Source organism: Perognathus longimembris, chromosome 11, assembly GCF_023159225.1.
Source record: "Perognathus longimembris pacificus isolate PPM17 chromosome 11, ASM2315922v1, whole genome shotgun sequence".
Lineage (NCBI taxonomy): Eukaryota > Metazoa > Chordata > Mammalia > Rodentia > Heteromyidae > Perognathus > Perognathus longimembris.
The window spans coordinates 36580804-36710681 of NC_063171.1; the positions used below are offsets into that span (position 1 = coordinate 36580804).

At 43.1% G+C, this 129878-nt stretch overlaps 4 protein-coding genes across 6 annotated transcripts; 2 read left to right on the plus strand and 2 right to left on the minus strand.

The window, feature by feature from the left end:
• Nucleotides 1–23180: 23180 nt before the first annotated feature.
• On the minus strand, nucleotides 23181–23582 carry Nhlh1 (nescient helix-loop-helix 1). Its single transcript, XM_048357899.1, has one exon. It carries the CDS (start codon nucleotides 23580–23582, stop codon nucleotides 23181–23183), a length of 402 nt encoding a protein of 133 aa, XP_048213856.1.
• Nucleotides 23583–34573: 10991 nt separating this feature from the next.
• On the minus strand, nucleotides 34574–54213 carry Ncstn (nicastrin). Its single transcript, XM_048356618.1, has 17 exons — nucleotides 54029–54213; nucleotides 51737–51841; nucleotides 46748–46871; nucleotides 46209–46330; nucleotides 45339–45484; nucleotides 42902–43052; nucleotides 42212–42321; nucleotides 41805–41957; nucleotides 40420–40524; nucleotides 40177–40254; nucleotides 39265–39437; nucleotides 37817–37919; nucleotides 37607–37702; nucleotides 36998–37085; nucleotides 36599–36753; nucleotides 36092–36304; nucleotides 34574–35293 (listed from the first exon to the last, which is right to left on the minus strand). The coding sequence occupies exons 1-17, from the start codon at nucleotides 54111–54113 to the stop codon at nucleotides 35171–35173; spliced, it is 2130 nt and encodes a 709-aa protein (XP_048212575.1). The 5' UTR covers nucleotides 54114–54213; the 3' UTR covers nucleotides 34574–35170.
• A 19-nt stretch (nucleotides 54214–54232) lies between these two features.
• Copa (COPI coat complex subunit alpha) lies at nucleotides 54233–103326 on the plus strand. Of its 2 annotated transcripts, XM_048356617.1 has the most exons (33): nucleotides 54233–54389; nucleotides 57418–57531; nucleotides 57723–57796; nucleotides 58781–58861; nucleotides 60137–60213; nucleotides 61536–61645; nucleotides 66717–66826; nucleotides 68700–68799; nucleotides 70602–70737; nucleotides 71835–71917; nucleotides 75734–75884; nucleotides 76861–76927; nucleotides 80647–80722; nucleotides 82960–83042; nucleotides 83871–84010; nucleotides 85033–85118; nucleotides 85234–85372; nucleotides 91337–91499; nucleotides 91600–91746; nucleotides 93122–93311; nucleotides 93432–93527; nucleotides 95942–96030; nucleotides 96915–97038; nucleotides 98131–98220; nucleotides 98404–98513; nucleotides 99352–99429; nucleotides 99583–99651; nucleotides 100175–100311; nucleotides 100513–100699; nucleotides 100999–101109; nucleotides 101371–101532; nucleotides 102280–102474; nucleotides 102729–103326. In XM_048356617.1, exons 1-33 carry the CDS (start codon nucleotides 54350–54352, stop codon nucleotides 102786–102788), a joined length of 3675 nt encoding a protein of 1224 aa, XP_048212574.1. In that variant the 5' UTR covers nucleotides 54233–54349; the 3' UTR covers nucleotides 102789–103326. The 2 variants fall into 2 exon arrangements, 1 of the variants encoding a protein (XP_048212574.1); XR_007212488.1 differs by lacking the exons at nucleotides 102280–102474; nucleotides 102729–103326 and having other exon boundaries at nucleotides 100513–100744; nucleotides 100964–101109; nucleotides 101371–101511.
• A 6551-nt stretch (nucleotides 103327–109877) lies between these two features.
• On the plus strand, nucleotides 109878–116796 carry Pex19 (peroxisomal biogenesis factor 19). Of its 2 annotated transcripts, XM_048356625.1 has the most exons (8): nucleotides 109963–110070; nucleotides 111620–111729; nucleotides 112154–112319; nucleotides 112896–112981; nucleotides 113397–113558; nucleotides 114408–114584; nucleotides 114805–114849; nucleotides 115016–116796. In XM_048356625.1, exons 1-8 carry the CDS (start codon nucleotides 110001–110003, stop codon nucleotides 115097–115099), a joined length of 900 nt encoding a protein of 299 aa, XP_048212582.1. In that variant the 5' UTR covers nucleotides 109963–110000; the 3' UTR covers nucleotides 115100–116796. The 2 variants fall into 2 exon arrangements, with proteins under 2 accessions (XP_048212581.1, XP_048212582.1); XM_048356624.1 differs by lacking the exon at nucleotides 111620–111729 and having other exon boundaries at nucleotides 109878–110070.
• Nucleotides 116797–129878: the final 13082 nt, after the last annotated feature.

Genomic DNA, 129878 nt, shown 5'->3' on the forward strand with positions numbered 1-129878 from the left:
GAGCTGTCTTCACCGACGCCCCTTGGGAAGGGGTTGCTCCCAGACCTCCGAGGCTGGCTTTAGGCTCTTCTTCAGGGCCTCAAAGCCAGCTACGTGAAATCCAAAGGAATCTGAGACGTGGGAAGATTGACTTCCCCCCGCCCCACGCCGCCCCTTAGAGCTGAGAGAAGGGTCATCCCTGATTTTAATTAGTGGCAAGAGACGAACCCCTCTTCCTGTGCACACAGGGATTTCCCTGACACCACCAACCACCGTGCCCCCCTCCCCTTGTTCCAAAAATAATTTAATTACTCGACGTTCTAGCTGCGAGCGGCGGCGGCCCAGTCAGACGGGACGCTCCCTCATTAACACTTTTTCCTCCCCTCGGGTTTGAGTGTCTGCATTAATTACAAAGGGAACCCTGCCCGGAGGTGGGGGGAGGGGACAGAAGATGGGGAACGACCACCAGGGAGTTTGGATGGCAGGGGAGAGGAGAGGGGATCCTTCTCTCCAGAAATCGCCAAGAGCAAAAAAAAAAAAAAGAAGAAGAAAAATGCCTTGGGGGGGAGGGGGCTAACCCTAAGCACGCAAGGCTCCCCTCCCCAGGAGTTTCAGATAGACTTGAGAGCAGGACACAAGAATGGCAAGTTACCACCAAATACCCAACCGTTTAGGGGATCTCTGCCTCAGAGCACTCTAAGGAACTAGTTACTGTTAATAAATGGTCAGGAACCCACCAAGGATGACTCCACCATAAAAACCAGGCTGTGGGAAGTCCATGTTCCCCTTGGAGTGAGTGAAAGCAGAAGTATTATTATATCACAACTAGTATTATTTGCCGTGGAACCTGCCACTTAGCTGGAATAGTACTACTTCAAAAGCATCTTCACACACCTCTTCCCAAGCAGGGCAAGGCCCTCTCAACACCCTAACCTCCTCCAGCTTCCAAATTCTGACCCCTACCCTCCCAACCCCATGATTAAGAAATAAAAGCTGGACACCAGTGGCTCACACCTCTAATCCTAGCTACTCAGGAGGCTGAGATCCACATCTGTAACACTAGCTACTCAGGAGGGTGAGATCTGAGGATCTCCATTAAAGACAGCCTGAGCAGGAAAGCCTATAAGACTCTTATCTCCAATTAATCACTGGGGGGGGAGGCGGGGGGAGCCTGAAGTGGGGGTTGGGAATATGGTTTAGCGGTAGAGGGCTCGTCTTGCATGCATGAAGCCCTGAGTTCGATTCCTCAACACCATATAAACAGAAAAAGCTGGAAGTGCTGCTGTGGCTCAAGACTTAGAGTGCTAGCTTTGAGCAAAAAGGAAGCCAGGGACAGTGCTCAGGCCCTGAGTCCAAGCCCCAGGACTGGCAAAAAAATAAAATAAAAAATAAATAAAGTAAAAGCCTGAATTAGCACTGTGGCTCAAGTGGTAGAGTGCCAGCCTTGAGCAAAAAAGAAGCTCAGGGATAATGCCCAGGCCCTAGTTTGAGCAGGAAAAAGAAGAAGGGGGGAGGGGGCAAAAAGGAAGAAAGAAAAAGAAGGAAGGGGGGAGAGAGGGAGAGAGAGAGAGAGAGAGAGAGAGAGAGAGAGAGAGAGAGAGAGAGAGAGAGAGAGAGAGAGAGAGAGAAACCAGTGAAGGAATCAATCTCCCAGTCTGTGTTCCTCACTTGTTGGAGATTTTTACATTTTTCCCTAAGATTCAGTCTGGTCCCTTTTGGTTGTATATTCTAACCTGTCTCAAAATGAACACAGAGCCGTCTTTGTCTACATTGTGATCGTTCGAATATAGAAAAATCTTAAATACTTACTTTCTCCTCCTCATCTCCTCTTCCCATATTACAGGTCAGTGAATGACTTGGCACCAAGGCTGCATGCAATGTGCTATCAATGTTTCAGTTACCCGTTCCTGCTTGCAGAGCAGGGCATCATTCACCTGTGTCTTTTGTGAGCCAGGCACTGGACTACATTGAGAGTCCTAGCAGTGACCACAACTGGGAATATGAAGAACAAATGGCAAGAGAGCTGGGGAAGGGTTAAGGGAGGTAAGGGAGACATGGATATACCCAGCCCTGCCCAGAGCACACCTTAAGTGTTGGGCAGCAGCATGTAATTTGACACAGTGTTGGGGCTGCCATGGCGCCGCCTGACTGTGGTGCATTTAGTGTGAATTACGTTCACATGCTGCTTGCTTGTTGCAAAGACCTTGGAAGAATGCAAATAATAGGAAAAGGGTTTCCAGCATCAGAATTACAGATAATTCTGTAGAGTGGTCCCACCTAAAGCTTAAAGCCCAAGTCTGGATGTTCACAGATAAAGCTTTAAGATTAAAAGAGATCAGGCATCTGGGCACTTGTGGCTCATGTCCGTAATCCTAGCTATACTGAGGAGGCTGAGATCTGAGGATCACAGTTGGAAGCCAGCCTGGGCCAGAAAGTCTGTCAGACTCTTATCTCCAATAAACTACCATACTACAAAAGCCAGAAGTGGAGCTTTGGCTCAAGTGGTAGAGTGCTAGCCTTGAGCAAAAGAAGGGAGTCCAAGCCCCAGACTGGAAAGAGACAGAGACAGAGATCTGACTGGAAAAAGCTCCATTTATTCTCTGACCACTTTCTGTGGCTGAAATTTTGGCTTTCAGTTACATCTCTGCAATGAAAATACTGGGTAAGACAGAAGATGCCCAGTGTTATACCTAATTGTCTTATTATCCTATCCAGCAGTTCTCTGAACTATCCCTTACCCTCACCCACTGGATGGATTTCACACCTCTCCAGTTCACAGTGAGGAAACAAGAGACCCAAAGTGTCTGTCCTAGGGTCCAAAGATCTTAGCCTATCTTTAGAAGGGAGTATAGCACTGAGATAGATGACATCTAAACAAGAGGGCTGGGAATATGGCCTAGTGGCAAGATTTTCCTGTGAGGGCCAACCAATAGTGATAGAGGCAGACCAGGATTCTGAAAAGATGATGGAGAACAGATTGGAATTAGAATGCACAGCTCTTAGCTCTGAGAATATAGGGAAGTATGTTAATTTTTTCAAGAATAAGTTCCATTCATTATTAAAGAGGATAATGAGGTTTCAGAAAGAACCCTCTTCTCATACCCATAGTACCCCAGTCAATTCCCAATCAAGCTTCTCTTCTCTCCTTCTAGGAGGTTAGTTCTTTCAAGAATCTTGTTTGGGGGGCTGGGAATATGGCCTAGTGGTAGAGTGCTCGCCTCATATACATGAAGCCCTGGGTTCGATTCCTCAGCACCACGTATATAGAAAAAGCTGGAAGTGGCACTGTGGCTCAAGTGGTAGAATGATAGCCTTGAGCAAAAAGAAGCCAGGGACAGTGCTCAGGCCTTGAGGTCAAGCCCCAGGACTGGCAAAAAAAAAAAAAAAAAAAGAATCTTGTTTGGTGAAGGAGGCTTCGAGCCAAAAACCAAGACCCTAGGCAGCAGAGATAGGCAGGCAAAGCAGGGGCCTCTCAGAATCCATGAAGGATTAGTTTCTTAGGGAAAAATCCAAAGATCTCAAGAAGTGGCAGTGGACCCTCCCCAAGAGAAGAGCCAGACTACAGAGGGAGAAATGTCTGCTTCCTGCGAACAAAGCTATCCCTGGAGATCAGACATCACAAAGATCGGTGCTCTTCTGCTCTGGTGAAAAATAGGCCTATTTTGTTTTAAAGCCTTTCTCTGAGAAACGAGACTCCTTAGTGCACCTGCTTAAGCATAGAAGCTTCACAATGTGTTTTAATGCGAATGACTAGCAATTTCTGCCACCTGCCAGATATGGGTGACCAATATAATATACCCATATGCCAAGCCACAGTTAGCATCTTCTTGCAGCCCTGCTGATGAACACTGGGACAGTTCCATCCCCCAGGATAATTAGACCACTTTGTCCATGCACCCACTTTCCTAGAAGGACCAGTCTCAGTGCTTAAAAGGGTTTCTACACCCAGTTTTGTTGGATTTCTTTCTTTTTTTCTTTCTTTGTTGGTGAAAAGTGAAGAAAGATAGCAAGCAAATTAAAAAAAAAAAACCCTAACTGGATAACAACCTACAAAATGTCTGATTGTTACTGAAGATACTGTTCTTTTTTAAGAACAAGAGCTGAGCTTCATTTCTGTATAAAATTAAGATCACTGAGGTGGTATTAGTTCTCTTCTCTGCTAAGTTCCTTTTCTTTCTCCATTCCTCGCCTCTCCCAAAACTTTGACACTCTCTAGACATACAAACATTATAAAGTGTGACATTCCTTAAATCCATTCTCAGTATCACCAATCTGAAGTTACCTACAAATTAAAGCAGTGATACTCAACCTTAACTGCAGATTTTAATCACTTGCAAAGCTTTGAAAACAAACCCTTGCCCAGGACCCATCCCAGACTAATTATAACAAAAACTTCCAAGGTGTGACTCAACTATTTACATGTCCTTTTTAAATCTCCTTAGTGATTCTAATGCAAAAAAAAAATTAAACTTTGTAACTTCCTTTCTGAGAATACATGGCTACCCCCACTCCCTTCTGAGACTAATCTCTCTAAGTGTGAGTTAGGCCCACCTACCCTTTCTTACTTCCATGCATTATCCCCATTTTTCTCCTATATCTAACTTTCACGCATCCTTGTTTAGAAGACTTAACAAACTCAAGAAGTTTCCTCCACTCAGTAGCATCTTCATGTTTCAGCTCTTTCCTTCCCTTCTCATCCCAGTTTGAAGTAGATTGCTCTCTTTTATCCTTCTTTGGCCTTCACTACACAGGTTGTAGAGAATACAGCTGACTCCATCTTGCTTAGGGAAACATGGTAGGAAATGTTGGGGTGAGTAGATAGGTCAACCTGACCCCAAAATTCTGCTTCTGTAAATGGCTTTCGTAACTTGTTTGTTGCTTGCTCTGCCCCCTGCGTCAACCCCCTACATCTGTGCTAGCTTTTACCTTTATAAACCCCAACAGTAGCAGCTCCCGAGTCTACACTGTGTCCCTGGCTGGTCAGCCGGCTTTTCACTGTCACAGTTCAGGTTTTTGCTTTCCAAATAAATACATCTTTTTGCTTAAGACTGTCTCTGAGTGGTGGACTCTTGGAGGGATGTGGAATATAGTTTATCTCCTCCCTCGGACCCCATAACACCTGCAACCCAACCATCCTGTCAATGACTTTCCTCTTCCTGACTTCGAATATTGATATCTCCCAGAATTTAGCCCTGGGCTCCTTTTCTTCCCATGTTGCATGCTTCATTCACTGACACTCCTAATTCCGTGTTTCTCACTTTCTTACCAGATATCCTCTTTAGTTGACTATTCCTTGGATACATTGAATATACTAATTTCAAAGGAACACATTATCTACACACACACACACACACACACACACACACACACACATACACACACACTCCAGTCCTCTTTGCATATTCAGGCCTTTATCACTTCCAAACTTGTTTTACTCTCTTCTAACCCATCCTTCCCTCCGCTGCTAATATGATTTTTCTGAAAGAGAAATCAATCTGTCACTTTTTGCTCCACAAGAATCTAGCAGTTGACTGTGTACAAGATAGAGTTGAAGCCTCTTGTAGTTGTGTAGAAGAACCTTCAATATCTGACTCCCTCTCCCCCCTCACCAGCCTTCTCTTCTGCTACTCTCTGAACATTCAAAGCCCTAACAAACTCAACACAAACCCTCAAACCATACTCATCTGCTCATTGTTCTACCAATATTTTGCTCTGTGATGTCCCCAGCTTCACACAGGTTTCCTTTACCTTTTCTTCCTTTACGCCTGGAAACTTTTGTTCATCCTTCCAGACTCAGTGGTTGCCTCTCTGCAACTCCTCCCCAATTTCCCCAGACTAAGTTAGACAGTGCCTCACCCAGAGAGTCTCCTTTGAGTTCTGCACACCTCTGTCTTAGCCTTTATGACAGTGAATGGCAATTTTATGTTTACATATATGTCTGCCAGGTAGTTGGTAAACTTCTGAAGTAGAAGCAGAAGCAGCATATTTAACTTTCGGTTAAAAAAGCTTGGTGAATGTCACACAAGAGTAAATATTTGTCAAGTGAAATGGAACACAGGAGAAGAGACTGAGAAGAGATGAACGGTGGAATGAATCTGCTTGTAAATAATAAGTAATAACATTTGGAGCATGTAAGAAATGCTTCTCTGTCTTACAGATGAGGAGACAGGTGCAGAGCTGCTAACTCTGTCGCAGATCATGCAGCTAATAAGCAGCAGCCCTGGAACCAGACGGCAGGCCTCCTGGCTTCCTGTCTCATAGTCCCTCAATTGTGTCAGGCATTAACTGAGTACTAATTGTTTCATCTGAAATAAAGATACAGGATAGTGGTTCTTAAACTTTTGTGGACTTTTACTCCCTGAAACGTGGATGAAAGTCCACAATTTCCCCCACAAGTGTACGTGTATTTGTGTGTGTGATACACAGAATGAGTTTTACAACCACTCTTAGAGGAAAGAGAGCCAGTGACTGTGTGAAGCATGGTCAGAGTAGAAAAGACCCTACAAATGCAGAGAGCAATAAGAAGGCTAACATAGCAGATCAAGAGACAGACTATCCTGATCAGGCATCAATGGTGTCTCACACTTTTAATCCTAGTTACTCAGGATAAAATCTCAGGATTCAGGTTCAAAGCCAGCCTGGGTAGACAAATCCAATAACATCTTTTGTGTACTTGTTGCTTTTGTTCACTGGCAAGCGTTCTACCAACTGAGTCATGCCTCCAACCTCAAAGGCTCACACCTGTAATCCTAGATACCCAGGAGGCTGACATGTGAGGATTGCTATTCAAAGTGGTAGAGTGCTAGCCTTGAGCAAAAGAGCTCATGGACAGCACCCAGGCCCTAACAACAAGCCCCATGACCAAGAGAGAGAAAAAAAAAAGGCAGACGTGGAGGTATGGCTCAAGTGATAGAGCATCAGCCTTTAGAAAGAAAAAAAAGCTAAGCAGCAGTATGAAGCTCTGAGTTCAATTCCTAGTACTAGATTTATGCTAACGCAGAAGCTTCTAGTATAGATAATTAGGAAGATGGTGATGCTGCACATTAAACTGAGAGAACATGTAATATGTTTGGATTGACAGGTGTCTTAGTATCTGCCTACCATCAGGTGAGGATGTCTGTAGGAAGCTGGAAATAACATAACATAAGTGCTCTCCGTATTTTATCTTCCTCAGATCCACTGGAAAATTTATTACCCATTGATCTACACATAGGCTTTCCTGATTCATCACTTTGTTCATTTCCTGCTCTAATTAATAAGCAAAATGTCATGCTGGAGATGTGGCTCAAGTGGTAGAAAGCCAGCTGTGTGAGCAAGGAAGCAGAGCAAGAATATAAGGCCTTTAGTTCAAGCCCTGGTACCACCAGGATATAATAAAATTAAAATAAAGATGGAGGGGCTGGAAATGTGGCTTAGTGGTAGAGTGCTTGCCTAGCATACATGGAGCCCTGGATGCAATTCCTCAGCACCACATATACAGAAAAAGCCAGAAGTGGCTCTGTGGCTCAAGTGGTAGAGTACTAGCCTCAAGCAAAAAGAAGTTCAGGGAAAAATGCTCAGGCCCTGAGTTCAATCCCCAGGACTGGCAAAAAAAAAAGATAGAAAAACATACCTGTAACCAAGAAGCTAGAGAGAGTGAGAATCTTACCAGGTCCTGTAATCTTAGCTACTCAGGAGGCTGAAATCTGAGGGTTGTGGTTCAAAGCCAAAGGGGACAAAAATAAAAAAAAATATTGAGTTCAAGTCCAGTGAAGCTACACAGGAAGACATGGTCTCGGGGGCTGGGAATATGGCCTAGTGGTAAAGTGCTTGCCTTGTATACATGAAACCCTGGGTTCGATTCTTCAGCACTACATAAACAGAAAAGGCCAGAAGTGGCGCTATGGCTCAAGTGGTAGAGAGCTAGCCTTGAGCAAAAAGAAGCCAGGGACAGTGCTCAGGCCCTGAGTTCAAGCCCCAGGACTGGAAGAAAACAAAACAAAATTTAAAAAAATAAATAAGACATGGTCTCAAAAAAATGAGGAAGAAAGGGAATAAAAGGAAAACAAAAAGGAGAAAGGAAAGAAATAAATAAACAAAGCAGGGAGGGAGGGAGGGAGGAAGGAAAATTGACTACAATAATCCTAAGAAAGTAAACTTCATGACAAATGTTATTAAAAGTGAAAAGAGTCATTTCACAGTGACAAAAGAGTCAACTCATCAAGAAAACAAAAAATTCGGGCTGGGAATATGGCCTAATGGCAAGAGCACTTGCCTCCTACACATCAAGCTCTCGGTTCGAGATTCCCCAGCACCACATATATGGAAAATGGCCAGAAGGGGTGCTGTGGCTCAGGTGGCAGAGTGCTAGCCTTGAGCGGGTAGAAGCCAGGGACAGTGCTCAGGCCCTGAGTCCAAGGCCCAGGACTGGCCAAAAAAAATAAAAAATAAAATAAATAATAATAATAATAATAATTCTTAGCATATATGTACCTAATAACAAATACCAGTATTTAAAACAAAAACCTGTAGGACTATGAGGATAATTGACAAATCCACAATTATAAATATTCATGCCTTACTAATAGATAGAATAAATAGAAAATCAGTAGAGATATAAAGGATTTAACCAACATTATCAACTGACATGATTTAATTGACTCTGGAACATTTCACCCAACAGTGGAAGAATACACATCCTTTTCATGTGCAGATGAACATTTGCCAAGATAGGTAATATCTTTATCAAGATTGATAAACTTGAAAAGAATCAGATCATACAAAATATAGTCTCTAAATCCAAGCACTCAGGAAGCTGAGGCTGGAAGATCACAAATTTGAGGCCAGCCTGAGCTACATGGTAAGACTCTGTGTTTAAAAAAAAAAAAGGGGGCTGGGGATATGGCCTAGTGGCAAGAGAGCTTGCCTCGTATACATGAGGCCCTGGGTTCGATTCCCCAGCACCACATATACAGAAAACGGCCAGAAGTGGCGCTGTGGCTCAAGTGGGAGAGTGCTAGCCTTGAGCAAAAGGAAGCCAGGGACAGTGCTCAGGCCCTGAGTCCAAGGCCCAGGACTGGCCAAAAAATAAATAAATAAAAAATAAAAAAATAAAAAAATAAAAAAAAAAGGCTCCGACCATAATGTTGTCATGTTATATGTCAATACTAATATAAAAAGTTTGAGAGCCAAGTGTGGTGGCATATATTTTATAATCACAACTACTTGATAGAGAAAATCACAGTTGAAGGCCAGCCCAGGCCAACAGTTACTGACATCAACATCTCAACAAACAAGCTAGGTGTGATGACATATGCCTATCATCCCACCTATTCCTTGGCTATACCTGGCACAGGTGGAAGAATCATAGTCTGAGGCCAGCCCTGGGCCAAAACATAAGACCTTATCAAATAAATAATTAAAGCAATATTGGGTTAGACATGTGACCCAAGTGGTACAGTACCTGTTAAGCCCTGAATTTGAAACTCCACTACTACCAGCGAAAGATATCTGCAAGATTCCAAAATATTTGGAAACAACACAATTCTGAATAGTTTGTGAGTGAAAGAAGAAATCAAAGAGAATTTTTAAAAAATTTTGAACACAGCATAGTAAAACCAATAGAATGTAATAAAAGCACCACTTAGAAGGAAGTGAAATAAGCAGGGAAAATGGAAATAATAAAGATCAGCACATAAAGCAATTAAATAGAAGACAGAAAAACAACAGTGACATCTATTGTTTTTGGAAACAACTGCTTGTTCTAAGAAAAGATAAAATAGGTAGATATACCTAGAATAATCAGAAATAAAAGACACAAATGACAAGTATCAGGGATAAAGAGATGACATCACTATAGTCTAGAGATATTAGCAACAGTTGTATGCTGATATATTTGATAACCTTGACGAATATATAGATCTATTGAAAGTAATAAAACCACAAACTCGCTCAAGTAGAAATAGTACAATTTAATTTCCCTGTAGCTATTAAAGGAATTGAATTACAGGAGTTTTTTTTAGGGGAAAGAAAACTTCCCACAAAGAAAATAACAAGTCAAAATGGCTTTACTGGAATGTTTAAGGAATAAACACTATCGAGTGTTTAAAGAATAATGCTAATTCTACAAACTCATCTAGAAAATTGATGCAGAGGGAACACTTCCCAACTCATTTTATGAAGCCAGAGCAACACAGAACAACCAGTATGTCTCTATATGCTTGCTGTATTAGTTTCCTAGGGCTGCCATAACAAAATATACACTGGGAGGTCAAAGACCTTGTTTCCAGATATGGTCTCATTCACAGGTATCAGAGGCAGGAACTTTAGCATGTCTTTTAAGGGGGTACAGTCAGCCTGTAACACAACAAACACTCAAAAAATAATTAACTAGAGTGCAGTGATGATGTCCCAGTTACTTTAGAAGCTGAGGTAGGAGGATCACTAGATCTGGGAGCCTAAGACCAGTCTGATCGACCTAGTAAGATCCCAGTCTCAGAAAAGGGAATGGTGAATGTAGCTAGGAGTAGAGCACATGAGGCCTTGGGTTAGATCCCAGCACCACAAAAAAAGAAAATACTGTTTATGTCATCTTTTTTTGCCAGTCCTGGGACTTGAACTCAGGGCCTGAGTACTGTCCATGAGCTTCATTTTTTTTGCTCAAGGCTGCATTCTACCACTTGAGCTACAGCGCCTCTTCCAGCCTTTTCTGTTTATGTTATACTGAGGAATCAAACCCAGGCTGTATGCATGCTAGGCAAGCACTCTACCTCTAAATCACATACCCAGTCCTGTTTTATATCACTTTAAAAAAAATGTTTAAGGGTTACCTCTTACTAAATACATGCAAGTCCTATACAACTGAAAACTACAAAATACTGCTCAGACACTTTCATAGATATTTTCTTTGTGACTTTACAAAAACAAGAAAAACCAACCCAAGCCCTGTCAATTAAACATATGAGCTCCATTTCGCAGAAAGGATTTCTGAAGCTCAGAATGTTAAAGATGTATTGTAACTAGTAGGGTTAGCCTTAGAACAAGGTCTTCTGACTCCAAACTCACTGCTCTTTCCAGTCACTCTTAAGTAGTTCACTTCGAGTATTTAATTACCCTGCTTCCCTGGTTGCCTGTAAAACTTTCGTCTCAGCTTAGGAAATTTGGGTGTGATTTTTAACATTCTAAGAAATTTTTATTTTTTTCAAAAAATTTAAATGTTAATATTGTACCAATGGCTTCTGGAATTCTAACAATTTAGAGTATAGCATTCCCCATACAGTGCTTTAATTCAAAGGGAAAATATAATCTTCCTTAGCAGTGAGTTAGGATAGAAGTATCATGCTAGACCAAACAGTCTTGTAAGAACTAATTGTTGAATTTACAACAATTTTACTAAGTAGTTTTTTTAAATACGTAAGTTTCAAATTGGACACTGTGTTACAAAAAACAAAAATAGTACTCAAGATAGACCTTCCTCATTCTTTCTTACTATTATCTCTGCTATCACTATTATTTATATCTGTTGCTTCTCTATGGTAGAAATATTATAGTGTTCCACTTGTCTCAGTTCTGTGTGACTAATTTAAAATTGACCATGATAGAAGTATTTATGTCATGGAAGTCACAAGTGTTACAAATTATTGTATGTCAGGCTTTAAAAATAATGGGCTCTGGTTGCTCGTGGCTCATGTCTGTAATACTAGCTACTCAGGAGGCCGAGACCTGAGGATCACATTTCAAAGCCATCCAGGGCAAGAAAGTCTCGGAGACTCTTATCTCCAACTAACCACCAAGAAAACCATAAGTGGTGCTGTCATTCAAAGCAATAGAGCACTAGCTTTGAGTGATAAAGCTCAAGGACAGGCCTCAGGCCCCAAGATCAAGCCCTAGGAGAGACAGAAAAAATAAATAGGGGAGAAAATATTAATGATATTGTTTAAATTTAACATTGCATTGTCATTTAACTATTACAGTGTAAATATCATGTCAAATTTAAATTGTATTCCTCCAGTCTTTGGAAGGTACTTCTTTAACAAAGAAGTTTCTCATGTCATTGGAAATCATACACACACACACACACACACACACACACACACACACACACACAGAGCAAACATACCAGTATAGCTATGTGCTTTTTTTTTATTTTTAGTTCTATTCTATAGTGTAAAAGAAAATATCCAAGCATTTATATCAGAATTGCATGCACTAGTCAGTGATGTGATTGACTTCTATTTCAGATTGGATTGTAATCAGGCTTCTATGCATGGGCATATTTTGTGGCACTATTGTTGGTATTAAAAGAAACTGAGAGGGGCTGGGGATATAGCCTAGTGGCAAGAGTGCCTGCCTCGGATACACGAGGCCCTAGGTTCAATTCCCCAGCACCACATATACAGAAAACGGCCAGAAGCGGCGCTGTGGCTCAAGTGGCAGAGTGCTAGCCTTGAGCGGGAAGAAGCCAGGGACAGTGCTCAGGCCCTGAGTCCAAGGCCCAGGACTGGCCAAAAAAAAAGGAAACTGAGAGAGGATCTTAAGAAACAGAAAGGTATACTGAAACAACTGAGATGAAATTTGCAGTGAAGGTCATTGAAATTTTCAATACATTTTGTAAATTGGATGTTACACAATCTTAAAGCTATAGTATTTAGAATCATTAAAAATACTTATCAGAAAAAAAAATAATAAAAATAAAAATACTTATCAGTACATCAAATAGTAGAAGGTATAGTTTTTACAGTTCCTTGGAAGATGAGAACTCTTGCAGATGTGAGAATAGCAGAAAAATCCATGTGTGTCCCTTTGCAATTCTGTTTGAATAGGAACTCAGTGTGTCCGTGGTAATACTGATTTTATGTAACATAGCTTTATATAACATTCTTTATATTGACTGAGGAGAGAACCTTTTCTATTTTTCTACTGTAGGGTCTCAGCATCAACTGCTAGAAAGTGTTTCACCTTGCAAAAATGTCACCAATTTACATCAACAAATAGAAAATAAAAGTCTATCATCAGGGCTGGGGATATAGCCTAGTGGCAAGAGTGCCTGCCTCGGATACACGAGGCCCTAGGTTCGATTCCCCAGCACCACATATACAGAAAACGGCCAGAAGCGGCGCTGTGGCTCAAGTGGCAGAGTGCTAGCCTTGAGCGGGAAGAAGCCAGGGACAGTGCTCAGGCCCTGAGTCCAAGGCCCAGGACTGGCCAAAAAAAAAAAAAAAAGTCTATCATCAGATGAAAAAAATACTGCTCAATCAAATAAGTCCTAAGTAAATGGAATGGTTCTTGAATTGAAAAGTTCAATATTGAGATTTTAATTTTCCCAAAATTGACCTGTGTGTACAATAAATGTAATCCAAACAAAATAATAATTGTTTTTGTAGAAATTGACAATCTACTTCCAAACATCATACCCAAATATGGGCCTACAGCAATTTGTGTGCCAAGAAATAGAAGGACAGAAATAGGAGGATACATACCAAATAGTTAACAGGGATTACGTTGGGGGAGGGATGTATGATTGGTTTGTAGGGGGTTGTCAATTTGCTTTTAACTCTACATACTGGAGTACTACTGAATTTGTTAAAATGGGCATATATGACCTTGGTAATTTAAAAAAATACTCTTGTAAAAATAAGTGATGTTTGGCTTCTAGTGAAATGGAAAGATAAAACACAGCTCTGGAGCAAATAGTCTATGAGAACTCTATCTGAAATGTCAAGAGGATTGTAAGAAAGGAATGAATTCATATTCTCAAGGTGAATGGTAATAGGCATACTGGAACAGCCCAGCAATTTGAAACAGGAGATAATAAATACATTAATTATCCTAATAGAGCCACCATGTATTAACCTTTATTATTTCCTAGCATTGGCCTAGCAGAGGTGAGCAACCTTTTTTTTTTTTTTTACCAAGGGCCATCTGGATAGTTACAACATCCTTGGGGAACTATACATAATTATCAATACAGGAAGATGGCCCTAGGTAGCCAAAGAGAAGAATATGAGAAGCATGTGTGTCTTTCCTGTCATATACCCATGATTCTGTGGCCTTTATGTCCTGCAAGCCAGATGTTCCCCACCCCTGGAAGGCTTTACATGTTATCTCTGTGAGGAAACAGAAGCTCATGGTCTTTGGTAACTCACTCCAGGCCGCCCTAAAATCCAAACTAAGCACTGGTGGCTCACACTTGTAATCCTAGCTACTCAAGTGGCTGAGATTTGTAAAGATCAAGGTTCAAAGCCAGCTTGGGCAGGAAAGCCTATGAAACTTCTATCTTCAATTAACCATCAAAAACCAGAAATAGAACTGTGGCTCTAGTAGTAGAGTTCCAGCTTTGAGTGAAAAAGCTAAAGGACAGCACCCAAGCCCCAAGTTCAACCCCAGTACTGGAATTGAAAAAAAAAAAAAAAAAACAGAAGAAATAAAACAGATTACCTGTAACCCATATGATTTCACTAAAATTCCATATGACCAGTACAATCATAGACATAAATGCAGACATAGGCGAGGTAATGGGGAGCGGGCAGATGGGCAGGGGGCAGGGGCCAAGCATGGTGCTGTAGGAGGCACACATCGTATTGAGGAGGTCCTCTCTCTTTCTCTCTCTCTCTCTCTCTCTCTCTCTCTTTTCTTTTCTTTTTGCCGATTCTGAGGCTTGAACTCAGGGCCTGGGCACTGTCCCTGAGCTTCTTTTGCTCAAGGCTAGCACTCTACCACTTGAGCCACAGAGCCACTTCCAGTTTTTTCTGTTTATGTGGTACTGAGGAATCAAACCCAGGGCTTCATGCATGCTAGGCAAGCACTCTACCACTAGGCCACATTCCCAGCCTTGAGGAGGTTTCCTGGAGGCGAGAATATCTGCATTGTCTGGAAGAATGAGTGGGATGTATACAGGTAAACTACGGAACATCAGAGCTTGCAGGGGACATACAGGTGGAGAAACCATGTGAGCTAAGACACAGAAGTAGGAAACAAAAGTGCTCCAGAGAGTAGTTAGGATGGAATAACCCACGAGGCTGGACTGGCAGAGTGCTGCCATGAAAAGGATGGAAGTATTGAAATGTCCAGCCTGGATTTCCACTTGGGTAAGTCTGATGCCAGCCTGGAGGATGGACTTAGGAAGAAGGAGCCACAAGCCAGTGAGACCAGCAGAGCAACTGTAAGAGTCCAGGGGAAGAAAAGCATGTAGTCAGGAAAGTAGAGGCCCGGTCACATCTTGATGGCAAAGCAAATAGCTTATGATGGTGGACTGGAGACAAAGCAGTAGAGGGAAGGAAAGCATGATGCCCGGGGCTGATGCATCATTCGCATTGATGGGGAATGCCAAGGGAAGTGGGGGGCAGATGGGAGAAGATAAGGTGGCTACTTGGGAAATGTGGAGTTAGAGACCCCTGGGACAACTTCTAGAAGAGAGGTCCAGTGATTTGGCTACAAACCCACAGCTCCACAGGAAGACTAGCCGGCAGCTCTTGCCACACTTTCTCATCTTCTGTGCTCAGTTCATTGTTGTTGTGCTGGTACTGGAGCTTGAACTCAGGGCCTGGTTGCTGTCTCTAACCTTTTTTTTTTTTCTGGTCCTAGGGCTTGAGCTCTAGGCCTGGGCACTGTCCTTGAGCCTTTTTGTGATCAAGGTTAGTGCTCTATCACTTGAGCCACAGAGCCACCTCCAGCTTTTTCTGAGTAGTTTATTGGAGATAAACGTCTCACAGATTGGGCTGGGAATGTGGCTTAATGGTAGAGTGCTTGCCTAGCATACATGAAGCTCTGCTTTTGATTCCTCAGTACCACATAGACAGAAAAAACTGAAAGTGGCTCTGTGGCTCAAGTGGTAGAGTGCTAGCCTTGAGCAAAAGAAGCTCAGGGACAGTGTCCAGGCCCTGAGTTCAAGCCACTAGACTGGCAAAAAGAAATACTTCCAAACTTTTCTGCCAGGCTTGCTTCAAACCACGATCCTTAGATCTCAGCCTCCTGAATAGCTAGGATTACAGGTATGGGCCACCAGTGCCCAGTTTCTCTCTTAGCTTTTTCACTCAAGGCTGTGGCTCTATCACTTGAGCCACAGTTCAACTTTTGGCTTTTTACTGATTAACGGGAGATACAAATCTCAAGGACTTTCCTGCCCAGGCTGGCTTAGAACCATGACTCTCAGATCCCAGCCTCCTAAGTAGCTAGGATTTCAGACATGAGCCATCAGAGCCTAGCTTGTGCCTGTTTTGGAAAGCGGCATCACTCTTTTTTCCAGGCTCTCCCATTAGAAACCTAGGAGCTCCTTTCCACTTTACATATTTAATAAATTGCTATATCCTGTTGAATTTACCATTTAAATAGACTTCAAACACTGGCTCCCTTTTCCCTATTGCCACTGCCAATGTCTGAACACAGACACAATGGTAACTGACCTCACAATAGCTCCTAGGACTGCTTCTGGCACAGAGCTCAACTCTCCTGTCCATTCACCCCTAATGACATCTGCTTGCCTTTCCAGAATGTTCTCCATCTCTCTCTTGTTCCAACAGCCCATGGTATCACGGTCATAGCAATACCAAATTCTGCTCATCAAACCTCCCTAGGGCTGGCTCCACACCTGTACATCTGCCAAGCATTCATAAGGTGGGCTCCATGAAAAACTGGATTATTTTTGGCAGTACTAGATTTGAACTCAAGGCCTCACACTGCATCCACTTGTTTGTTAAGCCAGTAGCTCTACCATTTGAACTGTGCTTCCAGCCTCACCTGTAAAAAGCCATGTGGCTGTTGGAACTGGAAGGCACAAGTAACTCCTAGAGGGAAGGAAGGAAATTAAACAGCCCCCTACCCTCACTCCCTACTTGACAGCTGTCATACAGATTCCAAATAAAGGCACAAAAAAACAAGCACAGAAATGCAAGCATGTACAAAACAACAGAATCAGGGAAGCATTCCTAGACATAGAGCACACACAGACACCCAACAAATGAAATAGGCACATATGGGGGTGGGGGTGTGTGTGTGAAAATCATAGACCATTAACATCTATGTAAATGGCACACTTTTGGATTCTAGCTTCTATTTATCTTTAGTCAGCAATCAACTCTCCTTCACCTTCTAGAAACCTCTTCCAACAACAGAATTCTGGGTTGCAAGTTGCACTTACAATCTCCTTCACCCTTAATCCCCATTCTAGTGGTTTCTTCTCTTTCCAGGCCTTTTTTTTTTTTTTTTTTTTTTTTCAGATCTAGCCAGGGAAAAAGGAGACTGAAAACATCTCTGCTAGTGGCCAGCAGAGGGCAGTGGTCAACAACCAATAATAATGCATTACAAAATTTTACTCAATGGGAAATCAGGGAAAGATCCTTAAACCAGCACATCTCTCTTCCGACTCCTGTTTCTCCCCCAGCTATAATTTCTCCATTCTCATTTCAGTTGATTTCTCTATCACAGCTTATCTATTCTCAACTTTCCAAAGAATATTGAACTGAGTGGACTTCCATTGATGACCACATAGCTTCTTGTTCCCACCTGCACTATCTTGGTTTCCAAGATGATCAGGGCTCCTGATTTTCACTTAGACTCCTGAGTCATGCTCGGAAACCCCCATGAGTGCTTCATTCCAGGGCCACCTCTCTAAAGAGTACAGTTTGTAGAAGGGATGTTGAATGCCAGACCCTTTAACTTCTGTGGCCTGGTGCCTTGTACAATAAAACCAACAGTATAACAGTAGAGATTGACCTGCTCCTTACTACCATGCAGTATCATTTGATGAGCAAGTATAGTGTTGAGCAGCTTCATGCCAAATTTGTTTCATCCTCATAGCACCCTGACAGGTCTTATTAACTTCCCACTTTACAGACAGGGAAGTTGACACCCAAAGAGAGCATGCATTTAGCTCATTGTGGCACAAAGAGTAAAGATGAAGATGAAGCCAGGCACTAGTGGCTCACATCAGTAATCCTAGCTATTTGGGAGGCTGAGATTTGGAGGATCATGATTCCAGGGCAGCCCAAGCAGAAAAGTTCACTAGACTCCATCTCCAAAATAATTAACCAAAGGAGGACTGAAGACATGGCTCAAGTGATGGAATGCCAGCCTAGTAACGAGAAGCCCTGAGTTCAAACCCAAGTACTATAACAAGGTGGGGGGGGGGGAGACACAGGGCTGGGAATGTGGATTAGTGGTAGAGTACTTGCCTAGCATGCATGAAGCACTGGGTTCGATTCTTCAGTACCACATAAACAGAAAAGGCCATAAGCGGCCCTGTGGCTCAAGTGGTAGAATGCTAGCCTTGAGCAAAAGAAGCTCAGGGACAGTGCCCAGCCCTGAGTTCAAGCCCCAGGACTGACCAAAAAAAAAAAAAAAAAAAGACAGATCCATTGGCTGCCAGGTATGGGCGTTCTCTCCCTCTAATAAAATGCTGCTGCTGCTGCTGCCTCCTTGTCCCCCATCCCTCTCAGCCTTACAGACAGCTGCAGCTCTGCCCTCATTCTTCTTTTCTCCCTGCACTAGCATGCTAAGACTCTGACTCTCCTGTTTGCTTCTTTCTTCTGCTCATAACTTCTCCCAATTGGATGCAAGCCCACAGGAAAAGACACAGAAACAAGTGAAAGTATAAAAAAGGTAACATGGCATGAGGGGCCTTCTAGTTTAAAAAAGGAAGAAGAGGAAAGCAAAGAAGGCAGGGGATGGAGAAAGGCAGGGGATGGAGAAAGCAGGGAGATGGGCAAGCTGAGAATAATGCACCCCCCACACTGTGCCCAGACTGGAAAGGGGCACAGACAGGGTCTCCATTGTGTGGGCACAAAGGGACCATATGCCTAGCGGCCCATGGCAACGTGCGTGCGTGTGCGTACAGAAGGGTGTGGCTTGAGGACCCCTTCTCGCTCTCAAATGCCGGAGCCTTGCCTTCTACTCCATCTTTAGGCTGAGATGATTAGCAGAGGTAGCAATTCTGACAGGCAGGAGTGGAAAGTCAGAGGCTAGTAGTAACTAGGGGTGAAAGAGAGCCGAGATTTCTGGAAGGCCATGGCAGAGGATGGGGTACTAGAGAGGGAAGGGAAGGGAATGAAGAGTGACCTTCACCTGGTCACTGAGCCCCTGTCCCTTACTCCATTGGGCCCTGCAGCTGGTTTTGGAGCCGTGTAAGATGAAGCCCACTGAATGATGTTTTCGCACACTCTCCCCGCCATCTGTTCACCCCACAGTCCTGGCTGCCATCTCCTTGACCACCTCTCTCTCTCCCAGTGTTCCCTGTATTCTTCCCCCTGTCATTCTTCCCCCCTCATTCTTCACCTCTTTTCCTGTCCTGCCGAGCAGAGAGCAGAGTGGCAGGCAGCCGAGGCCAATTGATTATCTGAAGAAATTCGGAACTAGCAGGAGGAACAGCTGCAGCTGCCCCCTCTCGCCACCCCCAGGCCCCGAGGGACGCCTGAGGGGAGGGGCCCCTAACCCTTCTGCTGTCCAGCAAGGATGGAGAAGGGCTCAGAGCCCAGTGACTGCTGGGCATGGGGAAGCAGAGGAAAGGAGAACTTGGGTTCTAATTCCAATCTTTATGGACAGGCGTTTACCTGCTGCTAACACAAAGGCAGTGGATTCAGTGATTTCTGTTTCTGCCAATTGTCCATCACCATCCTCAAATCTGAGGATTCTTCTTGATCTCGGTCAACCCTTCTTCTCTCCAGACTTTGGGCAAAGCACATTTCATGAACTTCATAAGGAGAAGGAAAGACATGGAAGTCCTCCCTCAAATCTAACTCAAACCCCTCTTGCTACTGATGGCATTCTTGGTTTACCAAAAATGAAAATATGAGGATAGAAAAGTAGCTCAACCTTTTCCTCAAACTGTTTTTGCCTCCCAGCTTCTCACATGACCTTAGGTTTGGAACTGATCTGCCACTACATCTCTGCCTGTGCTTGAAGGCTGTCCCCTCTAGAGAGATCTGCTGCTAGACCAGCTCCAAGTGTTTCCAAGTTGTTCATAGATTTTAAATCTACGTTTCTATGACCTCTTCTCACTGGCCCTTATCCTGCCTCCTGGGGCTACACGGAATGTCTGTTTTTACCTCTTCCTTCAGTATTTGGAAGTGGATCTTACATGATTCCCAAATCTATTGTCAAGACCATGCATCATTCATTTTTCAACTCTTCACTCTATATAAAGTGTTCTCTTGACCTTTGGCCATCTGGAGCACACAAGTCTGAATCTCCTTTACTTTTATTTATTTATTTATTTATTTGGCAAGTCCTGGGGCTTGGACTCAGGGCCTGAGCACTGTCCCTGGCTTCTTTTTGCTCAAGGCTAGCACTCTGCCACTTGAGCCACAGCGCCACTTCTGGCCGTTTTCTATATATGTGGTGCTGGGGAATTGAACCCAGGGCTTCATGTATAGGAGGCAAGCACTCTAGCCACTAGGCCATATCCCCAGCCCTCTCCTTTACTTTTAATGTTCCTGTTCAAATATGGGATTTAAAAAAGTTCCACTTGTCAAGTTTGGGTCACTTCAGGGAGGCAGAGGAGCATTGGCAACATGAGGGATAGGGGGAGCGGGAAGAGACGAACCTGAGCATTGAGTCTTAGCAGTAATTACCTCTGTGTCCTTGAGTATAGCCCTTCCCCCACACTGAGCTTTAGTTTCCTCGTTAATGTGATGAAGAAAAAAAATAGTTCCTAGGTCCCTTCCAGGATCCCTTTTTACTTTCTCTCCTCTTTCTCCTCCTTTTTTTTTTTTTTTTCGTCAGTCATGGGGCTTGAACTTGTGGCCTGGGTACTGTCCCTGAGCTCTTTTGCTCAAGGATACCACTTTGAGCCACAGCATTACTTCTGGTTTTCTGGTGGTCAACTGGAGATAAGAGTCTCATGGACTTTCTCACCCAGACTGGCTTTGAACTGTAATCCTCAGATCTCAGCCTCCTGAGTACCTAGGATTACAGGCATGAAGCACCAGCCTCCAGTACTCCTCATCATCATCATCTTCCTCTTCTTCCTCCCTCTGTTCCTCCTTCTTCTCTTCTGTTTATTTTGAGACAAGATCTTCATGTAGCCTAGAAGTCACAATCCTCCTGGTCTCTGCTTGCCTGGCACTGTTATTTTTCCCCCCACTCCATCCATTCCTCTCTCAGTTCCAGGCCCTCCATCATGTTCTCCACAGTATCTTAAGGCTGGAACCCAAGACAGAACTGAAACTTCAAGGAATTCTGACTTACCCTAGAGATAGTAAAGACAAAGGCAAGATCTCAGTTTTTGTGCCATGGCTTTTTCCAGCTGTATGGACCCATGGACACATGTTTAACTTGGGTTCTACTGGGACACTCAGCTCCTTAGGCACAGAACTGAAGCACATCAGTAAATCAGAAAGTGTCACTTGGTGTGTGCCAAGATGGAACTTTGGGTGAGGAGATTTGGAAACCATGTTTTACTCTCTCCTGACCTTGCCCTGTGACCTCTTCTCCCTGTCTCTATTTACCCTCTGTGCTGAGTTCTTATAACATGTCCCTCCCCCTCTAGAAGAGGCTGCAAAGCATAGGGTCTCTCAATAACCACCTCACAACCACCTACCACAACCCTCCCACCAAACCCAATCAGATGCGCCACAGCCATAGCTGGTGCTAGAACGAGGTCACTTTAATTTTTTTCTTTTTGTATATAATTAGAACTGCAACAGGAAGGAGTCACACAGAGGGCACAGGAGAGACCCTGGAGCTTGCTCTTAGGGGTGTTAGGAAAAAACAAGGGTCCTGGGGAGGGATGAAGAGAGATGACAGGTGGGGGAGACTGGGGTGGGATTACCAGGGGGCCTGGTGAGGGAGGACATCCAGAAGCTCAGCAGCTTGGGAAGGGACACTATCCCAGAGGAAAGGGGTTCAGAACAGATGGATCTGAGGAAGAGATGCCAGTGTTGTGAGCCAAGAGGATCCCACACACACCTGGGGCTGGAGAATGAGCAAAAGAAAGAAGAAGAAGAAGAAGAAAAAAAAAAAGGAAAAGAGTAACCAGGGAAGAAGCAAGACCCAACTAGAGCTTCTAGGAGCCCCTCTGATTCTACCCCCCAAAGTGCACAACTCGACAATATAAATAGTAATATTTATAAATAAATAAATAAGTGAATAAATAGATGAATAAATAAGTAAATCATACATAAATAAATATCCTTGTAGAGCTAGGAGTCTGCTGTGAATGCACTTCTGATACACAGATTCAAGGCCCTCCCTACTGCTGCTGAGCCTGGGCTATATAGTGAGCAGGTGGGGCTCAGCAACAGGAAGAGGACACGTCTCTTCCCTGGCCACCGCAGCTGAAGGGAGGAAAAAATAAACAAATATAATAAACAGGCTCTAGGGCCAGGAGAGCTGAGTATTTCCAGATGGCAATAATAGGGTGTCCCTCCTGCCCCTGTGAGGCTCAGGTGTGGGCTTGCACAGTTTCAAGGCAGCTGGGTTGGAGGAGGCTGGGATGAGACCTGGCCTGCCCCATGGCCTGGGCCTGCAGCAAATGCTCGGGGCTGTTTGGAGATTTATCATGCCCTATTGGGGACTAAGGATTTCCTTCCTCTAGGGGGCACACGGGCATAGGACTCTGGGCATGGGAGGGCTCAGGGAAATGGCCAGATAGCTCAAAGAGGGCAAGGCACTCACTACCAAGTAAGATCTGAGGTCTGTCCATGTTAAGCCTCAGAACCAAGATGGACAAAAGAAGAGCAGACAGGTGTGTGTGTGTGTGTGTGTGTGTGTGTGTGTGTGTGTGTGTGTTCCTAATTCCTGGTTATTGACATTCCCCTTAGTAGAGGAGTCACCGGACTCATCCACCACCCCTACCCCCACGCCCCAGCCCTCTCCTTCCCCAGATGGACAGAGATCTGCTCTGGGAGTAGGAAACACAGGGCCGCCCCTGGCTTCTGGTCCAGTTGCCTTGCCCCGACCATGGGCAGGAGAAGCTAGAACTGAAGCTAGCCCGGATCTGGGGGTCTGAAATTTTGTACATAGGGATAAAGAAGCAGCAGCCTGAGAGAGAAAGCTAGACATCAACTCTACTGTGACCACTCAAACAAGCAACTCTGACCTTGGAAGGGACCCATGGCAAAGGCCCTCCGGGGTGGCGGGGTCAGTACTAAAAAGTGGCCTTCAGGACCGGCCGGTGGCGGGGAGGTGGCACGGGGCCGGGCCTTTGGGATGAGATGGAGAGCAGCGAGAAGGGGAGCGCGCAGGGCGCAGGGCGGGAGGCCCCCCGCCCACCCCTGACCCAGCCCCTGCAGTCAGACATCCAGCACATGGTTCAGGTAGGAGATGTAGCAGATGGCGAGGCGCAGGATCTCGATCTTGGAGAGCTTCTTGTCGGGGGGCAGCGTGGGCAGCAGCTTGCGCAGCTCGGCGAAGGCCAGGTTGAAGGCTTCCACGCGGATGCGCTCCCGCGTGGCGTGCGCCGTGCGGTACTTGGCGGTGGCGCGGCGCCGGCGCCGGCGCTCCTCGCGGCTCAGGTGCTGCAGGTCTTTCCGGCCGGTCTCTCCCAGCTCGGAACCCCGAGCCTGGCCCCCTCCGGGACCCCCGGACCCAGCCCCATCGGGGCCCGCCCCGCCCCCACAGTCGCTGAAGCCGGACTCCGTCTCCGAGTGTGTGGGAGGCAGGTCCAGCTCCACGGTGTCTGAGTTGAGCATCATGATGGAAGCCCCCTGCCCGGTGAAAGCCGAACCCCCTCCCCGCCCCTCCCGATGGGGGCTTGAAAGCGGGCTGTGGGAGGGGCAGGAAGGGCCTGGGGTGGTGGGGTCTGCCACTGAGCTCTGGAAATCAAGAGAGCTGCTTCAGGGTTCCATGGTCAGGGCACCAACCTGAAGCCTGGAAAAGAGAAAGCAAAGTGACAGGGATGGAGGGAGGAGTGGGCAGCTTGGGAGTTGGGGAAGTGGGCTGGGAGGAATGGGGACCTGGGAGTGAGAGAGAAGAGCTGAAATAGAGGGGTGGGGCGTGGGGCAGGAGGCTGGTCGGTCGGTGGATACAGTGGAAAGCAGTGAGGGCGGGAGGGAGTATGAAGAAGGAAAGATAATCCCGAAAGTAACCGGGAAGGAAAGGGAGAGATGATGCAAAGGACACACCAGACTGGCTGGCCCTGGGCAAGAGGACTGACGATGGAAAAACTACTCAAGACTTAGAAGAAGGCAGGCAGAACCTCTTCAGGACGTCAGACCTGGAGACTATTTCTTGGCTATAATACCAAAAGCATAAACAACAAAAGAAAAAGAATGCAAGGGAGACTACATCAAACTTACTTCAGTGTATGAGTGGAGGCAATTAATAGAGTGAAAAGGCAACTTTTGCACTGAGAAAATCCTTGCAATCATATATTGGATAAGCAGTTTAATACCCAGAATATATAAAGCGGTCCTTCAATTCAACAATAAAAATATCAAATAACCTAAATTTTGAAAATGAGCAAAGAATAGACATTTCTCCAAAGATTGATATACAGATGGCCAATAAGCCTGGCTGAAGCCAATCGCTGTAATCCTAGCTACTCAAGCAGACTGAGATCTGAGAATTGTGGTTCTAAACCAGCCTGGGCAGGAAAGTCCATGAGACTTTTATCTCTAGATAGCCATCAAAAAGCTGAAAGTAGAACTGTGGTCTTGAGGGGGGGAAAAAACAGCTCAGGAACAGCGCTCAGGCTCTGATTCAAGTCCCAGGACCACCACAATACATACATACATACATACATACATACATACATACATACTTAAATAAGCTGAACACCACTAATCATTAAAAATCAAAATCACATGTGCTATCACCTCACATCCATCATAAAAAAATCAAAATAAAATCAGTACTGGTTAGGACACAAACAGCATGGAGAGATAGGAAAAGTTATACCCTGTTGGTGCGACTGCTAAGGAAAACAATATGGATGTTAGTAAAATAATGAAATAAAAATGGAACTACCATATAACCTAGTGCTCCCATCTCTGGATATGGGTCTAAGCAAATAAAGCAGGATCTCATAGGGATATCTGCACACCCATGTTCACAACAGCACCATTCACAATATCCAAAAGGTGCAAGCTACTCAAATGTTTATTCATATGCTACAAAACAGACTGAACCTTGAAGACACTGGGCTTAATGAAGTAAGCCAGTCACAAAGGGCAAATGCTTTGATGCCCACCTAGGTAAGATACTTAAGTAGTCTAATTCATAGAAACTGAAACTAGGTTGGTGGTTTCCAGGGACTGGAAGGAAGGAGCAAAAGAGGAGTTCTTGTTTAATAAGTATAGAATTTCACATTGGCAAGACGGAAAAGTTCTGGAGGTGTGTTTTACAACAACTCAAATAGGCATAACACTATTGAGCTGTGCATTTTAAATGGCTACAACAGTAGATACTGTTATACCTTTTTTCTCTCTTTTTTTGCCATACAATAAATAATTACAGGGGGAAAAGTCGAGCAAGACTGGATGACAGCTCCAAGAGAGGCCTTTCTCAGTTGTGAGAGGAGAACTTTAAGCCTTGGCCTCGGGATCATCTCTCTCTGTCAGGGCCCTCTGCATCCTTGTTTCTTGGGGGTGGGGTGGCTAAACACACAGATTGGCCATTGTAAACTGGACGTATGGAGCTCAGTACAGCTGTCCTAGCTCAGTCCTTCCCAGCCTCCCAACAAGACCACTGTAAATGTTTGGTTCCACCATCCTGTCCATTAGAACCAAGGAAAGGCATCTCCTCACCACAATTCCTCAGTCCAGGACCACCTGATCTTCCATCTCTGTCCTTAAAACTTTCATTCCTTGCTATTCCTTGGCCCTTTTGTAGATTGTGGAAGGAATACTGAGAAGAGGTAACAATCAGCCTTCTACCCTTGAACTTGCTCATAGTCTAAGGTGGTTCAGATGTGGCTTGCTAAAGAAGGCATAGTAGCTCCTTGGGGTTATCCCTATGGAGCTTAGCTAAGGTTTGTTTGTCCCAGGACCACAGAGATGAGGTCAGGGAAGCAGAACCTGGCCTTGGAAAGGCTATGGAAAGGGTTTTCCTTGGGAGGAGTGTTGGAGAAAACACCAGGCGATCCACCATGAGTTCAGCCTTACATTATAGTCAGAAACAGAAGCACTGAGGCTCCTTAACAGTCACCACCTCCCTTTCCTCCCCAGCCTTAGCTTTCTTGCCTGACATCTCATAGGAGCCAGGACCCCCCACCCCACCCCAAGTATTGCCTTACCTTACTATACACAAGACAGTTTCAAGTCAAGTAAACAGTTTCTAAGCTCTAGAGGGAATGCAAGGTCATCAGCATCTGATGATGGGAAAAAGAAGTACACATACAGGGCTACAGGCATGGCTCAAATAAACAGTAGAGCTTTTGCCTGTGAACACAAGGCCCTCAGTTCAATGTGTCATATGGCAAAAGAAAAACAAAGTCATAGGCAAATAACCAAGATGAAAAACTGAAGGTGGGAAAGTGGTTGATGCTGAAAGAAAGGGCATTCTCCAGATTTGGGGATCAAATTAACAAAATAGCATGACAGTAATATGGGCTAGTTATCTTCCCGCTCATGGTTAGTTCCCCAACCTCCTACCCCCAAGCTTATGTTGAAACCAGTTCAGCTGTGGGGTTCCCAGTACATCAATCACAGCAATTCTCTTGTTCCTCCTTTTCCCCATCCCCTGGCCACACCCTCTCTTCCCTTCTCTGTGCTCTCCATGAGCTCCCCATCTTCAGTCTTGGTTGGCAGCAGCTTCTAGTTTCCCAGCAAGTCCTCACCCCCAATCCACTTCTGTTCTGAAAGTTCCAGACACTAAAACTCTAATTGCAGGGGAGTAGCAATTACAAATCTCCAGGTTAGGAATGACCATTCTACCTCCACCAACTGCGGCCTGACACAAAGAGAAGTGAGGCAGAGGAAAAGGCAGAGATGGAGAGAGACACAGCACACAAGAGAGAAGTCGAGGGAGACTCTGGGAAAGGGGGGCTTAAGCTGAGATGGGGAGGGACACACCCACTCCTCCCCAGCCCACAGTTCCCCCCTTTACCTAGGAGGACCCTGTCAAGGGATCCAAGCCGGCAGGGCAGGGGGCAATGTCCAGAGCCCCAGTCTCCTCTGGCTGCTTAGGGCTCATCCGTCTGCAAAGTTAGTGATCAGCTTTCTAGAGCTCTCGGGGGCTTCTTGGCGCTACTGCAGAAGCTTCAGAATTGATGAGAGGGATACACATGGTGGAAAAATAGGGCCCAGGTGGAGAGGGTGGGCTTGGCCAGGTACTTAGGGCCACACACACACACACGGACACACACACACTCACACACTCACAGACACAACACACACCTGAGTGGGCCCAGCCCTCTGTATATATATGAAGTTACACACACACCCCCAGCTCTCCATTGGCTGGCCCAGGCACCCCCCCCTCATCAATATTAAATAGCCAGGCCAGGCAGCCATTGGCAGAGGGATCTGGGAACCCCCCCCCCCCGGGGGAGAACTGGGAGTGGGGGCTGGCCCTGGGGGGGGGGGACAGGGAGTGGGGGAGCAGGGACATCTGTTCTCCATGCATATTTCATAAGCAAGAAATGGAGAGCTGGGGAAGGGGTGGGGCTGGGGCGAGAGCCAGGGCAGGACCACAGATGAACCCCCTCAGCCTCCCACACCAGAAGGCGGCAGAGCAGAGACTCCCGACAAACTACATACAAGTGTCATAGACCCATTCTGATCCCTCGCACAATTTTAACAGCCCTTTTCCCTCGTGTCTTCCTTTCCTTGGGAAGAAGGCTTTCCATAATACTCACAGGGAAACTGCAAAAGAACAAGTGACCAGTATGAAAGCAAGAAGAGGGGCCAGAGCTCTCACCCTCACTAAGCTCTCATCCTTCATAAAGCTGTATTCCCTATTTGCCAGGCTACCTCTGGCTACTGTTCACTGCACCCCTGCCCCAATCATCATTCTATAATTTAATCACCCCTCCACCTTCTTATCCAGCCACCATTCTCCTATCTGTTTTAACCAGGCCAGGAGCAGGGTCAGATTCTCCACACAGACACATGAGGAGCTTTTCTAGTTTAGCCAGCCCAACTTGACCTAGTGGAAACTAGGGACTCTTAGGAGGAAAATTGGTAAGGAGGACTCAGGGAAGGGAGGGAGGAGTGGAAGGACAGAGGGAGGGGAGAACAGGGTAACTCAGGCAGGCTTGTAGTGTGTGAGGCATCGAATGAGCAACAAGAAAAGTAGATACAAAATGATGTGCAAATGAGCACTGATTAAGTTCACATCAATAGCTCAGCCATCTCCAGCATGGGGGGGGGAGGAGATTCTGAGTAGCAGGAGCAAGGAGGGGGGCACAGGGCCAAGGGAAGCCCTCAGAGGCAGCGGGCTGTGTTTCAGCATGGACGTTTCTCTCCCAACTCAGCTGTTGCATGTCTTCATTGAAGTTCTGTGAATATCCATAATGGACCATGACTTAGAGGCTGTGTGGCTCAGTGGAAAAGGCTCTGTCTGTGGTGTGATCTTGGATAAGTAACAACCTCTTGAGCCTCAATATCTTATTCTGTAAAGTGGGGCTAATTATAGTGGCTTCTTAGGTTGCTATGGAGATCTAGTGTCATTATGTAGTGAGATTAGACCTCAGTAGGAACACAGCCCATCTTCAGGCTGTGGGAAGGATTTGCTACTTCCCCATGTCTGATGAACCTTTTCTGGATTTTCTCCAGGGTGAGGAATTCCCTAAGGGGAGTCCCATAATTCTCCCCCAAGCTCCCTTTTCTCTCCCTGCCCCCAGGCCTGGGAGGTGCCAACTCCCACCTGGGCAGGCCCAGACAGGTGCCCAGGCGCCAGCAGATGGGCTGAGCTGGAGGGGAAAGGAGGCTTGAGGAGGGGGGCTGGGGGGGTTGGGGATCAGGTGGCATCTCAGTTCTTGCATCATCATTGCCATGGTGCTGATTAAAAACCAATCTCCACCTAATGAGCCCCCAGCAACAACAATTCTACCTCCCCCACCCTCCTGCCCTTCAACCCATCCAAGAAATTGGGAGATGGAGAGACTCAGGAGAGAGTGCCATAGAGGAGACAGGGAAACAGAAAGAATGGGAGATGAAGAGATGGGGAAGCAGAGAGCAACGATGGGGGTGACAGAGGGGAGAGTGTGACACTGAGACCCAGGGAATGGCGGGGGGGGGGTGGGGGGGGAGGAGGTGAAGATGAGGAAGCAGTCATTGGGTAGCAGACATGGGAAAATGGGAAGTTGCAGTCAGGGAGACAGAGACACATGGGGAAACAGACAAAAAATAAATACATAAATAAAAGGTATGGTGAAGCAAAACTAGTGGGTGGCCATGTCTTTGCAAAAGGCTCAGAGGTATAAGAGGGTGTGGCTGGAGGCAGGGGAGATAAAGACAGACAGGGAGAGAGAGCAGAAAAGAGGAGACTGTTGGGGAGAACTAGATGTAAACTGATAGAAGTGGGGAGAAGTTGTGAGACTCAGAAAGAATGAGGAGAGGCAAGGTGGGGAGATGTGATAAATAGAAGGATGGAGATGAGGGACTATTGTTTCTAAAAAGGAAAGCTCAGATCTTGAAGGGTAAGATGTTGGGTGGGGGTGGGTGGGAAGGAACAGAACCTAAGGAGACCTTGAAGCAGAAAGGGACTGTGTGGAGTGACAGGGAGTGAGAGGAATGAGCTAAACCCTTGATGCCAGCTTCCCTCCTTGCAGGCTGTTTAGCTCAGATACTTCAGCCCTGCAGCAACCTTCAGTGCTTGAAGCACCCAACATAAGCTGTCCCCAGTGCAAAGGGAGAGCAACAATGTGCTCTGGGGACCACTTCCTCCACCTCTGCATCTGTTATCCAAGGATCTTGGACTCTAGGGTCCTTGCCCAGGCTTTACTAAGGGATTCAGTTTTTGCCCCTTAGGACAGTAACCCACAAATAAACATCCTACTTATGTGATAAAGAGGAGCTAAAAGCATGGAACAGAGGAGGAAAAAAAATACCAACCCAAAACTCTATACTGAACCTGGGCTCAGTTAGATATTGTCCAAGTCCTGATGACCTTGGACAAGTCACTTCACCTTGACTGAGTCTTTTTGCCATCTGTGAAATAGGATAATGGTACCTTCCCCATAGGGCTGCTGTGACATCCAAGTGAAATAAGGTGTGGGAAAATGCTGGCTAAACTACAAAGTGCTTATCCTGACCCCCCACACCACCCCCACGCCACTTTTGGGTGATGATTCAAAGGCGGCAAGAAGTTCCCGATGCACAAGAATCTGAAGCATGGTTGAGGAAGCTGCGGTCCAGCTTTGAGTTTAGCACAGGCTACTATAACCCCAACTCCCAAGGGGCAAGCAGAGCCCTGGGAGCCAGGGGATGGGGGAGGACAAGAAGAGCAGGGCCCAGAGAAGGGGAGGGTAATTATATCGTCATGGTTTCTTGTTACTATTTTACATTTCATAGGCACTCACTTTTTCAGATTGGATTCCCAAATCTCTTTCTAGCCACAGGAAGCCTGTGAGGTAGATTGCAGGGAGGTGGGGGAGTAGGGAAGACACAGCGGTGAGGGCCCAGTCCTTGAGGGTGGGGGAGGGCCTGGAGGAGCTGGGAAGTAGTGGGTTTGGCAGGAGAGGGGTGACATATGTGGGGAGCCCTGGGGACCCAACCAGGCAAGCGGCTGGCAGACAGAGCAGACAGTGTTAACCCTTGCTGTGCCACACTGCCTGACCCTTCCAGGGAGGAGTCGTTGTGGCCAGGGTAGTATTTTCTAAAACATTGGCAAGGTTTGGGGTCATGGGACCAAGGTAAGCAGTAGAGCTTGGGCAGCAGCTGTTGTGTTTCTGAGAAGTGGCAGCAACATCTTGGCACATCTTCATCAAGGAGTTTCTCTCCTTCTCCGTTTCCACATGGTCTCTGTCAGTCTGTCTTCCTCTGTCTCCACTTTTCTGCCTCTAGAAGGTGACAGCGGGTCTCCACTCTAGCTAACCACACAATCTGTCACTCTCTTTGCTGCCAGCCTGGCTGGAAGCCCCCCTTCCCAGAACCCAGCCCCTGAGCCCTCTGCCCCTGGCCCCCTAGGCCTTATAGCCTTTGTCTCCTAAGGCTGCCTCTCCTTTCTTCTTCCTCTCCACTCACCTCTCCTTAGCTCAGAGCCTATCTCCAATCTCATTACAGCCTCAGCCTCCAACCACTATACCACCCCCGCCCCCAGCCTCTTCTCTTCCCTCCCCCATCCATCTGTCTTCCCCGAAGCTCTCCTCTTTGTGTCCACCCATCTGTCACCACCAGCACTGGGCCTACTCCCCTCCTGGCCACACCCGCCTGGCCTTTCTCCCCTCCTGCTCAGTTCCCTCTCCCCTTTCTCCTCTTTTAGCCCTACTAGGAATCCTACATCCTCATCTCTTTTTCACAAGCTTGATTTGTCTGGATATTCGCTCACTTCAGTTTTCTCTCGTTTCTCCAACCCCATCTCAGTTATGAGTTGAGGGAGAGTGGGTCCTAGCCCCCAGCCCCCAAGAACCACCCAGCCAATGGAGGATGGCAATGTTTGCTCACAGTTGCATCATCTTGGGTCCATGGCTTCTCCTCAGGCCCCCTTAGATGACCCTTTGCTCCTGCTCCAGGTTTCCCTGCTTGGGCTCAGGGGCTGCTGCTGTCCTTCCACACTTCTGGAGTGTAGAGCTCCCCTAACTTCTGATTTCAAATTCAGGAAGGAATACATACATATCTATCCTGAGACCCATTGGGACTCTGACCTTCTAAGGGCCTTCTGCTTCCCCAGCTCAACTCCAGCCACCCTGCCAAAGCTTCTATTTGGAGAATGAGATATTGAGTGACATACTCTCTTTTAAATCCTGTTAGTCCACAATTCCCAAAATCCATACTATTCCTGAACTGGGGAACAATGGCATCCCTCAGGGGTCTCTCCCTGGAGTTGACCTGTAGTGCTACATTTGAGAATTCATTAACTTGATCAGTCTTTCAAATGGCCCTTGCCCTGAGGAGTTTAGGGGAGAAAGAGAGTTGGCTACATCTCCAGCTGTCCTTCCCAGAGCCAGACTGACAAGAGCCTGGGTGAACAGCATAGAGCAGCTCCTTATTTACACCCACACTTTATAGATGAGAACACAGGGACCCAGTGAAGGGAAATGCCCTTCTCAAGGTCACACAGCATGTGAGGCAGACCAGAAAATCTGGTCCTGAACTTTGCCCACAAATTTGAGGCTCCTTCTTACTGGCCCACTGCCTGAAGCAAATCAAATCCTATTTTCTCTGAGCTTGGAGAACCTGTTTAGGCTACTGATCTTACATGGAGCATCCTAGCCTTGCCTATTTGTCTTCTGCCAGGTAACTTCCTGCCATCTAGATTCTGGATCTGGAGACTCAAAGGAAAAGCTCTGTTATCTCTTAGCCTTTTATGACGCCAGTACAGAGTGCTTTGCCTGTAGCCATGCTCAATAAATGTTTATTACTATTGTGGCTGTCTGTAGATATAAAGCATGTTCTAGTCCCAGCTCTGTCTCTAATTTGCTGTAACACAGAGCAAGTCATATCACTCCTCTGGGCTGGTTTTCCCCATCTATCCAAATGAGTTAAAATGTGGGACATGATGACTCATGTCAGTAAACTAGTTCTTTAGAGGCTGAGGCAGGATCATGAGTTCTGAGACCCTGTAGAGGCTGAGGCAGGATCATGAGTTCTGAGACCCTGTAGAGGCTGAGGCAGGATCATGAGTTCTGAGACCCTGTCTCAAAAAGAGAAAAAAAAAAATAGCCCATATACATAACTTCTAAGATGGTATCATACATTCCTTTGAAGAAACAAAGCTCTTCTGAGTGAATACTAACCACTAGATTAAAAAAAAAATCTCCCAGGCTGTGCCTTTGGGAGTAGTGACCCAGATGTTGGAAAAACAGTAAACCCCTTATTCAAACAGGCCAGGGAGATTCCAGGCAGAATTGAGAAGCCAGGTGTTACAACAGGTAGACTGGGTCCTGGGGTAAATGTCCTGCATGGGTTGAAAAGGAATGGTGTTAAGTAGCAAAGGGCAGTAGTGGAAAGGGGAACTCTTAGGGAGGGAAAAGAGCCTGGGAAATAATGTATTTCAGAAGGCACAGGGTGAACAAGGCCTACATTAGTGAGGAGTGGAAAGTGAACTGATAAGCATGTAGCCCCTACATACTGAGGGGCTAGCCCCTCAGTCTTCAGCAGAGATACCTGGTGAGGGGCCAGTCCCGTGGATCTGCAGAGGGAGTGCTGGGGAGCCTCAGTGGGTTATCTGGGTGGCTTTGTGCCACCCTAGACCTTGGCCTCTCTAAGAGCCATGGAAAGGGCAGAGATTTTTGGTTGTTTTGGGTTAGATATTGTGGGCTAAGGGAGCACAGAAGGAAGATGAGCTATGTTCTAGTTCTTACCTAGGCATAGAAATTGGGGGTGTGGAAGGATCTACGTCTTACCCTTCTTTCTCTATCCCAATCCCGATTCAGTCCAAGCCTGTGCTTCCCTGTTTAGCCCTCTCCCTGGTACCCAGCCACGTCCCCGCTTCTCAAAGCTGCCAGCAGGATGAGGGAGTTTACTGCTCTGTCCGCTGGGAGACCTGTTGGCCGAGGGAGGCATGGAGCTGGCCCAGACGATGGTGGCAGCTGTGCTCAACTCCCGCCAGCACAGCATACAGCTCCTCCAGCTCCAACGGGGGGCCAGAGGGAGCTTCAGGGCATATTTCCTATCTCAGAACCCCAAACCTGCTCTCTCAAGGGAGCTTGGACAGAAACCTGGAGAAAAATCATCTCCCCTTAGCACAATTCTAAAAGGTAAATAGCCCTACCAGTGACCTAAGAGATGTGCTTGGGACCTATGAAAATGGCCAGTTTTCCATCACTGCTAGTCTTCAGGCATGTGTCAGAAGCATCTACTTGGCCAACAGTGAGGAGAGGCTGGGTTTAGTCTTCTACTCCCGCTGCTTCTCTTTCCCCATCAGCTGACTCAGCTGCTGCCCACAGCCATTTAACAGTTAGTTGTGTTTCACTCCACAATTTTGCCTCCATGAAGACTTAGGGAATTCAGGTTTCCAAAGAGCTGTGGCTCTTCTAAGGCAAGCAGGCCTAAACAACTCTTGGTCTACAAAACCTCCATCATCAACAGAGGGCCTAAAACTCTTCAGTATGTCACCCAAGAGCCTTCTGGTGTGATCCATCTCACCTCCTCCTGACCCAGCTACATTGGGTAATTTCCTACTTTCCAAACAGGACTTGTACCTTTTTTTTTTTTTTTTTTAACTGTACTACATCTGGTGAACTCCTTTAATTTTATCTCAATGTCACCTACACTGCCTTGAACTCCACCACATACTACTGGAACATTCTGGATATTCTGCAAATTCCACTTATTATACTGGGTTATACCTAACTGTAAAATGTTTTTTCCTTCATTCCAACTGTGAACTACTCAAATGTTATACGTTCTTCATCTCTGTGCCCCAGCCAGTGTCTTGCAATGAATAAAAGAAATGTATGTCATTACAAAGTAAGAAGAAACTGTGTTAACATTACTCTTATAAGAGGGGCTCCGTGGTTCCACACAAAGCACTTCTTTTAGGGCTGTGTTAAAGGGCCTTTCTTCTGGGGTCTTTGGGACACCAAGAAGATAGTATACAAAGTCACTGAGCATGGTGGTGTGAATAACGACAGGACAAGTCATTTGGGATAATTTTAATGAGACTTGGTATTTATATATTTACAAAAAAGAAAAAAAGAAAAATCCCCAATGAAAATAGATATTACACCTTAATAAAAAGTACAACTAAGCCCGGTGGGCTGGAGGTGGGATACCCACCCAGCAACATGCCCACCATAATGTGCCATCTGACAACGCGGAGAAAGGACAGTGGGAAGGAGACACAAGGCTCCTCCTCAGGGGTTCCATGTAGTATGAGCTAAATTCTCAAGTCCTTCTTCCTAGTCCAGTGGGTGAGAATAGGGGCAACAGTGGGAACAGAGGTCCAAGAGCAGGGTAGAGAGATAAGAGACATCCTGTGGAAGGGCAAGTGAGGGTGGGCAACTTGGGAGTTAAACAGGAGCAGGAAGCTTCTATCATAACCCCAGGATCTTGCAGGGATAGCATGGGTGGGGGAGGCTGAAGAGGAGAGGCAATCTGTTTACCTCTCCCTGTCTCTTCTGGACAGTTCCACTTTTTATGCTAAGCTTTGTCTGAAACAAGCCCAGAGAGATTCCAGTGATACCTAGTGATATGTTCCCAGTGAAGTGCAGAGCTGGCAGGGAGAGCTGGAGTCCTCAGTAAGACACAGCTCCTGGCTCTCGGGGAACAATGAAAAGGACATCAGCTTTGGCATTGATGCAGTAGGTGACGATGAGAGAGAAGATGAGGATGCCGAAACCCACCATCAGGGTGATAAACTGCAAGGGAGAAGGGTGCGGTCAAGGAAGGAGAATGGTTCTCAGAACTCAGTGCAGATTTGGACAATGGGGTCAGAAGACAGGACGATGGAATTCTGGTGCTAGCTTCAAGCACCAAGTATGGAACAATTATGGGCAACATCTTCCCCAAAATCTGTATATTGGGCTGGGAATGTGGCTTAGTGGTAGAGTGCTTGCCTAGCATGCATGAAGCCCTGGGTTTGATTCCTCAGTACCACATACACAGAAAAGCCAGAAGTGGCGCTGTGGCTCAAGTGGTAGAGTGCTAGCCTGGAACAAAAGAAGCTCAGGGACAGTGCCCAGGCCCAGAGTTCAAGCCATAGGACTGGGGGTGGGAGCGTGGGGAGGGGGAAGATTTGCATATTTAGCTCTCTTCATTTGAGATGGGAAGTTTGTTCTTGTTCTTACCTCGCATTACTTAGATTTTAAGTATCTTGAAGGTAGGACCTGTGGCTCTGATTCTCTCATTGGACTTTTATTACTTATGATGGGCCTCAATAAATCTTAAGACTAATCCATCCCACCTGTGCCAGATGGGGAATACCAGGTGGGATGGGAGCAAATGGAAGACATTCTGGAATTGCAAAGGTTTTCCAAAATGGATTATACTCAAACTACCAGTGGAGAGGCCTCACAATGGGATATGCTGGTGGGCCAGGGATAGGTTTGTAGTAGGTTCTGCTGCAAATCTGGGGCAAATGGAATATGAAACGGGGTATGAGCCAAGAAACAGAAAATCATCAGAAAGACTCTGCTCCCTCTCTGGCCCCATCTTACCTCAAGCTCTTTGCTGGCAATTAGGAATATTCGAGCACGGATATCTTTCCAGCGGCTCTCAGTCCATGTAGAGTATTCAGTGGAGCTCCATTGACTCAGTTCGAAGGCAGGGGACAAGGCCCTGGCAAGTCGTGCCGTGGAACGCACACACCGTGGGAGTCGCTCTGTCTCATTTGAATTCAAAGGGCCCTGCACCCATGAGTACTCATACAGCTGCACAGGAAGATGAGCCACACACAGGGCTGAGGTAACTCTCTTCTTATTTGTTCCTTTCACCCCCATCAGCACTACATTTGAACCAACTGTTAACTGGCTGCCATCCCATTATTATGCTGTATGTGGTCCAATTTCACCCAGCTATTGCTTCTTCAACACTTGAGTTCACTGGGCTGTATCCCTCCACCAATCTCCATCCCAATCCCCTGAGTCCACATGGACCTAAATGATCCTCCAGTTTTCCCAAGGGAAAGAGGCCCCGGAGGACCTCCAACACCCACCACCACTCACATCCTTGTTCTCATTTGGGACTTTACTTGGATCCTGGCACTGCTCTCGGGTGAGGTTGGTCACCTTGCCAGTCAAATTTGCCAAGGCATACTGCACAACATAAGTGGTGTTGGTGGGGCTGGAGACAGCGATGTAATGTTGAAGAGGCCCATCACCTAAATGCAAGCCAGAGGAGAGTGAGGATTGGGTGGGTGGAAGGTGGGGTGAGGTAGGCAGAAATAGGAAGAGCCCAAGATTGACAGGAGCCAGAAGAGAGGTGATTAAGAGAAAAAGATCCAACCAATAGCAGGAGAAAGAGAAAACAGAAGAAAAAAAAGAGCAAAGAATTAAACCAAAATGATGCCTATCTTTTATACATTTCCTTAGCTAAGGATCACCCTTCTTATACCATATGCTTACCCAGGTAGGACCTTAGGTCCTGTCTGAGGATGGACTGGAACCATGAGTTGTTGGCTCTAACCAGGAACCCATAAAGGAGGCGAGTGACCTACGGTTGGAATAACAAGTTGAGAAAATGCTATGACTTGCAGCAAGGCCAGGGAAAGAATTAGGGGAGACAAGTCATGGGGCAGGAATCCAAGTAGGATTGGGAGATAGTAGCTAGCTGTAAGTAGCCAGCAGATGAGGCCCACCTAAGAGCTCTCTGGGGCATCATTCTTTTTTTTTTTTTTTTTTTTTGGCCAGTCCTGGGCCTTGGACTCAGGGCCTGAGCGCTGTCCCTGGCTTCTTCCCGCTCAAGGCTAGCACTCTGCCACTTGAGCCACAGTGCCGCTTCTGGCCGTTTTCTGTATATGTGGTGCTGGGGAATCGAACCTAGGGCCTCGTGTATCCGAGGCAGGCACTCTTGCCACTAGGCTATATCCCCAGCCCATGGGGCATCATTCTTGTTAGTATAAAGAGGTATGCTGAGTTTAAAAGTTTGGGAAGTGAGTCAAAGAACAAAAGAGGTTGGGGATATCCTGCTGTGTAAAACAAGACAGAAAGGACCAAGGGCCCATCTGTTCTTACCGTCTGGGGATCAGCCTGAACTGTGTGGTTGTAGTTAGTTCCTCCTGCAAGCTCATAGAGTGCACGTCCCAGCACTGTAGCCACATTCGCCAGGGCCTGTGGCAGGTAAGGAGCGGAGCTTAATGGCTCATCTCATCTACCCTCAGTGGCTTAATTTGAATCATTTTCACTGTGTTCCCCATGCTCTCATGCAGCCTGGGTCAGTGCTACCTTAGCAGTGTCTGTCACAAAGTTCAGGTCCTCTTCAGGGCTGTGCATCTCAGGATAGGTCACATTAATGTTCTCAGCTGTGTCATAAATGCTCTCGTAATAGCTGCCAGAAAAGTTAGCATGAGCCCTGGTTACGTCCAGCCAGGGCCTTGCCCTTTACTACTTAAAGGCCCCTTTAATAGAAACTTGGTATGTTATTTTTCATAACCCAGGGTAAGGAAAAAGAGAAGATTAGGCTCTGTTATAAAAAAAAAATGGCATCAATAAAATGGAGGTAGGAGGGGATAGGTAAATAGAGAAATACAAAGACTTTCCTGATGAATGAAGTAGAAAAGGTTAAGTAAGCACAGGAGACTCTTCTAATCATGTGGGCTAGAGACACAGAGGGTGGCTTAAAGGCTTTTCAGAAAACTGCCACATAATCAGAGCAACTATGTTCCAACCAACGTTTATATTGATAGGGCCTCAAAGTAGAGGAAAAACTAGCAGGTTATTAGGATTATGTATGTTCATATATATATGAATGCACGGGGTCAAGTCATTATGATGGTCCTTGGGAGCTCCAAGCTAAGAGTGCCAGCCAGCCTTTACAATGACCAAATCTTCATCCCACACAGATCAAGAGCACCACACAATCAAACCCAAATCATGTTCAAATGATGAATCATGCCTTACCCTAAAGTAACGCAGAAAAGATTTGAAGAAGAGAGCTAACTGACTGCTAGAATTGTCACTCCCCTAAGTGGAATGAGAAGGAGGCTCAGGCTCTGGCTGGACAACCAGAGCTTCAGTATTTTTATTCAGAGACTTATTTGACCCCCCAGAGCTCAAAAAGTAGCCTGAGCAAAATTGCTGTTCTCCTAGGCCATAATTTAGGAACAACTTAAGGGCAACCCAGAAAAGGGATAACTAATAGCACTTCATTTCTTCTCTGGAGACCTCTCAGTACACTGAACCATGTGTGTCCACCAGAGGACAAGAACATGTTACAGTTCACAGAGTATGAGTTCTGTGTGTGGCACCCATGGACAGACCTGAGGCAGAGACCACTTTCTTCCTCCATCTAAAGAATACCCCCATCTTTCCTATACTCTTGAGAGGATGCCCTCTGCTGGCAGCCTTAGGGAACTCGGGCCCCAGGAGATGGGAGAAAGGGGAATCACAACAGAGGGTGACTGGAAGTGCTACAATTGAGGATGGTTTTGCAAATATAAAGAGCAAGTCAATGAGAGGATCACCCTCACTCAGTGAGAAGACCACTCTCACTCAATGAGAGTGACTAGTGACCAGGTCACTGAGCAAAGAACCCAAACAGCTTTGAGGATTTTTGGGTGGGGAGTGGAGGGGGAGCAAGGAGCAGGGATGGGATAAGGTGAGAACACCTTTCGCCTTAGACTTCAGAATAGAGTTACATTGGAATGAAAAAAGCGCAGAGCCAGGTGACTTACCGGTTATGGAAGGACCTAGCATGGTCAGCCAGAACAACACCAGAGATGTTTCGAGCTCTAAGAAATCGCTGTAGAGAAGATGGTGGGAGGGCCTGGGACTGATTCAATTTCCTGAGGTTGACACCAGGGATACCAACACCACTCCTCTCCAGAGTGGCCAGGAGATCCTCAACCTGAGGGAGTGAAGGAAGCGGACTACTGGGAAATAGGAAGCAGAAGGGTTTTCCCAGCCCTTAAGTGCTCTGTACTTCATGGCCTATGCTCTTCTAGATCTATATTCTTCAAAACTTTTGGGACCAGTTCTTTGGATTACCTATTGTTCCCATCATTCTTTTTATAGTTAGGAAATTAGGGTATAAAGAAGAGGCCTGTAGTTTTGTTTTCTTTAAACTCTGCTGCCTTGTCCTCGATGGCTATTTCACCTATTATCTGTTGTACAGAATTGGTGAGGGCAAATAATAATGAAAACTCCAATGCTGAACACTAAATGGGTAGCCAATTCTCTAGTGCTATAGAGTAGGGATGATAGCAAAGATGAAGTAGCACGAAGAGAATTACACATAGAGAAGCATAAAGAACTGCACCTCAGAAAAAGGAAGGGTCTTAAATAAGCACCTGATAAGAAGGGAGAGTCTTAAATAAGCAGTAAGGAAAGTGGAGGTCAATTTGGGGAGTTGGAGGCCCTGACAAGATGGGAAGATTCCAGCAGCGAAGCAAGGATAAGTCACTCACCTGCCCTTAATGAGCAGTGTTACTACATACACCAGGCATCAAATGATTAGAGAACTATCCATTTGAGGGAACACTGAGGTGTCATTGAGCTCATGATTCTCCCCAGTAAGCAGTAACAACTGTAGTACTCATCCTTTAGCCAACACCCAACCTGATCTTTTCTCTCATCTGTTGGATTACCTGGTTTTGCACAGACTCATTTTTCTGAGACATAGGATCTGTGTGCATCCAGAGATCTAATGAAGGTCTTAGGGCCACCTGTAAAGGATGAAGAAGCAACATTTATAGACTAGCTCCTGCTGTGGTCCATACCTGTTGAAAAGGAGTCAAAGGAGAGGCGGTGGTGCTGGCAACAAGGACAACAGAACACAAAGGGAGAAACTTTAGTTCAAAGGAAGGACAGACTACATATAGACTACATACCTGTCCCAGCTCCACAAAATAGTCAATGTTTTCTAACCGCACAGGAAATTTGCCCTTCTCCATATCATAAACCATTCGAGAGCTCCCAATGTAGTCAAATGTTTCCTGAGGCATGGAGATTAAGTAGGAAAAGGAACAGGAACTTAACAAGTTAGGACAGCCTCAAGGAAAAGCAGATCATCAAAGCTATAGGCAAGAAAGCTACTGTCTTGGGTCATCTTGTGAGAACCAAGAAATGTAGCCCCCTGAGCTATAGGACCTGTAAAATTTTACTGTCTTAGATGTTACTCTTAGCTTCTATAACTCTATTTTGGTGACTCCATGCTAGAGGTTTGCACCCCCACCTGTGAGACTAGTTCCTTGTAGTTTGACATTTAAAAATATGTGTAGCCCTTGTTCCTCTCTATATCTAGGTAGCAACCATAGTAACAGATTGTGAAAATGATCATAGTAATAGATATAGAAGTAACCATAGTAGTAGTTAGAGAAATGCATGGAGACTGTCAGGTTGGTACACTTATGATTGAGTACTGGATTGTTTTAGCCCGCTCATGCTTGCTTAGTTGACACTAGGGAAACATGGTAACAATTGTTAAAATAAAGTTGATATTAGGTCAGCCTGACTGCAAAATTCTACTTCTGTAAATGGCTTGCTTAACCCATTGTGACTTAACCCATTGTGCTCTCCCCACTGCGTTAACCCCGTGTCTATGCTACGTGACTACCCACTATAGAATGCATAGCTTCTACCTTTAAAAACCCAGCCCTGCAGTAGCTCATTGCTGTTCTTTACCATCCTGATGGTGGAGAGCAGATGCTGTGAACAGCTAAATAAAGACTCCTAGCCCGATGGACTGAGTGCTGGTGACTTTCTTGTTGTGGGTGCAAGTCCTAGGTGGCCAGGATACTGCAATCTGAACTGCTTGTCAGCTTACAGCCACATGACTCCCCTGTCCTTCTTCCACCTCCCAGTTCTGATGATCCCTCACATGTACATGCCATAGAACATCATGAGCCCAGAATAGGGAAGTCAGCTTTGGTAAAGGCTCAAAGCAAACATCAGCTTTATGCGTGTTTCTTGACTCTCCTCTACCTCTACTAGCTGAGCTATAGGTGCCATTCCCTTATCTTAGGCCAGAAGGAATAGGCAGGATCTCTCAGGTGGCAGACAAAAAAAAGTGAAAGGAGGCCTCAAACAGAAGGTAGAGGCTGATAGCTTATCAATTTAGTGAAGAGCTTCCTAACATAAAGGACTCCAAAAGGAAAACACAGACACACAACCAAAAACTCTGCCACCTAACAACTCAGGTTAAGTACTGAGATCTTCCCCTTTGCCATCCCCCGCCTCCTTCCTGGCCAGCCCACTCAACACAAAGAACCCTTACCCCTTGAAAGAAGACAAACATGACATTCCGGGGCAGGGTGGTCACATCAGGTGCCTTCTGCAAAGCTTCAGCTGCAGCCAGCTGGGTAACGAAGGAGGCAACAGCACTTTCAGCCCCCGGGGCTATATTCCAGAAAAAGGAACGGCTGTCCAACTGGGCACAACAACAACAACAACAAAAAAAAGGCAGGAGAAGTACACTTTAAAACTGGAAATCGGTATAAAGCCCCATGTCCCCTCTCCTGCTCCAGCCAAAAGAATACATATTTTCTGGGACAATGGATAGAGCCCAGGACTACTAGAGCCCAGATCCCTCTCCATTTAAGGTTCTTAGTGTATGAAATCTGAAATCAGATACACCCAGGAGAAGCCTGCCAGCTCCTCTGGTACTGACCAGGGGCAACTCACCCGGGTTGCAGCAACCACAACCCTGTCCTCAGGCTCCAGGGTCCCAGAAGTATTTATAGGCTTCAGCATGCTCCATACGTTGTAGTCTGACAGGGGGTCACAGACGATTTCTGAGCAGTACACAAATGAGAAATCAAACAGTGATAGGACTAAGGGAGAGGAAGCTATAAAGAAGGCCTGTGAGACCTCTCAGACTCGATGCCTCATGGACTCTGAAGGTCATTTTTTCTTTCTCCAACCGTCCTATATTGTGTTCTCTGCTGACATCTACTTCAATACAAGCTGTCTAAACTGTTCAAAATAGGGGCTGGGAATATGGCCTAGTGGTAAAGTGCTCGCCTCGTATACATGAGGCCCTGGGTTCAATTCTTCAGCACCACATATATAGGAAAAAGCCGGAAGTGGCGCTGTGGCTCAAGAGGTAGAGTGCTAGCCTTGAGCAAAAAGAAGCCAGGGACAGTGCTCAGGCCCCGAGTCCACACCCCAGGACTGGCAACAAAAACAAAACAAATTAAAAAAAATAAAATTAAAAAAATTAAAAAATAAACGGTTCAAAATTGTAGCTACTGCTCCCACTCAGTGCTCCCACTGCCCATACCTGCTCCTTTCCTACCATGTTCTCACCAACCTCCCTGGCCTAGGACCCCTGCCCTCACCACAGCCCACCCAGCACAGCTTAGACTCCCCTACCTGGGTTGATACTAAAGGTGCTCTGGATGAAGCTGCGTCGCATGCAGGTGGCAGTGCTGATGACTGCGTGCATGTGTGAGAAGAGCTGCATGGCACACAATGGGAAGGTAGGTGCAGAACCATTCTCACTCAGGTTGTGATCTTGATAGCACTGGAAGGGAGATGGACCCCACTGAGACAGCTAGCTGTGGAATCCTTTTCTTTCCCCCCCAAAAGAAATCCCATCTCTATTTTTTAAAATATAATTTTTGTGCCTGTCCTGGGGCTTGAACTCAGGGCCTGGACACTATCCCTGAGCTTTTTTTGCTGAAGGTTAGTGCTCTACCATTTAACTGCAGCTCCAGTTACAGCTTTTTTAGTGTCTAACAGGAGACAAGAATCTCAAGGACATTCCTGCCTGGGCTGGCTTCGAACCTTGATCCTCAGACCTCAGCCTCCTGAGTAGCTAGGATTATAGGCAAGAGCCACCGGCACCAGGCTTCCATCTCCATTCTTTTTTTTTTTTTTTTTTGGCCAGTCTTGGGCCTTGGACTCAGGGCCTGAGCACCATCCCTGGCTTCTTCCTGCTCAAGGCTAGCACTCTGCCACCTGAGCCACAGCGCCCCTTCTGGCCGGTTTCCATATATGTGGTGCTGGGGAATCAAACTGAGAGCTTCATGTGTAGGAGGCAAGCACTCTTGCCACTAGGCCATATTCCCAGCCCTCCATCTCCATTCTTAAGCCACTCCCTTTTGGGAGACATTTATCTGAGCTAATGGTGTTCTGGTATTAACACAGGATCTATAAAATCAAAGATAAAACCTCCTTAGTAGGTAAGAAGAGGAATGGATTCAATAGTTTGGTTAGAGTAGATGAATTTAACCTTTTTCAGAATGGCCCACTTGAGCCACTATTTTTTTGTTTGTTTTGTTGTTTTCTGAGACAGGGTCTTGCTGTATAGTCCAGGAAAGCCTCAAACTCATAATCCTTCTATTGAGACTTCAGATACTGCAACACACCTGGCTTCAGACACTGTTCTCAGTGTGACCTGATGTAAGAAGCACTGGCTAGAGACCTAACATAAGATTCAATCCATCTGAGACATCAAGTCATCTGTAGACAAATCTACTAACTACTCTTAATGTTAAAATGAATGAAGATGCTAGGCTAGAATTAGGACATATTAGAATCTCTGAAATTCCTTAATTGAAGTTTGTGTGTGTATGGGCGGGGGGCGTCCCATTACTAGGGATTGTGCTCGTTTGGATTCTTTTTTTTTTTTTAGCTCATAGCTGGCACTATATTACCTAAGCCATACCTCCAATTCTAGCTTTTTGCTAAGTGGTTATAAGAATGGCCTGGATTTGTCTGCTTGGGCTGGCTTTGAACTGTGATCCTCAGATCGAAGCCTTTTGAAGAGCTAGAATTATAGGCACGTCACCAGCATATGGGCCTTAATTGAATCTTTCAGTGCCTTTCAATGTGATTTTTTTTTTTGTTGTTGTTGCTGCTGTTGTTTTGTTTTTTGCCAGTCATGGGGCTTGAACTGAGAGCCTAGGTACTTTCCTTTAGTTTTCTTGCTCAAGGCTAGCACTCTACCATTTGAACCACACCTCCACTTCCAGCTTTTTGGTGGCTAACCGGAGATGAATGTCATGCATTTTCCTGCCGGACTCCCTTCAAACTGTGATCCTCAGATCTCAGCCTCCTGAGAAGCTGGGATTACAGGCATGAACCATGAGCACCCAGCTTCAAATATTTTGAATACTTCCTTCCAGCCTAAAATGCTTTGCTCGGTGCTGTTGCTGTATCATGTATATAATGCTAGCTACTGAGAAGGCCAAGATTTGAGAATCATGGTTCCAAGTCAGCCCAGGCAGGCAAATCTAAAAGACTCATCTCCCTATAACCAAATGAAAGCCAGAGAGTACAGGCATGGTTCAGGCAGTAGAATGCCAGCTGTGAGTACAAAACTAGAAAGAGCGCAAAGCCCTGCATTCAAGCACTAACACTGGAGATAGATTGACAGATCCATTGATGGCTTTAATGCTGTGATTATTAGGCGGGAAAAGAAATCAGATGTAAGGAAATTAATGTCTTGTTGTTTGTGTTGTTTTTTATTAGAAACTGTTTTTTAAAGTGTGTAACTGTGAAAGGAGCTTCCTTCCCAACTGGAGAACCTAAACCATAGTATTCTTTTTTTTTTTTTTTTTTGCTGCCAGTCCTGGGCCTTGGACTCATGGCCTGAGCACTGTCCCTGACTTCTTTTTGCTCAAGGCTAGCACTCTGCCACTTGAGCCACAGTGCCACTTCTGGCCATTTTCTATATATGTGGTGCTGGGGAATGGAACCGAGGGCTTCATGTATAGGAGGCAAGCATTCTTGCCACTAGGCCATATTCCCAGCCTAAACCATAGTATTCTTTCTTATAATAACTAGGAGCTGGCAGAGTCATTACCTGCTTGATGATCTTGGTTTCATTTTCATCCTCAAGAAGAAAAATGGGGAAACTAAAGTCTTCATAAGCCAAGCCATTGCCCAGAGAGTTCCATAGTGTTTCTTTACAATGAGCAAACTCTGGGCCATAAGAGTTGGAGTAAATACCTGAAGTGTGGAAGGGAAGTGAGGGAGATAGGTTATGGGGACATCAAGCACTTAAGTAACAGGTAAAAGAGCAAGGTTAGAATATTAGAGGATTGGTACTGAATTTAAAGAGCCAGTAACACAAAAATGCAAACATGAATCTATCACCAGTCACATTAAAATAGATACTGGTTATTGGAGAAACCTAGCCTGGCAGATTAGGCATCTGGGCATGTGACACAAAAGAAGGGGAAGAAGGAGAAGGGAGAGAGGAAAGGAAAGAAGGAGAAGAAGGAGAAGGGAGAGAGGAAAGTAAAGAACAGCAAGGTCATAAGAAACATTATAGGGCTGAAAGTATGGATCAAATGGTAGAGTACCTGCAAATCAAGTGCAATGCCCTGAGTTCAAACCCAGTACTGCCAGAAAAGAAAGACAAAACAAAACCAAACCAACAGAAGGAAGGAAAGAAGGAGGGAAGGGAGGAAGGAAGGAAGGAAGGAAGGAAGGAAGGAAGGAAGGAAGGAAGGAAGGAAGGAAGGAAAAGAAACTCTTATCTTCTGTTTGGGAGTTAGCTGCTTACAATGCACACACCCTCCACAGACACAGACACAGACACACACACACATACACACACACACACACACACACACACACACACACACACACACACACACAGGCTTTTAAGACTGAAGCAACAATGAACCCTGCACAACAGTTGGCTCTTCTGATCCTTTGGGGCTCTTACCAAACCCATCATTTGGGCACTGCACACTAGGAGAGAAGCCTAAGGTGGAATTGGGCTTGGAAAAAGTCACTGCAAGACCAGCAATTCGGCTGGTTCTCCCTTTCAGCTTTTCCATTATATCCCTGAAATAGAAGGAATGCCATGAGAGAAGGCAGAGGTATCAGCCAAATGCCCTGCCCTCCTCCCCATGCAAATGAACAGACAATTAGGGGACTGGAACTATCCATTCACTATTTCCCTTTTGGGTCTCTAACTTCTGAGTTTGGATTATGGTCCAACAGATGAGCTCAGGGTTTAATCTACTTTGTCCTTGAGTAAAACCAAGACCTTTGGCATCCCTCCTGCCTCCCCGAGATCCTTACTAGAGCTCTACTCTAAGGTATCTAAGATGACTCCCTTTGATAGTACTTCTTCCCTTATGAACACCAACCCTGCCACCATGCCCAGACTAAGGCAGCTATACTCCCAAGTATGAGAACTGTTCACTGAGTCACACTTTCTCTGGATATGGATTCACAGCAGGCACAGCAGGTTCTTACCTGTTAAAGAGCTTGCCATCCAGCAGAACCATATAAGGGGGATTGGGGCCATCGGTCAACACCCACTGTAGGTCCTCTTCTTTCTCCACTACATGGATAACTCCTGTGTCTCCATTAATTGAAGCTGCCAAGATAGAATGGGTCAAATTAAGGCTCCCAGAGGTGATACTTCTGACTTTGCCTTACTGCTTCTACAGATCTTTTATCCCTAAAGTTACAACATATTCAAGCAATTACAGTCTTTCCTAGACTTGGAGGGCTGAATTGTCCCCAGCTCCACTGAAAGAAAGAACAGGGGGACAAAAGAGCCCAAGAGAACTCATTAGAGGTTTTGATGCCAGAAAGGTTCTTTGAGCTTTTCATTCACTCCAATTTCAACAACTTTATTTAACAATATACACAAAACTCTAGGACAGTAGACATCCAAATTTCCAAACCTGTACTTTCTCCAGGAAATATCAAACTCTGGAGCTCTAGCTTAGACTTCTAGCTTTGAATCTTCCTTTATGAAAGTGTAGAGATTTCCTGGTCCCAGTATCATCCCTTCACTTTATTTGGGAACTTGTTTCTAGCTAGTTTTCGGTGTGATTAAGAACTTCAAGGTTTCAAGAACAGAGCTTCCCATTTGACACATGTTGAATAGAGAGATGTACTGATGATTGCCCTCCTTTCTTTGTATGGTCACTTGCTGCCAGAAATAGACTATTTACCTCAGGATGTCCTACAAAATACATCTATTTCTGTATGTGCCAGGATGCCATACAAAGACCATTTTATTTTTCTTATAATGGGACAAAGATCAGGAAGCACTGATCTACAGGATGGATAGTTAAGAATGTTTACGATTCTACCAATTTGAGGCAGCTGGTACTATTCCTCAGGTTCTCAAGGGATCTACAGAGAGATATCCTAGGATCTCTTTGCCAGTCTTTTGGCCATTGAAGATGGATGTGTTACTCATTATTTTATCACCATATTTTATCACCAGTTCTCAGTCATGACTGTGTATTAGAATCATCTTGTAGGTTTTTTTGTTTTTTGTTTTTTGGCCAGTCCTGGGCCTTGAACTCAGGGCCTGAGCACTGTCCCTGGCTTCTTTTTGCTCAAGGCTAGCACTCTGCCACTTGAGCCACAGCGCCACTTCTGGCCGTTTTCTGTATATGTGGTGCTGGGGAATCAAACCCAGGGCCTCATGTTCTCAGTCATGACTGTGTATTAGAATCATCTTGTAGGTTTTTTTTCCCCCCTTTTCTTTTTTCTTTTTTTCTTCTTGATAGTGGGGATTGAATGCAAGATCTCATACATGCTAAACACACAATACCAAAGAGCTATATCCTTAATCCCTGGAGTCTTAAAAAATAGATTCTTGGGCCTTGCCTCAAATCTTCCAAAGTAAAATTACCCAAACATGTGTATTTTCAAAACTCACTAAATGTAGTTTTATAACAGTCAGGCATGAGAACTATTCTTCTAGGCAAAGGCACGAACATGCAACTCATAGGAGACAAAAGCTATAAATTTCCCAATTGCTATCCAAGAATTTTTTCCCCATAGGATCTTATAAAATTTATGGGTCTCCAATGTCTACCTGTGGCTTATATACAAGTAAAAACTTAGCAATTTCATGTCAGTGGGAAGAGTAATAAATGAGAGATATCAGAGTCTGAAACAACTTTAGTTATGATACAGATACCAATGGAAGTTCTAAGCAAAACAACCAAAACACCTCAACAACAACCACCCAAACCCCCAAGTTCCTGCCATAAAATATGGGCAAAGGAAAAGTTAGTGTTTTTAAAAAAGGTGTTTTAAAAAAGGTACTTTCAGGTCTGGAGAGGGAAGAAAGATAACCTATGATAATGGACTGAAGAAATCTAGATTCCAACCTGAATCACAACTGGCAACCAGGCTTATATACAAGTAAAAACTTAGCAAGTTCATGTCAGTGGGAAGAGTAATAAATGAGAGATATCAGAGTCTGAAACAACTTTAGTTATGATACAGATACCAATGGAAGTTCTAAGCAAAACAGCCAAAACACCCCAACAACAACCACCCAAACCCCCAAGTTCCTGCCATAAAATATGGGCAAAGGAAAAGTTAGTGTTTTTTTAAAAAGTGTTTTAAAAAAGGTACTTTCAGGTCTGGAGAGGGCAGAAAGATAACCTATGATAATGGACTGAAGAAATCTAGATTCCAACCTGAATCACAACTGGCAACCAGGCAGGTGTAATTTGCTTACATTCAACAAGGAACAGTTCATGGAGCAAGAAGAAACATACAGCTATCTTTGAGCATTGGAAGGATCCAATGGAAGTAGGGCATTATAACCAGAAAATAAAATCTGGATCTAATTTTTTCCCCTTATTTAAAGGCCAGCCACATTAATTAAAAAGTACACTGCCTGCTAAGAATGGATAGGTATGATGAAGTAAGACTTGGAAGTAAGTAGGTTGAAAAGGAACAAGATTTTAATGAGGAAGTGGTCAGAGTCCAGCCCCTCCCTTCTTGTTTCTCTGTATTAGCACTAGGCTATTTCTCTAGAGGCTACTGCTTTACTTCCCATAGGGCTTCTTGAGGACTATCTAGTAAGAAGACTCATTTCCAAAGGGAATTTTTTAGAGCTCAGTTCCAGGAGGATGAGGTCCTGGCTTCTTACACTTACAATGAGGTTTTAACAAATCCACCAATCTGATCTCAGCCCATTATGGATTTTGTTCTCTTCCATCTACAAATCCAGTTTAAAAACTAAATCCAGCAAAAACGTTAAGGCTGTTTAGAACCATTCATCATAATCCTAGTGCTTCCTGTAGCAAGCTCATGGGGCAATTAACATATAGTATAGCCATATAGCTCAGGAAATGACAGGTAAATTATTTATTACCTTTCTGAGCATTTTCCTTACTTCCAAAAACTGTTTCTTCTTAACAAGTTGGAAGTTTCTTCTTTTTTTTTGCCAGTCTTGGGCCTTGGAATCAGGGCCTGAGCACTGTCCCTGGCTTCTTTTTGCTCAAGGCTAGCACTCTGCCATTTGAGCCACAGCGCCACTTCTGGCCGTTTTCTATATATGTCGTACTGGGGAATGGAACCGAGGGCTTCATGTATAGGAGGCAAGCACTCTTGCCACTAGGCCATATTCCCAGCCCTGGAAGTTTCTTCTTAAGTTCTTCTTAATGAAGTAATTACACAGTACTGCTGAGACCACACTATATATTCATCATCATCAACAACCACATTAAAATACTTTTTTTTTTCCCTTTTTGTTCGAGGGGCTTGAACCCTGGGCCTGGGCGCTGTCCCTGAGCTCTTCAGTTGAAGGCTAGCATTCTACCACTGGAGTCACAGTGCCACTTCCTGTTTTCTGGTGGTTAATTGGAGATAAGAGTCTCATGGACTTTCCTGCCCGGGATGGCTTTGAACCATGATCCTCAGATCTCAACCTCCTGAGTAACTAGGATTACAGGTGTAAGCCATCTGCACCCAGCCTAAAAGACATTTTAAAGCTGGATGTGGTAGCTGATTCCTATAATCAAGCACTTGGGAATTCGAAGCAGGAAGATTGCAAGTTTGTGACCAACCTGGGCTATATAGTGAGATTTTGTCTCAGAAAAACCAAAACAAGTAAGTAAATAAAAAGTCTGACTTTCTGTTTTGGCAAAACGACTCCAAACACTACTTAATACAGGAGTAATCTGATATTCAAAGGTGACCAATTTGATGGTGAAAAAGCCAAGCTCAGATTCTAAGTTTTTGGCTTTCCTACAATTATACTCTGACAGAACTACTGTCTATGGAAAACGAAAACCTGACAATAGTAGCTTCAACAGAAAGCAAACTGGATTCAGCCTTCAGATCACGATTTTTCCCCCTCCTCTATGATCTTCATAGTTTTTACCCCAGGATATCAAGGGAGTCAGTTTTGGAACTTTCAGAAAGCATGAAAATGCATCCAAGCTGGCACCAGTGGTTCATGCCTGTAATCCTTGCTACTCAGGATAACAGTTCAAAGGCAGCTCGGGCAGGAAAGTCCATGAGACTCTTATCTCCAATTAACCCCCAGAAAACCAGAAGTGTCACTGTGACTCAAAGTGGTAGAGCACTATCCTTGAGCACAAAAGCTCAGGGACAGCACCCAGGCCCCAAGTTAAAGCCCCACAACCAACAATAACAACAACAAAAAAAGCATCCAGGGCCTGGGAATATGGCCTAGTGGTAGAGTGCTTGCCTTGCACATATGAAGCCCTGGGTTCAATTCCTCAGCACCACATATATAGAAAAGGCCAGAAGTGGTGCTGTGGCCCAAGTGGTAGAGTGCTAGCCTTGAGCAAGAAGAAGCCAGGGATAGTGCTCAGGCCCAGAGTTCAAGCCACAGGACTGGTTAAAAAAAAAAAAAAGATCTCAGCAAAAAAGCATCCAAATAATATGCTAATTGCTCTCACAACTATTTGGCATTTTCAATGCTTTCTACTAGTTGCACCTACTAAACATAGCTTAAACTCTGAGCTCAGTCTCAAGCATTACAAACAAAAAACAAAAAAATCCAGGTATGGTGACCCAGGCTTATAATCCCAGCACTCAGGCTACAGCAGGAGGATATTAAGTTTGAGGCCAGTCTGGAATGCATGACACGTAGCAAAACCCTTAAAAAAAAAAGTCCCATTTTATTTCCATAAAGACTATTCAAAGTGCAGGTAATAACAATCCATAGACAGTATGATATTAGAAAAGTTTCTCTAAGCCTCATGATATGCAATGTTGATTATAGGAGTAGTTGTAGAGATTAAGTGAGATAGACATCAAACAACTTAGTGTACAGCATTTACTAAGTATTAGCTCTTATTACTTATCATTCTTGGTTCTCTATCATCTCCTACTCATATAATCTAATTTGATGGCCAAGACTTATAAGCAATACAAGGTCCTTTTTCAGTATCACCATTCAGACTGAAATATTAACGGCCATAAACACAAATCCCAATCTCAACTTACACTGGCAGCCAATTTGATGAGTGGCATTGAGTAGACGGACACAGGGAGCTGTCTTATTTAAGGGAATGTAGATCTTTCTCTCCACTGAGTTTCCCCCACACAAACCTGGTAAGATAAGAAATGTTAGAAGGAATTACTGTACATCATTCAATATCATACTTTTTTTTTTTTGCTAATATTGGTGTTCGAACTCAGGGTCTTGAGCTTGCTTGACTGGCTAGCATTCTACTACTTAAGTCTTGCTTATAGCCAGGCTTTTTGCTGGTTAGTTTGGAGATGGGGTCTCAAAGACTCTTCTTTCCCAGCTGTCTTCAGATATGACCCCCATGGGCTGGGAATATGGCCTAGTGGCAAGAGTGCTTGCCTCGTATACATGAGGCCCTGGGTTCAATTCCTCAGCACCACATATACAGAAAATGGCCAGAAGTGGCGCTGTGGCTCAAGTGGCAGAGTGCTAGCCTTGAGCAAAAAAGAAGCCAGGGACAGTGCTCAGGCCCTGAGTTGACGGCCCAGGACTGGCCAAAAACAAAACAAAACAAAACAAAACAGATATGACCCCCAGATTTCAACCACAAGAGTAGGACTACACAGATAAGGGTTCTGTACCTTCTAAAATGGGACTAATGTCCAATTCCCTTCATTTCTTAGGCATTTCTTAGGAAAAAATACTTAAAGAGTATTCACATACGTATGTAGCTCAGAAGGTTTAAACTCCACAAGGAGCAATGACAGTTAAAAGAGATAAAACTTGGTTTGTCCAAAGAAAGGTGTTTGTCCTTATATGTGCCAGCTTCTGGTTGCATTGCATTTGTCTTTTGCTTAGCTTTTTTGCTCAAAGCTAGTACTCTACCACAATAGCCACATCTCCACTCTGGCTTTTTGCTACTTAAATGGAAATAAGACTTTCTTGGTTGGGTTGGTTTTGAATGTTGTTCCTCTGGGCTCCTGATTATAGGTTTGAGCCACCACTGGGATACAGTACTAACTTTTTAATAAAAGAGTGCTGCAGTCAAGTAAGTGCCAGTGGCTCATGACTGTCCTCCTAGCTACTTAGAAAGCTGAGATCTGATGACTGAAGTTGATGCCAGTCAGGGAGAAAAAGTCCAACAAGAGACTTCGTCTTCAAATAACTAGCAAAAGCCAGACCATAGGTGAGGCTCAAGTGGTGGAGCACCAGCTGAGTGAAAAAGTGAAGTAACAGCAAGACCCCAAGGTCAAGCCCAGCTACTGGTATACACACTTTAAAAAAGTGCTGGCTCAGCTCAGGCCTTTAATCCTAACTACCCGGGAGGCTGAGACCTGAGGATCACAATTTAAAGCCAGCCCTGCACAGAAAGGTCTGTGAGATGCTTTTCTCCAATTGACCATCACAAAACAGCACCTGAAGCTGTGGGTCAAAGTGGTAGAGCCGCCAGCCTTGAGCAAAAAAGCTCAGGGACAGTGAGTGACCAGACCCTGCATTCTAACTCCACTACTAACCATTAAAAAAAAGTGCTGGTCCAAAATACAAATTATTAAAGCAAATAAATAAAAATACCTAAGACCTTTGCCAGGAATCTGAACACAATGGGGAGAAACTTTACACCACACACACCTGTTCAGTTACTCTATCTCCCATAGGTCACTTGTGTACACCTACAACGGGAGACAGCAAGTTTCTCCCTTAGTGGTGTGGTGTTTTGTTTTTAGTGTGAATTAGGGTAAAGAAACCGTCATAATTAAATGTAGGCATGTTTACATTGTAGTGCTCCATCACAAGAAAATAAAAAAAAAGCCTAAAGTTCCTTGAGTCACTACAGTTTTAGCCTACCTCAGTTTCACTTTACCGATGAAAGAAACTGAGACCCAACACGGGGACATGAGTTTACGGTGGGATCAACAGAGGACGAAAGGATAACTCTACCTTTTCCGGCCCTAAAAACCTAAACACAGGGAAGGAGGCTCAACTTTCGCACCTGTCCCTTTAGAGTATGGGTGGGGTAGCTAGGGCTCTGGGGGAAAGCCGGCTTCAGATGAAGTGGTTGAGAAATCAGGCTGGAAATCCAAGCATAGGGCCTGGAAGCGGGAAGGAAGCGGCCCAACCTGCCGCCGGTGGAAGGGATGCAGAAAGTCCAGGTAAAAAGGGGAGGGGGGGAACTTCTGTCGTGGGAACGAAAGAGAAAGAGGATTTACAAGGTGGGGGGACAGAGGGGCAGCGGGGACCAAAAGGGAAACGCCGCCCGCCGCTTGCGGATGGGCAGATCCGGAGGGTAACACCTTCCAGACCGGAGCTCACCGGTGGGGAAGCCTCACCTGCCAGTACCACGGAGAGAGACAGAAGGCGAAGAACACCCCGATTTCCCGGGTCAGCCCCTGGGCCACCCGCAGCCGTGGCCATCTTGACTCTCCGCCGGGCGGAAGTCTCAGTTCTCCTCCAGGCCAGCAGCGGCCTCTCTAGGATTTCCCCCAGCGCCGTCTCTGTGGCTTCTAGCTGCAGCGACCGGAAGTCCGTGTCCGAGGCGCTTCCGGGTGCCGCGACCCAGGGTCGCTGACGTGGAAGTGCCCCGGGAGGCCCGCGGGGAGCGGTGGAGCTGTGGTGGTCAGCGAGCGTCGGAGCCCCCGGAGGAGTGAACGATGCTCACCAAATTCGAGACCAAGAGCGCGCGGGTCAAAGGTAGTGGAGCAGAAAAGGGGGAACTTGGAGGCTGTCTGTCCGGGGCGGCCCTGTCGCCGGGAGAGAGAGAGAGAGCGAGAATGGATGGGTTTAACCGGCAGAACTGGGCCCAGCGGACCAACTGAGGGAGGGAGGTCGTCGCCGCGGTCCTCTCCTCTGTGTGCACGGGGGCTTCGATGGACCTGTGTAATGGTTTCTGCCCTGCCGCGGATCTCTTAGGCCCGCTTCCTATTCTTTTCCTTCCTCGCTCCTGTCTTGGGAACGCCCGACTTTTTTTTTTTTTCCTGTTTCCACGGCCCTGCGACCTGTTGGGTGTTTTGATTGATAAGCAGCCCTGGGCATTTGTGTTTCAACCTGTGTCACAGTAGCTTTTTCAGAGATAACACAGGCGGCTGTACGTAAGGACACATATCTCATAATGAGACCCTGCCTAAGGAAAAAAAAATCTGAGAGGGCGTTTCCATTTTTTCCCCTCCACATTTTGGCCATCAGAAAGACCTTATGAAGGGCTGGGGATATGGCCTAGTGGCAAGAGTGCTTGCCTCATATACTTGAAGCCCTGGGTTCGATTCCCCAGCACCACATATATCGAAAACGGCCAGAACTGGTGCTCAAGTGGCAGAGTGCTAGCCTTGAGCAAAAAGAAGCCAGGGACAGTGCTCAGGCCCTGAGTCCAAGGCCCAGGACTGGCAAAAAAAAAAAAAAAAAGAAAGAAAAGAAAGACTTAATGAAGATACTTATATATACAATCTAGGCAATGGGATGGATAAGAAATAGAATATGTACATTTAACACTTTGATAGATATTTAATTGTAAAAATACTGTCGATATACAGTTTCACCAAGTTTATGATCCACTTGGTGCAGGCAAGCTGACTCAGAAAATAAATTCTTTTGTTTTATGAATCCTCCAAAATATTCTCACTTTTATTTTACATTTTTATTTGCCTATTTGTGTCTGTGGTATATGTCTCATATATATGAACCCTCAAATATTCTGACATCCTTCTTTCCGCATCCTGGTCCCAGAAATCCATAATTGTATCTTTCATGTGCAAGCATCTCATGAGACTTGGAAACATCAAAATATAGTGTCACAGTAATAATACTTTCCAGGTTTTGAGCTAAGAATCTAGCCAGGTACTGTAGTATATAAACACTTGCCTGCTGGTTGGTGGTGGCTTATGTCTGTAATTCTAGCTACTCCGGAAGCTGAGATCTGAGGATTGCAGTTCAAAACTAACACTGGCAGCAAAGTCCATTAGACTCTTATCTCCAACTAACCAGCAAAAGCCAGAAGTGGAGGTATTGTTCAAGTGGTAGAACAACAGCCTTGAGTGAAAAAAATCCAAGCAAGAGCTCAAGGCCCAGAATTCAAGCTTCAGTACCAGCACAAAGCAAATTAAATAGGCACTTTCTATAAACTTTCTCATCTTAATTCTAAGAGAATGTTAATTATCCTTATTTTAAATAACAGAAAGTAGACATTTAGAGATATAAAGTTGCCTAAGATTGTTGATAGCATTCCAAAGCAAACCACTAGATTCCAAAGAATAAGTTCCAAATCACTTCATTATTGCTGATCTTCCTACATATTTCAGATGTATTTTTCCTCTAGGCCTCAGTAGACTTTCTCTGCTTTTCTCATCAAAATGAGAAAGGTTACTACAATCTAAGTCATTTGCCCTCTAAATATTAGTGAAAAGTTATTTGTTGTTATCTGAAGTTCAAATCTAATACAGAGCATCCAGTATCTTTTGTGACAATTATCAGTTTCAGACTTTATTGGGGCTCCAAGCTTCAAATATTTATTCCCAAGCAGGCAATAAAGTCCATTGGAATTACTGGATACTGAGATAGTGCAGATGAGCATCCTTACTTATAGTAGTCAGTGTTTGTTTTCCTGAAAAAGCTGCAGTGGAGATTGGGAACGTGGCTTAGTTGTAGTGTGTTTGCCTAGCATGCATGAAGCCCTCGGTTCGATTCCTCAGTACCACATAAACAGAAAAGGCTGGAAGTGGTACTGTGGCTCAAGTAGTAGAGTGCTAGCCTTGAGCCAAAGAAGCTCGGTGCCCAGGCCCTGAGTTCAAGCTCTGGGACTGGCAAAACAAAACAAAACAACAACAACAAAATGCTGTGAAAGCATCCTATAAACCCCTCAGATGGGTATTACAGTAATAGTGGTTCTAAATTAGATCTAGAATAAGGGCTGCTGCTGTCATCCCACTGTAACAAAACTTAAAACAAGTATCAGACCAATCAACAGACTCTTAAGTAACTTAACTGCATTCTAGAACAAAGGCCACACATTTAAAGGAATATGATACAAGCCTAGTACCGAACAGTATAAATTTTACATTCTGTATCCAGTGAAAAGTCATCAAGTATATTGAATGGAAATCAATCTATGTAATTATAGCTTTTTTGTTGTTGTTGTTGTTGGTCAGTCATTGGGCTTGAACTTTGGGCCTGGGAGCTATCCCTGAGCTCTTTAGCTCAAGGCTAGCGCTTTACCTCTTGAGTCACAGTGCTGCTTCCAGTTTCTGTTGGTTAGTTGGACATAAGAATGTCATGGAAGGCTGGGAATATGGCCTAGTGGCAAGAGTGCTTGCCTCATGTACATGAAGCCCTAGGTTCGATTCCCCAGCACCACATACATAGAAAACGGCCAGAAGTGGCGCTATGGGTCAAGTGGCAGAGGGCTAGCCTTGAGCAAAAAGAAGCCAGGGACAGTGCTCAGGCCCTGAGTCCAAGGCCCATGACTGGCCAAAAAAAAAGAAAAGAAAAGAATGTCATGGACTTTCTTGCCCAGGCTGTCTTTGAACCTTGATCCTCAGATCTCAGCCTCCTGAGTAGCTTGGATTGCAGGTATAATCCACCTTTGTGGTGTAAGCCACTGTGCCAGGCTCATGCAGTTTTAAAATTTAAAATTTAAAATTTAAAAATTACAGTTGACAGTGACATTGGGAGCCTTAATTAGTTTTAATTCACAGTATCACTTTCTGGTTTTGTTTTGTTTCACTCTCAGGGCTCAGTTTTCACCCCAAAAGACCATGGATCCTGACCAGCTTACATAATGGAGTAATACAGTTATGGGACTATCGAATGTGCACCCTCATTGACAAGTTTGATGAACATGATGGTAAGATAGTTTCTAGGGGGGTGTTAAATGAGGTGGGGTGTTTATTGTCTCCTAGGACAGATTATCTTCCTATTTGTTTAACATGACTCCTTTAAGATTAAAGCATGTGAAAGAGATAAAACTGAAAAATCCTATGAATCACCTTAGAAAGAATAACTCTGTATCGTGTGTTGCTTGCTTTCTCTTCCAAGGTCCAGTGCGAGGCATTGACTTCCATAAACAGCAGCCACTGTTTGTCTCTGGAGGAGATGACTATAAGATTAAGGTACAAGGGGTCTATCATAATTAGGAGCAAAAAACACAAGGATGTGGTAAGGTTTAGGAATTATGGAAGGGACTGAAAGACAGGACACCTCATTCATTCAGAGTTGAGGCTTTTTAACAACATTATCCAACAAATATGTGTTGAATACTTACTGTATAAATATTCACAGACACTTACTATGTAAGTATACACAGACACTTTCCATTTCTGGAAATTCAAAAGCTCGTGATTTCTCAAGGAGCTCTTATTCTATATCAGAATGTAAATACATACTCAAATAATAATAGCATGTACAACTTGGTGGGTATTATATTAGATATTCATAGTAAAATAAGAAAGGATAGCCCAGGTGCAGAAATGGGCATACAGTTGAAAAGCCCCTATCATTTTATAGGGATAACACTTAGAGGAAAGTGAGAGAAAAAGCAGAAGTTGAGAGGGGCCAGATAAGTATCAGTTTGCAATACTTAGGAATTCTCAGACTTTCATACAGATATGAAGGGTTTGGAAATGTGGCTCAGTGGTAGAATGCTTGCCTAGCATACATGAAACCCTGGATTCCATTCCTCAGCACCACATATATAGAGAAGGCCAGAAGTGGCGCTGTGGCTTAAATGGTAGAGTGCTAGCCTTGAACAAAATGCAGCCAGGAACAGTGCTCAGACCCTGAGTTCAAGCCCCAGGACTGGCAAATAATAAAAAGAAAAGAAAAAAAGAATAGTCATTTGAGACAGAGGGGAAGTAGAATTGCAGTAGGAAGGAGTGATGTGAGAGGCTGGAAGTAAACCAAAGAGAAGCAGAAACCTCTATGATGCCAAAGAAGAAGAGAATTTGGGGAAAAGAAAGTGGTCAGAATGATGTTACTGAAAAGTAACATTTAGGTTGCCAATATATAAACTCAAAGTTGCTCATTGAAAAATCTGAGCTTTTTAAAAGCCTAAGATCCTTATATACTGTTTCTTAGTTGGATTTCTGTCTTTGCAGGTTTGGAATTACAAGCTTCGACGCTGTCTCTTCACATTGCTTGGACACTTGGATTATATCCGAACCACATTTTTTCATCATGTAAGTAGTCAAGATGACTCTTAGTTACCCATGCTTTGGTAGCAAGTTATGTTTTTGGTATGACCCTCCTGGGATCTGTGGGGTGTTTACTTTTCTGCTTTGTTTCCTTCTGCTAAAGGAAGCTCTCAGTACTATACTGAATTTCACTTAATTGGGTTCAGTAGGCTGTATGAGGAAATCATTGTTTCTTTGTAGGGAAAGAAGGAATTTTCATTTTATGTTTTTTGAGCTACCAAGCAAAAATTTGTAGATATATTCTGTGTGGGTCATTATTAGTAAGTAGTAGGTATACCTGAAAGGTCAAGCTATTTTGATAGCTAATAAACATTTTAGAGTATTATGTCTGATTTTGGAATCTGTTTCCTTAGCTGCATTCACTGTCTGAATTCAAAAGTTCAAACCCCAGTACCATTAAAAAAAAGGGGGGAGCTGAAAATATGACTTAGCAGTAGAGTGCTTGCCTGTGCATGTATAAAGCCCTGGGTTCAATTCCTCTGCACCATGTAAACAGAAAAGGCCAGAAATGGCACTGTGGCTCAAGTGATTGAGTGTTAGCCTTGAGCAAAGAGAAGCCAGGGACAGTGCTCAGGCCCTGAGTTCAAGCCCCAGAATTGGCAAAAAAAAAAAATAATAATAATAATAATAATACAGTATTCCCATCCTAGATTTAAAGGGAAAGGAGCTTAATTCATGGATTTTAATTCATGAGATTGATTAAAATATAAATATGTAAATACGTAAACCTAAATATAATACTGTCTTACTGTCTGCCTATGAGTTTACTATGCCCGTCTCTGGCTACTATGCCTGTTTCTGGCTTCTGTTCTTGACTCTCATAGAGGAAAGAGCCCAAGTGGAGTAAAGCTGGTAGGGTAGTAGACTGAGACAACAGTTGGCCTGTTATCAGAACCAACAACTCCTTTGCTAATATAGCTGAAGTAGACAAAACAGGAAAATAGTTTGGTGAGCTTGACAGAATATAATTGTTTAATGTTCGTTTGGACTTATATACTAGGACTTGAACTCAGGAATTATGCTCACTCCACTTGCTTTCTCAAAGCTGGTGCTCTTCCATTGGAACCACTTCTCCAACCATGGGTTTCTACTGGTTAATTGTAGATAGAGTGTTAAAGACTTTTTGGTCCAGGCTACTTTTGAACCTTGATTCTCTCTCTGATCTCAGACCCCTGAGTAGTAAGGATTATAGACATAAGCCACTAGGACTCAGCTGACATTTGTTTAATATTGACTGACTTTGTCTGAAATATCTTTCAGGAGTATCCATGGATTCTGAGTGCCTCGGATGATCAGACCATTCGAGTGTGGAACTGGCAATCTAGAACCTGTGTCTGGTAAAGCAGGAGGCAGAGCCTCAAAGACTTTTGATTCTTCCTATTTTTCTTTTTTTTTTAATAATTGGCTTCTAGAACAATCATCTCACTTCCCAAATGGGCTGTACTTATTAATTGCTGACTATGTTTGTGGTGTGCTTTTAAATATAGAATAATAAATGGAGAGATAGTCTCATTAAATAGTGTATAGTTCTAGATTTCCCAATAATTTGTCAAAGAAATAAGGCCATATACCAAGGCTTTTAGAACATGAACTTTTAGTTGCTTTTCAGTTCTGTTCCCATGAATCCTGAATCAGGTATAGATAATGAGTCTTTGTATTGGTGCTGGAACTCTACTAGAACTTTATATGAAGACCTTTGGAAAATTTTAAATGGGTATCCTTTGAGGACACTCCTCTAAAATCTTATCAGATTTCCAGTATAAATTACCAACATTCTATTTATTTTCATAGTTTAATGTCTTTAACCTTAAAGTAGAGCTATGTAATCCCAGTTTTCCTGAAATTAATATTTAAATACTAAAATAGAGTCAAGAAGAGAACTTTATTTCCAAACCAAGTGGCCTATTAGTTCAGAATTGTTAGGATAACTTACCTTTGCCTCCATAGAAGTATAATTGGGTAAGTATCTAATGAATATAAAGTAAGGTGGATGGGTGGCAGTGACCAAGACCTGTAATAGCACCTACACTTGAGAAGTGGAGATTGGGAGGATCACAGTTCAAGGCTAGCCTGGAAAGAAAAAAAAATTAATGAGACAATCTAATTTGTTGACTTGAAACACCTTTGTATAACTACTTAAACATAATAATAACTATATATAATTATATATATATATACACATATTAAGGTAAGGAGATCTTATCTCAACAAATAAGCTGGATGTGGTGGTGCATGCCTGTAATCATGAGAGGCTATAAATGGAGGCCAGGCCCAGATCACCCCCTACAGCCCCCTCCCCCCAAAGATCTTATCTAAAAAAAATAAAGCAGGGGCTGGAATCTGGCCTAGTGGTAAAGTGCTTGCCTCTTATACATGAAGCCCTGGGTTCGATTCCTCAGCACCACATATATAGAAAAAGCCAAAAGTGGCGCTGTGGCTCAAGTGGTAGAGTGATAGCCTTGAGCAAAAAGAAGCCAGGGATAGTGCTCAAGCCCTGAGTTCAAGCCCCAGGACTGTCAAAAAAAACAAAAAATAAAGCAAAAAGAGCTGGGGGCATGACTCAGGTGCCTAGCAAAAAAGGCACTGAGTTGAAACCCTAGTTGTCAGTTGATTTCTACTTGTCATTTAATATTATCTTGTGTTTTTTTTTTCCCTGCAGTGTGTTAACGGGCCACAATCATTATGTAATGTGTGCTCAGTTCCACCCCTCCGAAGACTTGGTTGTATCAGCTAGCCTGGACCAGACTGTACGCGTTTGGGATATTTCTGGTGAGCTGCCCAAGTTCAGAGAAACTAGTCATGTCTGGCATGAAACTGCAATTGCTTAAAATAGTGAGCTAGTTGGCTTAAAACAGGAAAAGTTTAGAATATTTAATTCCCATAAAATAGCATCTTGGCTTCTGAGGGTGTGGAATCTGCTTTGGTAGATCTTATTATTAGAAGTATTTTCTATGAAAAGTGATTACTCTAGAAAATTAGAGTAAATTTTAACTTTTTAGTTTAACCCTGTTTTCAGTAAAATTGATATATTTCTGGAAAGCTTGATTAAGAATCAGCTTTCCATATCTTCAAATAAGGAAGAATATACCTTTAGAAAAAGAAATTTTGAGGATAGACTAATGCAGAGAACCAGGACTTTTGATACTGTCACCCTATTTAGAAATGTGAAAGATCTTTCTATTAGATTTCTTTTGGGGTACAAAGCTTGGAGTGAACCAAGTTGGTGACTTGTGTCTAGAATACTATTTCATAGGCAGACATCTAAGACCAGAAATAGTTTATAGATTGTAAGTAATTTGAATAATTTTCCTTTTATAGCTCACTATGTATATGATTTTGAGATAAGGATTTAAAATATTTAGAGCTGTATAGAGAAATCTTAAGTTGCTAATCAGAGAATTTGGAGTTAGAGAAGAGACTGCCTATGAGATGGGAGAGCTTTGTGTCAGAATAGAGAAAGAAACTAAATGATGTGGTTCTCTGCTCACTTACATCTACTGTTCACTTACTGTGTTATCTCTGTTGTTGCCTTAGAAATTACTGGAGATTGAGTTCTCTGAAAACTCAGTGACTTAGCTCCAAAATTGTGTTTCATTCTAAAAAAGGAAATTCCCTTTTAGGTCTTTGCCTTGTTCTTTGTAGTAATAAAGGAGTTACTTTTCTGCATTGAACAACTAAATTGCAGTAGGGCTTTGCCATTGCAGTTTTTCGTCAGACTGACTAGGATTTTGGAAGTGCACCCAGATGGGACCAGCGATGCCAACAGGAGGAGCTCAGTACAGACTATGAGCCTGTGCCCTCCTCACTGCAATCCCAGGGGGCTTAGCATTAACTCCTCCAGTAACCTCGCTGTGGCTTCCATGGGTTTTCACTATGCACACATTCAAAGTACCCTCCTTGTCTTAGGATATAGGAGCCTGACTCATATATTGTTCAGTGGATGGGGACAGTTGTTTAGAAGAGTCTCATTCCAAATTCTGTGAGAAAATTGAGTGACACAAAAAGTTCTTTGACCATTTAATCATTTCTTCCAGGAATGGAATACAGTCATTCCTACCTTAAAAGTGTCCTTTTGTTTCATATCTAAACAGACATTCTCAGGTATTAAGGCTTAATTCTTTCCCAGAACACTGGATTGAGACAGCATGTTCCTTGCAGTCTAACTATAGCAACCTGGGAAATTTGAGAACTTAGCTAATTTTTAAAAATTAGGAGCAAGCAGGTGTTTGGATTTTTGTTTTTGATGATGAAATGCCCAATGAGCCAGAGACATGACTCAAGTGATACTACACCACCTGCCTAGCAGTTGTGAGGCCCTGTACTGGAAAAGAAGAAAAAAGAAAAGAAATATTTTCCTTCACCTCTTGCATCAAAATTAAAGGCCTAAATCAGAAGAGAAGGAGAGGAGTAACTCCAATGAGTTTATACTTGCTTTTGAATGTGTGAATCGCATGGATTACTGCTATGTAATAAGATTACAATTGTTATACTTTACATATGTAATAGAATTTATGCTAACTTGCTGTATTAATGTTAATGCTCTCTTTACCATTTTAAATGTTTTTCTCTAGTCACAACTCTTGCCTCCAAGTAACCCCTTAACCAGAGTGGATGGATATGCTTGGGTTTTGTTTTTTTTTTCTTTTTTCTTTTTAATGCTTTGGTTTTTAACCAATGGAAGGAGCTTTTGGGTTACACTTTCACTCTATTCTATCCTAGAAAGCAGCATACTTTTCAGTAGGTTCTTTTTTGCTTTGGTTCAAATAAGTATCAACATAGGAAGAGGAATTAACTTTTAGATTTGTTAGGACCATTGCTAATTTTTTTTTTTTTTTTTTTGGCCAGTCCTGGGGCTTGAATTCAGGGCCTGGGCACTGTCTCTGAGCTTCTTTTGCTCGAGGTTAACACTCTACCACTTGAGCCACAGTGCTACTTCCAGCTTTTTTCTGCTTATGTGGTACTGAGGAATCAAACCCAGAGCACCATGCATGTTAGGCAAGCACTCTACCACTAAGCCACATTCCAACCCCCAGTGCTAATACTTCTGAGGGAGAAAAGTTACCACTGAATAAGAGGAATGAGTAACTTTATACAGAGAACTTGTGACAATTCTGATTATTTGGACTGTCTCTTTTTGAGAGATACTCTTAAGCTCATAGGTAAGTACCAAGAGAATGCAGAAACTCTTATTGGAAAAGCTATCAAGAGATAGCTTAGCATAGCTTAATTCTTTTTTGCTAGCCTGGTAAAAACCTCCTTATCTAAAAGGGAATATATTTACAACTTAGCAGTAGACAAGAAGTTACTTTTTTTTAGCTTGAGCTTCCAGGTAAACTGTCAGTTAAATTCTTTTAACATGCTTACATCTTTGCATGTCAAGCCCATGTAATTCAGGCTTACTGTTTGGACCACTAAAAAAAGTATTAATATGCTGCCAAATCCTGTCTTCATCCTCCTTTCTTTACTGCTTCCTCTGGTTCCCTTTGGGAGTCGTGCATAAACTGGTCCATTCTGAGAGTGTTCTCTTCTCCCTCTGGATTTGGGTAGCTGCTATAGAAATTTTCCATCTGTCGTTCAGTCCTACTGAGTGGTTTGTGGAAGGCTCAAATATTTCTCCTCTTAAGTATCTTTTCACTGCCTGTCACTATTCATCTGTGTGTTTCACCCTTCCCTTATTCCTGGATCATTACAGGCAAGTGCAACAAAGGCTTCCATTCTGTCATACAGCTTTCTTTCTAATGTGTTCGTTGAAGCTTATTGGAGGTGAAGTTCTTCACAGCTGTCTGTCTTTGTATCTTTCTTTGAATTTGTTTTATACACTAGACTCATTAGAAAAAGTTGACAGATCCTATTAAAAGGACAAGAGAAATAAGTGAAAGAAGGGAGCCTTGTGATAATGTATTTATGAAGCCTGGGAATAGTGTATTTTTTTAAAAGCATCAACTTTATGTCTCTATACCTATTAGCCAAATGCTCATCTTAAATAGAGGACAAGATAATTAAATCTTTTGTGGCAATTTTAAATGTTGCTGATATCTAGGTGCTAATTTTCATAGAAGAGATATATTAAAACAATAGATATTTTAAAACAATAAATCGGGCACTGGTGGCTCATTCCTGTAATCCTAGCTACTCAGGAGGCTGGGATCTGAAGATTGTGATTGGAAGCCAGTCTGGGCAGGAAAGTCCATGAGACTCTTACCTCTAGTCAACCACTAGAATACCAGAAGTGGAACTGTGGCTTAAAGTGGTAGAGTGCTAGCCTTGAGCAGAAAAACTCAGGGACAGTATCCAGACCCTGAGTTCAAGCCCTATGACTAACAACAACAGCAACAAAACAGTGAGGATATAAATACAATCATTAAACTTGATTTTTCGTATTTCCATCCAAAGGCCAAGTTATGTTTCTTTTATTTTCAATTGTAGGCTACCTTATCGTTCAAGTATATAAATCATATGCAAACAATCTATCTTAAATTTATTTATTTATTTATTTTTTGCCAGTCCTGGGCACTGTCCCAGGCTTCTTTTTGCTCAAGGCTAGCTAGCACTCTGCCACTTGAGCCACAGCGCCACTTCTGGCCATTTTCTATATATGTGGTGCTGGGGAATCAAACCCAGGGTTTCATGTATACGAGGCAAGTGCTCTTGCCACTAGGCCATATTCCCAGCCCTATATCTTTAAAAATTTTTACAAGTGCTAGGAAATTTCATCCTTCACTTACTCCCCCAGATAATTCAAAAGATAGGATTTCAGGAAGTAGAGACATGGTTGAAGACATGGAAAACCAGCCATGAGCAAAAAAGCCAGGCAAGAGTATAAGGCCCTGAGTTTAAGCTCCAGACCAGCACACACACACAAATTTGACAGGATTTTTAGTGTCCGTTCTATTTTCATAGATAGATAGTAGATTTTGGTTTTTCTTCTTTTTTAAAAACATTTTTATTAGCATACAAAGGGGTATTTCATAGTCTCATTTCCACACATGTATGCAGTGTATCCTAATCAACCTCTCTTCAACATGTTTCATTGTTTTCTTTTCATACTCAAAAACAAGCTACTTCTGCCATATTCATCCTCATTGATTCATTCACACCCATTGTTAACACAGCCCCCTCCTACTAGTCCACTTCTTCCCCAACCTATACCCATCCCAGAACATAAGATGATAGTTTTGCTGAATAATTTTGGTCTGGCTTTAATACAAATAGCTTTTCAAAAGATAAGTCTAGAAGAGCCATAGATGTGAGGTCCTTTTATAAGACCCTTCTTATCCTGGTTTCCCATTGAATCCAGCTTCCAAGGTTTTGATGGTAAAATACCTGTGGTCATATCTATAACTGAGCTTTTAAGCAATAACTTGAAAAGATGTGGTAGTTTAATTATCCTTTATATGGTCCAAAATCAAGATATGGGTTCACTTTTTGCATAATACCCTTTTTCATAATATTTTTAATAGTATATTCCAAACCAGATAGCTGTTTTGTGCTGTCAGGTCTGGTATCATTGGAGGCCACATTTCAAGAACATTTAAGAATAAAAAGTGGACATTTGTATGGATTAGACAGCTCTTGATGAGAGACTAAGTTAGTTGTATCAGGAATTTGTCTATGGTTTCCAGTAGTGCATCTGTTGAGTATTAAAGGAGGAAACAATGTAGGTAGGAGTTCTTGTTCTTTAGCCTCTTTTCTTTTCTTTTTTTTTTTCAATCTCTTTTCTTTTTTCCCTCTTTTTCATCTGATTTTGGTCCATCACCTTATCTTTCTGTACTTCTGGTACTATACTCTTTTTGATAACATTATGCTTGCATCTTTTATCCCATTCCTTATTCCTTCAAAGGTCTGAGAAAAAAAAATTTGTCTCCTGGAGCAGTGGAGTCGGATGTAAGAGGAATAACAGGGGTTGATCTTTTTGGAACTACAGATGCAGTTGTGAAACATGTACTAGAGGTACTTATCTATAGTTTGTGGCTGGGTATGGGCTGTCTTCTGGAGTAAATCTCAACATGCTGTTCATTATTTCATTCCTGCAATAAATATTTCTTAAGAATAGTGTTTGAGGGCTGGGAATGTGGCCTAGTGGTAGAGTGCTTGTCTAGCATGTATGAAGCCCTGGGTTGGATGCCTTTGCACCACATATACAGAAAAAGCTAGAAGTGGCACTGTGGCTCAAGTGGTAGAGTGCTAGCCTTGAGCAAGAAGAAGCCAGGGACAGTGCTCAGGCCCTTAGTTCAAGGCCCAGGACTGGCAAAAAAAAAGAAAAAAAAAGAATTGTGTTTGAAGCATGAGTTGTAGCCAGGCCAATAGAGAAATGAAAATTATATATCATCTCAGAGAGTCTAGTGACCTTATAAATCCAGTGGGGACAAAGAAGAAAGCATAGGCTTCATCACCGTCCCCATCCTGAAGCAGAACCCAAGCTTCCTATAAGGGAACAGTAGGGAGATACTTACTGAAGTTACTGAAAAGCAACCTTGTATGAGAAACTTGTTCATAGTATGAAAATAGAAATGCATAAGGGAAAATAACAATTTTCTGTAAATTAAAAATCTAATCCTTACAACTCTACTGAAGTAGCTTTTATTAAGTTCAAAATAATATTGAGATTTAGTGAAATTAAGCACTTTACCAATATCCATATGTATCTACTAAATGGAAAGACTAGGATTTTAAATTGAATCTGTTTGGATGGAGGAAGGGTGAGAAAATGCAGTCATTATATTCAATATATATTTTGTAAAAATTAACTATGTAACTTGAGAGCGGAAACAGGAGAACAAAGGAAGGGGGTAACATTGAACAAGAGCATTGTATTTATAACCTGACTTGTGAAATTGTAACCCCTTTGTACAACTACTTAATCATAATGTTAAAAATATTGAAAAAATGTGGTCTGTTTTAACTCCAAAATCCATGTATTTGTAATGATTAGTATACCATGTTATCTGCTAGAAATATGCCTAAATCAAAACTATCTTAGCCAAGATTTTGTCATAATATGAGGTACAGCTATGTAGTACAGTTTAGGATATCTTTAAAATCAGCAATTCGTAAGATTTTTGGTCTGAAGATTTCATCATATCATTCTTGGATAATTTTTACATTAATTTACAAAGTAGTTTTTGTTGTTTTCTTGTTTTTGAACTCAGCTTTTTTGCTCAAAGCTAGCATTCTACCACTTTGAGCCACAATGCCACTTCTGGCTTTCTGGTGGTTAAATGGAGATAAGAGTCTCACAGACTTTTCTGCTCTGGCTGGCTTCAAACTGCGTTCTTCAAATCTCAGCCTCCTGAGGAGCTAGGATTACAGGGGTGAACCACTGACCCTTGGCACAGTGTAGATCTGTATATACTGCTGAGATGTTAATAAGTATTTAGAGAAGTAAGATGTAAGCATATCCTAAAAGTAACTGAAGTCAAATTTTAGTGTAGAAACATTTTGAAATGTTCATGAAAATTTAGAGTGATGATAGGTAGATTGACATAGTAATTCAAATGTTCAAATGTTCAAAAGAAAAAAAAAAGAAGAAGCAGCCAGGGACAGTGCTTAGGCCCTGAGCCCCATGCCTCAGGACTGACAAATAAAAAGAAGCTGAGGAAGAATGATTACAAGTTTAAGATCTACATAGTGGAAGTGTTTCACCACTATTCCCTGGCAAAAAAACAAAATTCTAAAACCTTACTGTGTCATAGACACTTGAGTCTTTTCACATGAATAGCAAATTATAGACATCTTTTATAATCGTCATTATTGATTTGCTTTGAGTAATATTTATAAAGCTGTTTTATAAGAACCTTCTTTTTTTTTTAAATTTAAAAAACAGGGACATGATCGTGGGGTAAACTGGGCTGCCTTCCACCCTACTATGCCCCTTATTGTATCTGGAGCAGATGACCGACAAGTGAAGATCTGGCGCATGAATGGTGAGTGAACCAGTAACATATCATCATTGCTAAGAAATTGACTATTGGTCAACAAGATACAGTAGTCAGGTCTTTTGAACTTTGACTTATTTTCCTGTTTTGAGTGATTTCGGTTTGTTTGTTTTTTTAATCCCCAGTCCTAGGGCCTTGAACTCAGGGCCTGTGCACTGTCCCTGGCTTCTTTTTGCTCTCTACCACTTGAGCCACAGCGCCACTTCCGGCTTTTTCTGTGTATGTAGTGCTGAGGAATTGAACCCAGGGCTTCATGTATTCTAGGCAAGCACTCTACCACTAGGCCACATTCACAGCCCCCATAGACTCTTCTTTTTTTTGGCCAGTCCTGGGCCTTGGACTCAGGGCCTGAGCACTGTCCCTGGCTTCTTTTTGCTCAAGGCTAGCACTCTGCCACTTGAGCCACAGCGCCACTTCCGGCTTTTGCAGTATATGTAGTGCTGAGGAAATGAACCCAGGGCTTCATGTATTCTAGGCAGGCACTCTACCACTAGGCCACATTCACAGCCCCCATAGACTCTTTTTTTTGGCCAGTCGTGGGCCTTGGACTCAGGGCTGAGCACTGTCCCTGGCTTCTTTTTGCTCAAGGCTAGCACTCTGCCACTTAAGCCACAGCGCCACTTCTGGCCATTTTCTATTTATGTGGTGCTGGGGAATTGAACCCAGGTCCTCATGTATACATGTCAAGCACTCTTGCCACTAGGCCATATTCCCAGCCCCCCCATAGACTTATTTCTCCAATTAACCACCAGAAAACTGGAAGTGGCACTGTGTTTCATGTGGTAGAGCACTAGCCTTTAGCTCACTAGCTCAGGGACAGCGCCCAGGCCGAGTTCAAGCTCTGTGACCACCACCACCAACAACAAAAAGTCATCCATTTTTTCAATAAATGATTGAGAACCTACTCTGTATTAGACATTTCTCAGAATGCTGTGAATATAAAGGTGACTAAAACAAAGCTCCCTTCTTAGGAAGTTTGCATTTATTTTAAAATGACAAATGCCATTAGGATAAATACATGGTAAAAACATAAAGAATGATAGAGGTGTTAAGAGTCAGTATGAGAGTCAGAATGAAAGAACAGTCATGGAAAACAAACGTAGAGCCAGGATCATTTGCAATCTAATCTTTACAGTTCTCTAGCTACTCAGGAGGCTGAGACCTGAAGATTGCAATTCAAAGCCAACCTAGGCGAGAAAGTTTGTGAGACTCTGACCTCTAATTAATCACCAAAAGGCATGAAATGGAGGTGGGGCTTGAATACTAGAGCCTATAATTTTAGCAACTTAGAGGCCAAGAACAGGAAAATCTCAGTTTTACACCAATCTAGGCAGAAGTTTTCAAAACCCTTTCTCAGCCCATAACTGGGCATGCACCTGTCCTCCCAAGATATATTTGGAGGCCAAAATTGGGAAGATTTTGGTGTCAGGCCAGCCCAGGGAGAAAAGTCTTCAAGACTATCTCCTTGGAAGGGAAGCTGGGTGTACAGATACACATTTGTGATCCCAGTGACAGTGGAAAGCCTAAGGCCCAAGGACATGCCTGCATGAGGAGCAAGACCTTTTTTAAGCCTTATTTTCACTATCCATTGAAAAATAGCTGGAGATGTTGCTCATTGGTAGCATTCAGTTAGCAAGGCCTGTGGTACTCGGTACTAGGTAGCCTCAAGCCTACCAAGTAAAAAGCCCTGGTATTGCCCCCCATTCCCCCCTGAGAAGATTCTGTATGTCTAAATCTCATAGTTACAATGTTAGGAAGTTGTAATAACCTGATCTTTTTTTGTCTTTCAGAATCAAAGGCATGGGAGGTTGACACCTGTCGAGGTCATTACAATAATGTGTCTTGTGCTGTCTTCCATCCTCGCCAAGAGTTGATTCTTAGCAATTCTGAGGATAAGAGTATTCGAGTCTGGGATATGTCTAAGCGGTAAGGAAGTTATCTGTGTTGTGTATCCACACCTAGGGAAAAGTCTGTCTCTTTATTTCTCATCATCTTTAACATATTAAGCCACAGGTTATGAAAACTTGAAGAGACCTAAAGAAAAACATTTATTCATTTTTAGTCAGGAATCTTTACTTATCTTTTTTCTTCTAAATTTAGAAATATTCTTTTCAACTGAACATCATGGGTCATACCTTATAATCTCAGATACTGGGCGTTAGGTAGGATATAGGTTAAGAATAAGGAAGATCATGATTTGAGGCCAGCCTATAAGTAAGGAGCGTTCTTTCCTCCTTCCCCCTCCCCTGCCCCACACACCCACACCTCAATCAGTAGCTGGACATAATTGCAAACTCCTACATCTCAGTTATTAGAGGAGTATGAAAAAGAGGCTCAAGGTCCAGGCTAGCCTGGGCAAAATATGAAACCTTTAGCCAAAAAGTAACTAAAACAAAAGGGGTTGAAGATTTGGCTCAAAGTAGTGGAGTATCTGCCTAGAAAGCACAAGGTCCTAAGTTCAAACCCCCAGTACTGCCAAGAAAAACAAAACACTTTTTTCCCCTCCCTTTTTCTCTGATTCTTTAGCTAAGGAAGAAATAAACAATGAAAATAATATAGTAGGAAATTATGATAAATAGGAGAAATTGACATACCAAAATAATAAGATCATTTTAAAGTTGTGCTCTTTGAATTCCTTGCTAGAATTTGTGATACATACTTTTATTATGGCATGATACTTACTGCCCTTGATTTACTTTTTAAATTAACTTATAGGTTTACCATTTAATATTCTTATGTATGGTAGGCTGAAGATTTTTTTATTTTATTTTATTTTTTGGCCAGTTCTGGGGCTTGGACTCAGGGCCTGAGCACTGTCCTTGGCTTCTTTTTGCTCAAGGCTAACACTCTACCACTTGAGCCACAGCGCCACTTCTGGCTTTTTCTATATATGTGGTGCCGAGGAATTGAACCCAAGGCTTCATGTATAAGAGGCAAGCACTCTACCACTAAGCCACATCCCAGCTCCAGGCTGAAGATATGCAACATTAATATTTTTCTTTGTATTCCTTATGCTTTCCTAGGACTGGTGTTCAGACCTTCCGTAGGGACCATGATCGTTTCTGGGTCCTAGCTGCTCACCCCAACCTTAACCTCTTTGCAGCAGGTAAAGACCACTTCCTCTTATTTTATTTCTTGTTTGGATTCAAAGTTTTTAAGATTTTGAATGTGATTCTCCATTAGCTTTGCCTCTGGTGAATGTGGTGCGATAGAGAATAGAATCCTCAGAGCTCTTTAATTGAAGCTTTTCTTATTTTTCCTGTCTCACCTTTTAGAATAGTATTCTTTAGTACTCTTAATCTACCAAAATCTATTTAAAGCCCATTTGCTGATTTGTTCCTAGATACTCCTAAGAGGCTAATGCTGGAGAGGTAGAGTTCTTAGACTAAGAATCTAGAAGCCTAAATTTTATTCATTCAGTTGGCAAATACATATTGAGTTTTAGGCCTTATTCTGGATATTAGTGCTAAAGTGTAGAGTATTAAACATAGTCTCTGTTTTTATGGAGCATTTAGTTGTAGTAGGAGAGATTGACTGTTTACAGAAGATACATAAAATAAGAAAAATGCTTTGAAGAAAAATTAAGCACAAGTGGGATAAATAAGGATAAATGTGGAGACTACTTTATATTGAGTATTAAAACTGTGAGAGAATGAGAAGGTATGAACATCATATGCAAAGAACATATAGTAAGATTACAAAGAGAAGTGCTTTCCATGTTAGAGGTGCCCCCTAACATCAGAAAGGCCAGGGATAGCAGGATAGTAAAATCCTAGGCATAGGAAGTCAGACCACACCAGATTTTGCATTGTCTTATAGGCCAAGGCTAGAATTAGATTTTATTCTTAAAGAATTAAAAGTCATTAGAAAGTTTTGGGTATTGGAGTGTCCAGCTTGTATGTGGTGAGCAAACAGTAGGAGTACAAGAATGAAAGGAATCTCTATAAAGGATGGATCGTGCTAATAGGGAAAGAGCAAAACATTTTAAAATGAATTGTAATGACGTGTTAAACTTTTTTTTTTTTTTTTGCCAGTCCAGGCGCTTGAACTCAGGGCCTAAGCACTGTCCCTGAGTTCTTTTTGCTCAAGGCTAGCACTCTGCCACTAAGCCACATTTCCAGCCCATAAAATCTTTTTTTTTTTTGCTGGTCCTGGGACTTGAACTCAGAGCCTGGCCTCTGTCCCTGAGCCTCTCTGTGCGCAAGGCTAGTGTTCTACTACTTGAACCACAGCGCCACATCCACTAACTTTTTCTTTTTTTGCAAATACTTTTTTATTGTTTCGTTGCCAGTCATAGGTCTTGAAAATAGGACTTGGGTGCTGTCCCTGAGCTTTGTTGCTCAAAACTCATGCTCTACCACTTGAGCCACAGCACCACTTCTGGCTTTTTTAATGATTAATTGAAGATAAGACTCTCATAGACTTTCCTGCCTGGACTGACTTCAGACCTCAATCCTCAGATCTCAGCTTCCTGAGTTGCTAGGATTGTAAGCATGTACCACCAATGGCTGGCTAGTAAGTACTTGTTCATGCTTTTATTTGTCGAGGACTAGAGAAGAATGGAAATTATTATTTCTACCTTTAGAGAACATATGGCAGTGCAGATGAAAGATGTAAATAATTATAGAGAAAGATAATAAATACTACAGTGAAAGTTTTTATGAAGTCATAGGAGCATGCAGAAAGAATGTGCCCAAATGTGGTAGTATGATATAATATTAAAAAATTTGTGGGCTGGGAATGTGCTTGGTGGTAGAGTGCTTGCCTTGCATGCATGAAGCCCTGGGTTTGATTCCTCAGTACCACATACACAGAAAAAACTGCAAGTGGCACTGTGGTTCAAGTGGTAGAGTGCTACCTTTAAGCAGAAGAAGCTCAGGGACAGTGCTTAGGTCCTGAGTTTAAGCCCCAGATAGGGAAAAAAACATTAGCCAGGCATCAGTGGCTCATACTTGTAATCTTAGCTATTCAGAAGGCTGAAATTTAAGGATCAAGGTTCAAAGACTGCCTGGAAGAAAAATCTGATAGGCTTTTATCTCCAATTAACCATCAAAAAAGCTGTTCTAGGGGCTAGGGATATGGCCTAGTGGCAAGAGTGCTTGCCTTGTATACATGAAGCCCTGTGTTCAATTCCCCAGTACCACATATATGGAAAATGGCCAGAAGTGGCGCTGTGGCTCAAGTGGCAGAGTGCTATCCTTGAGCAAAAAGAAGCCAGGGACAGTGCTCAGCCCCTGAGTCCAAGTCCCTGGACTGGCAAAAAAAAAAAAAAAAAGGCTGTTCTACAGGGGCTGGGAATGTAGTTTAACGGTAGAGTGCTTGCCTAGCACACACAAAGCCCTGGGTTCGATTCCTCGGTAACACGTAAATAGAAAAAGCTGAAAGTGGAGCTGTGACTCAAGAGTTAGAGTGATGGCCTTGAGCACAAAGAAATCAGGGACAGTGGTCAGGCCCTGCGTCTTATCCCCAGAACTGGCAAAGAAAAAAAGTCAAAAAGAAGCTGTTCTAAAAATGAAGCAGTGGTACTTCCTAGACACTGTTGGAAATGAACTATACTACTTGTGGATAGGGACGGGAAGGAAAAACTGGGAGAGAGTAATGGGAGGTGTAAAATTATCCAGAAAGAAATGTACTAATTACCTGACTTATGTGATTTTAACCCCTCTGCACATTACCTTTATAAAACAATTTAAAATTTTTTTAAAGCTATTGTGGAGGCATGTCTCAACTGGTAGAGTGCCATCTACAATTGAAAAAGCTAGCCAGAGGAAGTGATGCTGTGGCTCAGAGTGGTAGAGCACTAGCAACACCTATATACATATGATTATATAAGATGAGGCTAAGCAAAATGAACTCCAAGAGAAGGAAACAGGAGGATTTTATTGTTGTCATTACGTTTAATGTACTAGGTGAATTTACTTTGGCATACCCCATGTGGTTACTATATATGATTTTGGTACACTGGATATTGTATATATACTTACTTGAGCTAGGGAAGGGAAAGAAAAATGAGGGAGTGTGTAACAAATATGACAAGAAATGTACTCATCACTTTATTATGTAACTGTACCCCCTCTGTACATCACCTTGTTAATAAAATTTAATTAAAAAAAAAAAAAGTGGGCTGGGGAAGGAAGGAGCGAGCGAGCATATAGGCCAGGCTGTGAGTTTGAGCCCTGGTACCTATACGAATAATTAGAAAAAGTGACAAAAATTGTGAGGATTTAGGCAAATAAAGGATGTATTTAGGTGTTATATTAACCTATTTTCTAGTGCTTTAAATTCCTCACAGTGAATATTTTTATAAAGAGGATTGTTTCACTCTCTGGGAGGTTGAAAATCCAAGATTGGGTCACCCCAAATGTTTATTCTCTTTGAAGGCCCCCTTGACTAGATCACAGTATGGCACATGATATCAGGGAGGGAGTATGGTTGAGAGGAAGAGATCACATGGTTAAATAGGAAATCAGAGAATTCAGGGTCAAGCTTGCTTCTTGTATAATAGCTTAATCTCTGGGGAACTAACCAATGTCCTGAGAGAACTATGTTAATCCCTTCCTAAGGTGTTCCTGCTGATGACCTAATCATATTCCACTAGTCCTCATAGTTTCAAGATTTACTATCTTAACCCATCATACCAAGGCTTCCAACTCATGAACTTTGAGAGACAAACACATCCAAACCATGCCCAGAATCTTGTCTTTTCACTCACATAAACCTCATCTTTTAAGGGTTGGTGAGGTAAGGCCACTTGCCTATATACAGGGTCCTGAACATACAAGGTCCTAAGTTCAGTTCTAGGCATTGCAGAATAATAAAATCATTGTCATCATCATTCTCATCTTCCTCCTTGTGATCTCCCATTTCCAGCTTGCTTTTGTGCCTACACCTGATTCTTTCCTTTTTCCCCTGAACCTTCTAGGACATGATGGTGGCATGATTGTGTTTAAGCTAGAACGGGAACGGCCAGCCTATGCTGTTCATGGCAATATGCTGCATTATGTCAAGGACCGATTCTTACGTCAGCTGGATTTCAATAGCTCCAAAGATGTAGCTGTGATGCAGTTGCGGAGGTAAATCTGACTTCTTTCTTCTTTCTAAACACCTGTTGGTAACAGGTCTTTTTGCCTTCATTTGGATTTACTCCTTAAGAAAACTCAGGACATAGTAGGGTGCTAAATCTAAATTTATTACAATACAGGACGATAAATAAATATAATAGTTCATACAGGAGTTATAGTTTTCATGCATGAAGCCTTGGGTTCAATTCTTCAGAACCATATAAACAGAAAAGGCCAGAAGTGGTGCTGTGGCTCAAGTGGCAGAGTGCTAGCCTTGAGCAAAAAGAAGCTCAGGGATAGTGCCCAGGCCCTGAGTTCAGGCCCCAGGACTGGTAAAAAGGAAAAAAAAAAAAAAAGAAGAAGAAAAAAAGAAAAGAGTTACAGTTTCCTGTAACTCTTGCTTTCCAGCAAAATATACACAGCTCTATGCCAGAATATATTTTTTTTCTGGAAACCATTAGTTCTGAAGATATGATAACCTCTGGGATGCTTGGCAAAAAGAACTGTCCTTTTGGAAAAGCCAGCTGCATCAGTGCTGAAACATTCATGGTGGCAAACATTGGCATGCAGGTTTGATAACCACCCTGTATCATCACAACAATAAAAAAGATAGGTTTATGTGAATAATCCTGGAGACAGAAGGAGCCAGAGACATTCTACATCAGCTCTTACACTGTCATGTCCAGTACAATTATGTAGGAATTTGTACATAATCTTACTCACTATAGTGAATGCTGCCTCTACTTTTTGCTGAACAATTTGACTTGCACTAGGATCTACTTTCTTGAATTTTTAAATTACAAAGCATTAAAGGAAGGAGGAGGGAAATGCAATGCAATGGGATTTTGTTACTGAATATAAAAGTGATAATTACTTATGTAAAGATTGGATATGTAGCAGATAAAGGGGTAATCCCTTTCTTCTGTCTATTCCTAATACCTATTTACCATTTTCTTCTTTTTCTCTCTCTCTCTATATGTATATCTAGTGGTTCCAAGTTTCCAGTGTTCAATATGTCATACAATCCAGCAGAAAATGCAGTCCTACTGTGTACAGTAAGTAACCTATGGAAGTTTTCCTTGTTTTCCATAAGTGTCTTTCTTATTCCCTTACAGAATATCTAATCTCTAATGACGTGTTAAGAGTTGTATTGTTTTGTTGACCATACTGGGGCTTGAAATAAGGGCCTCCCACTTGCTAGGCTGGTACTCTACCACTTGAGCTATGCCAATAGTCCTGTTTTTGAGAGGATATAGGTTTATGTACAGGATTTATGCCTTTGCTGCTGCTAGGGCTTAAACTCAGGGCCTTGCACTCTCTCTTAGCTTTTTCCACCCATGTTGCTATCTTGCTAGTTCTGGGTTTTTGCTCATTAATTGGAAATAAGAGTGAGGATTTGTGTGCCTGGGCTGGCTCAGAACCTTCATCTTCTACTTACCCTCCCAAGCAGACAGGATTACACTCTAGAGCCACCAGCACCCAGCTTGTTGGGAGCTATTAATGATTATTTTGCAAGAACTTATGCACTTATTTCAAACTAGCTAGGCTTCAGTAATCATAAATATTAAGATTTTGTGAACATAGAGCCTTTCTAAAGCTAATAAAACCTCAAAAATCACTGACCCAGGCCGGGAATATGGCCTAGTGGCAAGAGTGCTTGCCTTGTATACAAGAAGCCCTGGGTTTGATTCCCCAGCACCACATATATAGAAAACGGCCAGAGTGGTGCTGTGACTCAAATGTCAGAGTGCTAGCCTTGAGCAAAAAGAAGCCAGGGACAGTGCTCAGGCCCTGAGTTCATGGCCCAGGACTGGCCTAAATAAATAAATGAATGAATGAATGAATGAATGACCCAGATCACCAGACGTGATTAAAAAGAATGTTTATTTCCTGTGCAAAAGAGAGGTTTAAACTGGTTCCTATACTTACGAAAATAGAAGAGCTATTTATTTATTTATTTTTTTGGCGGTGGTACTGGGGTTTGAGCTCAGAGCCTCAAACTTTCTCTCAAGAGGTGCTCTTCTGGGGCCGGGAATATGGCCTAGTGGCAAGAGTGCTTGCCTTGTATGAAGCCCTGGGTTTGATTCCTCAGCACCACTTGTATAGAAAAGGCCAGAAGTGGCGTTGTGGCTCAAGTTGGCAGAGTGCTAAAAAAGAAGCCAGGGACAGTGATCAGGCCCTGAGTCCAAGCCCCAGGACTGGCAAAAAAAAAAAGAGGTGCTCTTCTTCCTGAGCAATGTTCCCAGCCTAAGACTTGTGCTTTGTGAAGGAAGTCTTTTCAGAGTAATTGTCTTCAGAGTCATCAAAGCGCTTCCCAGTTCTTACCACCTAATTTTGGAAGGAAAAGTCTTAATTTTTTCTTTTGCCAGTCCTGGGGCTTTAACTCAGGGTGTGGGCACTTTCCTTGAGCTTTTATTGCTCAAGGCTAGCAGCAATCTACCACTTTGAGCCACAATGCCACTTCCTGGCTTTTTCTGTGTATGTAGTACTGAGGAGTCAAACCCAGGGATTCATGCATGTGAGGCAAGCACTCTACCACTAAGCCACACTCCCAGCCCCAAAAAGGTCTAATTTTTTTTTTTTTTTTTTTTTTTTTTTTGCCAGTCCTGGGCTTGGACTCAGGGCCTGAGCACTGTCCCTGGCTTCTTTTTGCTCAAGGCTAGCACTCTGACACTTGAGCCACAGCGCCACTTCTGGTCGTTTTCTATATTTGTGGTGCTGGGGAATTGAACCCCGGGCTTCATGTATAGGAGGCAAGCATTCTTGCCACTAGGCCATATTCCCAGCCCCGAAAAGGTCTAATTTTTTTTTTTTTTTTTTTTTTTTTTGGCAGTCCTGGGCCTTGGACTCAGGGCCTGAGCACTGTCCCTGGCTTCTTCCCGCTCAAGGCTAGCACTCTGCCACTTGAGCCACAGCGCCGCTTCTGGCCGTTTTCTGTATATGTGGTGCTGGGGAATCGAACCTAGGGCCTCGTGTATCCGAGGCAGGCACTCTTGCCACTAGGCTATATCCCCAGCCCCGAAAAGGTCTAATTTTAAGGATGAAAATTCTCGGAAGAAAAATGAGGGAGGTGGTAACAAGTTTGACAAGAAATGTACTCATGAGCTGGGAATATGGCCTAGTGGCAAGAGTGCTTGCCTCCTACACATGAAGCTCTCGGTTCGATTCCCCAGCACCACATATATGGAAAACAGCCAGAGGGGGCGCTGTGGCTCAGGTGGCAGAGTGCTAGCCTTGAGCAGGAAGAAGCCAGGGACAGTGCTCAGGCCCTGAGTCCAAGGCCCAGGACTGGCCAAAAAAAAAAAAAAAGAAATGTACTCACTACCTTACCTATGTAACTAATCCCCTCTGTACATCATCTTTACAATAAAATTAAATTTAAAAAAAAGAATGAAAATTCTGTCTCTGTTCTTTTTTAAAATATAACTTAGAGTTATTGTTGTACAGAGGGGTTACTGTTTCACAAATCATGATGAGTACAGTTGAACTCAGGCCCTTGTGTTTGCAAGGCTAGATACTCTACCAATTGAGTCACACCTCAACACCGCTCCCTCTTTTTTTTGTGTGCCAGTACTGGGGTTTGAACTCAGAGTCTGAGCTTTGTCCTTTTCACACAAGGCTGGTACTCTACCACTACAGCCACATCTTTACATTGCTTTTTGCTGGCTAATTGGAGGTAAGAGTCAAATTTATCTCCCCAGGCTGGCTGCAATCCTCAGATCTCAGCCTTCTTAGTAGCTAGGATTACAGATATGAATCACTGTCACCTAGATTATTTTTGAGATAGGGTTTTACTTTTCACCCAAACTGGCCTCAAGTTATGGTCCCCTGTCTCTGTCTCCCAAGCGTCTAAGATTATGAGCTTGAGTTACCCTGCTAAGCTGAAAACCCTTTTCTATAATAGAACTTCTTTTTTGTTTTTTTTTGGCCAGTCCTAGGCCATGAACTTAGGGCCTGAGCACTGTCCCTGGCTTCTTTTTTGCTCAAGGCTAGCACTCTGCCACTTGAGCCACAGCGCCCCTTCTGGCCATTTTCTGTATATGTGGTGCTGAGGAATTGAACCCAGGGCCTCATGTATACAAGACAAGCACTCTTGCCACTAGGCCATATTCCCAGCCCCTATAATAGAACTTCTAATGTCTAATCTTAGTCCTTCTCTAATATCTAATAGTCTCATATTCTCCTGGCAATTTCTTTTCATATCTTTTCTTTGGTTTCTTTTTTTTTTCTCTTTCTCAAGAAGACTTGATGTAACAAGTATACTCAGGGCTGGGGATATGGCCTAGTGGCAAGAGTACTTGCCTCGAATACATGAAGCCTTAGGTTCGATTCCCCAGTACCACATATACAGAAAATGGCCAGAAGTGGCGCTGTGGCTTAAGTGGCAGAGTGCTAGCCTTGAGCAAAAAGAAGCCAGGGACAGTGCTCAGGCCCTGAGTCCAAGGCCCAGGACTGGCAAAAAAAAAAGTATACTCAGGTGGGACACCAGAATATCAGATCCTTAAGTCTTTTAATTAATGGATCAGACAGCAATACTTGCTTTCATTTTGCATCTTCAGAAGATGAAGACAATAAAATAACATCAGAGCTGAATTGTTTGGCTAAGAGTCCTACAGCTAACTCTTAGATGTAACATTCAAATATCCTGTGGGTAAAGGGTGACATAAGTGTACTCTCATATTGTCTGTGGAATAGAACTGTTTTCTCTTGTCAGAATAAACTGGTATCTTGGGTGCTTCTCATTAACATTTTAATTTCCCATTTTCCTCTACAGAGAGCCAGCAATTTAGAGAATAGTACCTACGATCTGTATACCATCCCCAAAGATGCCGACTCCCAGAATCCTGATGGTAGGTATTCTCTTTGTCTGCCCCACTCTGTTTCCAGCTCTCCTAATCCATATCATTGCTCCTTTTAAAGTTGTTCACATTCCATCCCAAACCATGGCCACATCACTCACATCTGTTGGCAGGTGCTGCTGACAGTTGCATCAGTGGCGACCATGATGTGAAATATTCATGTTCCGCCTCCATTTTATTACTCCAGCTAGATATATATATTTTATAATTTGGTTATTAGAAACTCTCCATTTTCTCTTTCAGCACAGCATGTTATCCTAGTTTATTGTCAGTTGATATGACTTTCACCCTGGTAGTTTCATTTATTTAAAAATGTAGTTCCAATCTTGCAATGTCTCATCCTGGGACTAGGGATTTATGCTCTCTCATCCATATCCAGATCCGATTTGCTTCCTTTTGCATGTCAAAAAGATGAGGCTGCTAACAGCTCCATACCCCACCTGGGATCCCAGGATCCAGCTGAGACCCCTGCCTACCTCTTTCATCACCACCATCCCTTGGTGATGTCCTTACTATTAGAACTTGCTGACAGCACATTCTCAGAGTGGATAGATAGGACTCTTGCTTCAGCTCCTCTCAGTACACTTCCTCCAGTGCCCTATAGAAAAATATCAAATCAGAGGCTTATCCCACAAGTCCCCCTATTACTACAGTTTGATATTTTAGACCACGTCTGCATAGTCCCAGGAACTATTTTGTTAGGAACTATTTTGTTAACTCTCCTTTTTGTGAGTGCCACCCAGTCATTATTAATACTCCTCATGCTATTCTTTTTCTCTTTCTTTCCTCCTTCCCTCTTCTTCCTGTTCATTTTGTTCCCTGCCCTCTTCTCTTTCTCTTCCTTCTCTCTGCTCCTTGATAACGTCTTGTTATAAAGCTTAGGCCAACCTTGAACTCAAGATCCTCCAACTTCCTAGGTACTTGCTTACATGCCCATACTGATTCACTTTCCTTTGAATGTCATCATATGGAAGAAAAAAACCTATATGTATATGATATCCAAAAATCAAAGTCTCCTTTATAAATTAGTTATGCCATTTCTAACTTAAGTCATAATGATTTCTTTCTTCTTAGTCTGTTCCCTTATGTAAAACAGACCTTTGTTTTATTTTATTATTACTTTTCTGATACACTTTTATTTGGTGGGAATAATACCTAATATAGATGAGGCCTAATGATAGACAACAGGAAGGAGGAGAAGAAAGCTGAAGCTAGAGTAGTATGGTTTCCTGGCATCTGAAAATGGAAGTCTGGTTTGTATGCAGGTGCCTAAGAACGAACAAGTAACAAGGCAAGTCTAGCCAGCATGTTCTGGGGTTGGTATAATAGATAAAAGAATATATCAAGGCTGGGAATATGGCCTAGTGGCAAGAGTGCTTGCCTCGTATACAAGAAGCCCTGGGTTCAATTCCCCAGCACCATATATGATAGAAAAATGGCCAGAAGTGGCGCTGTGACTCAAGAGGTAGAGTGATAGCCTTGAGCAAAAAGAAGCCAGGGACAGTGCTCAGGCCCTGAGTCCAAGGCTCAGGACTGGCAAAACAAAAAAAAAGAATATATCAGTGCATCCTTCACAAGCTTCTCAGAGAATAGCTTTCTCTTGGAAATTCTAATCAACTGTGGAACTGAGGAACATTTTATAATTTCCCTTCAGAGTAATAATGGTGGGTTGACATTTAGAGAGCAACAGCTTGGTGGTAAGTTCTGCCCAGCATCTCACTGGCCTGTCAAGATTTAGTTGGGAGTGCTCTGACCCACCCTGCCCTACTAGGAAGCCTTCATTTGCATGTTAAATGCAGCTGAGCAGCTGCGTCCTGGGGAGGGGGGCTCTGTATCTCTCCAGCTTGTTTAGATAGGAGGTCCTACAACATTGACAGGCTGCTTGCTGGGCCGCAGCTTGGCCAGGGAGGCCCTGCTCGTTAGCTTGATGGAGTGTGCTGTCTCCCAAGATGGGTAGCCCTTCTGCCAGTACTTGGTGTTGGCTGAAATGTAGCCACTTGGCCTAGAGAAAAGAGACTTGGCAGGGGTGGGGGTTGGAGTTTGGAGGGGCCTGGTGGGGAAAAGTCACCCAACAATAATAGCCTCAGGTTATAGCTGAATTAGTTAGAAAGCAGCTGATGGCAAAGCCAAAATGGCAGCCAACAAGACTGGCAGCTCCATGGCACCTGACTCTGTCACCTGCCAGTGGCTCACCACATGCTCCCGCCCTTTGGTTTTGTTCTCCTCAGCCCCTGAAGGGAAACGATCCTCAGGCCTGACAGCCGTTTGGGTTGCTCGAAATCGATTTGCTGTCCTAGATCGGATGCATTCGGTGAGTTAAAACTAAAAGTGAAAAACAATTTGAGGAGTGAGTGTGGTGGCAGATTAAAGAGCATTGTTTTTTACTTACTCTCCCCAAGGAAGCTGTGGTCCTCATGTACTGGCTCTACCTCTATCCCTGGCTGTACCAGTGTCCCTGGGGGAATGACTTTATAGTAGATTTGATTGGGTTGCTAATCAGTGTGGCTCTGGACTTAACATCCAAGCTAAAATCTCTCTTAAGAGCCAAAAACAGCATCAGATTTCAAGCAGTGGATCTCCTTGTCCTATTCCATAGCATATGAAATGTAGTAGAGATAAGCAAAACATAGTAAAGATAAGCAAAGCTCTCACAAGAAAATAGGTAACAAAAATTTAAGGTCTAGAAATGGTTGGTTGAGAAACTCAGACTTTAGTTGGATTTCATAGGTTAATATTTTTGTAATTTTTTGTTTTTACTTTTTTGTCTTAAAAAAAAAAAAAACACACAACAACTAGGTCTTACCCTTAAGGGGATCTTGGAATGATCTACCTGATGTGTGATTGACTTGGATGGGGGGGGAGGGAAATCTGAAGCTCAGGAACAATAAGGGACAGTGTCAGTGGCTACCTTGTATGTATATATGTATGTATGCATGTATGTATGGGGGCGCATGGGGCTTGAACTCTGGGCCTGGGTGCTGTCCCTGAACTCTTCAACTCAAGGCTAGCACTCTTTCCTGCCTGGGCTGGCTTTGAACCATGATCCTCAGATCTCAGCCTCCTGAGTAGGATTACAGGCTGAGCCACCAGCACCCTGCCTATATGCTTCTTTTAACCTTGACTTTTGTATTCATTTTAGCTTCTGATCAAGAATTTGAAGAATGAGATCACCAAAAAGGTACAGGTGCCCAACTGTGATGAGATTTTCTATGCTGGCACAGGCAACCTCCTGCTTCGAGATGCAGATTCTATCACACTCTTTGATGTACAACAGAAACGGTATTGTCATAGGTGCTTTTATTAGGGGCATGTAATGAGGAAGAGTGGGCATGTTTATTTAGTAGGAGCTTTTGCCCCCATAGGTATTTGCCATGTAGCTTTTGCACCTATTACACTTTAACACTAAGACTCTATCCATATTTTTCTCTTCAGTATTCTCCACTATGTACATACAATCATTAGAGCAAGAGGGTATCTATTTGTGTGTGTGTGTGTGTGTGTACACATGTGTACTTGGTCTTGAACTCAGGACCTGGGTGCTGTCTCTAAGCTTTTTTGCCCAAAGCTAGCACTCTAGCACTTGAGCAAACAGCTCTACTTCTAGCTTTTTGGTGGGTAATTGGAGATAAGATTCTCACTTACTCTTATCTGCCAGGGATGACTTTGAACCACAGTCCTCAGATCTCAGCCTCCTGAATAACTACGATTATAAGCATGAGCTACTTACTGGTGGCCTGCTATATTTTTGTAGTACTTACATGAACAAAGAATGCTATAGGACTTTACTGTGAGAGGTAAATAGATGAAAAGCACAATTCTTATACTTAAAGGATCTTACAGTTTAGTGGTGAAACACTCCTAAAAATATGAGCATTTGCTCTTTGTGTGATTAGAGACACAACTAACTTTCCACATGCCACTGCAGTTTGTATGTGTAGCCAACTACACCTCAGCAGGGCCTACTCTGGGGGCTGCAGATCGGGCAGTTGCTTCAGAGTATTTCTGCTTTTAAGTTGTCCTAACATTCTTGAAATGATTGTTAAAAGCTAAGGTAAATTACATTGCATTTACTTTAAATTCTTTGTTGAAATAAAACCTAATTAAATGAAGGTTTGAAGAAAGAGATCACGGAAAGGAGAACTGCATAACATGAGCCAAAATATTTTAAGTAACTGAGTTAATATACAGGAAAATTTATTTGGTATTAACATTGCAAAGTTAGAGAAGGAAAGGGACATAGGTCATAGCTTGAGACAAGGGAGTTAAGCCCACTCATGTTTACCCTTCTCACTGTATCTCAGGACTCTGGCATCTGTGAATATTTCCAAGGTGAAATACGTCATCTGGTCAGCAGACATGTCTCATGTGGCACTACTAGCCAAACATGGTAAGTCTTTGTTATATCCACCCTGATTTAGAGCCCATTGTTTCCCCCCCCACTCCCTGCCAGTCTACTGCACTCCCCCGTCCAACAGAACACTCATGCCCTTTGCCTCTTACAGCCATTGTGATCTGTAACCGCAAACTGGACGCTCTGTGTAATATTCATGAGAACATTCGTGTCAAGAGTGGGGCCTGGGATGAGAGTGGGGTATTTATCTATACCACAAGCAACCACATCAAATATGCTGTCACCACCGGGTAAGCCGATTATCTGGGATACGAAGTGGGAGAAGGTGGCTTTCCAAAGGCTGTAACGATTTTCTTCATGAAAAATCCTTATCTGGCATATAGCATCTGCTAGCAGCATTGGTACATTCTCATTTAACTCTTAAAATTGTGAAATATAACCCAAATGTAGAAAATTGCATCAGTTATAAATATATAGTGACTTAAGTTCTGGAGTAAACATCTGTGTAACTTCCACCCAAGTCAAGAAATAGAACAGTCTGGCATCCCAAAAGCCCTTTCCCATGTGATTCTCATTGATCTCAAACACCTCTATTTCCATCCAAAATCAACAGTATTCTACTTTTTATAGTAATTATTCTTATTTTCTCCATTGTTTTGCCACCCCGGTTTGTCTTATTATGACTTAGTTTTGTCTGATTTTGAACTTGCTATAAGTGAAATTCTAAATCTATTATTTTATGTCTCATTCAATATTTTGCTCATAAGATTCATCCAACGCTGGCCTTGCTGTCCCAACACTCAGGAGGTAGATGCAGGAATAGTGAATTTAAGGCCAGTCTAGACTATGTAGCAAGACCCTGTTTAAAAAAAAAGAAAAAAGATAATATTCATCTATGTCGTACCTCTTATTTGTTGTTATTGTTGAGAGTTTTCTGTTATATGATTTTATCACTTGTCATTCATAATGTTTTCTGGTGTGTGTGTACATTCATTTCTCTAGAGAGTATTTCCTTGGTAACTTGCTAGACCTTTGAATGTGAGTGTTTCCACACTTACTAGCTAATGAGAAACTGTATTTATTCCAAGACATTCTTATGCTGGGGGCATGGCTCAAAAGCACCTGCCTAACAAGCGCAAAGCCCTTAATTCAAACCCTAATACTGACAAAGAAGCAAACAATAAAAGTGACACAATGGTTGATATGTCCACCAGCATTGTGTATATTTCCTTGCTTGTCATATTAACAATACTTGGCTTTGTTACACTTTTATTTTTGTCCATCAGGTGGTTTTAAGGCTTTACACTTTCTTTATTGAGTTTATTTTTGTTATTCTTAATTTATTTGATTCCTTAATATGTTTAGGTAATAATCCTTGATCAGAGCTATTTCAAACATTAAAATCTCTTGTTCTCTAGCATATCTTCTGGTTCTTTTTTTTTTTTTAACCTCTCAGCAACAGAAGCTCTCAATTTTAATGTAGCTTAACTTACTAAGCATATTAGATATTGTATTCTGTTTAAAATTTTTTTCTTGGCCTCCAAGATCAGAGGTATTCTTTTATCTTCTCTTATGAAAACGTGATAGTTTTGCTTTTTATATAGTTCTGATTTCTACCTGAAGTTGATTTTTGTGTATTATATGAGTGCATGTATGTGTGTTTGTGTTTGCTGGTACCAGGACTTATATTTGAGCTTCCCACTCTTGAGATACTTTCATGTTCATGGCTAAGTGCTCTACCACATGGGCTATATCTCTAGTCGTGTCTCTTTTCTTTTTGTTTTTTTAAATTTATTTATTAAACAAAATTTTTTTGACAAAGTGTTGTACAAAAGGGGTACATTTACATAGTAGGGCAGTATGTACATTTCTTGTGCTATCTTACATCCTGTTTTTCTTTTCCTTTCCTAGGTCAGGTAGACATATATACAATACACAATGTACCAAGAACATATACAGTAGCCACATGGCCTACGCCAAAGAAGATTCGCCTAGGTCTTTAAATGTAATGTCTACAATAGACAGTATGTCGACAATAGTCTTATTTGAACGTACATACATAGCTTTTGAGCTATTGTGATCCACTGAGAGGTCAATTTTTGACCTTTATATGTTGAGTAGTCGTTTGGTTTTAGTTACATGCTGTTGGGTCGCTGACCCAAACCTGTGGGAAATACCATTTGACAAGAGGTTTTTGGTTTCACAGACCTGGTCTCTACTGTCTCCCCATCCCCCCACCTTAACAGTCATATATCAGGGAGATCATGCCCCTTTGTTTTCTGTGTTCTAGGCTTGTCTTGCTCAACATTATTTGTTCAAGTTCTGATCATTTCCCTGCGAATAACAATATTTCACCATTCCTAATCACTATGTAGTATTCCATTGTGTATAGGTACCATATTTTTTGGATCCATTCATCTGTGGAGGGGCATCTGGGTTGATTCCGTATTTTGGCTATTGTGAATTGTGCAGCGATAAACATGGAAGTGCAAATGTCTTTTTGATATTTTGGGACCTGCTGTTCAGGATAGATGCCTAGAGGTGGAATGGCTGGGTCATAGGGTAGGTCTATATTGAGCTTTTTGAGAAACCTCCATACTGTTCTCCAAAGTGGTTGTACTAATTTGCACTCCCACCAACAATGGAGAAGGGTTCCTCTTTCCCCACATCTCCTCCAGCATTTGTTGTTGCCTGAGTTCAGAGTATAGGCCATTCTAACTGGAGTGAGGTAGTATCTCAGGGTTGTTTTTATTTGCATTTCCTTTACTACCAGGGATGTTGAACATTTCCTCATGTGTTTCTTTGCCATTTTTAATCTCTTCTCTTGTGAAGTCTCTCTTTAGCTCCTTTGCCCATTTCCTAATTGGTTTACTGGGCTTGAGGGGCTTAGTTTTTTGAGTTCTCTGTAGATGACAGATAACAGGCCTTTGTCTGTTGCTGTGGTGGTAAAGATCCTTTCCCATATGGTTGGCTGTCTTTCTATTTTGGTGGCTATGTCCTTAGCTGTGCAGAAACTTTTTATTTTGTAGTAGTTAGTAGTCCCATTTGTCGAGTCTCCCCCCTATTTGTTGTGCCCCTGGGACTATATTCAGGAAGTTCCTTCCTGTGCCTATGAGTTCTAGCATCTTTCCTACTCTGTCCTTCAGTAGTTTCAAGGATTCAGGTCTGATATTGAGGTCCTTGATCCATTTTGAGTTGATCTTGGTGCATGGTGATAGGCTTGGGTCTACTTTGAGTTTTCTGCATATGGCTGCCCAGTTCTCCCAGCACCAGTAGTTAAAGAGGCTATGTTTATTCCATTGTATGTCTTTAGCTCCTTTGTCGAATATCAGCTGACTGTAAGAGTGCGGTTTTATTTCTGGAGCTTCAATTCTACTCCATTGGTCTTCCGGTCTGTTTTTATACCAATACTAGGCTGTTTTTGTTATGATGGCTCTATAGTAGAACTTGAAGTCTGGTATTGTGATACCTCCTGCACTGCTTTTTTTGCCTAGACTTGCTTTGGCTATTCTAGGTCTTTTGCTGTTCCATATGAATTTATGGATTGCTTTCTCTATTTCAGTGAAGAATGTAACTGGGATTTTGATAGGGATTGCATTGAATTTGTATAACAATTTGGGCAGTATGGCCATTTTCACTGTATTGATTCTGTCTACCCATGAGCATGGGAGGTCTTTCCATCTCCTTGTGTCTTCTTTGATTTCCTTTATTAGATTTTTATAGTTCTCATTAAATAGGTCCTTCATGTCCTTGGTTAGGTTGATCCCTAGATACTTTATTCTTTTTTTGGCTACTGTAAATGGAATTGTTTCCACAATTTCCTTTTTTGCTTGTACATTGCTGGTGTACAGAAAAGCTGCTGACTTTTGTGGATTGATTTTGTATCCTGCTACTTTGCCAAAATGGTTTATTAGTTCTAGGAGTTTGGGGACTGAGTTTTTTGGGTCCTTCAGATATAAGATCATGTCGTCTGCGAATAGGGATAGCTTGATTTCTTCCTTGCCGATGTGGATCCCTTTGATGTCCTCCTCTTGCCTTATTGCTATGGCTAGGGATTCCAGCACTATGTTGAAAAGAAGTGGGGAGAGTGGGCATTCTTGTCTTGTTCCTGAGTTCAGGAGGAATGATTTAAGTTTCTCTCCATTTAATATGATGTTAGCAGTTGGTCTGCTGTATATGGCTTTTATTGTTTTGAGGAATGTTCCATCTATTCCTGTTCTCTCCAGAGCTTTTAATAAGTATGGATGTTGTATTTTGTCAAAGGCTTTTTGGGCATCGACTGAGATAACAATGTGATTCTTGATTTTAGTTCTGTTTATGTAGTGAATTACATTGATTGATTTACGGATGTTGAACCATCCTTGTGACTGTGGGATGAAGCCTATTTGGTCATGATGTATGATTTTCTTGATCAGTTTCTGGATCCTGTTAGCTAATATTTTATTGAGGAGCTTTGTGTCTGTGTTCATTAGTGATATTGGTCTGTAGTTCTCTTTTTTTGTTGGGTCTTTGCCTGGTTTGGGAATGAGTATGATATTAGCTTCATAGAATGAGTTTGGGTTTTCTCCCTCTGTTTCTATTTCGCGGAAGAGTTTGAGGAGTACTGGTATTAGCTCCTCACTAAAGGTTTTATAGAATTCGTTGGTGAATCCATCTGGGCCTGGGCTTTTCTTAGTAGGGAGGTTCTTGATTCTCCCCTGTATCTCACTGTAAGTTATTGGTTTATTTAGTTGATTTATTTCTTCTTGGTTCAGTTTGGGCAGTTTTTACTTCTCTAAGAATTGATCCATTTCTGTAAAATTATTGTTTTTTGCTGAGTAGAGGTTTTGGAAATAGCTCCTTATGATTGTTTGAATATCGTGTGTACTTGTTGTAATTTTTCCTGTGGAGTCCCTGATTTTACGAATATGAGTCTCTTCTTTTTTTTGTGAGTCTTGCAAGGGGTCTGTCAATTTTGTTTATTTTCTCAAAGAACCAGCTTTTAGTCTTATTTATTTGTTGAATGGTCTTTCTATTTTCAATCAGATTTATCTCTTCTTTAATCTTTGTGATCTCTCTCCTCCTAGTCATTTTAGATTCGATCATTTCTTGTTTCTCCAGTTGTTTTAGTTTCATCATGAGGTTATTCACCTGCTCTGTTTCCATTCTTTTAATATGAGTGCTGAGGGCAATGATCTTGCCCCTCAGTACTGCCTTAGCTGTGTCGTGTCTCTTTTCTTTAATACCTTCACAAAAAGCCTAGTTTTATCCAACTTTTGGCAAGCATTGACCTGTCTTTAATTGTTTTCCTCTACTGTATCTTAATTTCTACTAATGGCTGTATTATTTCCTTCTTCTTACTTTAACTTTTAAAAAAGTATAGTTTTTAAAATACATGCAGGCAGATCCCATAATTTTCAGTATTTCTTCTAATACAGCTTATCCATTTATAGGTAAAAATTATTTAATATCAACTACTGGATGAATTATATACCAACAAGTTTTCATCTGTGATCTTTTTATTATCTTTTGATTAAAAATATCGTGCTTTTTATCATTTTTTATGTGCCAGACTCTTCATATTTACTTATCTTCTTTCACTTAGAGCTTAGAAGGATTTATCTGTCCATAGCAATCTACTGATTGTATATCTAAGTATAGAATTTAACTTTGATGTCTGATTCTTATTTATTTATTTTTCTTATTTATTGTCAAAGTGATGTACAGAGAGGTTACTGTTTCATACGTTAGGCATTGGGTATGTTTCTTTTTTTTTTTTGGCCAGTCCAGGGACTTGGACTCAGGGCCTGAGCACTGTCCCTGGCTTCTTTTTGCTCAAGGCTAGCACTCTGCCACTTGAGTCACAGCGTCACTTCTGGCCATTTTCTATATATGTGGTGCTGGGGAATTGAACCCAGGGCCTCATGTGTACGGGGCAAGCACTCTTGCCACTAGGCCATATCCCTAGCCCCATGGGTATGTTTCTTGAACTCTTTGTTACCTCCTCCCTCATTCCCCCCTCCCCCCTGATGTCTGATTCTTATAGTCACATATGGTACTCCTAGAGCAATAACTTTATAAAGAAAGATCACATCATCCAACCTGTTGTATAAAAGAACAAAATTAATATGAATCACTTTCCTTCCACAGTTTAATTGGCATTTGACAGAAGGTTATGAAAAGATAAAAGTCTGTGGCCTTGGCTTGTCCATTTTTCACAGACTAAATTATCTACCCCACTTATTGAAATTTGTGCCATCTACTCTCTTCCTTAGAGACCATGGGATCATCCGGACTCTGGATTTACCCATCTATGTCACACGAGTAAAGGGCAACAATGTATACTGCCTAGACAGGGAGTGTCGTCCTCGGGTACTCACCATTGATCCTACTGAGTTCAAATTCAAGCTGGCTTTGATCAATAGAAAATATGATGAGGTATGAAGTAAGAAAGCATACCAGGAGCATTAAGAGAGGCAGTGGCTCATTTTTTTCCTGCAAGTAATGTTTACTCTATCTACCCAACTCAAATGTCCAGGTACTGCACATGGTGAGGAATGCCAAATTAGTAGGCCAGTCTATCATTGCTTATCTCCAGAAGAAGGGGTATCCTGAAGTGGCATTGCACTTCGTTAAGGATGAAAAAACTCGCTTTAGTCTGGCACTGGAGTGTGGAAACATTGAGGTGAGAAAATTATACTCTGCAGCCCTAGATTTTTTAGAGAAGATGAGAGGGGTTAGAGTGGCATTGGTACCATTATCCTAGGCTTGATCCTTTAGCTAGAAAAGTGGAATTGGGGATATTTTTAAATTGTTAGATTGAGCCATCTTTTAGTGTTCCTATTTGCCTATTTCTACTTTTTTTTTCCTGTCTCTGCTTCTGCCACAGCATTTCCACCATTATTGACATTCTCAGACTGAAGTCAGTAACTTCCAAGATAAATATAGTATGAAATTTGTTTAAATCTCATTTCCTTGGCATTTGATTTTTTTTTGTGTCAGATGTAGGACTTGAACTCAGGGCCTAGAAGCTGTCCTTGAGCCTCTTTGTGCACAAGGCTAGCACTCTCCCACTTTTGAGCCACAGCGCCACTTCTAGTTTTTGAGTGGTTAATTGGAGATACACAGCGCCACTTCTGTTTTTTGAGTGGTTAATTGGAGATAAGAGTTTCATGGGGACTTTTCTACCTGGGCTGGCTTCAGATTGCAGTCCTTAGATCTCAGCCTCCTGAGTAGCTAGGATTACAGGTGTGAGCAACCAGTGCCCTGCAGCATTTGATCTAATTTAGGTGAAGGAATATTTATCAAATGTTGGGACTCAGGCTTTTTTTTTTTCAGGGAAGGAAAAGGCTTAAGAAAATTATTTTTCCAGTTCTGGATTTAAATCCTTTGTTTATTCTTTTGACTTTCCGAAAGCCTCTGTGGATCTTCAAACCTGGAAGATAGAATATACAGTAGCTAGGGGCTGGGGATTTAGCTCATCGGAATAGCGCCTGCCTGGCGAGCACAAGGCCCCAAGTTTGGTCCTCAGCTCTGTTTAAAAACAACAACAACAACAAAAAAAACAACTATAAAAGACCAAAAAAAAAAACAACAACAAAAAACCAATGCAGGGGCTGGGGATATAGCCTAGTGGCAAGAGTGCCTGCCTCGGATACACGAGGCCCTAGGTTCGATTCCCCAGCACCACATATACAGAAAACGGCCAGAAGCGGCGCTGTGGCTCAAGTGGCGGAGTGCTAGCCTTGAGCGGGAAGAAGCCAGGGACAGTGCTCAGGCCCGGAGTCCAAGGCCCAGGACTGGCCAAAATAAAAAAAATAAAAAAATAAAAAAAAAAAAACCAATGCAGCAGAAAATATGGTAGCTAGACAAATCTGAAATCAGTAACTACTAAACTAAACTGAAGATGAGATAGACTGAAAGCTAGGAGTGCTTGATAGTGTAGGAAGCGCTTTGAGAAATTTATTTCTTAGTAGGCAGAGACTTTGTTACAGTCCTTAGTTTTGTGTCATAGTATCCTCCACAGTATCTCATTAATTCTGGCCCTGGGGATTTTTTAGATTGCTCTGGAAGCAGCCAAAGCACTGGATGACAAGAACTGTTGGGAGAAACTGGGAGAAGTGGCCCTGCTACAAGGGAACCACCAAATTGTGGAAATGTGCTATCAGCGCACCAAAAACTTTGACAAACTTTCCTTCCTGTACCTTATCACTGGCAACCTGGAGAAACTTCGCAAGATGATGAAGATTGGTGAGCTACATACAACTAATGGGAAAAGGAGGGAGCTTTGTGGGGAAGCAGAAAGGCAAATAGAGATGACAGAACTTGACAGAGAAGTCCTAACTTGTTATTTCATTGGCTTGTTTGCAGCTGAGATCCGAAAGGACATGAGTGGCCATTATCAGAATGCACTCTACTTGGGTGATGTGTCAGAGCGAGTGCGGATCCTGAAGAACTGTGGGCAGAGTAAGTATTGGGGCCTTAGGAAATACTTTGACTTCACGCTTAATTATTGGTATATAGTGCTGAGGGGTTGTCTGTAATTGTACATATTTTCAGGGGAAATGACACAATCATACCACCTTGAGATTTTTTTCAAAGCCTAGTGGAAGTGTACACAGCCAAACAGTTTAGTCTAGCCAACACCTTTAGGAAAATATGGGGTAGTTAAAGTTCTAGTACTCTAGTAATGCAATTAGTCAGATGCCATACATTCCTTTACTTCCCATTTGGATATTTTACACATTATTTATTCATGTGTCCACTAAAGGATGGTTTTTGTTGTTTTGAGAACTTTCTCTAGATAGATAAATGGATATATACATATGTATAAGTACATATACACACATATGATACACACACACATATGCATTTAAGATGCATTAAGGGCTGGGCGCCAGTGGCTCATGTCTGTAATTCTAGCTATTCAGGAGGCTGAGATATCAGGATCACAATTCAAAGCCAGCTTAAGCAAGAAAGTCCATGAGACTCTTATCTCACCAATTAAGCACCAGAATAAAAGGCCAATTCCCCCCCTTCCCCCCCCAAATGGAGCTGTGGCTCAAGTGGTAGAGCTCTACCTTTGAGCAACAGAGCTCAGGACAGCACCCAGATCCTGAGTTCAAACCATAGGACCAACACACACACACACACACACACACACACACACACACACACACACACTAAGGAACAACAGTAAAGGGGTCAGCAGTGGTCAGATTGTTGTGAAGGTTAGAATCAAAATGAAGTGTGTGTGTGTGTGTGTGTGTGTGTGTGTGTGTGTGTGTGTGTGTGTGTGTGTGTGTGTCTGTTAACTGGGGTTTAAACTCAGAGCCTTGACCTTTTGCTAAGCAGGTACTCTAACACTTGAGCCACTCTACCAGTCCCTTTTGCATTGGTTATATTGAAAATAGAGTCTTACTTTATCCCAAGGCAGCCTAGATACAATATTCTGTGCTTCCAGGAACGTTGTTGCTAAGGTAACAGGCATGCACTGCAGTGCCAAGTCATTGGTTGAAATAGAGTCTCATTAACTTGCTCAGGCTGGCCTTGTCCCTCAGTCTTCTTATCTATACCTCGCAAGTAGCTAGGATTACAGGCTTTAGCCATCTCTCTTTGCACCAACCAATATGACTTACTAAAGTGCTAGATGTGATATGGAAGAGTCAGAAATTATTTTGAGGTTATTAATAGATCTTAAAGTAATTATATCAGTTATGGGTTAATTGCTTTGTAACAAATACCCCAGAACTTAATATAATTTGAGCATTTCTAATTCAGAAATCTGAAATACTCCAAAATCTGAAGAAAAAAAAAATTGTGCCAGTCCTGGGGCCTGAACTCAGGGCTTGAGCACTGCCCTTGAGCTTTTTCACTGAAGGCTAGCACTCTACCAATGGAGCCACACCTTCACAGGCATGAACCAACAATGCCTGGCCTAAGATTTCTTGAATGACAACCTGTTAACTCAAAATATTTCTAATTTTGGGTTTCAGATTTACAGGTAAGATATACTTAACCAGGAAAGTCAATGTAAATGCTCCAACCCCTTCCTCCCAAAAAACCCTCCAAAATCGGAAACACACTTCCAGTACCGTTTCAAATAAGGAATCTTCAATTTTCAGTTAAAACTGTAACCAGCATTTATTACTTCATATTTGGGATATGGCTTACTTAGCTCTGGCTTGAAGCCTGTGATAAGACTGAAGTGGAGGTATTGGCCTGGGCTGGTAGCCCATCGAGAATCTGTTTCCAGCCAGGCACTGTGTCTCATGCCTTAATCATAGCTACTCAGGAGGCTAAGATCTGAGGATCACAGTTCAAAGCCATCCTGGGCAGGAAAGTCCGAGATTCTTATCTCCGATTAACCACCAGAAAACCAGAAGTGGCTCTGTGGCCAAAGTGGTAGAGCGCTAGCTTTGAGCTAAAGAGCTCAAGGACAATGCCCAGGCTGTGAGATCAAGCCCCATGACCAACCAAAAAAAATAAAAGAATCTGCTTCCATATTCACTCTTAGGGTATCAGCATTCCTCAAGACTTTGTTCTCTGTTGTTTGGAAGACCAAATTGTCTTGGTATATTGATTTCTTTTGTATTTCACAACATGGCAGCTGGTTTCTCTCAGAGAAAGCTTAAAGAGCACCCAAAATAGAAGTCACAATTGTAAGCTAGTCTTGTACATAATACTTCATCAGTCTTGCCATGTTCTCTCCATAAGAAGCCAGTTAACAAGTGTAACTCACACTTGAGAGAAAATACTATGAAAGTATGTGGCTACTAGGAGATAGGGTCACATGATGATTATCTTTACCCCCCTAGAAGAGTCTCCCACAGCAGCATTCATTTGAAATGTTCCTATGCCAAAGTCTGTTTTACCTGCAGAGTCCCTGGCCTATCTCACAGCTGCTACCCATGGCTTAGATGAAGAAGCTGAGAGCCTGAAGGAGACATTTGATCCAGAGAAAGAGACAGTGAGTATTTATGTGTACTAGTATCTCTTATTACAGGTCTTAGAACAATGTAAAACTATAAATTACATGGTAGAGTGGGTAAGGCTGATGGAGCAGTTTGTATTTATGGAATTATCACAATAGAATCTCCCTTGTACAACTAATGTAATAAAAAAGACCTACGTAAGAAGTTAACAGGACCCCCATTTCAAACAAAAAGCCAGGCATGGTTGTGTGCGCCTATGGTCCCAACTATACAGGAAGCCATAGGTTGGTAGATCCAGGTCTAGGCCTTCCCCAGGCAAAAACTCAAGACCCTATTTTCAAAATGAGCAAAAAGAGCTAAAGACATAGATCAGGTGGCAGAGTGCTTGAAGTGCAAGACCCTGAATTCAGACTCATAGTATTACCAAAAAAAAAGAAGCTGGACACCAGTGCCTCATGCCTATAATCCTAGCTACTCAGGAGAATGAGATCTGAGGATCACAGTTTGAAGACAGCCCAGGCAGGAAAGTCTGTGAGGCTCAGGGACAGTGTCCAGGCCCTGAGATTAAGCCCCAGGACCAGCAAAAAGAGAAGAACTAGGCACCATAATCCTAGCCTATAATCCTAGCTGTTCAGGAAGCTGAGATCTAAGGATTGTTGTTTGAAGCCAGTCCAGGCAAGAAAGTCTGGAAGACTCTCATCTCCAATTAACAACCAAAATAGCCATAGGTAGACTTGAGGCTCTAGTAATAGAGCACCAGCTTTGAGTGAAAAGGCTCAGGAATCTCAAGGACAGTGCCTAGGTCCTGAGTTCAAGCCCTAGGATGAGCACGGGGGGGGGGGGGGGGGAAGAGCTCAAAGGAGATTTCATAAATGTCCCTACGTGAATCCAAGAGTTGTTGTTTTCTTTCACCTCTTAGATCCCAGACATCGACCCTAATGCCAAGCTGCTCCAACCACCTGCTCCAATTATGCCATTAGATACAAATTGGCCCTTATTAACTGTGTCCAAAGGATTCTTTGAAGGCTCTATTGCCAGCAAGGGTAAGTACCCATTTCTCCCATAGCATTTTGTTATTTGTTTTGTGAGGAAGTTTTAGAAAGTTTCATTTATTAGTTTCATCTACCCTTTTATTCTGCAATGCCAGAGCAGCTACAGAAATGTGATCCCAGTCACAGCAAGGATGCAGTCTTATAAAAAGCAAAGGCTTAGGGCTGTGAATGTGGCTTAGTGGTAGAGTTCTTGCCTAGCATGCACAAAGCCCTGCATTTGATTCCTCAGCACCACATAAACAGAAAAAGCCAGAAGTGGCACTGTGGCTCATAGTGCTAGCCTTGAGCAAAAGGAAGCCAGGGATAGTGCTTAGGCCCTGAGTTCAAGCCCCAGGACTGGCCAAAAAAAAGCAAAGGTTTTTTGAGGACAATAAAAAAAATTGGAAAACGGGGACATAGAGAAAAACCTCTATTTCCATTAATAACTTATATCAACATTTTGGTGTATTTCTGTAGGATTTGCCATATATGTAGTCATATCCTATATTCAATATTTTGTCATTCATGACAGTCTTAATTCCACAGTGCAGATGTGCATATATATGTACTACCTCTCTCTCTCAGTGCTACCTTTACTCTTCTATTTTTCCGGGATACCTCTTTGTTTATTCCATCTAAGTAAGAAACTGTATGCCCAACACTGCTCTTTTCTTTCTTTCCTGTGGACTCCCCATCCTCATGCACATACTGTAATGGTAGTAACATAGGAAAGATCTCAGGAAGAAATTTCAAGAGTGGAAAAGACTGATAAAAAATGATTTGAGAGCTACTTTTTGGTATTAAGAAATCCAATTATCTAACTGCCTCTGTAGCTGTCCCCTCTCTTGTTTTTTGTGTATATGGTGCTAAGGTTAGACCAGACAAGCACTGTGCCAAGCCACTATTTACCTCTGTCCTGTTCACATTCTCTGTGAAAAATGTTGCAATTTAGTATAACATTCTACAACAATAAATATCACATGAAAATAGTAAGTGGGCAGGACCTGAGCAATTGTTTTTGAAAGGTTGTAGCTTGCTTGCAAAGAAGACTGCATCTCAAACTTGCCAGTCTATAAGCAGCTCTACCTGTTCTTCTTTCTGTAGGGAAGGGAGGAGCACTGGCTGCTGACATTGACATTGACACTGTTGGTACTGAAGGCTGGGGAGAAGATGCAGAACTGCAGCTGGATGAAGGTAAGAGTACAGTTTTAAAACTGTTCTGGGGTAATGGACTTATTGCATTAAGACTAGTTACAGGGTAGTCTGTATGTAGGTTTCCAAAGTATGGGACCAACTAGGTTCCCAACATTTTTCTTTCCTTTGGCTAAGAGTATGCCACCATACACATCTATTTTGAGCTTGGATTTTCCTTTGCAGATGGATTTGTGGAGGCTCCAGAAGGTTTGGGGGATGATGCTCTTGGCAAGGGGCAGGAAGAAGGAGGTGGTTGGGATGTAGAGGAAGATCTGGAGCTTCCCCCTGAATTGGTATGTGAAATTCCTACCCTTGGAATGTTCTCCTCTAGTCTCCCTATAGAAACCAGTAACCTCATTCCCTCCACCCCCACCCTACACACACTTGTCCTGGGGGTCTTCAAAAGGAAGAGATTTAGACCCTTCTCCTAATCTGATGTTTATCTCCCACTTGAAGAAAGGAGTGAAATCATTAGAATTGTATCCTTAGCAGCTTATGAGAAAGCAGCGAGCTTTTTTTTTTTTTTTTTTTTTTTTTTTGGCAGTCCTGGTGCTTGGACTGAGGGCCTGAGCACTGTCCCTGGCTTCTTTTTTGCTCAAGGCTAGCACTCTACCACTTGAGCCACAGCACCACTTCTGGCTTTTTCTGTATATGTGGTGCTGAGGAATCGAACCCAGAGCTTCATGCATGCTAGGCAGGCACACTACCACTAAACCACATAAAACCCAAAATGGAGCTTTTACTATGTTACTTTGTCATTGGAGAGGCAGCTTCACTTATGGGGGTCTTCTCCCATCACCCTTTTCCCCCAGTAGAAATAAAGAACAAAATAATTATTTTGGATTTGTCAGAATAATGTAATGAATACCTTTTTTTGGTGGGGGGGGGTATCAGTATGGGGCTTGAACTCAAGGCTTTGAGCTTGTTTGACTTGCACTTAAGGCTGGTATTCTACTACTTGAGCTACATCTCTGCTTAGGACTTTGATGATGTTCTTGTTGTTAAAAAAGCTGCTTTGAACTGAAATCCTCAGATCTCAGCCTCCTGAGTAGCTAGTATAATAGGCATGAGCCACCAGCACTCAGCTTTACAAGGCTTTTAAAAATGACTTAATACTCTTTTTCCCTGTAGGACGTATCCCCAGGAGCAGCTGGTGGGGCTGAAGATGGTTTCTTTGTGCCCCCAACCAAAGGGACAAGTCCAACTCAAGTAAGCAGAGTCAATGTTTCTGAACTGGCTAATATTTGATTAATTAGTGTATAAAATGTATTGGATACTTTTCTGCTAATAGATCTGGAGGAGGATAATCTGGAAAGAGAAGGACAAAATTTCACTTGGCTTGGGTTTTCTGTTTGTCATTAGATCTGGTGCAATAACTCACAGCTTCCAGTTGATCACATCCTGGCAGGCTCTTTTGAAACAGCCATGCGGGTAAGTCTTCTTAAAGTAATCCTGGCGGTCTTGAGTATGCCTAGCCTCAGGGCTCCAGGGAGATGGTTGACTCATCTTTTTAGCCAAATGGAAATGATCTAACCCACGAGGGCAGATTGTGATTTATATGGAAGCTGTTGTTCTTGTTTAAGGGACTTGCTTCATAAGGCCTTCCTTTTACCTGCATTCTTAGCCTAGTAATCTTTTTAAAAAGATCCTTTTAGACATTTCCACCTATGATAGCCTGATTTCTACCTCACATAAGTTAGCACTTCTCCTGAACCAGATGTATGTTTTAAACACCAAGTCATGTATTTTTAATAACTAGAATAATCACTGACATTTATTTAGTGTCACTGTGTGCCAAACATTATCCTAAAATATATTATTAAATGAAGTAGGTCCTATAATTAAATGTATTCTTTTAATGATGAAACAGTACAAAGAAAAATACCTTACTGAGATCAGTTAGTTTTAAAGGGCAGGGCCAGATTCCTTACATTTCTTTTTACCTGTGTTCTAGCTTCTTCATGACCAGGTAGGAGTAGTGCAATTTGGCCCCTACAAGCAACTGTTCCTGCAGACATATGCTCGAGGCCGTACAACCTATCAGGCTCTTCCCTGCTTGCCCTCCATGTATAGCTACCCCAATCGAAATTGGTAAGTTCTCTTGCTCCTTTGCTTCTATCAGTTCCAAGATGGGGTAGATATTTCAAATAGTCACAGTCAGAATTGTCCCAGCATGTGGTCTACTTCCTATTCCCCAATTACTTTCACAGTTGGGTATTGTTGATTTTTTTTTTCAGAAATGAGTCCTGCTTGTCTGCTGACTGTCCTGTTTTCCTATTTTTCCATTTCCAGGAAGGATGCGGGCCTGAAGAATGGTGTGCCAGCTGTGGGCCTGAAGCTTAATGACCTCATCCAACGATTGCAGCTGTGCTACCAGCTCACCACGGTTGGCAAGTTTGAGGAGGCTGTAGAAAAGTTCCGTTCAATCCTACTCAGTGTGCCACTTCTAGTTGTGGACAATAAACAGGAGATTGCAGAGGTAGGCAAGGTTTATCCACTTGTCCCAATCCTAGTCACATCCCACATTCTTTTTTTTTTTTGGCCAGTCCTGGGCCTTGGACTCAGGGCCTGAGCACTGTCCCTGGCTTCTTCCCGCTCAAGGCTAGCACTCTGCCACTTGAGCCACAGCGCCGTTTCTGGCCGTTTTCTGTATATGTGGTGCTAGGGAATTGAACCTAGGGCCTCGTGTATCCGAGGCAGGCACTCTTGCCACTAGGCTATATCCCCAGCCCCTTCATCCCACATTCTTACCATGTCTTTCCTCTGCCACCCCTCCAGGCCCAGCAGCTCATCACCATTTGCCGTGAATATATTGTGGGTTTGTGCATGGAGATAGAAAGGAAGAAGCTGCCCAAAGAGACTTTAGAACAGCAGAAACGCATCTGTGAGGTAAGATCTGTGGGGCTCTTGAGCACTAACAGAGGCATACTTCCCTTCTCCTTTCATTCCTGTATTCTTTGGTTCCAAATCTAGATCTGGCTTTGAGGAGGAAGGCTTTGGGTGCAGGTCTGTGAAATGCGGCTACATTTCTCTACCTTTCTTCCTCATTTTGTCAGTCCTCTGTGATTTATAGCCAGTCCTGCTGGCCTTTTGTTTTTTGTATATAAACCCAGTTGTCAGTCTGGCTTATGTTCTTTTTCTATCCACCAGATGGCAGCCTATTTCACCCACTCAAATCTGCAGCCTGTTCACATGATCCTGGTGCTGCGAACAGCCCTCAACCTCTTCTTTAAGCTCAAGAACTTCAAGACAGCAGCCACTTTTGCTCGGCGCCTCCTGGAACTTGGGCCCAAGCCTGAAGTAGCTCAACAGGTAAATGAGAACTACCACATAAGTTAACCAGATCTGGTCTTATATACAAGTATCAGAAGACCAAGATCTTTGCCTCTGAAACAAAATAACATATGGTATTCAGCCAAACAGAATGCCACCTTTTGTTTAATTACACATAAGTGCTTTTTTTTTTGTTCTTATATTTGTACCAAAATAATAATTTATTCAGATATGGCACTAGTGTGAGCATGATCTGTAACCTAGAACAGCATCTGAAGAAAATCTCAATCTTGTTTTTAAACTCCAGATATCCTATCTTGAACACTCTACTTTATATGAGTAGTCCATTATTTATGCCTTCCAAAACCATTCTTCTTGGGCAGTGGAAACCTGTTTTAACCCTGTGACTGACCCTGATAATCTCTAGACTTGGTACAAGATTATGGGGTCTCTCTCCATGGAGCCTCATTAGCATTGATAGGAGGAAATCTTTGCTGCTTCTTTTTTTTCCTTTACTTACTTTTTTTTTTTTTTGAGACACAGTCTTACACTGTCTTAAACTCATAATCCTCCAGCCTCAACCCTCCTGGGTGTTGGGATTACAGTTCTGCACCACTATGCCCACAAGAAGATACAATTTTGATAATATAGGAATGGCAATGTTTGATTCTTCACATTCATCCAGTGTAAATGATGGGGCCTATTTCATACAGTACAGTTGCTCTTGAATCAGAGAGTTGTTATATGCCTCTTTCTGTCCTCTCAAACACTCCTTCCCTCTCCTAGACCCGAAAAATCCTGTCTGCCTGTGAGAAGAATCCTACAGATGCCTACCAGCTCAATTATGACATGCACAACCCCTTTGACATTTGTGCTGCATCCTATCGGCCCATCTACCGTGGAAAACCAGTGGAGAAATGTCCACTCAGTGGGGCTTGCTATTCCCCTGAGTTCAAGGGTCAAATCTGCAGGGTCACTACAGTAAGTACTGTATGAAAAAATGCAACTAGGTTATTGAGGGAAGGAGTAAGAAAAGCAACATGTTGGTTATTTTCTTCCCTAGTATTGGCCCCAGCTTCTTTGGGCATTGACACTAAAGAGAGCTCGAACTTTTCCCATTTCTAAGTAACAATACATCCATCTATTGTGTTCATTGAGGGGTGTAGACAATGAGCTTTCTAGGGTTCTCAGCCTCACAAATCTCTTAAGTTGATCCTTTGTTTCCTCTTCTACAGGTGACAGAGATTGGTAAAGACGTGATTGGTCTGAGGATCAGTCCTCTTCAATTTCGCTAAGGACCCCTTTGTGTGCATGTCTCTATCCTCCTAACCTGCCCTTCCCTTCTGATTGACATTTTGTTCTCCCTAAAGTAATATCCTTTTTTCACAAATAAGAATGTCTAAAAAAACTTGTCTTTGCTCCCAAGGACCTCTCTGACCTTCTCAAAGTGACTAAAATTATGGTCACAATTGTCCTTGCCTTTCTAGCTTGGTTGGATCTTTCAAGTAATAAAAACTTGGTGATGGACAATTGTTAAGTAAATTTCTCCAATATTTATTCTTCCTCTTTCCTCCTCACCACTTTTTTCCTTTCTATTAGAAAAGAGAATGTAATAAATACCACTTTTTATTCAGCCACATTAAATTCTTAGCTATCTCTCATTTTCCTTAGGCATTTAAGTTCTTTGCAGATAGTCTCTGTGCACCCAGACATTTCCTGAAGTCTAAGAAGAAATCTTTTGGTTTTTTTCCAAATGCATTCCCCTTTTCATTAACTTGTTCTTTCAAACTATTCTTATATTTTGTTGCTCATAATAAATTTCTATAAGAGGTGCTTGGCTTGCCGTTTATTTCCTGAATACTTTGTTTATGTTCACTCTATGTAGCTACCCCACCAAAATAGGTATCTTTCCTTCCATAATTATTACTGCCGGGTGCCAGTAGATCAACACCTGTAATCCTAGCTACATAGGAGAGCTGCAAACAGGAGGATCACAGTTTGAGGCCAGCTAGAGCAGAATTTTTTTTTATTTTTATTTTTTTGCCAGTCTTGGGCTTGGACTCAGGGCCTGAGCACTGTCCCTGGCTTCTTTTTGCTCAAGGCTAGCACTCTACCACTTGAGCCCACAGCGCCACTTCTAGCCATTTTCTATATATGTGGTGCTGGGGAATCGAACCCAGGGCTTCATGTATACAAGGCAAGCACTCTTGCCACTAAGCCATATTCCCAGCCCCTAGAGCAGAAAATTTATGAGACCCTCCTCACAGACCCACAGCTGGGCCTGATTGTACATGCCTGTCCTGGTGTTATAGGAAGCTGAGTTAAGGAAGATTGGCTCAAGGTCATTCCTAGCCAGATAAGTCTGAAAGGCTCCATCTCAAGAATGGAGAAGCTGGGCATGGTAATATATACTACACCTGTCTTCCCAACTATAATGGGAAACCTGAAATAGATGAATTGCTGTCTAGGTGAGCACCTGGGTAGGAATAAAGGCCCTTTTTCAAAAATAACAAGCACCAAAAAGGGAGCTGTGTTTATCAGTAGAAATCAAAACAAAAAGACTCAAGTAATACCCACTATTGGGATGGAAAAAAAGCTTTCATTCAGGTATGTGAGACAGATCTAAGCTGCTGTGAGAATGTTAGAAAACAGCTCCCCATTCCATTTTTTTACTGCAGCCTGCCTTCTGTTGCTGATTACAGCCAATATTTATTGAGCACCTACCATGTACCTAGAAATTTTACTTCTAATACATTTGTGTAAGATTAGTATACAGTACATTTTCTGCTTGATCACATTGGCAATATGGCATATAGTTTGCTAAGATGAGGCAGAGTAATGTACTGAGCCTATGACTTAAAATACAATTTTTACAGTTTAAATTCATGTTTTAATATATTCATACAGTTAAAAATTAGTAAATGAAAAAACCATCCTGTGACATGTCTTCTTTCCATTCCTTTCTGAGCTACCCATTTCCTATCACCTGTCCCCAAACCACAGATAGTAACTTCTTTATAGTCTTCAGTATGTATGTTAGCCAGGCATTGGTAGCTCAGACCTATAATCCTAGCTGTTCAAGAGGCTGAGATCTGAGGCTCACAGTTCAAAGGAGCCAGAGCAGATAAACTAGATAAGATTCTTTTTTAGGGGCTGGGAATATGGCCTAGTGGCAAAAAGTGCTTGCCTCATATACATGAAGCCCTGGGTTCAATTCCCCAGCACCACATATAGAGAAAATGGCCAGAAGTGGCGCTGTGCCTCAAGTGACAGAGTGCTAGCCTTGAGCAAAAAGAAGCCAGGGGCAGTGCTCAGGCCCTGAGTCTAAGCCCCAGGACTGGCAAAAAAAAAAAAGATTCTTTAAAAAAAAAAAATATTTATGGGCTGGGGATATAGCCTAGTGGCAAGAGTGCCTGCCTCGGATACACGAGGCCCTAGGTTCAATTCCCCAGCACCACATATACAGAAAACGGCCAGAAGCTGCGCTGTGGCTCAAGTGGCAGAGTGCTAGCCTTGAGCGGGAATAAGCCAGGGACAGTGCTCAGGCCCTGAGTCCAAGGCCCAGGACTGGCAAAAAAAAAAATTATTGTCAAAGTGATGTACAGGGGGGTTACAGTTTCATACGTAAGGCCATGGATACATTTCTTGTTCTGTTTGTTACCTCCTCCCTCATTCCCTCGTTCCCTCTCACCCCATGAGTTGTTTAGTTGGTTTACACCAAATGGTTTTGCAAGTATTGCTTTGGAGTCATTTGTCTTTATCCATTGTCTCTCGATATTGATATTCCCTTTCACTTCCCTAGATTCTTATCTCTGGTTAATCAGCAAAATTCTGGAAGTGCTAGTGTTGCTCAAGTTATAGAAGTAAGTTGGGAATGTGGCTTAGTAGTAGAGTGCTTGCCTAGCCAGCATGCGTGAAGCCCTGGATTCAATTCCTCAGTTACCACATAAACAGAAAAAAAAAAAAACTGGAAGTAGCTCTAGTGATAGAGTGCTAGCCTTGAGCAAAAGAAGCTCAGGGATAGTGCCCACACCCTGAGTTCAAGCCCCAGGACTGGGGGGAAAAAAAATCAAGTGATAGCCAGCCTTGAGCAAAAATCTGAGCAAGAGGTCCTGAGTTGAAGCACATCTTAGTATATTCCTTCACCTTCACTTTTAACTTCTCTATTATATGGCTTATTTTAAGTTATGAAATTGCCTCAATACATATTTTCAGTCTTTTGTAATTATTAACATTGCTTCAATAACTTGAGCATTACATTGTATGGGTATGTATGTCTGAGGGTAAACTCCTAAAAGTGCAATGCTTGTTTCAAAGAGCAAAGGCCTTTACAGTACACATAGTTTTAAGAGATTTTTTTTGTCCTCTTTAATTAGTGTATATTAATTTTACACAATGGTGTCATTGTGTTACTTCCATAAATGCATATAACATGCTCTGATAAAAATCGCCCCCTCTGTTTCTTATTCCTTTCCTCCTTTATTGAACAAGTTTTAATGGGCTTCATTATTCTGTTTTCATACATGCATATGAAATATTTTGATCAAGATCTGCTTTCTTAAACACCATCCCCAAGCTAAACCTGCTTTCTCAAAACTTGACATACTACATTGATAGCACTTTAAGTTATAAACATAGACAAGTTAGTCTTGAAGAAACAAAATTATAAGCTTACAAATTTAACTTTCAAAATCAAGTTCGCACATGTCCTGAACCCAGGGTTATTAAAAAAAAAAAAAAAAAGATGACAGGCTCTGCCTCTTGAGACTTACATAATTGGGAAAACAAGTTAGATATATATGATTTAATTGTGAATACCACACAAGAATCTGAAGTTGCTCAACAAACTGGAAAGACCAGTCCTTAAGCAAGAATGATAAGAAAACTGCTGCGTTGGTTTTTTTCCCCCCAACTGTATTCTTTTCACTAGAAAGGCAGAAAGAATAGAAGGAAATAAATACTGAGATGAGATGTGAGGAGAATCCTTTTTTTGACAGTCCCAGGGCTTGAACTCAGGGCCTCAGCGCTGTCCAGGAGGATCAGTTTTTTAAAAATCAAATTTAAGGGTCTGGGAATGTGGCTTAGCAGTAAAGTGTGTTTGCCTAGCATGCACCAAGTCCTAGGTTTGATTCCTCAGCACTACATAAACAGAAAAGGCCAGAAGTGGCACTAGGGCTAATGTGGTAGAGCACTAGCCTTGAGCAAGAGAAGAGAAGCTCAGGGATAGTTCCCAGGCCCCGAGTTCAAGCCCCAGGACTGGCAAAAAAAAAAAAAAAAAAAATCAAGGGCTGGGAATATAGCCTAGTGGCAAGAGTGCTTACCTCGTATACACGAAGCCCAGGGTTCGATTCCCCAGCACCACATATATAGAAAATGGCCAGAAGTGGCGCTGTGGCTCAAGTGGCAGAGTGCTAGCCTTGAGCAAAAAGAAGCCAGGGACAGTGCTCAGGCCCTGCCCTGAGTCCAAGGCCCAGGACTGGCAAAAAAAAAAAAAAAAAAAAAATCAAATTTAAGAGATTGCAAAGAAAATCTGGAGGTATGTTTCAAGTGGCAGAGCACTGCTTAAGAAGCTTTGAGTTCAAACCCTGGTAGGAAGAGGAGGGGAAGGAAGGAGGAGTGGAGGGAGGGATGGAAGGGAAGAGGAGAGAGAGTTGTTTCTGAACTCACCTTAATCATCTTAATTTCCATCTAGTATTTTTCCTATTAACATGCTTGTTATTGCTGCATTGAAACTAATAAAAATACCCCTGGGTATAGTCTCTTAAAAATGTTAAAGTGTTTTAAATAATTACAGCCCTATTAGATATAACTGTAAGCAGTTTGAGACAGATTGAAATTTAGCTTGAAGTGAATTATGCTACAAAAGTTACAAGGTTAGTCAGAGAAAGATTAGATTATAGAAGGTCAACATTAAGAAGAATCTTAGAGGGGCTGGGACATGGCCCAGTGGCAAGAGTGCTTGCCTCGTATACCTGAAGCCCTGGATTCAATTCCCCAGCACCACATACATAGAAAACAGCCAGAAGTGGCACTGTGGCTCAACTGGCAGAGTGCTAGCCTTGAGCAAAAAGAAGCCCAGGGACAGTGCTCAAGCCCTGAGTCCAAGGCCCAGGACTGGCCAAAAAAAAAAAAGAACCTTAGAAAGTAATCCAGTGGCAGTGGCAGAATTAGGGCTGCAACTTAGATTTATAACTCCCACTGTTCAGAGTGCATTCTCTCCTAACTACTTGTACTTGGGGGGGGGGGGGGGGAACAACCAGGAGATTGGCCAGGCATCGTGTTGCATACCTGTGATCCCAGCACTTACAAGGCTGAGGCAAGAAGATTGCCAGTTTCAGACCACCCTGTCAAAATAGAAAACAGTAGGTTCTGCATAAGTGTACAAGTTTGTGTCATGAGAAGGAAAGAACCTGATCTGCTACTTGATCTAGTACTCAACTGTGCTTAGGAGAAGAAAAGTGAAATGACTTAAAACATGATTTTTTTTTCCCAATGTAGATGTAATGTGTGTCCCCTCAACAGAGGAATTCCTCAACAGAGGAATTTATTTATTTCTATGCTCCACTGTGCCTAGCACAAGATTTTAAATAAGTAGGTGCTAAGTGCTAAAAGATTTGTATCTGAAACAGTTGCCACCTTCTGACATATCTAAACAGACCAATTCCAAAGGAGGAAAGGATTATCTAGAGTTGTTTATCTGGGTCTTCCTCAACTTCATCAGAGTTCAAGTTCTGTGTGGAGAAAAGTCTGGGAGGCAGATGATTGCATTTCAATTGCCCTTTGCTCAGTCCAAAGTCCCAAAGTCATTTTTCCTGTTTAACATTCTATTTCTTTTTTTTTTTTTTTTTTTTGGCCAGTCCTGGGCCTTGGACTCAGGGCCTGAGCACTGTCGCTGGCTTCTTCCCGCTCAAGGCTAGCACTCTGCCACTTGAGCCACAGCGCCGTTTCTGGCCGTTTTCTGTATATGTGGTGCTGGGGAATCGAACCTAGGGCCTCGTGTATCCGAGGCAGGCACTCTTGCCACTAGGCTATATCCCCAGCCCCTGTTTAACATTCTAAGTCAGTTTAAGAGACAGTTCTGATGGAAAATAAGAGTAGGAGTTTTCCACTAGATTTGCAGAAAAATGTATGCCTCCAGAGAAAAGACTAGCCAATGAATGTTCTGTTGTTTTCTTTAAAAAAAAAAAAAAAGGTCCTGGAGCTTAAACTCCTGAGCTATTTTGCTCAAGGCTAGCATTCTACCACTAGAGCTTTAGCTCAACTTTTTTATGTGCTTAATTGAAGATAAGAGTCTTGGGGAGCTGGCTTGCTTTCAACCTAGATCCTCATACCTAACTCCCTGGGTAGTTAGGATTACAAGCATGAACCACCAGCACCTAGCCAGATTCTTAAGTTTTAAGCACTCGATTTGAAAGTTGAGATACAGCAATACAGACAACAGAAATTCTTCCTGATGCCTAATGCTTGTGGGGGTGGAGGTGAAGTCAGACAGTAATATCTTGCTTATTACAAGATAAACATATATGGGCTGGGAATATGGCCTAGTGGCAAGAGTGCTTGCCTCTTACACATGAGGCCCTGGGTTCCATTCCTCAGCACCACATATACAGAAAATGGCCAGAAGTGGCGCTGTGGCTCAAGTGGCAGAGTGCTAGCCTTGAGCAAAAAAGAAGCCAGGGACAGTGCTCTGCTGAGTTCATGGCCCAGGACTGGCCAAAAAAAAAAAAAAAAGATAAATATATAGCGTGTCAGGTAATGTTTACTATTAGAAAAAGCAGCATAGAATGTGAAGCCAGGACATAAGGATTTCAATTTCATTTAGAGAAGCCAAAGTAAGCCTTTCAGAGAAGATGACATATAAGAGGAAGAGCTTCTCTAGGTACTGTGAAAAGAGTCAATAGGAAAGTAGGCAGAAGATAGGAATAACCTCTGTGTTTCTGCTTTTATTTTTTTCTTTGTGCTATTTCAATTCAGGGCCTGGGCACTCTCTCTGAGCTCTTTTGGTCAAAGATAGTGCTCTACCACTTTGAGCCACTGCTCCATTTCTAGTTTTCTGGTGGCTAGAGATAAGAGTCTCATGGACTTTCCTGCCTGGGGTTGGCTTTGAACTGTGATCTTCTCAGCCTCCTGAGTGGCTAGGATTGATTACAGGCTGTGAGCCGCGGACGTGCCCAGATTTAGCTCAATGTTTTGATTTGTGTTTGGTAGTAGGAGATCTCTATGTGCCTCAGGTTAAACTTGCAACCGTTCTCCAATCTCAGCCTCCCTAGTGCTGGGATTACAGGCGTGAATCACACCTCATATGGCCATATTTCACCAATTGGAAGATTCCAGTCCCGGAGGTAAATAAACAGCAGCCCCACACAGGTTCCTGTCCCTTTAAAAATGGCGGCGCAGCAAGGACCAGCGATCCCATTGGCTGCACGGCTTGAGGGGGCGGGGTCGAGGGGCGGGGCACGCGGCGGCACCGGTAGTCACGCCTCCTACGGCAAGTGGGAGGCGGCAAGATGGCGGCAGCTGAAGAAAGCTGTGGTGTCGGGGTTGAAGCGGATCGGGAACTGGAAGAGCTGCTGGAAAGTAAGAGCTGGTCATGGGAAAAGGTCCGAAGAGGACGAGGGGGTGAGGACTCACTCAGGTGCTAAAGTGAGCCTGAAATCTTTGGGGGCGGGGCGGGAAGTCTCCAGTCGTTCGCGGAGTGGTCTGGCCTTGACCCCAGGGAAAATCTCTTGGGGTCACCCTGTCCCCTCCGCCGCAGGAGCTGGGGAGTTCACCCGGACCTTTGACCGGTCCTGATCCTTATCCTCCCTGCGGAAGGGGAAGCGGTACCTCGTAGAGAGGTGTCTTACAATCCCGCCCCGAACTTCCCTTGCGTTAGATGAGTAAATTATTGAAATCTAACTTTTCTTGCGCTAGTAGCAGCTGCGAACCAGATAGTCCCTACTCCAGGGTGCCCTGCGCCTTGTCAAATCTTCCTCAACACCAGATCTTCCTTCACATTTCCTTTTTTTTTTTTTTTCCTCCCGGGCCATTACATTTCTTTCGTGTCAGTAGCTCGAGCAGGTTCCTTTTCCACTATTCTGAGAAACTGATGGTGGAGCCGTCCCAGTGAAGGCAGTTCAACCTCTGGAAAGATGGTGGATGTTCTTTTCATTCTTAGCCTACTCCTCCTCCACTCTTCCGTTGGTTTCCTGCCCAGAATGGGGCCAATGCCCTTTCCCTAGGCTTGGCAGACAGAATGTGGTGGTGACAACACTGGCTTTCAGGACAGAGGTGAACGTTTTTAATCTCTAGCTCAGTCACAGGGATGTGGGCAGGACAAAAAGAAAAGAAGAACAGAAATTGTGAGGAGTACCAAGTGACTCTGAATTGGCAATGAGTTATCTGCAGAGATTAGGCCAACCAGAATTTCAGGAGCTTGCTGAGGTAGAAAGAGATTTTAATATAAGAGAATTAAATCCCATGGAATGCATTATGGAGTCCCTCAGTTTCTAATAGGAGTAGGGGGTGGGACAGCTTGTGCTTTCTTGCCAATAATTAAAATGTTAAAGCTTCTGAGTGAGTTTCAAGGGGTTAAGGACATCTGTGTTCACTCTTTTGGATGTTTGTATGAAATTTGTAGGGAACTAGTAGAGTGTACAGAAATGTGTATGTGCCAGGACTCAGGGTCTCTCACTCTTCCTTAGCTTTTTTTTTTCACTCAAGGCTGGCACTACACCATTTGAGCCACAGCTTCACTTCTGACTTTTTGCTGGTTAGTTGTAGGTAAGAGTTGTCTTGGATTTGTCTGCCTGGCTAGCTTCTAACCAAGATCTTCACAGCTTCCTGAGTAGCTAGAATTACGGGCATCAGCCACCAGCCACCCATGGCCAGCCTCTGCAGAACTTCTTTTGCCTCTTTTCCCAGCTTTTCCTTAAATGACTTATTACCATTTGATCACAATAAATTAGGTAGTCCTAAGGAAGATAGGAGACTAGTAGGCTGAGAGGAAGAGACACCAAAAAAGGAGAAAATTGAGGGAAGTTAGCACTTTGAAAAAATGTTTTTCCTAATATTTTCCCCAGAAATCACCCAGCCTTGCATCCTCATCCATCCCCAACACATACCATAATATCTCTTGTCTCTAAAGGTGCTCTTGATGATTTCGATAAAGCCAAACCTTCCCCAGCGCCCCCTCCTACCACCACGACCCCTGATGCTTCAGGGCCCCAGAAGAGATCGCCAGGAGACACTGCCAAAGTATAAATTCCAACCCCTGAAGGGTGAGGGAGGGGAGGGGCATGATGCAGGCCTGAGCAAAAGTGGGGCTAGGCCCCTGTGGGCTGGAGGGAGGGCAGGGAGGGTGCCTTAGCCTCACATTGCTGAGTGCTGTTGCAGACTTCAGTCCTCATGAAACAAGGACTTGAGGTTGTGTGGAGGGATCTCAAGGAAGTTCCTTGGGAAAACAGCAGACTTAAATGTGGGTTGATATGCCACCTCATATTCTTTTCTTCAGTGGCCACATGCCTTTTTTGCTATCCTCATGAGAAGTAGATAGAATGTCCAATGGAGGAGAGTAGGAGGGAAGTGCTACATTTCCAAGAGGTACTGCTTGGGTTTCTATAGAGGCCAAGTATAGTGCAATATTGTAAAGAGTTGCATTTTGGCCACCCCTTCTTTGCAGGATGCCCTCTTTGCCTCCCAAGAGAAGTTTTTCCAGGAACTGTTCGACAGCGAGCTGGCTTCTCAAGCCACTGCAGAGTTTGAGAAGGCAATGAAGGAGTTGGCTGAGGAAGAGCCCCACCTGGTGGAACAATTCCAAAAGCTCTCAGAGGCTGCTGGGAGAGTGGGTGAGGAGACCCCAAACAAAGGGAAATATCTAGACAGGCCTCTTAAGGGTTTGTTGCTTGAGCATTAGTATTCTCTGTAAAGTTGGTAGCAATCCTTCAGTCATAGCCATGGGGTGGGGTGAGATAATAGAAGGTCTGGGAACTTTGCTTAATGAAAGGGAGAAGATAATAACCAACACAATCCATGTAGATGTATGATATGACTGTGAAGATCACCCTAAATAATGCAGAGATCAGAAGTGCTAGCAATTTCCTGGTAAATACCTCATATTTAAGCCTGTACCTAGATTAATTTAGGCAAGCACAGTTCAATTCCTAAATAATCCTAGCTCTTTTTTTGTTTGTTTGTTTTTGGCCAGTCCTGGTTCTTGAACTCAGAGCTTGGACATTGCCCTTGAGCTTCTTTTGCTCAAGGTTAGCTAGCACTCTATCATTTGAGCCACAGTGTCACTTCTAGCTTTTTTTGTTTATCTGATACTGAGGAATTGAATCCTGGGCTTCCTGCATGCTAGGCAAGTACTCTACCACTAAACCACATTCCCAGCCCATAATCCTAGTTCTTTTGATCTCTTCTAGGCAGTGACGCAACCTCCCAACAAGAATTCACTTCTTGCCTAAAGGAGACATTAAGTGGACTAGCCAAAAATGCTACTGACCTTCAGGTAAGGAGTAGGGGTAGGGGACCATAAGCAGCTCATTCTTAGACACTTCAACAGCAGTCTCAAAAGACAGATGCTTCTCACATATGTTTCTGCCTCAGTATTTTGTTACAGGCAACTTTAAATGGTTCTTCTTTCTCACCTCACAGGGTAGTGAGCATCCCAGGAAGGTTTTATGCCTGTTCATATCTCTTTTCTTTTTTTGCCAGTCCTGGGGCTTGAACTCAGGGCCTAAGCACTGTCCTTGGCTTCTTTTTGCTCAAGGCTAGCACTCTGCCACTTGAGCCACAGCGCCACTTCTGGCCTTTTCTATATATGTGGTGCTGAGGAATCAAACCCAGGGCTTCATGTATAAGAGGCAAGCAATCTTGCCACTAGGCCATATTCCCAGCCCCCATATCTCTTTTCTATTATCTAGAACTCAGGCATGTCAGAAGAAGAGCTGACCAAAGCCATGGAGGGTCTGGGCATGGATGAAGGGGATGGAGATGGGAACATCCTCCCCATCATGCAGAGCATCATGCAAAACCTGCTCTCCAGGGATGTGTTGTATCCATCACTGAAGGAGATCACTGAGAAGGTTTGTGAATTTTGTTGCTGCCTTTTCTCCTCACTTTCCAACATACCAACCCAAATGAGCTACTTTGCTCAGAGCATCAGAGTAATGTGAGTGTACAAGTCTCCTTTATTTGTTGGGAGTGGGGGAAATGGTGTCTTGGAAAGAAGAAAGGTACCACACTGAGAAGGCTTAGGATAGAAGGGGATATGGTTCAGCTCTAGTTTTCTATAAACTGGGTCAAGACTCTAGGGTTATCTTATCAGCCTCATGTAGTTTATTTCTCCAGTAAGGATTCACTGGGCTTTACCACCTTTATGTTATGGTCAATTAAGGAGTAATTTAAGTGATTCCTGCCATCAGTGTACTTATAGTTTTACTGGAGAGATAAAATATAGGAATAGAAGCTTTACAGTGACACACGGCAACATGTGGCAAAGTGTGAAGTTAATAGTACAAACGAGAGTCAGCAGGCCAAGGTTTGTGTGGCTCAAGTCCAACTTTTTTTTTTTTCTTTTTTGCCTGTCCTGGGGCTTGAACTCAGGCCTGGGCTCTGTCCCCGAGCCTCTGTGTCCTCAAGGCTAGAGCTCTACCACTTGAGCCACAGCACTGCTTCTGGCCTTTTCTGTTTTTTATGGTACTGAGGAATTGATACCAGGGCTTCATGTATGCTAGGCAAGCACTCTACCACTAAGCCACATTTCCAGCCCATCTTCTTTTTTTGATGCCAGTACAGTGCTGCTTGTCATGTTGAACTTGCTTACTTAGCTTTTCTTTTTCCTGTGTCCCTTTTTTCTTGACAATTCATGTATTATTCTTCCCCCTTCCCCATTGTTCACTTAATTCTTCCCCACTCATTTTCTTTTTCCTTAGTATCCAGAATGGTTGCAAGATCATCGAGAATCTCTACCTCCAGAACAGTTTGAAAAATATCAAGAGCAGCACAATGTCATGTGCAAAATTTGTGAGCAGTTTGAGGCAGAGACACCCACAGACAGTGAGACCGCTCAGAAGGCACGTTTTGAGACAGTGCTAGATCTTATGCAGCAGGTAAGGCCTCTTTTTTGCTGTCTTCCCGCTGGTGCTGCCTACTTGAATGTTAAGTGGAGAAGGTATTGAGGAAGGATGTTATACCACCAAATTTGGGTAGAGGAGGGAGCACAAAAAATCTACATAGCATGTCAGAAGAAATCAGAGAGCTAATCAAATACATTTTCTGACCTCTTCTATTGTCTTCTGTGGTTTGTTTGTTTATTCTCTTAATTTTCAGCTCCAAGATTTGGGCCATCCTCCAAAAGAGCTGGCTGGGGAAATGGTGAGTATGCCTTCTGGATTTTAATTTGGCCCCCAGCTTCCATAATTCTATAAACTCCAGCATTTCCATCTAGAGTGATAATTGTGAATGCAGGGGATAGGCCATCTGAAGCTCTGGCTAAAATGAAATATGAGAAATTATCTGAATCCCTTTGTCTTTTCTCCAGCCACCTGGTCTCAACTTTGACCTGGATGCCCTCAATCTGTCGGGCCCACCAGGTGCCAGTGGTGAGCAGTGTCTGATCATGTGAAACACAACACACTTTCCTCCCTGAGTCCCAGCCATGGGGAACATCTGGAGTCAGCAGAACCATGAGAACTGAAGCGGAAATGTCGTCTATGGGAGTGGTCTTCTCACCGCCCCGTTGTCCTACTCAAGACTGTGCCATACCAGCTGAGCCATTTCCTCTGTTTTTCTAGAAATGGGATCTGTTCCATAGGCCATTTTTGTGAGCCCTACTGTTGTGGTTTCTGCTGCTAGAAAAGGCCCAGCTAAGGAAGGTATCCCTCTTGGGGCATGTACCTTCTTCCCTTTCCCAAAATAATGTTAAATATGGCCATACTCATATTCACCTTCTCGCCCGGGGTCTTTGTGCCTTGTTTCTACTCCTTTTCTTAGATCTGGGGAGCAGGGGCAGAGTCACAGGACTCTACATTTCTGTACTTCTCTTGGGCAGAGCCTCAAGGAGTGGAGAGACACTGGCTTGGGCTGTGGCTGTGGATCTGTCACTGTATCCTCTTGCCTTCAGACAGAACTTTCTTCATTCTCTGAAGGGAAAGAACTTTTCTATGTGATCACAATGGGGTTGGAAGAGAAGCCATAGGCTTTTTCTTTCTCTAGGTGCTGAGCCCTCAACTCCTTATTACAGCCTGGGCATTCAAGTTACTACCCTTGTTCTTTCTACAATGCCATGTGGTCTGGATGGATCCAGCCCTTGACCTTCTTTTGCCCTGTGTCTGTCCTTCTCTCGTCTCTTTTTTAAATTCTTTTTTATTCTAAACCTGAGCCCAAGCTGTAACAAGAGGACCCATCCTGTTCCCCTTCATCCAGTATAACCTCCACTCTGACTGCTTCCTTCCACTACATAATTGTAGTGTCAGGTCTGGCAAATGAATGGCCTTTCTACACAGATACATTGTGGCTTATTTGAGACAACTGATTCCCTTAGAATCCTTGGTTTAGGGAAGTACTTGGGGAAGGGGTGCAGCTTGGAGCAGTACTAATAAATACTCTGAGTGAGGAATGTGGCCTATTTTTCATCCAGGTCTTTTTCTGGTCTTTCCCCACTTCTGTAAGCTGCAGAATGCGGGTGGATGTTAGGAGATAGTTCTATGTAAGGTATGTGCTATGCTCCACCACTTCCTTGGTACCCCAGCTCAGTCTTCATCTCATTTGGTGAAGGACACTGGACAGCTGTTTGTTCTCATTGCTAGGTATTTCAATCTGGAAAGCTCTTGAATAGACATTATATTTTATTTTATTTTTATTTATTTTTTGTGCCAGTTCTGGGCTTGAACTCGGGGCCTGAGCACTGTCCCTGAGCTTTTATGCTCAGGGCTAGCTAGCATTCTACCTAATCTTTCATGTGTCAACTCTGCTTCTGGTTAATTGGAATGGTTAGTTGGAGATAAGAGTTCCATAGACTTTCCTGCCAAGGCTGCCTTTGAGCCACAGTCCTCAAATGTCAGCCTCCTGAATAGCTAGGATTACAGGCGTGAACTATTGGCACCTGGCCCTATATTTTGGCTTTATGTATTATAACTATAGTTAGTAATATGTTGTTAATATGTTTCTAAATTATCTGTCTTTGAGCTGACTTTGCTGTTTTCATTGACTCTGAAGACCTTGCTGTTATATGTTTGATGAGTACTCTGATGAGTCCAGATGGCTGTCCTGGTTCACTCTGTAAATAATTCCTGTCAAAACAAATTTGTACTAATCATATGAGTCACTTTGAGCTCCTGCTATGTCATTTTCCCCCGGATCACCACTTTTAACCCTTACATATGCCACACACTCAGTGGCATTGAAAGGAAGGAAATGTTCTTGGGGCTTCAGGCTACTTGGGCAAGTCCAGGTACTACACATTACATAGCATGGAAGAGCCAGGTCTGAATGAGAGAGTCCTCAATTCTTTGAGAGATGAAGAAGTGCAAGTATACTTGTGATAATAGTATGGAGCCATTCCTTAAAACATCAAAAAAAACTCAACAAAGATAGAGCAGAAGTGTCCTGCCCTTTGAACTGTCCCACAGTTTTCTTGTACAGATTTTCACTTTCGGTGGTTTGATATTGACATATTTGAGGAATATAAAGGATGCACTAGTGTATTTTAGCTTTATTCCTAAGATACTCTTTTATTGTGTGTGTGACAATACTGGGGTTTGAACTCAGGACATGGCACACTCCCCTAGCTTTTTCTGCCAAGACTACCACTTGAGCCATAGCTCTACTCTTGCCTTTTGGTAGCTAACTGAAAATAACAATCTCAAGGACTTTTCTGCCCAGGCTGGCTTCAAACTGCAGTCCTCAGATCTCAGCCTCCTGAGTAGCTATGATTATAGGCATTAGCCACTGGCACCTGGCTTGTTTTTATTTTTAATTTGATTGAACATAAGCAAACTGATAACTGTCTTTTCCAGAAACATTTATTTGAATTGCTCTGGAACTTGCAAAGGGATAGAGTTTGGTACCCTAAGATAGACTTCTCAAATTATGTGTGGATCAGGTATTCTGGGGGAGGGGTGTGTTTTTTTTTTAAACATCTAATCTTTCATGTATCAACATGTAAGTCCTGTTACCTATGACAGGTGTGCAATTGTACTACATGTGATATACTATGCAAAACTGACAATGCCTAGAGTACCTTTTTTACTGTCTGAATCCAGGACTCGAACTTGGTATCTGACTCTTGCTCATTAGCTGGCACGACTTGAGCCATACTTCCAATCCCAAAAGGATTGGATTTTGTTTTCTTTTTTACCCTCAACTATTCCCTGTCCAATAGGTTTTCTCCACTGGTCATGTGTATAGCAATGAAATGTCAAATTCTAAAAAGTTTGTCAACACTCAAATTGCTTGCTTTTTTTTTTTTTTTTTGGTTATGGTGCTTGAACTCAGGGCCTGGGCACTGTCCCTGAGCATCTTTGTATGCAAGGCTAGTGCTCTGCCCCTTGAGCCACAGCACCATTTCCAGTCTTTGGTTAATTGGAGGTAAGAGTCTCATGGGGACTTTTCTGCCTGGGCTGGCTTTGAGCTAGGATTTCAGGTGTGAGCCACTGACATCCAGCCAACACTCAGGTTTTTAATGTTTCATATCAGAGATTAGTAGGAAAAAGATGAAAACTTCGCAGTCCAACACAAGTTGCAAAACACCTTTAAGTAACATTGCTCTAGGCCTTAGTCCTAGCCAGACTGATAAATTTATGTACTTGTAGTTCTCTGTTATGTAAGAATCACCCTTAGAAAACTTGGAGCAACAATGTGTCAGTAATATCATTACAAAGACATCTCTAGTACTTCCTTCGTGCTCTTTCCCCTATCTTTTTAGCCTGCCTTTGCTGCTGCTTAAAATTAACAATGACAGCCAGGTGCCAGTGGCTCATGCCTGTAACCTTAGCTACTCAGAAGGCTGAGATCTAGAGAATGGAAGTTCAGAGCCAGCCTAGGCAGAACAGTCTTTGCAACTCCATATCTAATTAACCAGCAAAATGGTTTACTACAAGGCATGGTTCAAGTGGTAGAGTACTAGCTGTAAGCAAATAAGCCAAGTGATAGTCCCTGGTACCAGCACAAAAAGAAAACAAATTAGATTTAGTAAAATATTGATGCCACTGCTCTCAAATTTTACAAGAAGGTATCATTTTATTCCAAACTTCTGTATGTTAGGTAACAAGTTTGTAGTTGGATGGATAGCTTCATGAATTAATCAATTTACATAGAATTTATACTGATAAGGTCATTATCTTGTGACTTTAGAACATCCTCTCAAAACCCCATGGCAATTTTAATGTGCTGTTGGGATGGCTTTTAGGAGCTTGGTACAGACAGTGCCCCATGTTAAATGAAATAGAAATGGCAGACCATTAAAAGAAGTCCCAGGTGGGGGGCTGGGAATGTGGCCTAGTGGTAGAGTGTTGCCTCACATACATGAAGCCCTGGATTCGATTCCTCAGCACCACATAAACAGAAAAAGACAGAAATGTCGCTGTGGCTCAAGAGGTAGAGTGCTAGCCTTGAGCAAAAAGGAGCCAGGGATAGTGCTCAGGCCCTGAGTCCAGGCCCCAGGACTGGCACAAAATAAAGGGGAGGATGAAAAGCCAGCAGTTGACTATATTCCTCAGAAAGGAACTAAAGCAACACCTATTCTTAAGTGTAAAGTAGTTGAATTTCTAATAATAAGGGTAGCATGCACAAAGCAGAGCTGGCTATTAGAATGTGGGTGATCTTAGGAACAAGATGGATGGATAACCAAGATTAATAAATAAGTAAAGCAGAGTAAGAATTGTTGAGTGGCTCTTGCCTATAATCAGACCTGTTCAGGAAATTCAAATATGAAGAATATCATTCAAAACCAGCCTGGGCAGACAAAATCCTGAGGTTCTTATCCAATTAACCAGCCAAGAGCTGGAAGTGGAGGTGTGGCTCAAGTGGTAGAGCACCAGCCTTCAGGAAAAAAGCTACTCAAGAGTGAGCCTCTGAATTCGAGCACATACATACACAAATGGCTGAGCAGAAGGCTGAAGTCAGTAACTTCAATAAAATGTCAATTCTTTGCCTGGTACCTAAGCCTGAAACAGTTCTTAGGTTTACATTGTCATCAAAAAAGAACCATTTAGGGCTGGGAATATGGCCTAGTGGCAAGAGTGCTTGCCTCGCATACATGAAGCTATTCCCCAGCACCATATATACAGAAAATGGCCAGAAGTGGTGCTGTGGCTCAAGTGGCACAGTGCTAGCCTTGAGCAAAAAGAAGCCAGGGACAGTGCTCAGGCCCTGAGTCCAAGGCCCAGGACTGGCAAAAAAAAAAAAAAAAAAAAGAACCATTTAGTTGCCTAAACATTAAAAACAACAACAAAAAGCTCGAATAGTTGGGAAATAGTGTCTAAGTTGATCCTGATACCCCAAAGACCACATCAATGCCTCCCATATAAATATTCCCCACCCCCATTCTCGTTACATCATAGAAATATGGAGTCTGGTAATAAATTTGGGCCCAGATTTGCCTTAGAGTCTAAAATCAAAATTTATGGCCACTATCTGAGGAAGTCTCAGTTTTAGTTTTTTGGTTTTCTTTTTCTTTTTCTTCTTTTTTTTTTACCAGTCCTGGGCCTTGGACTCAGGGCCTGGGCACCATCCCTGGCTTCTTTTTGCTCAAGGCTAGCACTCTGCCACTTGAGCCACAGCGCCACTTCTGGCCGTTTTCTATATATGGTGCTGGGGAATGGAACCCAGGGCTTCATGTAAACAGGCAAGCACTCTTGCCACTAGGCCATATTCCCAGCCCCCATGAGCTTCTTTTGCTCAAGGCTAGCACTCTACCACTTGAGCCACAGCACCACTTCCAGCTTTTTCTGTCTATGTGATACTGAAGAATCAAACCCAGGGCTTCATGCATGGTAGACAAGCACTTCCCCAGAGCTTGGGTTTTTTTCTTTCTTCTTTTTTTTTTTTTTTTTTTTTTTTGCCAGTCCTGGGCCTTGGACTCAGGGCCTGAGCACTGTCCCTGGCTTCTTTTTGCTCAAGGCTAGCACTCTGCCACTTGAGTCACAGCGCCACTTGTGGCCATTTTCTGTATATGTGGTGCTGGAGAATCGAACCCAGGGCTTCAAGTATAGGAGGCAAGCGCTCTTGCCACTAGGCCATATCCCCAGCCCGTTTTTTTTTTTCTTTTAACTTATTACTTTTTGCCTTTTCTTTCTTGGTATTTGGATCAAACCTAGGCTGTTGCACTTGGTAGGCAAGCACTTTGCCAGAGTTACATCCCAATCCAGGAAATCTGTTTGAAACCAACCTGAGTATAAATGTTCCCAAGACTTGACTTCCTTGGCACTGATACTCACATCATAATACCAGCTACTCAGGAGGCTAAGTCCTGAAAGATGAAGGTTCAAAGCAAACCCGGAGGCCGGGAATGTGGCTTAGTGGTAGCTTGCCTAGCATGCATGAAGCCCTGGGTTCGATTCCTCAGCACCACATAAGCAGAAAAGGCCCTAAGTGGTGCTGTGGCTCAAGTGGTAGAGTGCTAGCCTTGAACAAAAAGAAGCCAGGGACAGTGCCCAGGCCCTGAGTTCAAACCCCAGCATTGGCAAAAAACAAAACAAAGCAAACAAAAAAAGCAAGCCTGGACATAAAAGTCCCAGAGACTATCCGATTAAGTAGCAAAATGTCAGACTGGTTTGGCTCAAGTGATTGAGCACCAGGCATGAGCCAGAAAGCTAACAAGAGCAACAAGGCTTTTAATTCAAGCCCCAGAATTGACACATAGGGCTGGGAATATGGCCTAGTGGCAAGAGCGCTTGCCTCCTATACTTGAAGCCCTGGGTTCGATTCCCCAGACCACATATACAGAAAGCACTCTTGCCACTAGGCCATATTCCCAGCCCAGCAAAACATTTTTTTAAAAAGGGAAATAACCGGGGCTGGGGATATAGCCTAGTGGCAAGAGTGCCTGCCTCGGATACACGAGGCCCTAGGTTCAATTCCCCAGCACCACATATACAGAAAACGGCCAGAAGCGGCGCTGTGGCTCAAGTGGCAGAGTGCTAGCCTTGAGCGGGAAGAAGCCAGGGACAGTGCTCAGGCCCTGAGTCCAAGGCCCAGGACTGGCCAAAAAAAGGAAATAACCAACACTGCCGGGTACTGGTGGCCCATGCCTGTAATCCTAGACATACAGAAGGCTGAGATCTGAGGATCATGGTTCAAAGCCAGCCCAGGCAGGAAAGCCCGTGACACTCTTTATCTCCAATTAACTACCAGAAAACCCGGGCTGGGGATATAGCCTAGTGGCAAGAGTGCCTGCCTCAGATACACGAGGCCCTAGGTTCGATTCCCCAGCACCACATATACAGAAAACGGCCAGAAGCGGCGCTGTGGCTCAAGTGGCAGAGTGCTAGCCTTGAGCGGGAAGAAGCCAGGGACAGTGCTCAGGCCCTGAGTCCAAGGCCCAGGACTGACCAAAAAAAAAAAAAAAAAAAAAGAAAACCAGAAGTGGAACTGTGGCTCAAAGTGGTAGGGCACTAGTCTTGAAAAGTTCAGGGTCAATGCCCAGGCCCTCAATTCAAGCCTCATGACTAACAAAAAAAACCCAATGCGAAAAGGAGCTGATGGAGTCAAATGGCAGAGTACCTGCTTAGTCATCTTTTCTTTTGTATGCTAGTCCTGGGGCTTGAACTCAGGGCCTAGGCATTGTCCCTGAGCTTTTGCTCAAGGCTAGCACTCTACCACTTGAGCCACAGTGCCACTCCCAGCTTTTTCTGTGTATGTGGTGCTGAGGAATCGAATCCAGGGCTTCATGCATGCTAGGCAAGCACTGTGCCACTAAGCCACATTCTCAGCCATGCTTAGCCATCTTGAAGCCTAAATTCCAACATCAATACCGGCATAAATAGATAAATAAATGGTTCACATTTTCCATTCTGTCAGCAACAAAGACTAACACATGGTTCAGTACTACTCAAGAACAATAACTAGCTACTTGGTGAGTTGATTACAATAAACATTTTTCTATTTGAGAAATGGTAAAAGTGTATCCTGACCAGGATTAATACATACCTTACTCTGCCTACCCTGCCTCAGTACCTCAGCCCATACTGCTATTCAAGAACTTGTAGCTATTACTGATTCTACATAATTAATGCCTTGTAACAAAAGACCCACTTAATGACAAAATGTGTAGCAGTGGACATGTAACCACATATCAGTTGGATAGCATACTTCACAATTCTGTGTGAACCCCCTTGACTGTATTAGGATGTTTTATCCACTAGTTTACTCTGGAACCAAGAGGTAGACATAGGAGTGACACTATTCAACATTACTCCTGGTAGTTCACTTGAGGATTTTCTGCAACTCAAATTCTACAGCTCTGGAGGCCCTGGTTTCCAACCTAAGAATCTTAGTAAAAGGAAAGACAATGGTTGCCAAACCATCTTATCACTTTGGCCTTCTAATGTCAGCTGACTTACCAAGCAAAGAAAAGATGATTGACTCTTTATAAGGAGGAAAGACTACAACACAGTGGGAGCAAAGAGGCAAGCATGTTAGGTATATGTAATCCCTACTATCTCTTGGCTTTCCATGCTCAGTTTTAACTGTCAATAGGTAAGTAACAATTATATCCTGAAAAGAGCATGACCTTCAGGACTCAGGGATATGAGTCTGGGTCACCTCACCAGGTAAGCCACTTAGACCAGTGCATAAGCTGCTAATAGCTCACAGCTGCTTTATTGAGAATTATCCTGTGCCTGTAACAGTGAATTCTGGACATTCTCGGGGGTACACGCATCACAACCCGTGGTATGGTGTTAATCTTTATAACCAAGGCAGTTGGGATTGTGGTAGAAGTTGCATTACCAGTGGTTATGTGCAATCAGTAATTGTGTTAGCAGCAAATGATACTATAGTAAAAATTTCCCATGTTTCCCTCAACATGGGACTATTGTGGTGCCATTTATCTTACACAGTTCCCAGAGTAGACTCACCCATCATTGTCTTTGCCTTTCCCTCTATGATACCTTTTTCCTTCACTTCTTTAGAGATTTTACTAGAGAACACTCCCTCCAGAAACCACCTGTAATAAATCTCTTTCCTGAACCCAATCTAAAACTGGTTAATAATGGTGATAAGATAATAAAAAAAAGTTGGGGGCTGGGAATGTGGCTTAGCGGTAGAGTACTTACCTAGCATGCAAGAAGCCCTGGGTTCGATTCCTCAGCACCACATAAACAGAAAAAGCCCGAAGTGGTGCTGTGGCTCTAGAGGTAGAATGCTACCCTTGAGCAAAAAGAAGCCAGGGACAGTACTCAGGCTCTGAGTCCCAAGCCCCCAGACTGGACAAAATAAATAAATACAAATAAAAAAGTTGGGCACCAGTGGCTCATGCCTATAATCATAGTTACCCAGGAGGCTGAGATCCAAGGATCATGATTTGAAGCCAGCCCAGAGAAGAAAATCTGTGACATTCTTTTTTTTTTCTTTTTGCCTGTCCTGGGCTTGAACTCAGGGCCTTTGCACTGTCCTTGAGCTTGAACTCAGAGTCTGGGCACTGTCTCTGAGCTTCTTTTGCTCAAGGCTAGCACTTTACTACTTGAGCCACAGCACCACTCCTGGCTGGCTTTTTCTGTTTGTGTGGTACTGAGGAATTGAACCCAGGGCTTCATGCATACTAGGCAAGCACTTTACCACTAAGTCACATTCCCAGCCCTGTGACACTCTTATCTCCAATAAGCTACCCACAAAAACCCACAAGTGGAGCATTGACAAGTGGTAGAGCACTAGCCTTGAAGAAAAAGTAGCTCAGGGACGGTGCTCGGGCCCAAGCCGTAGGACTTGTCACAACCTGCCATGAACCTGCAGCCCACTGTGACCTGGGACAAAGCAGTAATGGACTTGAGGTTTGGGGTACCAGGAGACCTGTAGCCTTCTGCCAGTTTCAGAGTCCAAGGTTCCAGTAACCAAAGTTTTTATTGTGTTTTGTACAGAGATGTGCAGGAAGTAAAACATAAACATCAACATGTGACATTTCATATATATAAGTGGTAGATGACTTCCTCATCTTGGGAACTAGAACTAAACAGTAAACATCTTACAATTTGCATATACCTTAGTCTACCCCACTAAGCTCCCAGGCAGTTTAGGGTCACATTAGCTCCCTCTATGGGTAGATCTGAGTTCCTATTAAGCCAGGACTGATTGATCTTTCCAGAAGCTCTCAATGTCCTGAAAGCCTGTTGGGAGAAGTCTTTCCAAACTCCCAGGTCTCACAGCTTGGCTTTTTGGGCTCTCACAAGGACCAGCACCATCATTTGAATTTGACAGATTGTAGAGATAAGCCCAATTTGGGGAATAGTAAAGTGTCATTGGCACATCCTCAACACAAAGTGCATTGTGAAAAACTTATAGCTTGACCGAGGATACAGTAGAGCACTTGCCTAGCATACCCAAGGGCCTGGGTTTGACCTCAGCTCTACAGAACAAAACAAGAGAATATATATCCTAGCTACTCAGGAGGCTGAGATCTGAGGATCATGGTGTGAAGCCAGCCCAGCCAGGGAAGTCTAAAAAACTCATCTCTAACCCCTAAAAAGCCACAAATGAAGCTTAAGCTCAAGCCCCAGTAACAAGCACATACACACAAAAATATGTAGGAACAGAAATGAATCCTAAGAAAAATTATTCTGGGATCATTTGATTTGACCTTAGTCAATTATTAAAATGTAAAAGATGTTTTAAAGTTTTTTTTATTTTAATAGTTTCTGGGAGAGTTTTCTGTCTGGCATGAGAAGCTAAGCCATATGGAGACCTGGGTTCATCAAAGCTAAATTCTGCTGCTGAGTCCAATTGAAGCTAAGATGTCCACCTTTTTCCCTCATTGAAGTCTCTTTTATGAGGCTGTGTAACAGAACAAGCTTTGGTGGGCTCATGCAACTGGGATATCTGAGAAGTATAGGATCTATTCCATTTAAGATTGAAATGATGGCAATTCCCTGACATTTTGTTCTGTATGACTCACTGGGGCTGAGAGAAAAAGATGGCCAGTGTGTGGATAACACAGTCTTCATCTTCAAAGTACACACACGACAGATTCAGGCTTGGTTCTATGAAATCAGTGACACCAAGTCATCAAAACCATCCGTGCCAGGCACCGGTGGCTCATGCCTAGAATCCTAGTTATTCAAGAGGCTGACATCTCAGGATCAAGGTTTGAAGCCAGATGGGACAGACAGATCTGCAAGACTTCCAATTAACTAGAAAAATCCTGGAACTCGAGGCATGGCTCGAGTGGTAGAATGCCAGCCTTGAGTAAAAAAAGTCAAGCAAGAGGCCCTAAGTGCAAGTCCAAGTAGTAGCAAACACAAAAAAACAAAAACATATCCACTGGGCATTCCTGAAGGACAGAATTCATTGTGTGGTATTTCTTTGGCAGAGTCTAACAGTTCCTCAATGTGTAAGTGTGTGTGTGTGTGTACATGCTAGTCCTGTGGCTTGAACTTAAGGCCTATGCACTGTTCCTCAGCTTTTTTTGCTCAAGACTAGCGCTCTACCACTTGAATCACAACTATACATTCTGCTTTTTGGTGATTGATTGGATATGAGTCTTACAGATGGGGGCTGGGAATGTGGCTTACTGGTAGAGTGCTTGCCTAGTATGCATGAAGCCCTGGGCTCAATTCCTCAGCACTACATAAACAGAAAAGGCCAGAAGTGGTGCCATGGCTCAAGGGGAAGGAGGAGTGGAGGAAGAGGAGGAAAAGGAGGAGCGGGAGGAGGAGCAGGAGCAGGAAGAGGAGAAGTCATCTTACAGATGTTCCTGCCCAGGCTGCCTTTGAGCCACAATTCACAGAATTTAGTCTCCTGAGTAGCTAAAAAACAAGCATGAGCCACCAGTGTCTAGTATCCTCAAGTATTTAAACATAGAGTTAGCCATAGGACCTCGAAATCCCATATCTAGTTATATTCCTGAGAAAGATGTGTCTACAGAGAAACTTGTATATGAATGTTGGCTCTTCTATGTGATTTTCATACTTTTTGTTGTTTGGTGGTTTTATTTTTGTTTTTTGCCAGTCCTGGGCCTTGGACTAAGGGCCTGAGCACTGTCCCTGGCTGCTTTTTGCTCAAGGCTAGCACTCTGCCATTTGAGCCACAGCACCACTTCTGGCCATTTTCTGTATATATGGTGCTGGGGAATTGATCCAGGGGCTTCATGTATACGAAGCAAGCACTCTTGCCACTAGGCCATATTCCCAGCCCGATTTTCATACTTTTTGAGCTGGAAGAATTCACCCTTAAACATTAGACAGTGGTTTTCAGTGGTAAAGATGGGTGCTGTTTATTATTCTAAAACAGTGATGTGAGCTAGGATTGCCTAAAACAGAGACAAGTGGTTTTAAGGCTTCTCCTCTGCCAAGTATGTCTTCCATTTGTCTTTTTTTTTTAACCAGTTGTGAAGAGTTTACAGTCTTAACATCTCAAATGAGAAGACAGGTGTTATCTCCATGATGCCTCTAGTTCTTATAACTTGATATCTAAAAGTTAAGGTGGTAAGCTTATTTGCTTTTTCTCTTTTTTATGGTATTACATATTTATTGTCAAAGTAATGTACAGAGAGGTTACAGTATCATATGTTAGGCCTTGGGTCCTTTTTTTTTTTTTTTTTTCTAGTCCTGGGCTTTGTACTCAGGGCCTGAGCACTGTCCCTGGCTTCTTTTTGCTCAAGGCTAGCACTCTACCACTTAAGCCACAGCGCCACTTCTGGCCATTTTCTATGTATGTGGTGCTGGGGAATTGAACCCAAGGCTTCATGTATAGGAGGCAAGCATTTTTGCCACTAGGCCATACTCCCAGCCTGGTTTTTCTTTTTTTCCCAGTCCTGAGCTTTTTTTTTTTTTTTTTTTTTTTTTTGCCAGTTCTGGGGCTTGGACTCAGGGCCTGAGCACTATCCCTGGCTTCTTTTTGCTCAAGGCTAGCACTCTGCCACTTGAGGCACAGCGCCACTTCTGGCGCTTCTGTATATGTGGTGCTGGGGAATTGAACCCAGGGCCTCATGTATACGAAGCAAGCACTCTTGCCACTAGGCCATATCCCCAGCCCCCCTGAGCTTTTTGCTCAAGGTTAGCACTCCACCACTTGAGCCACAGTGCCACTGGAATCAAACCCAGGGCTTCATGTGTTTGTTTTGTTTTTGTGCCAGTCCTGGGGCGTGGACTCGGCCTGAGCACTGTCCCTTCTTTTTGCTCAAGGCTAGCACTTCTGGCTTTTATCTATATATGTGGTACTCAGGAATAGAACCCAGGGCTTCATGTATACGAGGCGAGCACTCTACCACTAGGCCATATTCCCAGCCCTTGGGTACATTTCTTGCACTGTTTATTACCTCCTCCCTCATTCCCCATCTCTCTTTTTTTTTGGGGGGGTGGTTTGGGGGGGCAGTATTAGAGTTTGAACTCTGGGCCTTATGATTACTGAATAGGCACTCTGACCCTTGAGTGACACTGTCAGTCCTGACTTTGTTGGTTATTTTTGGAGATAGGATCTCATTTCCTGCCTGGAGGTGGGGCTTGATGTGATCTATGTTAGGCTTCCCAACTAGCTAAGATAACAAACTCATTCTGTGAAGTTCAGTTCAGAAGGGGTCTGGCAAACTTTTCTGCTCAGGCTGTCAGGCTGGCCTCACACCATGATCCTTCCCACACTCAGCCTCCCAAGTAGCTAGAATTACAGGCATGAATTTGGTGTCTCAACTTTCTGGTGTGTGTGTGTGTGTGTGTGTGTGCGTGTGTCGGTCGGTTATGGGGCTTGAATTCTAGGCCTGGGTGCTGTCCTTGAGCTCTTCAGCTCAAGGCTAGCCCTCTACCACTTTGAGCCACAGCACCACTTTGGGTTTTCAGGTGGTTAATTGGAGATAAGAGTCTCATGGACTCTTCTTCCTGGGCTGGTTTTAAACCTCGATCACCAGATCACAGCCTCTGGAGTAGCTAGGAATACAGGTGTGAGACACTGGTGCCCAGTAACTTCCTGGTTTTAATGTCTGAATCTGGCCCTTTTAACATAAATCTTAATTTCCCTGTTTCCTCATCCAGCTTGCTTCAGCAGCTCTTCTGCAATAACTTCCTAGCTGGTATTTCAGCTTTTTCTTTTTTTCTTTTGCCTTCCATAGGTAGTTAATGCATTAACCAGAGTGAAGCTCTTTATCAGATCATGCCGCTTTACCTGAGAATTCCCTATGACTTCCTAGCATTCTCTTTGGATAAAATCCAGTTTTCTTTGATCCATGAATCTGTAAGTAATCTCTCATTCTCCAAACTAATTTTCTACCGGTTTTTTTCAACACACAGGCTTCAATGTCTACCTTACTATTCCCTATGACTGGAATGTGTATTCCCCAAGTGTTTTCTGTGTTTCTCTACTGCCCCTATACAAGAATCTTTGTTTGTTATAGTCACTGCTATAGCCATAGTCTCTAGAGCAAGGTAGGTTCTTCCCATGAAGTAGGAATTCAGTAAGTAGTTGACTAAATGAATTGGAGTAATATCACTTTTAAAGATTTTGGGGGCCAGAGCCTTGCACAAGCTAGGCAAATGCTTTACCATTTGGGCCACATTCCTGGAAAGGGATAACTTAGGATGGTATAACATGAAATAGCTACTATGCTCTCTAGCCCTTTTCTTATTTCTTTTTTTTTTGGCCAGTCCTGGGCCTTGGACTCAGGGCCTGAGCACTGTCCCTGGCTTCTTCCCGCTCAAGGCTAGCATTCTGCCACTTGAGCCACAGCGCCGCTTCTGGCCGTTTTCTGTATATGTGGTGCTGGGGAATCGAACCTAGGGCCTCGTGTATCCGAGGCAGGCACTCTTGCCACTAGGCTATATCCCCAGCCCTTATTTCTTTTCTTGATGCCAGCACCAGAATTTGATCTTATTTGCTGGGCTAGTCCCAGTTGAGGGACCCATCGCATTTAGAATGAGTAAAGAAATGTGAATGGGTTATGCTGATAAGGGTCTGCACTAATCTTGGCTGTGTACCCATTTCACATGCAGATTTGGGGTGGTTATTACTACCCTTTCCGTGGGTTCTACTGGGAAGTGGCTGTGCTTTTTTTTTTTTTTTTTCTATTGCTGGCTAATTAAGAGTACTGAAAACTTTTCTTCTTGGCTGGCTTCAAACTGTGATCCTCAAATCTCAGCCTTTTGAGTGGCTAGGATTATACTAATTAGTTACTGGCACCCATCTCTAGCCTTTTTCTAGGTGTTAAGGTTACAGAGATGAAAAAGATACTCTCTGATCTCAAGATCTTGTATTTAGTACAGCTAGAT

Bases quoted from the DNA above. Each gene is read 5' to 3' on its own strand.
- Nhlh1 (XM_048357899.1), bottom strand. From the start codon at position 23,582: ATGATGCTCAACTCAGACACCGTGGAGCTGGACCTGCCTCCCACACAC.
- Ncstn (XM_048356618.1), bottom strand. From the start codon at position 54,113: ATGGCCACGGCTGCGGGTGGCCCAGGGGCTGACCCGGGAAATCGGGGT. The intron at 39,438-40,176 runs GTAATCCAACAG...TCACTCCCTCAG, and splicing joins ATGAGTCTGTGCAAAACCAG to GTTGAGGATCTCCTGGCCAC. The intron at 37,920-39,264 runs GTAAGTCACCTG...CTTTTCTGGCAG, and splicing joins GCTAGGTCCTTCCATAACCG to CTATTACGAGAGCATTTATG.
- Copa (XM_048356617.1), top strand. From the start codon at position 54,350: ATGCTCACCAAATTCGAGACCAAGAGCGCGCGGGTCAAAG. The intron at 99,430-99,582 runs GTAAGCAGAGTC...GTTTGTCATTAG, and splicing joins AAGGGACAAGTCCAACTCAA to ATCTGGTGCAATAACTCACA. The intron at 101,533-102,279 runs GTAAATGAGAAC...TCCCTCTCCTAG, and splicing joins AGCCTGAAGTAGCTCAACAG to ACCCGAAAAATCCTGTCTGC.
- Pex19 (XM_048356624.1), top strand. From the start codon at position 109,879: ATGGCGGCGCAGCAAGGACCAGCGATCCCATTGGCTGCACGGCTTGAG. The intron at 110,071-112,153 runs GTAAGAGCTGGT...CCTTCTTTGCAG, and splicing joins ACTGGAAGAGCTGCTGGAAA to GATGCCCTCTTTGCCTCCCA. The intron at 114,585-114,804 runs GTAAGGCCTCTT...CTTAATTTTCAG, and splicing joins TGCTAGATCTTATGCAGCAG to CTCCAAGATTTGGGCCATCC.